Source organism: Thunnus albacares, chromosome 10 (assembly GCF_914725855.1).
Source record: "Thunnus albacares chromosome 10, fThuAlb1.1, whole genome shotgun sequence".
In the NCBI taxonomy this organism is placed as follows: Eukaryota; Metazoa; Chordata; class Actinopteri; order Scombriformes; family Scombridae; genus Thunnus; species Thunnus albacares.
This window is the reverse complement of record NC_058115.1, coordinates 13,174,935-13,319,113: the sequence shown is the minus strand read 5'-3', so window position 1 is coordinate 13,319,113 and position 144,179 is coordinate 13,174,935. Positions and strand designations below refer to the sequence as shown.

At 40.1% G+C, this 144,179-nt stretch overlaps 8 protein-coding genes across 13 annotated transcripts; all 8 read left to right on the top strand.

Annotated features, from left to right (window-relative positions):
• Nucleotides 1-60,448: 60,448 nt before the first annotated feature.
• LOC122990972 (FERM and PDZ domain-containing protein 4-like) lies at nucleotides 60,449-62,536 on the top strand. The gene is made up of 6 exons (XM_044364562.1): nucleotides 60,449-60,555; nucleotides 60,698-60,852; nucleotides 61,055-61,157; nucleotides 61,458-61,503; nucleotides 62,222-62,326; nucleotides 62,474-62,536. The coding sequence occupies exons 1-6, from the start codon at nucleotides 60,515-60,517 to the stop codon at nucleotides 62,534-62,536; spliced, it is 513 nt and encodes a 170-aa protein (XP_044220497.1). The 5' UTR covers nucleotides 60,449-60,514.
• On the top strand, nucleotides 62,222-77,226 carry LOC122990265 (FERM and PDZ domain-containing protein 3-like). Its single transcript, XM_044363532.1, has 11 exons — nucleotides 62,222-62,326; nucleotides 65,404-65,511; nucleotides 66,899-67,030; nucleotides 67,235-67,354; nucleotides 67,757-67,893; nucleotides 68,432-68,558; nucleotides 69,216-69,305; nucleotides 69,523-69,702; nucleotides 69,896-70,031; nucleotides 70,750-71,640; nucleotides 72,469-77,226. Exons 2-11 carry the CDS (start codon nucleotides 65,407-65,409, stop codon nucleotides 75,291-75,293), a joined length of 4,743 nt encoding a protein of 1,580 aa, XP_044219467.1. The 5' UTR covers nucleotides 62,222-62,326; nucleotides 65,404-65,406; the 3' UTR covers nucleotides 75,294-77,226.
• Nucleotides 77,227-79,826: 2,600 nt separating this feature from the next.
• On the top strand, nucleotides 79,827-84,194 carry prps1b (phosphoribosyl pyrophosphate synthetase 1B). Of its 2 annotated transcripts, none has more exons than XM_044363530.1 (7): nucleotides 79,827-80,154; nucleotides 80,602-80,785; nucleotides 81,402-81,500; nucleotides 81,958-82,082; nucleotides 82,279-82,452; nucleotides 82,652-82,811; nucleotides 83,070-84,194. In XM_044363530.1, the coding sequence occupies exons 1-7, from the start codon at nucleotides 80,033-80,035 to the stop codon at nucleotides 83,160-83,162; spliced, it is 957 nt and encodes a 318-aa protein (XP_044219465.1). In that variant the 5' UTR covers nucleotides 79,827-80,032; the 3' UTR covers nucleotides 83,163-84,194. The 2 variants fall into 2 exon arrangements, with proteins under 2 accessions (XP_044219465.1, XP_044219464.1); XM_044363529.1 differs by having other exon boundaries at nucleotides 80,602-80,791.
• Nucleotides 84,195-85,013: 819 nt separating this feature from the next.
• On the top strand, nucleotides 85,014-88,045 carry LOC122990264 (solute carrier family 25 member 53-like). The gene is made up of 2 exons (XM_044363531.1): nucleotides 85,014-85,296; nucleotides 85,486-88,045. Exon 2 carries the CDS (start codon nucleotides 85,493-85,495, stop codon nucleotides 86,363-86,365), a length of 873 nt encoding a protein of 290 aa, XP_044219466.1. The 5' UTR covers nucleotides 85,014-85,296; nucleotides 85,486-85,492; the 3' UTR covers nucleotides 86,366-88,045.
• Nucleotides 88,046-88,957: 912 nt separating this feature from the next.
• On the top strand, nucleotides 88,958-92,845 carry tmsb1 (thymosin beta 1). The gene is made up of 3 exons (XM_044363778.1): nucleotides 88,958-89,245; nucleotides 90,223-90,337; nucleotides 92,373-92,845. The coding sequence occupies exons 2-3, from the start codon at nucleotides 90,235-90,237 to the stop codon at nucleotides 92,411-92,413; spliced, it is 144 nt and encodes a 47-aa protein (XP_044219713.1). The 5' UTR covers nucleotides 88,958-89,245; nucleotides 90,223-90,234; the 3' UTR covers nucleotides 92,414-92,845.
• A 3,476-nt stretch (nucleotides 92,846-96,321) lies between these two features.
• On the top strand, nucleotides 96,322-109,811 carry zgc:66447 (SLAIN motif-containing protein-like). Of its 4 annotated transcripts, none has more exons than XM_044362897.1 (9): nucleotides 96,322-96,629; nucleotides 97,169-97,827; nucleotides 102,682-102,818; nucleotides 103,767-103,889; nucleotides 105,910-106,050; nucleotides 106,251-106,580; nucleotides 106,715-106,858; nucleotides 107,645-107,778; nucleotides 107,894-107,977. In XM_044362897.1, the coding sequence occupies exons 2-8, from the start codon at nucleotides 97,178-97,180 to the stop codon at nucleotides 107,731-107,733; spliced, it is 1,614 nt and encodes a 537-aa protein (XP_044218832.1). In that variant the 5' UTR covers nucleotides 96,322-96,629; nucleotides 97,169-97,177; the 3' UTR covers nucleotides 107,734-107,778; nucleotides 107,894-107,977. The 4 variants fall into 4 exon arrangements, with proteins under 4 accessions (XP_044218832.1, XP_044218830.1, XP_044218831.1 ...); XM_044362895.1 differs by lacking the exon at nucleotides 107,645-107,778 and adding an exon at nucleotides 108,793-109,811 and having other exon boundaries at nucleotides 96,323-96,629; nucleotides 106,718-106,858; nucleotides 107,894-108,191; XM_044362896.1 differs by lacking the exon at nucleotides 107,645-107,778 and adding an exon at nucleotides 108,793-109,811 and having other exon boundaries at nucleotides 96,323-96,629; nucleotides 107,954-108,191.
• Nucleotides 109,812-110,081: 270 nt separating this feature from the next.
• Nucleotides 110,082-117,811, top strand: znf711 (zinc finger protein 711). Of its 2 annotated transcripts, none has more exons than XM_044362891.1 (8): nucleotides 110,082-110,398; nucleotides 111,497-111,575; nucleotides 111,698-111,796; nucleotides 112,947-113,807; nucleotides 113,935-114,081; nucleotides 114,201-114,380; nucleotides 114,680-114,814; nucleotides 114,969-117,811. In XM_044362891.1, exons 3-8 carry the CDS (start codon nucleotides 111,718-111,720, stop codon nucleotides 116,147-116,149), a joined length of 2,583 nt encoding a protein of 860 aa, XP_044218826.1. In that variant the 5' UTR covers nucleotides 110,082-110,398; nucleotides 111,497-111,575; nucleotides 111,698-111,717; the 3' UTR covers nucleotides 116,150-117,811. The 2 variants fall into 2 exon arrangements, with proteins under 2 accessions (XP_044218826.1, XP_044218825.1); XM_044362890.1 differs by having other exon boundaries at nucleotides 111,494-111,575.
• A 4,329-nt stretch (nucleotides 117,812-122,140) lies between these two features.
• kctd12b (potassium channel tetramerisation domain containing 12b) lies at nucleotides 122,141-137,079 on the top strand. Its single transcript, XM_044363771.1, has 2 exons — nucleotides 122,141-123,752; nucleotides 136,008-137,079. Exons 1-2 carry the CDS (start codon nucleotides 122,909-122,911, stop codon nucleotides 136,577-136,579), a joined length of 1,416 nt encoding a protein of 471 aa, XP_044219706.1. The 5' UTR covers nucleotides 122,141-122,908; the 3' UTR covers nucleotides 136,580-137,079.
• Nucleotides 137,080-144,179: the final 7,100 nt, after the last annotated feature.

Genomic DNA, 144,179 nt, shown 5'->3' with positions numbered 1-144,179 from the left:
GGGAAAACAGAGGAAAAATTATCAGCAGATCTCTCATTAAGGATGCACATTTTGGGGAAGGAGCAGCTACTTGAAGGGCAATATCGAACAAGACAGTTTTGTTATCTGAGACAAAATCTTTCAAGATGAGGAAGTTAACAGATGAAGATAAGGTTCCCCCATATGGTTTATAATAAAACAATCTGCTACAATAGATTTGTATAAACAGATTAAGTACTGCTCACTTTTGTTGTTTAATTATAGCTTTAAATATAGATTATTAAGTTGCAAAGCTGAATGGGAAGCTGTAGAAAACGTCAACAGGGATCATAACCAACACAACAGAGTATAAGGAGCACATATTTGTGTGCAATGCAACATCAGTGCTTTTACCAGGCCAGAGAAGCTTTAACATCAAGTGATTTACCTACATAGAGTTTTTGTCCAATTCGTCAGGCCTTTATATACACACACGTTTGTTTGTGTCAGTGCTGAAAAAATGCATTTCAAATCCAGTTTCTCTCATCTCAAAAAAGTTTTAAGAAACCAGTGGAGATTTATTATATACTGTCTAATTATGTAATATTTTCTTTCATTGTTTTTCACCAAAACACATTGTGTGTATCCTTAAGATCTATCAAGCTTGTTGAATGTGTAATCATGCATATGAACAAAACAGTGACCCATTTATAAATGCATTGCCCCACAGCACTACTTGTGATCAAAAAACTAATGCTATGGAGCAGTTTTTTTATGAGTGGGTCCCCTGTTTTGTTTCTATTGTGCATACACACAAGGATGCATGTGTAGGTGAACCCGAGTGACACAAGAGACATTCCTGCAGTACAGTAGGTGGCTGTCATGTGCCAAGAAATGCAGCAATGCACCAGAAAAGGCAGGGAAGAAGAAGACTACTAGCTAGTAAACATGGATGTACTGTAAACAATGCAAAAAAAAAAAGGATTAGAAAGAAAACGCATTCAGTGTTTGTCAGGCCTCAAGGATACACACAATGCATTTGGTGAGAAACACTGAATGTAAACATAACTTTTTGTTATTTACAAGAAAACACTACTGGTCTGTAAGCACATTTCCTGAAAGTGTTGTAGTCCTCAAAACACTAAGAGCATCATTTTATAATGTGCAGCACAACACTTCATTTGTCCTGCAAAACCATCACTCACTCAAAACATTTAACTCATGTCAAAAGTACACAACTTCATTGAGTTCACACCTTTTATCATCGCTTAGGTGAAGGCAGTCAAATGTCCAAAAGACTGTATGTATCAATTTGACAGAAGACACTAAAATTGTGTCTTTATGTCAATTTTCATTGAGACATACTGTACAGTAACCCAACAATAAAATCAAATATCCCCTGCAGCCAACTGAATAAACTTGTGTCATACAAAAAACAACAGTCTATTCTCACAGTCAGTGTTCAGTTTTCTTTCAGTACCTTTTATGTAACAGTAATGTAAAATAGAAAATAGAAAATGCACGTAAATGAAGAACTAATTAGAAATGAAAAACAAAATGTAAATCCCTCCCATCCCGATTCTTTGGAATCTAAGCACACCTCTCTATCACACCATTTCATCAGATATTTGCCTTTACAATACACACCCTCCTTCACATGTCTCTAGCATGATGTTCTCACAGCAACGTGTCCTCTCTCTGCCTAATTGTCTGTGTCAGTCTCTGACTAAGCACCTCACAAACAGTATATTTTTACATCCTCCCATCTGTATGAGCATGATGTCTCCCTTGTCCATGCCAAATGACTGCGGTACCTTCGTAAAAACTCCCCCCCTGTGTGTAAATGTGTTTGAGAAATGATAACTGAGGAGCTGCACCTGGAAAATGTATTTGATAACGTGATAGGTTGCACTGAAATTTGAGAATGAACATATTACTGTTAAAATTGAAGATGCTTCTGTTTGCAGTTCTTTTTTACTGAAACCTAGAAAACATTTATGTTTAAAAGGTTATGATAATTGGTTTCACAGTAATATTTTGCATGTAAGGATTTACACAATGAGCATGTTGATGAACACATTTGAGAGTAATACAGATCATTACAAAAACAGTTTAGGGCTAATTAAATGCATCACTGGGTCATTTGAGGATATTTGCACTTAAACATTTGACTTCTGTATGAAAGCAAAAAGAAATGCTGTTGAAAGTTGAAACTATGGATTTGAGGATTCAAAATTGCAGTGTTTTGAGTGTGCCAAAGCAACTGAGAAAAACGGTAATAATCAACCTACCGAACAGTAAAGTCTAGTTTAACTGTAACCACATCTGTAACTCCAGCCCTAAATCTATCCACAATTAATATTGTCAAGGTGAACTAAACAATATCACTTTCTTCTGTCGTTATCTGACTTTTGTTTGACATTTGGTCCTCACATACAGTACATGGCATTGCAACAGCACACACACACACACACACACACACACCAAGACCCAGAGTGAGTCATGCAGGAATAAGGGTCATCCTCCTCTGATATCTCCTCACTTGGCGACATCAGGGGATGGTTACTGCCTTGCTGGATATCTTTTAGGTTGATATATAAAGACAGAATTGCTATTGATCTTGTCTAGAAATTTTACAGCATCTAACAGATTGTGGTTTACACAGCTGAGGGCCACTGCTGAGATGAAGCTCTCGTCTGGTTAATTAATGGTCTGCAGGTAACGTGGGTGGCCCGGTCTCCAGCAGCAGTGGAGTACATTCTCTAGAGAAGGATCGGACGGCAATGAAGGGCACTTAGACCACCTGCCAGGAGACTGCAGTCATGATTAAAAGCCACCAAGAGTTTCCTCTGACTTAAACAGATTCATCACAGATGTGTTACTGAAATGTTACACTGCTGCAACCATGACTGATTGAAGACGCAAACCCACAGGTTGCACCGTATCCCTCTATTGCTAAACATCCTGCAGTACCTGCATCTGTATTCAAACAGAGTGCAAACACAAGAAACTGCAGATATGCAGTAAAGGACATGTTTGCTTATAATCTCAGTGTAGATGATGAAGTATCTTTCTGTAAGGAGTGTAACAGTGATAAATTGTGCTTTGCCCAGCGTATTTTGATTCAGCGACTGTCTCCAAGGTGAAAAGTCTGGATGCAGACAAATCCTTTGCTAATGGCCCATCATTCCTCTTGGGAATACAGTTAACATTGGCTCTGTAAATTATATTTTCTGAGTGTGTGTTTTCCTGACAAATATGCTGACAACACACAGCACAACAAATATGGAACATGAATAATGCACTTAGTAAATGATAGGGAAAAGTCAAAATAAGACAATATTCATGCAAAAGCCTGTTGGGATGCATGCATATTAAGCCTCGATTTGAATCGGTAAACTGTAATCAGTTTTCAGACTTTGCTACAGCAACATCCAGACGCGTGCTCCATCTAATTTTGGCTAAAGCAGTTTCATCAAGCAGTGTTGTACGATCACAGCTGCTGATCTGCAGGCATTTGTCTTTTTTCCAGGAAACACAATGGGATTAATTATGAATTTTACCAAGGAATGAAGCCAAAAGAGTCTATGTGAGTGTCAGTGGTATACAATGCTGTGTTGCTATAGAGCACATTTTTAGTGAAAAGATTACAAATGGAAATATTCATGAATATGCCCTCAGTCCTGACTATCATTCATGTGAAGGTAAAAAATGCAGTTGGCCTAATCTTCATAACTTTAAGCTTCTCCACACTGAACATGCTGCAGTCTGATGAATACAGTGAAGCTTGCTGACATGTAAAGTGTTGTGTCAGCTTCACTTTGTCATCTTTGTCACAGTCGGCTGTTCAGCCATCTGATTATATTGTTTTCATATGATTATTGTCTCTGCCAGCTAACTTGGAAGAGAAATATGTTAATTTCACCCCAGTTTGTCTCCAAATTGTTCTGTCTCTGTTGGTAGAATTTGGCTGAAATTTTGGAGACACCCGACTGAGCATGTCAGTATTTGATCAGCTGATTAGATAATGGTGATTCATTTTGTTCAGTCATTTCTCAACCTGTTTGTTCTCATGTGAAACACTGAAACAAAGAAAACTGGTTTTGAAAATCTAATCTAATATTATCTAATTTTATCTGATCTAATCATGATCTCCATATGAATTTCTGTCAATAGATGTTTAATTTTTATTTTTTTTACACTGACTTCTAAACTGTATACACATGAGGGTGTATAAGATAAATAAAATTAACTGACCAAAAATACTGAGGTTCAAAGTTCATTCTTGACCCTGAAAACAGTAGTTGAGAAAACAGTCTCATTACAAACTCCATTTATTTAGTAGCTGTTCTGGTCTGGAGCTTTTGATCATATTACATGATCTTCATCAGCAGATGGAGTTTCCTCATGTTGTCATGGAATTGTAGATGTTCAAATATCCATTTTCATCTGAGCACTTTAAGAACTTTTTGCCCCCATTGGCTTATGTTAAGAAAGCAATCTCTCCACAAGGTCCATTTAGTTGCTGTTCCCATGACAACTGAGCTAATTCCTTCTGCTGATGAGGATTATGTGATATGACCAGAACAGCTACTAAATGGATCTGATGGTGGCATTGTTTTCTCACCATAAATTAATCATTGACTATTATGGAAGTTGCAGTTTTGTGATTGGAGAACTGTTCAGGAGTGGTGGTCTACCAAGTGATGGGTTGGATGATGATGGTGCTCCAGGTTTTATAATACGCTGTCACTGATGAACACATACATAAATGTTTTATCTGAGCTTGCGTGGGTGTTTCAGCATATGTTTACATAATTTATTGTGTAATTTATGTATTGTATGTTTTATGTATTTTAATATGTTTTGTGTTCAAGGTTGTGCCTTTCTCCTTGGGAACGATAAAACTGAAGTTGAAGATAATACATGGTCACTGGTGTTTGGGGTAACTAGGAGTTGGAAAGAACATTTCCAGTTTTCTAGTCACTGTCCAAATATAGCTCTGACTGTCCATCTGGTGTTGTTATATTCATGAAAGTTATTTAAATTGGCTTGAATTTAACAGACATATTTTATGTCTCATTTCAGAAGCAGTCATGAAAACGTGTGCATGTCCTGCAAGTGCCAGTTTATGGAGCGTGAAAGAACGTTTTTTATTTATGGTCCACAAATGTAACCGGCATATCTTGTTAATCGCATATTGTTGGCAGTTAATGTAAATGCAGTACTGAATGTCATCTAGTATTCTGTTTAAAACACAAATATTTCTGAATATGCACATATAAAAACACTCCTCTCTGTTCTGACAGTGTAGTGGAAGTTGATAACTCAATTTTTTTTTTTTTTTTACAGAACATGTGACTAGTCTCTCTTTTGCTGAACGTCGTACTGGGCAAAGGTGGTGCTCCCGGCTAAAGGCTGTAATCTCCATCACACCTTGCTAGTGTGGCCAAGGCCGATAACTCCCTGCCTCTCAGGCTCATCAGTCTGGCAGACAGTAAATCAGTGCGGGTCCTTGCAGGAGCCCTAGAGTTGAGCTGCACGTAACAGACAGCACTCTATACTTACTACCTTCCTGCAGGTTTGCACCTCTGTCGGAGATTTGCTTGCTTTGTGAATATATGTGGATGAAGATGGTTGGGTATGTTCTCAAAAACACAAATTTTTTTCCACGTTGCTTTGCAAAAAGTCCAAAACGTCATTTTGATCATTTATGATGCAGGAACAGATAACAAGCATACCTTCCATCTAGAGGGAACACTTTCAGTCTCTCAGAAAAGGTTGCGTGATTACTTTGAATGCAGCTCCTCTGGTAGTCGTTTGTCAGAGCATCAGGGAGAAACTGACACACATTCCTTGTGTTTCTGCTGGTGCTGGATCCTGATGTGTATTTGCTATCAGTTTGTGCCGATGCTCGTGTGTGTGTGTGTTAAGTGGATTGCTTTCTGAGCCGGATGCAGGCGCCTGGTATGATAAAAGCTTACTGCTTCAGACAGACAGATGTTCCTCTTCAGATAGCGATCTCAGCACAGAACATGGCTGTGAGAACAAAGCTGTCTCCTGTGATTATGCTCCCTCCACAGCCTGAACCTGGGGAATACTTTGTGAACGGTACAGTCAAGACCCAGCTGATTGGAGTCACACAGAGTTAAATGATTAATGCATTTATGACAGTTTCTATTTTTATATCTACCACAGCGGCTGTTTGAAATTGATAAAAAAAATAAAAACTCACCAACTTATTTGCCTTGTTTTCGCTGTGAGTTTCAAAGCCCACTGAGATAAGAGAGTGGGGGATATGGCAGCTGGCAGAGTGGAGGCTGTTTTTGAAAAGGAGAAACTTCAGAGCCACGTTTAATCTCCACCTCCTTACCTAAATCATCCCCAGCAGCTGGGAGAGGAGGACCTAAGCAGGTGATTACCAAAGGTAGGGGCAAGGATGTGACTGAATCACACAAAAGAGATGAGGCCCGAAAATTTAACCAGAGTGACACCAATAGAGTAAACAAGACTTGCAAACATTCACATACAGACAAAAGCACGCAAATAGTGTTCAGCATTCATCATTCATTGACTGACAGCTTCAGGGCTTTCTGGGAGTGAGAGCTCCTTTTCTGATAACTTGAGGAGAAAAAGGTGAGGGTTTCAACATCCTTCCGGGCTCCAGCTGCCACACAGTGATGCATTGTGGAGGAAGCCTTAATGTAACCACCTGCCTAAGGTTTTGGCTCTCAGAGGAGGCTGTAAAGCTAAGCTGTGATGGAAATGCAGAGAGAACAGAAAATCTCATTGTGTTAAGAAAACCTATTTATCTTTGAATGTACTGTATACTCACAAACCGAGCCAGTCACCCACAGAAATACACATTTGAAACTACAAGCAGTGCTTGATATCATTTTTTTGGTATAATGTTAATATCTGAAGAAAAATTGAAAACAGACATTAGTCTAAGTCAAAATTAAAAACGACTATACTGATATATCGTATTAGTATATCATTAAACCAAAGGCTTTTTCTATATATTACATGCTTTGTGGAAATATTATTCCAGGACTGAACATTTACATGATCACAACTAAAAATTTTATTTTTGAATGAACAAATATGATTGAATGCAGAATTGGTCAGACGTGCTTCATTTAGAACAACTAAGATTTTAACATAAACTGTCAACAGCTAGATTGCTGTCCTCAAAGCAGTAGCCCATTGAATAAAAAGTTTCAACAAACACAGTGCAGTCCACATTACTATTTTTTTTTTTTTTTTCAGACTTTTTTGTTTTTCTGAATTTGTATTCCACACACACACTGGATTTGAGAAGGGAGATTTGATGTTTTTTTAATCTGGCAAAAAAAAAACAAAAAAAAAACATATGATTATTGCATTGGGTTTTTCTCGTCCTAATTTTTTTTTCTCCCCAACTCATTCACTTCAGTTCAAAGATTCGTAGTCACTGACTATGTAGTGCACTTCAGTACATACATCAGTAAGCTAACAAATCTGTTGCATTCAGCACTGATTCTGACTTTCAGCAGTTCAACAGTATGTTCAGTCTGTTGCTGGTTCAAGCTGTTTAGCTCAGTTTAGTACAAACCTGGGTCTATACAGGCAATGTTTATAAGGTCAATAGCTCAGCAGCTATTTACAATGGAGTTATCACATCATGATTGTTTCTGTTTATGCTTTCACAGCATTTTAGTAAGCTTTTCATAACAAAATAACAGACTGAGCCGACAACAGTGCCCTCAGTCGCCAGTGAGGGGACTGATTCAGTCAGTGACACTGGTGATTCAGTATAGCTAGTTCAGCCATTATTCAGTGTCAAAGAGTTATTTGTACATACTGAACACTTCTACTTATTATATGTCTTGTTTAAACTGTAAAGTTTAAAGCACATGCATTTCACATGTGAACCGTCCACATAACTGTTTGTTTGAAAGTCGTGGTGGTTTTGAAGGTTCCCAGTTTTGACAGACATATGAGACATATGGATATGTGTGATATACATTCTAGACTGGATTTGGACCCAGAATGTTTTTATTAGGCAACTGATGAAGTTTTATTTTTATTCTCTATTGTATTAAAGTGTGTTGGTTTCCTGAGGTTATTGCAAGCAGTAAGCCACAGTGCAATGTTTGTGAGATAAATTTAAAGCTGTTAAGAGTTATTTTTACATTTACAATTCCTGGCATGCATCTTTCATGATAGAAAGCACAACAATACATAAATGTATGAGATATTCAAATCACAACAGAAGTGATCTCAGGCACTTTTCACACAGAGCAGGTCTTGACCGCACTCTTTAATTTACAGAGACCCAACATTCCCCCATGAGCAAGCACCTGGCAACAGCAGCAAGGAAAACTAGAAAGAAAAAAAAGTTATGGTAAAATCTGGGTCAGTATGCATATTGAATTTACTTAATATTTTTAGAGTGGTGTTGATGGACTCTGGAGCAGCTAGTTAGACCCAGAAACAAGTATTTGTGCTCAGCAAAACTACCTTTGGTAAATGGTATAAAACAATGTTTTATAGTGGTGAAACAGTACATACTTGCATCATGTAATGAATGAGTGGAGTGTACTTTGAGATACCCCCTCCCCCCAAAAAAGTATTTCACCCTAGAATACATACACAGATTTGTCAGCCAGAGATTTGCAGTCACAACTGGGACTGACCAGAGGAAAAGGGCAACGCTGACTTATTGATGCAGGGTGGGGGCATGACCTCTTCTGCTGCCGCTAATCAATGTTCACCTCAACCTTCAACATTTCCAGAAGAGCACAATCCCTTGTGTGCCAGTGTGACCCAACTGCTTTTCCGCTCTCTCTGTGTACATCAGTTTAGCTGAAATTTGTGATTGTGCTTTCTCCTGCTCAAATGAGAGGTGAGCTTTAGCGGTCCAATGCAGGTGATTTTAATGATCTTGGTTTTATGGTGCTACGTAAGGCATGGAGTTAAAGATGCTTGACAAGAATGCTGAGGAGGCAAAAGGATACAGTACACAGCTTCAACCCACCACCACCTCCTTTCCTAATCACAGCCCCCATGAGCTCCTCCCATTTCTTCATGTCTCACTGGAAATTTATGGTTTCTGCTTAATGCAGGCTGAGCTGCTTTGCATATTATCCACTCACCCCCCGGGGACAGCGCTATAGATCACCGTGTTTCTTTAATGGTTTGTAACTATACAGGTAAAAAGGGGAGAAGACTCAGTTTCTCAACCTGAATGGACTGTATTTAGTCACTGTAAATGATGATCAAGGATTAAATTGTGGGTTATGGCACATAGTTTAATCTTATGACCCTGACCAAAAAAGTCCAGAATTCAAGTATAAAAGTCCTTAGAATTAAGCCAAACTACTCTTTTCACTAATGAAACTTTTATCTCACTTTCATACATATTTTTATGTAGTCAAGGGCATAGAGACAGTGGGCCTAATTCACAAATAGTGCATACGCACAAATCTGTGCTAAAACCATGCGTACGAACATTTTAAGCACAAATCCGAGATTCATCAACATGTTCTTACCTGAATTTGTTCTTAATCTGTGAACAAATTTAGAACTGCCTTAGACCATGAGTACGCACAAATCATAAATGTCCCACAGTCTTACAAAATGATACAGTCAATATTTATTCAATGTAAGTATAGTATATTAGTATATAGTATATTAGAACCACAAGTATTTAAAAACTGATTGGACCTAAATATACAACATTTAAAATTGTGAAATTGCTAATAATACACAATTTATTTACTAATTGTGAAATTAAAAGCTAAGACATTGTAATCCATAAATCATCATCATAAATGTAATGAAATGATTAATATATTAAAATTGTCCTGTTCCCACTTTTAGATGACAATAGCTTATATATCAGAACTTTTCAGTAGTGGCACAGGGAGGGACGCTCTGCTTTCACTACATCACGGACTGTTATGGACAGAGATGAAACATGATGTGCACCTGGCACAGCAGTAGAGATTTATTTAGATCAATTCCACGATCTACACATTTACCAACTTTTTATTTTGTTATGGATGTACTGTGTTGTGGTGCAACATGTATGCAGGCTGTATACATTATTCACTATCAGGCTCCAAACTGTTGTGCCAATGACATGTTTACAGCCAGATCTGCCTTTTGTGGCTTCTACCTCTGAAACTTTTGTTGGCATTTCACTAGAAGTTAAGTTTCTCTACATTTTTACCATCACGGCCCTCTTTGCAAAGAGTGACAGCTCTCTGCACTGCTACACTGCTCCAACAGAGCTTTCCTTATATAGAGAAATGGGGGTGTGGTAGTATGCTAATTACTGATAGCAGGCGCACACCTGTCATTTTAGAATGATTCTGATTCACTGACATTCGCACAGTGGTAAGAACAAAATTGTCTGGTGCGCATGTGTCATGAATCTGACGGTAATTTTGCATGCACACATTTTGTGTGCAAAGTAAGAAGATCTCTACGTGAATGAGGCCCACTGGGCCAATCGTACGAACAGATTAATTCTTAAGATGCACATACGAGTGAGGTGAGAACATCTGTGGCATTCATCATTTTTTCCTCATACATAGAATTTTCTCTGGGATACGAATAAAATGTGCAAGTGGTCCAGACCTGTCATACATGTGATCAATAGATCATCTCTGCCTTTCTTCACATGGGAGAAACACTTGTTTGACTTACAATTATAATGTTCTAATCTGAATTAATTTGGAGTTTGAATATGATACAAAAAATAAAAATTAAATATATAACTAAAACAAACGTATTGCAAAATTAATATTTTAGGTACCATATTATCATCATCATGGCTGCCAATTTATTGAAAGGTTTTTTTAAATGTTATGATTTTTATTGGCATATTTTGGCACTGCATCTTTTCAGTCATTGCTGAACTTCTCTCATTCTGACAGCTGCCTCTGTGTCTCTCTGCAGGTCTCTGTCCAGTATCACCTTGTGTTGTAGATAACAGTGTAACATCACCTGTAGACTATAATATTCTCCTCTAACATCTCTGTGACTGTCACATCCCTTGACTGCCTCCCATCACAGACCACTTTGCTTTACAAAGATGTTTTTTAGCATCTAACCTCATGTCAAATCATTCCCTCTATTTATCTCACAGTGCAGAGCTGTTATGATGACATGTTAGCTGGATTCATATTTTCTAATTATTTTAGGTCTCCTACTGCTGACACTCCTGAATTTGTTATGTTTTTGTCTACTGAGAGTAGGACTTGAAGCTGTGCAGTGTTTTTACTCGGGAACTTTTTTGTGAATAAAACTCACCCGCAAAGGAAGAGAAACATGGAGCCAATGTTGACTATGCTAATTATCACATCTCACCAATATGCACCTCTTCATGAACAAGTGACATTCATCAGGCTGAAATGACCGATTTACAAAAAGTTCAGGCAGTTAAGAGAGTTTGTTGAATCTGACTTAGAACACTTGTATGAGCAAACCTCACAAAAAAAGTCAAAATCTTATTGCATGAGGCCCAATGTGTATCACCATCTAATAAGGAGAAATGTGTGGGTGGTAACAGCTAGTCATTAAACACAAACAAACAGAGCTAATCTTCTAATTAAACCACTGTTACATTGCCTGACTCTTAACCTACGCCTCTACCGCACACAAAAACAGCCAGAGCAAAGAGAGGATTATAGAAGTTATCCTGTAGCGTTGAAGACTAGTTTCTTTCTCCCTTTATCCTAATGGTTAAGCTCTCTAAGTAACCTACAAACTGTTTCATTTTAGATCGAGAGCAGACAAAATGATTCCTTGAGTCATTAAGCCCTCTGAGTGCGTCAGTACATAAAGATCTCTTCAGAGTTCATCAGTGAGGATACATCATCTTGTTGAATTGAGAACAATTTCATCAAATGGAAAGCGAAGGCCTCTCATTCACATTATTGTGTTGTGACAGTTCTTGTATCATTTACATAATTCTCTCTAGAGTACATCTACTTAGTGTAATCCATTGTATTTTATTTGCTGCAAACATAAAGATGAGAGTGAAGAACTTGTTATAGAGATAGATAACTCTGTTACCTTTTTGTAGGATATTTTTTCGATTTTCTTTATTCTTGTTCCAATTCTGCTTTAAAAAACCTGAGTTTGTCATGTGGCATATTATCTGAGTATGATGTCTGTGAAGATTCTCAATCATCCAGGTCATGATTATCCAAGGAGGGTTGAATCGAGGGCAACTGCACTTGGTTGTAGATACTGACGTCTTCAAATTGCAAACTACAGAAATCACCTACGGTTTAACCTGAGATGCCGACTCATACCAAACAGCCTACATCTAGGTTCTACAAGAGGCCACAGAGCTGGAATGATCTTAGAGAAGGCATGGAATGAGCTACTGAATGAGAGAGTGAGAAAGGTCCATTTCACCATTGAAGCTTTGAGTAAAGAGGCTGACGGCTTACTCTGGAAATTTAAATCACATCTGCCCAGTACAGTCTTGGAAGAAGGTCACTGATTTCATTGAGAAGGCACAACTATCTCAACACGCCAAAAGCAAGGACGGAGAGACACAGAAATTCCAAAACCTACAGTCACAAGCCAGTAACACTAGGAAAGCAGAAGAATTTACCTGGAGGCAAAAGAAAGATAATTCCACACTGAATGAAACATACCACAGATGGGTGAGGAATCTGTCAGACAGGGAATTTAACCCTATAAGAGCCAGATGTCCTTGCCAAAGGATAGTTGACCTAATCACAGCAACAGAATCAGCCATAGGGAAAAACAACTTAACAGAAACGGAGGCAGAACAGCTGAGGTTGGAGGTATCAGCGTCCCTTTCCAGTGCAAAAGAAACCCCTTCCAACCTCACGATCCGGGAAAGGAAGGCTGTGACATCACTGAGCAAGGAACAAAACATCACCATCCTAGTGGCTGATAAAGGAAGATGCACCGTAGTCCTAAACAGAGGGGACTACGATGCCAGGGTCACCACACTACTCATTGACACTAGTACGTATGAAACACTGAGGCGAGATCTCACCAGTGGATACAAGAAAAAGGCCATAGAATGTTAACAAAAGCTACAGAAGGAGAAAACTATCAATCGTGAACAGAAACTGGTCCACCCGAAAGACCGAAACTCATAAAAAGCAGTCTAGTGTATGCAGTCCAATGCGGTGAGGAATGCACAGATTTGTATATCGGGGAAACTAAACAACCTTTAAACAAACGCATGGCTCAACACAGGTGGGCCAACTCTGTAGGTCAAGACTCAGCAGTTTACCTATACCTGAAAGATAAGGGACAGTCTTTTGAGGACAACAACGTACATATTTTGGACAGGGAGAACAGATGAATTGAAGGAGGAGTGAAGGAGGCTATCTATGTCAAAGGAGGGAAATCATCCCTCAACAGAGGAGGAGGTCTACGACACCACTTATCGCCCACCTACAATGCTGCCTTTCATCCCTTCTCAGGAGATTTAACTATTTTTACTAATTTTAACTATTCACATTTGGCCTTGTGACAACTCCAACGACAGTCATTTACACTTGGCCTCAGGTGACTCCAATGACTCTAATGATTGACTGTCGTTACAACAGCCAGGAGCACTAACGAACCAAGTGGTATCAATGACCTTGATATTGACCCCACAGAGTTTAAATACCTGGGACTCCTTGCCAGTCAGTTGGAACTGAAGAAGCCCTCAAGTATCTACAACCAAGTCCAGTTGCCCTCGATTCAACCCTCCTTGGATTATCTGAGTAATTTTTTTTAATGGCAAAAACTACCATTATTTTCAGCAGATTTAGTCATTTTTATAAATTTCAAAGTATTTTGTTATTATTTTGGTTGAAAGGTGAAAGAGAGGGACAAAACCAAAAATATAAAAACTCTCCTGCTATGTATAAATATGCAGTTTTACTCTTGTTTTTACTTGACTTGGACATGTTATAGCTGTATTTGGTGACATTAGGGACTGTACAGAATTTATTAGGGTGGAAAGTAGAGCTTTGTTGGACCATCCCATTGACTTTGAAAAAAAATAAACTGCACCACCCACTTGCCAATATCTCAAAGTAACAGCATTGTGACGATAAAACTAATTTTACCATTAGTAAGTGAAAGAGGCCAAGCATAAAGAATTTAAGATGTATAGCAAATTAAACCACAATTAATTAATGGGATTATATTTTAACAATGTGGAATTAGAAATTTCCAGATCCATTCATTTTGTACTAAAATATTGATCCTCTTAACCTCTGCTTGTTGTCATCTGCATATGGCAAAGCACAACTAATTACACACCCTAAAGCCATCATCATTTGTAAATCAATACATTTAAATGACCATTTTCACAAGGAAAGGCTGAAATGAAATATAAAATTTAAAAAATAATAAAAAGTCTGAATCTCCCCTACTCTCCATCCACCTTATTTGATTCTCCTATCCCCCCGAATTAATTTTAGTACAGTCCCTTATGACAATGACTGAGGACATCAAAAACGATGCATTCTTACACGATGCAGCTGTAAATGCTTCATCATGTTAGTCAAACTTATTTATGTAGTGACTACATTTTGGTCTGTGAGCACTCTCTTTTCTGAAACTTCTAGGTCCATAAAACTACATGGTTAAGGAAATATAAAAGCACATGGTAGTCATTTTGTTCATGTGGTTTGTCCAAAAGTTTCCTAATGACACCCTATTCTTCAGAAGCAGTTCTAAACACTGGCACAACAATGCTCTTTAATTTATAACAAGAAATCTATTCCACCAGAATTTCTGCCTTTCAATGTGCTCAACATTTAAAAAGATCCTCAGACTGTGTTTCTGTGACCCTCTCTCTGTAATAGCTTTCTCTGGATGACTAGTAGACTAGATGGCCTCAAGCTCTTCAGTGGGCCAAACCTGTTATGATGCAATGCTTTTACCACTTTCCCTTGAGGCTTGACTTTTTAAGAGTCCAATGCAGTGCCCTTTGAAGTATAAAGTATTAAGTTCTGGTTTATGTTACAGAGTTATAATTGGCTACTCAAGATTACACTGCAGTGCTGTACAGTATGTCAGTGGACTCATGTTGCCAGTGCACTATGGGCCAACTAAAGGTTTCTAGATTTCAAATACATAATTTATAGATATATGGGAGTGCATTCAGGTACATCAGATTGGCGAGACTCACAGAGGTTGAACAACCATCAAATGGAGCTTTGCAGTTGTACATTAGTTCAGGAGAACGATACTTGCTGATCCACAACAAAGAGGAATCACAGATGAAAAAAGTAAGACAACAATAAGCCCTCACTCCCACATATTCACACTGTTGTTGCTATTGCAGTGCAGACTTTTGAAGTTTATCTCATCCTGCTTAGCCTCTACCTGCTTGTGTGCCATCATATTCGAAGGTTTATTACTATATACTGTGTCTTTGACTTATTGGCACCTCTGTAGCGTCAGGGTATCAAATAATGAAACATACAGTATCAGTTTCTTTCTGCACACATGGCTGCTTGTTCTCTGCTTGTGTGGGTGAAGCCTGAAAAATGGATTGTACCAGAAATCATTCAGACGACCTGTTGTGGATGCAAAATTCATTAAGCACTGAAGATGCTACACTTTTTCCACTATATTGTACATGTACTGCAGAGACATTATTACAGGGGCTGTTGGAACATTTACAAACATTTTTTCTGTGGAAACTGAGTATATAACTGGGTATTATATAGCCCATATGAACAATCTCTGGGAATATAGACTAAATGTATGAAATATCAGGTATATTTACTATTTTCATGAAATGGACCAATGAACTTAAGGAAATGCATTAATTTCTAACGTACGTCTTGTAAAACTATATACCAATAAGAAAGGAGGGTATGTAGATAAAGAGGAGCAGAAGAGTTAATGGAGGATTTTAAGCTTTGAAATAACCATGGTGTGTGCGAATGTTCTGCAACACACAATCAGAATGATGTCAAATTTGAAATAAAATTTATTGTTGGTGACACTCAAAGTAAGCAAAGGAATAACTGTATTTTGAAACTCCAGCAAAGGTTAAGCTGATTTGCAATCAAAAGCATTTTTTGATCACTCCAAATCATAACTGCAAATCACCGGCCGCATGTCGCTATCTCCTATACTGTGCCTGCTTTGTTGTACGCCACAGTAAAGCGTGCTATGAATAATAGTCATTTTCTCAGCACAGAGTATCTAAGTGGTGGTGGTGCGGGGGCGTATTTTGGGCACTGTTTGACATTATAAGAGAAAAGGGGAGAGTGCAGTGAGAGACATGATTAGTCACAGGTGTTCTGGCTGCTGACGTAAACTCCTCATGCTGGTCACAGGGTACATTCATGTAATAAAGGACATATTCCAGAGCTGAGATGCGTGGGCTGTAAAAGACACTGAGGTATGCACTTAGGTAATAGTGGATTAAAATAAAAGAGTGGAAAACATTAACAGTTATGTTTAGATTAAATATTTCATAGGCAGTGTCTCAGGACATTTCATTCTGTTTCATACACATGGAGAAGGACTCCTCTATATTTAACTATTGAAGTGTTTGCTTGGTATGAAATATTATTACAGATTAAGGTAGCAGAACTCTGCCAGCAGGACAAAAACTGCTCTTAAGAGCAAAGCAAAACCAGAGTCTCTTATTTCTAAAAATCAACAAAAGCAATACGCCTACCATTGTGTTTTATTGGACCATGATTGATAATGCACGATTCTAAAAAACATCTACTTGATAATGTAATGGCTTTCTTAAGTGCATTAAACAGCTTGCCATCATTCTCCCACTGTGAGTAAGTAAAGAGATACAAAACAGCAGACAGTAAAACTAAAGTGTGTATCAATGTATTCTCCTACCTTTGTTTTGGGATTTGTGGAGGATTGGACTAGTTGGAATTCTTGTGCAAGGGGTATTCCACTGATTTTACACATCAAGATCAGTTTACTAGTTGTAGGGAGTACTACTCATTCTTTGTACGATGTATTTTGTGGCTCTGAAAAGTTTGACATACCTGGACCTTTAGCAGAAGGTAGGGGTTCGGTGAAAGAAACGGCTGAGTTGCATTAGGGGAAATGTAGGATGCAGTGCTTTTGGAGCTAACAAAGCACTGTAAACAGAACTGTGTTCTTGCATGTGCACAGTGGCATCTGCCATACAAGGAACTACTCTTTGGAGACTGAAGACGTGATACCTCTTATTTGTCTTTTGAGCCGTTTCTAAACAAATTACTATGACCATAATCTACGGGTTGAAAGAACATTTACCTAGCGCAATGCTGTGCCTAACTGATTTTTAATAGGTTTTGGACAACAACAGAGGTCTATGGCACAGAGGAAGAAGATATATCAAGCTTTGGATACACACAACACTTGTAAGTAGGATCAATTCATTGTTGGTTTGGCTCTGCACATGAGATTTGTTGACAATAAGAAAAATATAGTAAATCACCAGACTGATTTAACATGTCTCTCACAAGTCCTCCAACTTTATAGAAGTGTAATACTAAATTGCAAACCCTGTATATGGATTATTTGTTGGATTAAGGAGTAAATTTGAAAAAAAATATTTTAGCTGTGCAATTTTGCTGTATATGTTTACTTAATGAAACTTGCATTTCCATTGAATAATGTATAATATTATATATATGTATTATATATAATACAGTAATTCTATGGGATATATATAACATACCAGTTATACTCAACACATTGTTCTCCTATGTACTGTATATACTGTAACTTGTCAGAAATTGGGAAGGGTTGATTGTCCTTATAGTTCAAAAGATAATTAAGACAGCATTAAACATTGTCAGGCCAAAAACATTAGCACACCGGTTATTTGAATTTAATTAAAATGCAAGCAGGTTGAAATGGAGTAAGACTGCCGCCCTTTGTCTCATGAGATCATTTTGTTTACAATCTAAAATATCTCTCAGCATAATGAAAATGGATGTGCGATCTGATGTTTTCTTCCACATCTACAATTTGAATCTCCAGAGCTTAAAACTGAAGCTGTTGTTTTGTGGAGACAGAAACGAGCACAACACAATCTCTGAATCTCAAGGCCCGCAGGGGACAGCACAAAATAAATAATTGATTCATCTGACTCCAACTCAGCCATACTTTTTTTTCCTTAAAATCTTGATGTTGTGGTACAGTAGGTTAAAAATCCAACAAGCTGCTCTTGGCTGTTCAATTTTACATATGCGAGGAACATCCTGCTGATTATAGAATTATAGAATTATAGAATTATAGAATTATTTTATTAGAACAGTCCTCCAAAAAGACATGTCATTAGTGATAGACTATGTTAGGTTGTTTATTTATTTTATTTGCTTGGCAACACCTGCTCCCCGTGATTCATGTTGCAATAATGTGGATATTTTGATTCTATTTGTAACTGTAAACCAACCAAAACTATATGATTGGTCACAAAGATTAATCACATAAAGTTATTACGAAGTTAGGTGCACTGATGGCCTTTATCTGGATTTGGATGACATGTCCCAAGACTGCAGCCAATTTTATCTTATCTCTGAGATGTGCAAGGAATTAGAAATTGGTTATCATCCAACAACCCCCCATGAGCACCACCCTAGACTCTCTCACACATAAGACTGGATCATTGTTCTGTAAAAAGACTACATTAATTAGTTGCCCACCTACCTATTCACAGTTCTCCTTTAGGCCCTTTCTCCCCCTGTATTCATTAGGTAATCATGTATGATTGTCCTGGGGTGTAAACATCAAGCTGCAAAGTAAATCATCATAATGAGCCTAGTAAGGTCTGTGCAACTGGTCCTCAGGGGAAAGAAAAATCAGTATAGCTTCTGTAGGTTACCGGTGAGCATGATTTAAGTTATTCCAAAGTACAAGGTATTTAAAAGGCTAATGGAGCACATTGTAAGAAAAGATAACACCCGAGGGGCTGTAATTGTCAGAGTGGCTTATAGAGGAGGCTGCTGTGGGCATCATTTGATTTGAGCTGGTGGAGAAAAAGAGAAAATTACGCAAAATACTGTCATGCCAACTTCGCCAGGCTGAGGGAATCTCTGACATTTACTTTCCACCAGTAAATGGGATTTACACCCAGAGAAGGGGGATGTCGTTTAAAGAGTTTTTGACAGTTTTGGAAGCTTGTGTAAAGCACTGGTGGTCTCCAAGTAGTAACATCCTCACCACAGCAGAGACACCAAGGATATTATCTGTTTGACCTCATCTTATTTGCCTGTTTGTCTGTTAGTTAGCGGGATATCTCAAAAATGTCTTAATTTAATGAAGTTTTCTTCATGTGGATCCAAAGAAAAATCGACACCATGCAGATTTGTATATACCACTTATATGACTTTTGATCAATGAACTGAACAGTGCGATGTAGTTTACCAGTTTTAGGACAAATTTACAGTTTTATTACTTACCACTTGCAATTTTCCTCCAATCTTAAACAAATTTGATAAATGATAGTGATGAGTGGATGACAGTGATATAACTATATTCTATATAACTGGTTTCTTAATTCTTACAAGCGTCTCATTTGACATAAACTGACATAACTCTTGAACAGATTGTGCAATTGCAACCATATTTAGGTGACATATACACAAACCAACTGTAAGTGATCCTGTACAATTTAATAGAATTCTGCCCATAGAAATAGTATGCGTTTGAATTACCATAACTCAGTAGTCATGAATCAGAGTCTCATATCAATTAACACAATTCATCAGATCTGTTCTTGCAAAACTTGCAGCAGCGAACATATTGTTTATCACTGTGTGCATCACAAAGAATATCTGAATTGGTTTGCACCAGCTTCTCATGAATACATCACTAAGTTTGTTTGAAAAGTAATATTAAAATAACATATTTAGTGCTTTCTAATATGTTAGAGTATTTTGTGTGGATAATCTTGTCTTGGTTAAAACATTTGAAAGAGCGATCTACAGTTATTTTTTATGCCTTGCAGTTAAAATTAGTATGATACATTCATGAAGTCATGACATGTGTAGACACTAATGTAACCATGCTGTCAGAAGCTGTTACTTTACTATCATGGTAAAATAGCAAATTAAAATTCAGTAATATGAGCTGTTTTATGTCGTCCTCATTGCTCCTCTATTATTTTACAGTATGATTTATACTCCCAACATTGTAGTTTGCACTGGGTCCTTCATAGAGTGCTGCTCTACTGTGTGTATACTTTTACACAGATGAAGTCCACTCTCTCTCTCCTGTAATTTCCATGGACTCTTGTGGTGCCTGCAGACCTGTCAACCTCTCACTCCCACAGTGAGCAAAAACTGGCTGCAGAGAACAACCCCTGGGGACTAACTATCTTAATTAGCAAGTATTCCGTTTTCCAAAGTGAAGCATGCCATAGAGGGCACAGTGAGAAAAGGCCAAACTGCTGGTTTCCATTAAAAGCTTGACCGAGTTAGGAGCTAGCACAAACATCTAACAGTGGGGCGATCAAAGACAGAATGCACAAATCAATGTGTACTGTACATGTGTGAGCACACACATAAGGAACAGATGTGTGTGCCAGCATACATAGGCAGACACACATAGAAACTCAGAGCCTTGTATTAAATTGAAACCATTTGCGCTTTAAAAACAGCTGGACCACTGAGATATCACTAAGTCTGGACACTTCAGCAGGTTTATTATGGATATCCAAATTTGAATGGCTTTCACTTTATTCCCTGTTCATGTGCATCCAACAGCTCCATCGGCTACAGCCATGTGTTATCTTGAAAAAGCCAAAGCACCTGCTCTTATAACCACAGAGCCTTTGAAGGCATTAGGATGCATATTGACAATACAGGACCCTGGGCAATTACAGGCCTTATCTTCCTGCCTGACAAACAGTTCGCTTCATTATGGGCTTTTAGCTGACACCTTACCTTAGCCTTCCCCAATGAATCATCACTGCTAATGCAGAAAATGAAATGGCTAAGAGGTTTGTTAAATATATCTGAATTGTTTAACCATAAGTTTCCTTCTTACTAGTCCTTTTAAAAGGACCATTAGTGAGGAGATGCAGTGAATGACAATTGAAGAAAAGACATTGGGGGATGCAGGGGAGGAGGAATAGGTAATGCATAACTTCTGAAGGAAAGCGGGATGCACGGTGGTTTGAAATTCTTTGAAGTATATGACAATTTCTAGAAATAAAGTGGCTTCTCTTCCTTGAGATAGATAGATAGATAGATAGATAGATAGATAGATTAATTTATTACTTTGTGTCAGGAAAAATATTTGTGCATGCAAGTACACCAAAGCAAATTAAAAGGGGGGTAGGTTTCAGCAGCAGATAGAAATGTGATACTATACCACAACCCAGGAATCAATTATCACCCATCAATAAAAGTCACAGCTTCTAGCTTGAAAGAAGAGGGTTGTTCACATAAATGCAAATGACACAGACAACGGTTACCGATTCAAATGTTAACATTGTCATTATGAGGGAAAGTCTATACCATAGCCTGTTTTTCAATAATGAATGAGGAACATCCTGTGTGATGTGTGTGACAATAACCTCAGGTAATGTCATAGACTCTGTTTCATTATCTAATATTGGGCATTTTCTCTGTGTTGCATGCATCTTAAGGAATGTAAGACACCTTTAGTTGAGGCACCATGTTCATGTGTCACAAAGACAAACTGGAACAACATCTAGTGTGGGGCCCTTACGTGTAAATTCAGTAGCTTGATAGGAACGACGCCAAGATGTCTGATATGTTGACAGGTCCATATCATAACTCATCATACAAAGGAGAAGTCCACTGATAATGGAAAACATATTTTGAAGAGGTGGCACGGTATAAAAGATCCCAGCTCAAGTTGGCTTGTTGTTCATCATATTTGCATGTGACAGAACCCTGGCCGGAAGTAAAGCCGTATTCAAACTTATGCCTCTTTGTGTGTCTCACTCTATTCGGATCATCAGAAATACATAGTTACATTATCCAAGACAACAACATTGACTACGTTTACGTGCACAAAATATCCAGTTTTTTGCTCTTATTCCAAAGTAGACAATACTCCTACTAAGCTGTTAACATGGCTAATGAAAACTAATATTCCACTAATGTTCCCATTTAGCATTTCCCTCTGCTCCAGTGGGAACGGGAATCAGGAGATCTCCACAGGCAGTGAAGTAAACCAGCGAGGTGAAAAACATTAGTGAACTGCTGCCTGATAGTTATAAGTGATATAATAACTGATATTATAACTTTATAGTTACAGGCACATCCAGTCCCTAGGTTGTTCCATGTTTACTACACTGCTGAGTGTTTTTGGTCTATCACACCTAGTCGTCACCATCAGCCCATGGCTACATGTCAGGATAATAACCAATCCCCTCCCTCCTGTCGTAGAGAAGGCGTGCTCTGTCTTTCAAGCCCTCCCTGAACAGCTCTCTACTCTCCTCTCATTCCTCTCCTCTGTCTGCCTTCCTGCTCCATCATATGTCATTTTGCCGGTTTCTGACTTTCACTCTCTAGTCTCTGTGTAGAAAATTGATATACAGTGCCATCATAAACAAAAAATAATTCATCCTTCTTCACTCACTTTTTCCATACTTTTGAGGCTTTAGAATATTCTAAAATGCAAATCTGATGTTGAAATGATTGTCTCAAGTCTTTACATTATAATAGATAGACTTATGCAACTTCTCTTTCTCACTCTGCATTCTCTGCTTAAATCATTATTTGTGGAATAGTAAATGTAAATAGGTGTAAATACATGAGTGGTGAGTAGTCAACAGTGTATTAAAATTCCCATTAATCTGTGAATTGTTACCCCGCTTGAGGCTAGAAGAGCTTTAGAGTCTCAGGACAAACCGATCCACTCTGTTGTCCAAAGCAGTATAGAGAGTCTTATATGGTGATACTATTTGACAGCAAATGTACCACATTTCTTGGTAAAAGAAACAAACAAATGTCATATTTAATTTTTGTATAGATGGCTAGGTTTAGTGGAGAAAGATTTTTAAATGAAGATTAGGGAAATGGGGTGCTTTGTTTTCTCGTCACTGGATCTCTTATGGGGAGACTGCACTTCCTTTAATTACACTCACATTATCCACCTTTGGCAGAATCACCACAGTGAAATAAAGAAGAGTTCGGAAATGTTTCCCTTTTTTTGTACAGGCAGAGAACCTGTACAACTGCACTCACCTATCTGGGGTGGAAAGTGATAGCACCAATATAAAGAGGAAAGTGATAGCACCAATATAATTCTCTAGGTGGCTTCCCATGAAAATACACTCAGTGGTAAGGTGCAGATATTTGCTGTCCATGGTGCTGAAGCATCATCATCAGCTGAACTGGTGCTGAACTAGAAAACTTCTGTCCACGGTCTTTGTGGTCTTGTCCAGAGGTCAGTTGCTGTCCATAGTGCTGAAAAATCTCTGTTGAACAGTTGCTGTCCATGGTGCTGAAACATATTATTTAGACAGTTACTGTCCATGGTGCTGAAACATGTCTGTAAGATGGTTGCTGTCCATGGTTCTGAAACATCTTGGTTAGACAGTTACTGTCCATGGTGCTGAAACATCTTGGTTAGACAGTTGCTGTCCATGGTGCTGAAACATGTCTGTCTGACAGTTGCTGTCCATGGCTCCAAAACATCTCAATTAGACAGCTGCTGTCCATGGTGCTGAAACATCTCAGACAGTTGCTGTCCATGGTACTGACATATGTCCAAATACAGTTGCTGTCCATGGTGCTGGAACATCTTGGTTAGACATTTGCTGTCCAGGTCCTGAAACCTCCTCAGGACCCAATATGGTGAAATGATACATCTGAGAGTGATGATTAAGACCTCAAGCTTCTCACTGCTATTGGTCTGGATTTCATAATGTAAATCCTCCAATGGTAACGTGACATTTTTATTTTTTCCTTGTTTGCTTGTTTGTCTTTTCATGTGTGCTTCTACTGTACTGTCTAATAACACAGATATTTTGATCTGGTCTCCTTTTAGTGCGTCTCACCAGTCACTATTTCCGCCCTTTTGGTTAAAAAGAGGTTCAGGCCCATGAGCTAATGAGCTCTAATTACTGATGATGGCTAATTGTACCAGCCATGAGACATCTCATGATGTTACCATAGTGACACAGCAGGTGCCAGCCCAGTGGGTGTAGTGTTGATATATGGATGTTGTGCACAATACACTACTCATTAATTAAATATGACAAAGCCACAAAATTTTCAAAGACAACTGTATGCTCCTTTGGGGTTTTCCTTCTTTCTTTCTTTTTTTTTTTTTTTTACAGTTTAACAAATGCCTACACCCTTAATTGAGTGGAAAGGTTAAAATGGATATTTTTGTAGATACAGTAAGCATCAGATGTGTATGATCAAACTTCTAGAGCACAGAGCTGACAGAGTCCAGGCTGTGTTTGCCCTGGCCACAGAAATAACTTCAGTGGAGAGGCGTGAAAGAGGAGGATGACGCCAGAGGCAGAGAATGTGCAGGCAGACACTGTTTGCAGCAGACAGATAAAGAAGTGTTACAATGTGTGTCCAGAGAGAAGGGAGGAGCTGAGGAAGTGGGGGAAGCAAAGAGGGTACTGCATGAAAGGAAGAAATTGTCTGGATGCGATGGACAGATGGTCAGGATCTGTTTAAAGAGTATACAGTACTAACTAGTCATAAGATGGATGGAGAAGAAGATGAGGTTTAAGGTAATGGAAGATGAGTAAGCAACAGAAAAAAACAGGTGAGAGAAATAAGAATAATTTACGTGAGGGGAAGAAATTGTAGTGAAAGACGGATGAGATCAAGGGACAGAAACATTATGATGTTGATTAATTCAGAAATCAACAAAACGAAGCACCAGCTATTCTGGCAAGACATCCAACAATCAGCTTGCTGAACCTGAAAAAGACAGTTTACTTGACTTAAGCTAATGTCTTCTCAGACAAACACATTAGACCAACAAAGAAATCTGTCAGGGCTCATGATGAACAGGACCAAATAATGAAGCTGAAACATGTGTGGCTTTGGAGATTATGTGGAGACGGCAAACATATTTATAATAACGAATCACTTACAGCTGAAAGTCTATAGAGGTCATTTGCATCTTCTATATTCTTACAGTACGACACAGCCAAATGGTGTCACTCACTGTGGTCTGGCTTTTTGGTAACACAAAATCAAACATTAATTTACTGTTAGTTTTAAATACTTATTTAATCATTATGATTTAAATGATCAAAAGTTTGTGCTCCATACTGCACCTCTGTAAACTATTCTCCCGCTCTTTACATGAAAATGTGGCTTCTTTCTTGCCCCAACAACCTTATTCTGTAGAAAAGTCAAGATTGTGTGTCTATGCAGGAAATCAACTTCCCAATCTTCACTGAGACCTAGTAGGAACAGAGTTTCTTTTCCTACTGGACATTTTACCCAACTACTAAAACAGAAGTGTTATCAAGGATCAAACTCTGCAGCAGACAGAGACAGAAATACTTCCTAGATCTTTACCTTAACTTCAAATATATATTTCTATGGTTGCTTAATCTTTTTGTTGACAAGAGTTTCATAGCTGATATTCCCACAAACCAACAGGAATCAATTTTTCACCCATCAATAAGAGTCACAGTTTGCAGCTTGAAAGTAAATACAAGTAAATACCGATTCCAATAATTATTGTGTCATACTTATGAGGGAAAATCTATAGAGATCATTGATAGAATGGCCCGTTTTTCAATAATGAACATGTGTGCAACTATAACCTCTGGAAAATACAATTTTGTAAACTCAGTTTCATTATCCCAGAAAACAACAGCTATGTTATACATGATGCAACAGCAGAGACTCATCAGTGAGAGACAGGAAGTAAAAATCATAGAGATGATTAAAATGAGGATTGACAAACAAACAGAAAAGCAAATAAAAGCAAGTGGCCTTTTATCAGTAGTGGAATCTTAAATATAATAATATAATAATCATGGTTTGATATGATGCAATCAAGCTAAATACATTTCAGCGTCTCAGTGACACTGCATTAAAAAATATAACTCAGTATTCAGAAGTTTTGCATGTGTCAGAAATTTTGACTTTCATTCTATAATCTTGATGTTTGGTATGCAGCATCATAAATAACAATGAGTAAAAATTCACTTATTCCATACTTATGAAGGCTTTAGAACTGTTTGAAAATGCAAATCTTATTTTTAAATTACTTTCTTGTATCTTTACATAATAATAGGTAGACAAGTTTTACTTTTGATACTTTTCTCTGTCTCATTGTTATTCTCTGCTATTGTGTAAGCGCTCTTTTGACACTTGCAGCTAAAAAGAGCCCCAGTGTCTCAGGACAAACAAATCCGCTTTGGTGTCTACAGCAGAGAGTTTAATGTGGTGCGATGGCATGAACGGCTGGTCCGTGCTATGTGCAAGCTAATGAAACATTTACACTTACTATTACAGGAACCACCACTGGGCCTTGTTGGTGCTAATTAATATCCTCCTACTTTTATGTCAGATCTGATTCTTATCTTGCATTCTAAATTCAACATGTAAAAAACAAATGCTCTTGACTCAATTGTAAGAAGCAGAGGGAGACTGTTATGTATGAGTTCTCCAACTTCCAGCGACTCTCCATGTCTTTTTGCCTCCTGCGATCAAAGCTGCAGGCAGCACGTCTTTGAAATGCATCATTTGTGCAATTATGAAATGAATGTGGATGTTCCTGGGCTCATTAAAAGTGAAGCACTGTGCTTGACAAGAGCAGCAAAAATATCTGTCTTTAGAAAAGTGTGATTCAAGTTCAAGTTCATCTTTATTGTCATGTGTATTAAAAAATAACTGAAACACTTGTGCTCTGGCTCTCTCTGCCTTAACACAAAGGACAAACCATTCCAAAACAGCAAAAAATAGTACAGACCTACATAGATGTACACAGTGCATTCATATGTATACATTATGGACACAATATACAGTACACCATAACAACAAAGTGCAATCTCCAATCACAGAGTATCCCTCTGTGATTGGACTGTCATAAGTAGGAGAAATACAACTTATATACTCAATATCATATTATGAAACTTCTACTTTAAATCAGTTCAGTTTGAGTTTATTTGTATGTCCAAATAATAAATAAAGACTGACCATGAGAACAGGAGCAGTCCATATAGAGAGAGATTACTCAAACATGCAATGAGCATAACAAAAACTAAAATACAGATCACATAATATAATCAAAATACATCAAATAATCACAACACAGGACGCAGCAGGAATAATCAGTAGTGCAGGGATATAATATCTCATCATTGCAGTTGCTATGGACAACAGCTATCCTGGAAGGCAATGATAGATTAAGAGTTTGCACGTCAAAGGACTCTGTTACTGACTGACTTGGTGCAGCCACAGTCTGAAAGGAGATAGGAATAAGACCCACACACAGCAGTCATCTGCTCATTATTTGCTCCCACTCACACAAAAAGAGTAGCAACAAGAATGAACAAGGTCACACAGACAAGGAAAACAGGATACACAAACTAAAACTGCATTGGCAAGAACCTGAACCTGCAACTTATTGATCAAATTAGACTTTGCTATATGAACAGAATAACTCACTTCCAAGAGCTGAGCAAAGCGTAAGGTTGGCTGGCAACCGTTGATATGTATTACGGCCCACAGAAATGTGTGTAGTATTACCGCCATGCTGATGTGAGACAGAACACGAGATACATTAAAACACTGCTCTACTCATACATGTTTTGGCATTTAAATGGACATCACTCTGGCATGGATTGGGGATCAGTGTAAGGCGAACATCATATGCTTCATATGAATTATTCATCATGTTTTGCTAATTATTCTGGTTTCAGAATTTTATACAAGTTGAAGTGTTTTAGCTTTGGCCTTAGGTTAACTGGAGAAGAGTGGACAGTGTAGTTTAGTTTGTTTATTTACACAATATCAAAATATAAAAAGTCAGATAAATAACAGGTTAAAACACATGGACATATTCATGGAATCACAGGCAGATCTTGCAAAAAGTGTTTCTGTATATTCCTACACAAAATAAAATTCTAAGAAATCTTTTCTATAGTTGATAAATCTTGATTTTTATTTGTAGCTTTGTATTGTGCATACTCGCCCAAGCCATATTACAGTAACTTATGGTAAAGGGGTAAATAATAATGAGCATAACGTTGTGCTGAAATGGTGTTTGCTATTTTAGAAGAAATCATATTAATATGTGATTTCCAGTTCAACTTATTATCTCAGTTATCAAGTGTCAATACTACAAATGTGTGCATTAACATTGGATGGATGGAAAGAATGCACAATGTTTGACAGCAGGACTAGATGTTGGTCCAGTTCATGGTTGGTTATATAGAAGGCTATTGAAGAGCAGGAAATATGACTGTCATTGTTTCACTTCTAAATATGTTATTGAGGTTCATGGTTTGCTTTATGCCACATCTTTATTTCAACTATGTAAACAGAGAACAACAAGAAACCCAGAGGAGAAGCCTGTGGTACACAATTTCCTACTGTAATACTGTAAATTACAAGCCAGCTCAGGCAGATAACGTTTCAGTTGCATTAAAAATCTGGAGGCAGACAGGTAATCAGTGCCACAAAATAAATGACAAATCAATGTTGATGTCCTGACACCAATCTGTGCCCAGACTGTAAAAATCCTTGTGAACATGTAAGGGGCCCAGCATGCAGGTCATGGGTTTTGGTGTCCTTTAACAACTTGAAAGAGCCTTTGAAAAAATACTTTGAGCGATAAATGTATGCAAATAGCCTGATAAACAGCAAGTGAGTTATCCAAGGGAGGGTCAGCAGCCTTATTAGAAAGCGTACTTGTGATCTCTAATTAGAGCGATCTTATGTGTTAAAATACATGAAGTCTTTGGCAGACAAGTGAGAGCCATCATCACAGACTACAGTGCCAGATAGAAAATATCGAATTCATCCCTGTGAAATCTGCAGCTCTGAATGCTGAGAGTGCACATATATAATTTGTTTGTTTATTAGCGTGGTATAATTTCATGCAAAACAGACTTCATGTCTAGTCAGATACTATTTGCACTCTACAGTATCTAGTAATAATAAACTACAAAATACAGCGATGAATTTTCATGTAATTAGCAATCAAGTAAAAAAAAAAAAAAGTGAAACAAGGTGGTATTTAAAATTCTATTACATCACCAAGAGCACCAATATGAGCAGAAGCAGCACCAACATCAACGTGTGAATTTGAATTTTAGCAAAAGAGCTGACGTTGTAGATTAAGATTCTTAATATTACATATTTCTTTCAAATGTTCAGACCATTTCTTACTAGCTCTGGTGCTGCTGTAAAACAGTAACACATTAAATCATGTTCAGCTCTACAGTACATGGATGAAATGAACACTCACATATCACTGAATACACTGGATCTCTGTGTGGCTGATGTCACATTTGCTCTACTCACCGTTACCAGTTTCCCTGTTTCATTTCAAGCAGCATGTAGCATGTATGCAGCACACCTTTCAACTCCTCTGTAGCACACCGTTATGCAGATGTAGTTAACAGACTTCCATACACTGCTTGCTCATGGTCATTTACCGGCTTACCGTGTCAAGCAGATACATTTAAAAGTGACAATGAGCTATTTTCACTCACCCTGCACTACTCTTCATACATAAACTGTATATTTCTTTTTTATTCTGCTATTCAAATCATAAACAACATATATATCTTTCCCATTTTTTTCCTGATTTCTATTTTTAGATTTCAGTCACATAGGGCCTTTTTATGTTCCAAAGTTACTGTAAGACTGAGCATCGACGGGTTTTCCAGTATCTGCTGAGTGTGACAAGCATTAACATCTTTTGTGTTTTGTGTCTCTCAACAGGTACACACACCACGGACCAGACGCTTGTTTGTGTGTGTATGTGTGTGAGTGTTTGTGGATGATCCCTGCTTAAAAAGAAACCTCCTGTACATCAGTCGGCATTCAGAGACCGTAAGTACACACTGTACCTTCCATTTTCTCTCGGCTTTTATGAACGAAAGCTGTACATGGGTACTGAGGAATCTCTATGTTAATATCACATCGTAAGATTGTTTATATAGTAAAAAAGCTTAACTGAATTCAAAGCTGAAAAGGACTGTTAGATGGAGCACGAATCATGTAAAGGAAGACTTCAAATTCCTCCCGTCTCAGTTTGATGTAACAAAGCATATAAAACCTAATCTTACAAGGATTAAATTCTAAATCCTTTATCAATGTGAGCCATAGGCAAAAGCTATATAGATTCAATATGCTGAAATGCATAACCTTTTTCTCACTGACTGATCAGTCGGCTTTTATAAGCCATTTAAAATGAGTCACACATAATTATTCCGAGTGCTTCACCCTCTAACCTTCTCCATCTCTCTTTCTTTTTACCAGTGAGATATGTAAAATGTTATGAACTCTGTCTTGGTAGGAAGCCTCTGTTGTCATGATATTGCAGTGAAGGTGTGATCACACACAAGCAGCGGTTTGTGTGTGTGTGTGTGAGTGTGTGTCCTCTGCAGCTTTTGCTCACATCTGCAATTCTGCATTGATTCCATGCCAGTGAGCAGAGAGCTGATGCAGAGGGGTGGGTTCTCTGTTCGCCAGGTGCATCAGCCAGTGGCTATTGCCATAACCGGACGTGTGTGAGGGAGTTTAATAATGCTGCAGAGTAAACGACTGCAGTCAACACAGTAATCAGATTTGCTGCAGTCATAAGCAGTTGTATGCATATATACTGTACAGCACATGCAATTATTACACTATTATAACCAGTTTACCCTAAAATATCTTAAATTCAGATTCAAAATGAACGGGAACATTCATTCTTCATTGAACAAATACAGCATAGAGTGCTAACGCTGTAGTTTACAAAAAGGAGATCTCAACAATTGGATTCGCTCCCTGATTAACATATGAAACACAATGTTCACAAACATCAAAAACATGTTGTTTATCCCTACAGCGCTTCAGGATTGTAATCAACTCATGGGCCCACTCATTGTCTCAGAGAGGTGGCCACTTATGCTTGTTAGGACCTCCTCTAAGCTGAATCACTGCCATGTATTTTTATCACCTTGCTTTTCATCAAATTAATACGGGTCCGTATCAAAAGGGACTGAAGTGAAAATGCCTGCTGTGTGTCTTCCATTTCAGTGTATGGCTGGTAGCATGCTGAGCTGATACTTACAGTGTGACTTTGAAAGATGTTAAGATTGCTATAAGGACCTGTTAAATAATAGACCATTTACATTCCCACTGCAACATGGCTGGATTCTGTGTAAAAATGTCATTTAAATTCTGCTGCAGAGTTCATTTTAGTTTCAAACTGCAATATGTGTAGCTTATAGCTTGCACAAATAACTTCTTTAATTACCTCACACAGTTTCCTCTAAATGAGAAGGAATCACATTTTTCCTCTAGCTGAACAGTCACATATTGTTGCAGCCCAAAAAGAAAGCACCACTCCTAAATAACTCAGTATCAGCACTGGAGGAGAGAAGCCTGCGTCCTTCACCACTTCACAGAGATTTGAGCAAACTGCACAGGGAGGAGAAGGCCACAGAGGACCTGGTGTGTTGGGGAGAGACAGTATAGATGCAGCAAGGGGAAAAAAAACTCCCACTGGGAATATAAACAGATATTCAAGCATATGGAAGGTGTTGCTACCACAGGCAGGAAGAGAGGAGTTTGTTTCCCATCTGTGTCTCTGTGTGTGTGGTATGCATAGTGATGCTTTTACTGGAAAATTCCTGCGCAGTCGGTTGCCTGGTCTTTAATGATCACCGGTGGAAAAGAACAGTTCAAACTGACAGATCAGATTGTGATTAAGTCTTCTGTCAAGACATACTACCTGAGGACAGATAAGCCACTGTTATCATCAGAAACCCTTCACAGCTAATGATATGCAAATGGTAGCTGAGCTGGAATTTATCAGACTTTACCTCACACTTCTCATTTAGAAAGATGCTTCTTTCTAAATGTTTAAGCGGCTAATGCTGATTCTGGGATAAAGATTTAGCAACATGAGAGGCATGAGCAGCAACTAACCAGAAGACCTTAAAACGTTCACCCCACCTGGAGGCAGTTTAGAGTCTTGCTCAGAGGCTGTATCAAATCTTTTTCAAAGGTTTTCATCAGAGATAGAAGCACTTTAATACGGTGAAGCTGCCATTTAACACTGAGCCCTGGTCTCTAAACAGCAATCCCCTCCGGTTTAGAGGTCTCTTTTACTCTTCTGCTACGTTACCGATATGAGAGCTGACCTGGTTCAATGGTTGTATCGATCACATTGATTAAATAAGTCTGCTGTTTGACTTTATACTGTGGAGATCTTTCTATCTGATGAGGCAAGCTCTGCTGCAGGACCGCGGTACATTTCCCCAGCTCCAGACACCCTGTTCAAAGTTGTTAGAGCCAACATCAGTCAGACAAACCCATCAAAGGCCAGGCTCAATTTCCTATTGGGGAGCATTTACCAGTTCAAAACCAGCAGACCAACTGATCCTCAGCCTCTGGTAGATTCTTCTTATCTAGACACCGTGACTCTTGTCTCGCTTCATCCCTGCCCTCTCTGTACATCTCCTGCACTCAACATTTACTCATGTTTTCTTCAACTGCTCTATCTCTGCCTCTCCCACCATCAGTTTCCTGTATACAGTGGATACAGCGTTTTTTTCCCCTCCTGCTTCTTAGTTGAATGTTCTGTGATGGTGAGCTTACAGCAGCCATCAAACACAGTGGATTTTCTTATCTCTGGCCCCTTGAGCTGAGAGCCTCTGTGGGCCTTTGGAAGTCTTTCTTCTCCTGTTCAGACAGAGAGATGCCAGCTTCTTTGGGGCACTAACACAGCTAAGCTTGTGCCAACATGTTGATACCAAGAACTGCAGTAAACACCGACACAGAGATTGCTGCCGCTAATCACTGTTGGCAAAACTGTGAAATTGCAATCAGTCAATCACAGGTAAACCATCTTTTTTTGAAAAGTTGACTGGATTAAGGCCATGTCTCATCCTGATGTGCGTGACAATGCCGCTTACTCGTGTGTGTCTTACAAGTGGACATAAGTGTGTGTGTGATCATCTCCAAACTCATCAACACGGTGCTCGTCTCTTGTCACAACACTGCCTAGCCATGAGCGGCTCCGTCACATTGGGTGACACAGAACTCTAATTAATCACAGAGAAGGACCACTAATGAAGTCATTATGGATTCTGAGAGTTTCATCTTGACATCCTCTTTTCCCACTAAAGAAATGACTGATACAGAAATACACATAAAAGGCTTAAAGGCATTAGTGGTAATGGATTAGCAAAAATGGAGTTTGACAGATGAAATATAGCTGTGAACAGGAGATGGTTGAGGCAAAGTATTGGTCCAACTCTGCAATTGTTCATGTAATTTTCCTCTTTGGCTAGTAGTGTTAATTCTATCTTATATCTACATCTTAGATTTTTTTCTCACCTTTTATTTTAATTGGTCCAAGAAGAGCTGTAAAACCCCCTGAGAGAACTACATCATAGTCACAGTACAACCCGTTTCCAAAGGCCCAATACTCATTATCATATGAATCAAACAACACAGGCTGCTCTGTGTGGCTCACACTTGTTTTGGTATTGTTTATCTGTAAGTGATGCATGGACATCATCATAGTGGCTTTAAGTGCTGCCCAAATACCAGCATTTAACATTTGTAGTAGTATATTGTCACAGCACAGGTGGTACCGGTAAAAATTTGCTGCTAGGTTTAGGGGATTTAATTACCACTAAGCCATCCAGCTGTACCAGCTACTAACAGGCCTTAACATACGCTGAATGCCTCGATTACTAACAACAAGAAAGCAGGTGGGTTTTACCTGAACCCTGGTGAACTCGACTAGCTGTCTACATTTGCTCCACTCGTCCCATGCGTCACCACTCACATTCACCACATGGTTGTGCTGGTCTGGTGTCTTCAACTGTGCACTGAGACTGGTACTGGTATGAGTTCATTTAGGTTAACAAATAAACCCAGAAGGAAACCAAAATACAGCAGGGATGAGGCTTATCAAAAGTTTCTCACTATTAGTCGCACGCCTCTTACCTCTCTTCTTCCTCTACTCATTTTCTCTCCGGCGTCTTCCCTCTGACAGACTCATTTTAGATAATGTTAGACCTGCTTTCTTGAAGTTTGGCAGCCAATCAATGACAAATGACAACCTATGACCATGACAATATTATGACAACTTCTGTGAGCTTTCTCTTTGCTCTTGGGTTTCATTTAAAATGTTTAAAAGAAAACCTAAGCTCTGCTCCAAAGTCCTCCAAAGGCACAGTCCCAGTAGATTTTAAAAAATGTATATCACGATCACTGATACAGATCAATCTGGGCATTTCTGAAGTTTTCATATACTTTGGAGGAAGTGGAGGGCTGTTGCAGCACTAAACTAGACCTATCAGTCATAACTGATTGAATTAGATATTGGATTGGATGTGACTGACATAGCGCTTAAAATTGAGAGTTTCATTTAATTTTATGAATTCTTACACCATAAAATAATTACACATAAAATAATACACCATGTTACTGAGATTAAAAAAATGGTGTAAATAAAAGGTGAACATTTAAAAATAGGTGTTTTGTTGAACATTTTTATCCAACAGGAGAAATATGCTGTTAAATGATCTCTTTTGGAGCAGTAATAGTGAGAATCTTTTTGTCTGTTTTTTTAATTTCTGGAAATTAGGAGGTGAAGCAAAGCATTTCCACCTTATTGTGTTGAACCAATTGGATCTTGGTTTCCAAGACTGAAATTGAACAGAGGATGCGCCGATGCAGAGTTCAGGGTGACATGAGACATGACCATGGAATAAGGTGCAGTTCTGTTTTTACAAACTTCTGAGAGTGTCCAAAAATCTCTGTATTTGGCATGCAGCATGTTTGGAAACCCAAAACTAAAAGTTATTAAAAGGTATTTGGCACTCTTAATTGTTTAGCTGCCGTAGGCCAACAAAATGAGCCTTAACTTGTGGTAGCAAAGTTCAGTCTTAATAAAACTTGACATAATTGGTCATTTTGTAATCCTACCTAAATGCAAATCTGTTAAACACTCATAGCTCCATAATATTTTTTTAAATTCAACATTTTAGTAAAATTAAAATGCCACTTAAGACTTAATCAATATAAAACTCTACAGTGCTGAGTGGCTCCACAGTTCCCATGGCGCTTGGACCTGCCAAATGCTATTTGTGGCTATATTTTATTTAACTCTTCTGAAATCAGCAGCTTTACACCAGGAAGGCAGGCATACAAACATAAACACATTCATAGGCATTTGCATGTGCATGTGCACAAACATGAACATACAGGCAGACAGAAAGAGAGAAGTGAAGTGGAGAGACAAAATCTCAGACAGATGGTTTGGAGCTGAATACAAAGAAGCTAAAGATTAGGAATAAAGCTGCATACATGCTGAGGTGCCAAACTGACACACTTAGACACACACACACACACGGGTGCCTGGTTATGTTTTAAAATAGGGGAGCAAACATGGAAAGATACATAATCAGTGGAGGGTCTTCTCCCCCAGAAAAAAACTAATTTAAAACAAATTTTCTGCATCTCTACACCATCTAACCTCTTGGATTAAGTCAAGAAACAGCCACCTGCACAAGTCTAGATTAGTTAGATTGAGGGTGCTATGAAAACCAAGAACCACTCCTGCCTGCGTGGGCACGGCGCAAGAGGAGAGGGAGTGTCACTGTGCTGCTGCCAGAAGAGCTGCTGACTGAGATTAATCTGAGCAGCATGCATGGGAATAAATTACAATATAATAGATTTGTGTATATTTCTTGCTTTCCCCCTGATGGTCTGAATAACTGCTGCACGGTGCTGCTGTTGCACTGTGCCGCTCTGTCTTATCTGTCTGTGCGCTGTCAGCGTCCTCTTTTCATGCCTCGACGTTATCAGTTATGAATTTGAAAATGCGTGAGAAAATGGACGTGTGGCATGAGAGCGTGTGAAAAGTGTCAATTGTGTGAGTCTCACAGTGAGCGTGTGAGAGTTGACAGCCCTGTTAATAGCCACATTACACTTACAAGAGCCGACTCTAATTCGGCTCCTTTGCTAACTCTCATCTCCACAGCCAAATCCTGTCCAATCAGCGAGCTAACGTTAGGTGGGCAGGCTGGCAAAGTTAGCTAACGTTGACTTGCAGATCGGTTCAACATTTTAGCGACAGTACAATCCTACTAGCTAATTAATTTAAAGTTTGGCTGGAGTCAGTGGTCCAAGCAGGTTCATTCAACATATGCTAGCCTATTTTTTCTTATGTTCTGTTCAAGGACAGATCTAGAAGAAAGAAATATTTAAATATATAAAAGAAATATTCATGGGGTGGCAAGAGGGTGGCATGGAGACTTTAAGGGGTAACAGAAATATATATATGCTGATTTAATCACAAACAATCACATATATCAATATTTGCTTGGAAAAGCCCCCAAATGAAGATATTTTAACTCAAAAACATTACATTATTGTGGCACATGAGTAGAACCTTGAATATAAATATCTAAAGGTGGCATTAGAAATCAATAAATTGTTTTATTTCCAAACCTTCGTAGTCTTCGTTACTATGTGACGCGTTACCCCCAACACTGCTCTCACGTATTAAGCTTTGAATGAACTGTCACTGCATTGCTGGCTAATGTAGCTTTTGTTTGGGGCTTGGAGTGAGTGAGTTTAGTGCTTTTTACACTGGGTGCTTTTGTATGTTGCACTTGCATGACTGATCTGAAATTTGGACATGCTTGTCGGCAGAATGAACACTTTCAGAGATGTTGGTAGCTGCAGGCAATCCAGTGAATATTTGGGTTTAGCCAGTTTTAATCCATCCCTCACACAATCAAACAGGAGTTACTATTACCAAACAAAATGCGCTTCAACAAAACAACCCTGCCACTATCCATCTGCAGCTGTTCTGTATTTTGTACCAGTGAAAGTTGGCAATCTTACACACACATTTAGCAGGAAAAAAAGCCATCAGCAATCATTGTGTGCTGCTGTAACCGGGAAAGGCTGCACAGAAAGCTGCCAGGGCCAGGAGAAAACAAAGTGGCAAACTCCATTACAATGTTGGTTAGGTAATGTAACCATGGTGTAACCCCAGATTCACAGAATATAGGCGTAGCTGTATCCGTCACTATTTCAGTGTGTTTTCAGTTCATGAAAGTTAATTGTAACATTTTGATTGACTTAAAAAAAGTTTTGTTCAAAAAGGCCCTCTACAGAGTCAGATGTTTAAGTTTTTTCCGGTAAGCACATTTTGTTTTAATGGTTTTAAGCCTGTTTTTCGCTAGCTAATTAGCATTAGCATTATCACAGTTAACCATAGACTGTAAATGCACCATTCTAACCAAGTTAGCAGCTAGCAGCTAGTGTTAGGGTCAGCTCCACCCTCTTGTTCAAATATGGTCACTTCTGGCTCCAAAAATCCAAGAAGGAGATGGTTAAAATGCAAACTCGAGGCTTCACAATGGGAGTCCACAAAACAATGGGTGACATCACAGTGGCTACATTCATCATTTTTTACAGTCTATGGAGAAAACGACGCTGCTTCCCGCTGCAGGGATGGTTAGCGGCAACTGGTATCATCTCTTGCTGCATTCACTTGCACTTGGACATGGGAGTTTCTCTCTTGTAAATTTCCAATATATTTTTGAATTAGATTGCCCAAAACTGGGGTAGCAGCTATGTGGGAAGGCATTTTGGCAGCTGCCATTCCGTGCCACCCCGGTGGATCCGCCTCTGGTTTTATTTTCAGTCTATGATCACAGTTAAGCTAAATGACATGTTTCTCACATTTGTAAGCAGTCAGTCTGTGTGAACTCACAGACTGTGATTGATATCCAAGCTGTGGCAAACGATCAGTGACAGGTTTGACTGAACCAACTCTAGGGGTGGTCGAAAAATGTGTGATATTTTTATTACTTGTTTTTGTCAGTTGCTGAAAATAGTGAAATGATCATTGATATAGACTGCTTAAATATAATCACCTGATTGCGGGGACTGTATGATGATAAGTTTATTTTAAAAAAGACAAAAAGTGGGGTGGAAAAACCATAATTTTGCTACCCCTAATCGAATAATGGGGATGCATTTGCTCCACATGTTCCATTGCTCCTATACACACACCCACACATAGACATGGATACCTGCTTCCCTTTAAAGCAATCAAATTTCTTCTTCAGTGATACCATGTGACGGGTGCTTTGATAAGACAAGGGGAGCAATAATAGCCTTCCACACACTAAGTACATTGTATTTTACATTACTATGCAGACAGCACTGTTCATGGACATGTGTTGAGAACAACTGAAGAAAGAAACCAAGCACTGTACAATAAATAGCATTGTGTAACGGTGTAGAGATCCTTTGCTAAAGACCAGCAAGAGTAAGAGGATGATGTAGATGTGGATATACGTGTAGATGTGGTCTCGGGGGTTTTTGTACAGTGCACTTCTTACTCATAACCTCTCTTCATTCTTCAGCCCTCAGGCTTACAGCTGCTTCGTTGTAGCGAGGATAATTTGCTCCTTTTTCTACAGGTTGCTATGGTGATTACTGACCTGAGGAATATGTAAATCAAAACTTCTTGAGTCCACAGGTTTTTTTTAGAAAAAGTATGAGAAATGTTTTTTGTTGGGGTTTTTTTGTAAAATAATGACAGAATGGATGACAAACATTCTGATCGTCCTATGAAACAACAGTGTGTAACCACTGTGTGTCTGGTAAAGTTTTTAAAAATCTTACCTTTACTTTTGAGGGCTTCGGCTCATTAGTAGAGCCGATTAATCGATTAATCAATAAACAAAAACAGTAAACATTTAAAAATGCTAATGCCACTCACTGACAACAGCTTCTCACATGTGAATATTTGCTATTTTTATAGTAATCCATCATTATAAAGCAAGTATATTTGGACCATTGGTTGGACAAAACAAGCAATTTGAAGATGTAAACTTGGGCTGTGGGAAACTGTGGTGGGCATTTTCCACTATTTCTGGATGTCAATCAAGAAAATAATCTACAGATTAATCAATAATGGAATAATGATTAGTTGCAGCCCTACTCTTTGGATATTATTCTATCACAATAGAATAAGTAGAGTATGCCACCAAAATATTAAGATAGTATCAAGGCATTGGCTTTGTCTTGCCTACTCAATTATATCCATACCCTACTATTAGACATCACAACATGTGTGTGTATTTGTGTGTCTACAAGAACAATAATGAGGGGAACATTGATAAAGGAGCTTATAATTTCAATGCAGTAACCTTAGTATGCACAACAGACACATTTTGTGCATGCACACATCTACAGGCTTTAAGATTTTCATGTCTGGGATTTATTAGTCTGTGTACTTCTCTCTCTCTGCTTTGTAGCGCAGACACACACACACACACACACACAGACACATAGACACATAGCCACACATGCATGTACATGTGTGTGATGTAAAAGGCTTTCTGGAGCATGAAATAAGCTTTCCTGGGGAACAGTGAAGAAGAGAGTGGCTGATGTCCCCTGCTATTTCTTAATTAAGTACACGCAGCTCTCATCTTAAAATCGTAAATGTCACCTCAGAGCTTCTGGCTACCGTTCCAGTCCTTCCTCTTGGTTATGGCTCGTAAGTAAAATGCTGAGGCGCAGTCTGAGTAATGCAGCACTTGGCCATAGTCTTAATAAGATGCTGTGAGTGAAGGGCTCTGTTGCTATAGTAGCAGGTCATCCATTATTTTTTAATCCCAAAGATAAACTTGAGAATTAAATTTTGTTCTTAATGTCAGAGTGGAAAAAAAAAAAAAAAACGGAAAAATCGCCCAAGAGTTTCCAAACAGGTAAATAGATTCTTTACTCTCCTCCTCCTCCCATCCCTCTACTCCCTCTGGCTCCATACCACACCCAAGAAAGTGTGATGTTGTTGTGTGTGATGTGTGTGTGTGTGTGTGCGCATGTGCGTGATGTGCTCTGGACTGTGATGAGCCGAGAGGAGGCAGCTTGATGATAAGAAACATATCAGTGCGCAGCACCTGCTTGCCTGCCTCCAAACTGACTGACTACACAAGCCGATTGCATGTGGAGTCCCTCTCATTGTCGCAGCAAAAAATCCCAACGCTATAATGAGGAAAGTGGAGTGTGAAGACCGATGGTGAAGGCTCAGGTTTGCCAATGAATGCATTTTCTCCCTGCGTGCTGCTAAAAATTAACGATATCAAAGAAATTTTTTTAGAAATTTTCAGTATTTGTTGTTGTAACTTCAACTTGTGATCAATCTTTGAGAAAGATAAGAGAAGAAAAGTTGGAGCTTTGAAGATGAAGCTGCCTCTAGCCTCAAAAACAAACAATTTTGTCTGAACCCTACAAGCCTCAGTACATTTGTCACTGTGTAATAAAAAGCTGTAGATTTTTGCTGACAGATTAGCTCCCCTCAGTAGTTACACACATTTCAGCTTGTTTTACCTGTGCTATAATAGTCCTACCAACTCTGATCATGTGTTTCCAATATGTACAGCTCCTTTTATTGGGACACTGTAAATATCTTTTGTCTTCTCTACCACCTTATTATCTTGGATGGTTCATAAGCACATAATCTGTCTTTCAAGTCACTCTTTGTGTTCTGTTTGGTTGTCTGAGCAGCTCAGTAGAGCGGCAGAAAGATTCTATAAATAAAAATAAATACAATATTTAGAGCAGTATCACAAAGCACAGCCATTGATTATCTTAACGCAATCAGACGTTTGTTTGTCCTAGGCTCAGAGTAAGAAGGTTTGTGCATAGACGCCTGCAAGCATCTCTGTCTCCACTGCTACCACTGATGCAAACCACAATGTCTATATTGTTTTTAATTTTAAACTGTATTTCACGCATAACTTCCTGTTTTTCCCCACAAAATCAGAATTTACCAACCGGAACCCCGGCTTCCCTGTAATTCCTTCTTCTCCTTCACATCCAAATACACGTAAACAAACACTGTATTGCTCTAACCTCTCGGTGCCCCTGTCACAACACCACCACTTTGCAATCAACTTTGCTTTTTCAAACTTCACACACATGGCTGAGCACAGGCTATCACACTGAACTGAAGAGCAGAGGAGACGAGCTGTGACGATTAGCCGAGGCAGGGCCTGGGCCTCGAGGAGAGCAGCAAGCAAACACCTCTATGCCACTCAGCATCCTAGGCACAATCACAAACACACTCTGCAAGTCCACCACTAACACAGAGATGTGAAATGTAACAATAAATGTGGGATGAGTCATTAGCAATTCTGACATTTCATGTCAGCCTTTGTACTTAATTATGAAAAGATGGGTAAAGTTTAATGTCTATAATCAAAGAGGTAGAACAGGAAAAATAATATTCCTCAATCAAAGAACAGTTGAAATTACTACAAAGTGACAAGTCTACACAAAAGAGACCTACGCTTATTATCTGTGACTCAAATAGATTCATATTTCTCCTAGTCTCGCCTTCACCATCATGACATAAATGTTCCTCAGTCTACTGTGGGTGCAGTGCACCACTCTTTACGCAATAGAGACAATGTCACTGATTGATCCCTTCAAATGGTCCTGCAAAAGGTTCGATATGACACCCCACCCAGGGCATTACTAGCAATCTTGTTGATAATCTCCACATTCGCATTGATCATCATGTGGCTCCCTCCCCCCTCATACTCAGTTATCACTCTGTGGTTGCTGATACGGAGCTACATTATTGATCACAGCCCATTAACAGGGATAGAAGTGCACAGTTGCAGCCCAGTTCATCACAACTCATGGTGGAGCCATCATTCACCGGGCCACCTATACTTGTGACTGGAATATGCAGGTACACTTTACACCAGGTACCTTCTATGAACAAATTCTGAGATTTTACTGGAGCATAAATGACTCTGAGGTGCCGCTTGACTCTTATCAAACAGAGCTGAAGGGTGGGTATATAGAATTTTTGTCAAAACTAAAATTTAAAAAAAGCAAAAATGAATCTATACTGTGCTTTCTATATTAACTGTGCTGGTGGAATAACTTTAGAAGTGTAGAATTAAATTTTACTGGGCTTAATACTGACGTTGGGGTATTTTGCATCCCCAGAACAACAAACATGTTGGTGAAATGCTAAATATATCATTGCTTGCAGAGGGACAGTGTTACGTTGATTGAAAGCAATACATGAAGCATACTTACTTACTCATAAGATATCGAGGAACAGTTTCTTTTTTTCAAATATTGAACACCCTGACTGATGCTGGCAAGCGAATTACACATGACAATGGCAACCGCAACAACAATTGCATGCAGTCAGCGGTTCTGCTTCAATGCAATAGTCAAGCTCTTTTAGATATGTGCACCACAGCGGGCTACATATTCCACTCCCCTCTCCTTTGCCCAGGGTGCATTAAATGGATTAAAGCACTAAGAGCAGCCAAGCACATATTCATTTTCTCCATATTGAGGGTGAGAGCAGCAGACAGCGTATTATGGAGTGTCACAAAGTCCCTGAACCATTTCTCCAAATCAGAGACAGAAGATTAAAATCTTTAGAGTAGATACAATCTTCTTCATTAAGCAGCTTTAATGCTACAGTTTATTTGCTTTTTACCCAACATAAGTAGGAATTACCATATGCATATGGGAGAAAAGCTATGACTAATAATGTATTAAAATATAATGGCCAAGAAACTGTGTTGACGGCAAAAAATTTTTCACTATTTTCACCAGTGTCAGTAATGTAAGGACACTGACTTTCTGTTGCTTTACTCTGTGTGTTTGTGTGTGTGTATGTGTGTGTGTGTGTGTCAATACAATGCTGTAATGTCTTTATCTTTACTCCCTGTAATATCTTTTTATTTCCAAGTCTGACTGAAAATATGAAAGCCAACTGGGTGATCATCACACAAATAAATCAATTCCCTTACTGCCGCTGGTCAAACTTGTCTCCTAAATTACTTTAATCTATAATAAATGTGCAATGGAAAATATATGACAGTATGAAGGGAATATTATTCTTGCCTGGATTATGTTCATTGGCAATGTTTTGTTAGAAAAGAGAGAGTGTGATATCTTATACCCAGCAAAAAGTGATGAGGAAGTATGTGGTCGTGTGGATAGTTTGGCATCAAAAGGTCATGACTTTGGCACCAGAGATTTTGAAATGAATCGAGTCCCATATGTGCTAGATTTTGTTAAGGTCCAGATCCAGAAAAACAGAACCAAAACCACAATAAATCTCCAAATCTGTAAGCCTCACGTGACTTTCTGGGTGCTTACAGAGTCCACACAATTGCCATTTCTGTCTTATGAAATAAAGAAACAGCTTTGAGTTGCCTAAACCATGATGTTCATGCTTGTATAGAAGTTACTGAAGAAAACAAAGATGACACTAACTTGTGCAGATGTGTTTAAAATAAACAATTTGAGTTGGTAGTGAACACTTTGCAGACAGTCAAGCCAAAGTCAAGTCAAATTTTATTTATACAGCCCATCACAAATTTGCCTCAAGGGCCTTTATGATCTGCACAACATATAACACCATCTATCCTTAGACCCTCATTCATGCTGGATACATATAAAGGTTTGCATTATTATGTTGATAAAAAGTTATCTGAGTATGTTTCCTACAAACCCAAAAGCAGGTTTCACAGAGGTTTCAACCAACATATTTTACATACTGTATGCCAAGATTGTATTAGGTTATGTATTTACTGTAACACAACATGGAATGATTTTAATACAGTAGAGATGATGCAGCACTGCTTCATTCTTCAGGAAAAGCCCAAAAGATGTCTGTGCAATTGTGGGTTTCATAGCACGTTGAATGAGTTACAATGGATGGATATTTGGATGGGTGGATAGATATGTTTTCGAAAATATTGTACCAATCAAAATTTGGACACCTTCACTTTCATTTGAATGTAAAAGTGCGTCCAAATTTTTAACTGGTAGTGTAACTGTGGCAACACATTAGAAAACCTCAAAGAGAACAATAGCTACACGATTGCTGCACAGCAGTGGACTTTGGTCCAAGCTGAGGCTGCAGGGCCCTGGCTGGAACCAAGCAGGCAGGCAGCAGGAGCATGGCAGCTCAGCAGGCCAGATAATTACACACCCTGATGGAGCAGCCACTTGGTATTCTCAGCACACCCACAAAAACATACCAGCACTAGATAAGTCAGTGGTGAGAAAGGGAGAGATGGGGAGGAAGAAAGGGAGGGAGTGCTGCTACACCTTCCTGCTCAGCCAGACCCAGACGGCAGGCGCCTGGGTTACAAATCAACCCCTTGCTGTGGTCTGGACTTTAGGTGCTGAGCCTTCTGACAGACAAAACCAACATGCTATGCTAAAGGACTGAATCTTATATTTTACTCAGTGACGTATAATCTTTTGAATGAATGGAATCACCTCAACCTGTCAATAAACAAAAGCATTCTCCTGGTCAGAAAGCTGCATCACTGTTGGGAAAGAAAGAAAGAAACAGTAATGACAAAAGCAGAAGATGCACCTCAGTGAGTTATGTGATAGCAAGGTCGACCAGAGAGGTCACACTGGATATTGTGGTTAATGAGGTGTTGTACTGGTGTGTTCACACATTGTCATTTGTACATGTAAATGAGAATATGGGTGGAACTATAGTACCAACTGTTGTTACATTGTGACAATATTCTCTCTTTAGCTTTTTATGGGAGACGTTAATGTACAATTGAGCAAAATAGCACAACTAATATCACTTTTGTGAAGTTAAGCACAATGCATACATTCATTTTACAGAAAGACAGATTGTGGAAATGTGTCTTGAGTCAGAAAATTTGTTTACCCTATGTGAAATGCATGACTGAATATGAGTCAAAAGCACAAACATAGAAAAAGGGGGACGGTGTGCGAAATAAACTGTATGCTGCAGACTGCAGGAGAAGACCACTTTATTGGTAGTCACAGAAGGGCGGAGTTGGGAGGGGCATGTGGGTGATATCTCATGGGTGGCAGAGATAGGAGGAGGAGGGGGAGCAGCCATGCTGTATTTCGTAGAGAATGAGTGTCACTCTGTGTCGTTCCGCTGTCAGGCGAGCTGCTGAGAGCTGTGTGCTTCACTGAAGGGTGACAGCAAAGAGACAGAGCTGCTCTGCTGCTATCACAGCCACTCTGCCTCTTAGTTTTAAGCTGTGAACTTCTGGCTAGTGTAACTGGCTGCAGGCTTCTGGACCTGAGTGGCTAATCATGTCATCTTCACTATGTATGTGAAAGCTATAGTCAAAGACAACTGTTGGCTAATGGTCTCATTTACAGCCCCTTTGCACCAAAAACATGGTGGAGGCTCAAATTGATTTTGTAAAGGTCAGGTGTATTAGCCTTTAGTGGTAGCTTGACCACATTGCTAACACTTAAATCTTCCATCTTATTTACAGTATTTATACATCTTGAAAGGTCAGGTAAACAACAAGAAAGGAAGCCGGCACGCAGTCTGTACAGTCCCATCAGAGCTCAGGCTGGTTGAAAGACGGGGAGAAAATAAAGCGACACAGGCCTGAGTTTCTCCTTTCATCTTCTGACTGATAAATCAAATGGAGTCATCCCCCCAGCCTGAGAAGATAGATTCAAAATAACCAGCCAAGTAAACTGCATCTCCTAGCAGATTTTTTCCATTTTAATTTAATTTCAGTTCATATTCATTGGACTAACAAGCAGCAACAAACAGGTGTGCTGCTTCATGGATGGGTAAAGTGGACCCAAATGGAAGGTTAAGAAGATTGCCTCTGTGGTATTCACCAAACACCAGTGCTATGGAGATGCAGCTCTAAACTTGGCTTCTTCTACCTCTCTCAGTTTAAAAGCCCATCCTTGCTGCTGGAATTTAGGTCCAGTTCATATTATACAGGGATTATTGCATTATATTGTGGCGGTACTGATCCTCCAGACCACAGCCGATCGGAAAGTAGTAGCAGTAGTATCACAGGTATCCAAAACATTCTTTATTCTATGTCAAAGTGGCAAAGTGAATAAACTCTGTGCAATGTTCTGTCAAGCAGAGGAGAAAATCCCAAATTGGAGTAATAAAGCGCAAATTCTTTCCTTCACAACATTAGATCATTTCATTGGGGCTCACTTGTAAAAGCTGCCCTCAGGAGAATATTATGTAGTTATGAGTGTGATGTAGAGGAATAAATAGAAAAGGATGCCAACACAGCTTTGGCTTTCATCAGTCAGCATCGTCATGTATGCCTCAATATTTATGACCGCTACAGGGCTTCAGCAGTCTCTGGACAGCATTAAAGTCGCCCCTTGTCCTCTATAAATATTTTCTTTATGGCCGGGAAGTGAGGGAAAGTCGTAACAAGCTATTACATGGATGAGCTGCATTTCTTAACCTCATCCGCCTTTTATCAACAAAGATCCTGCTCAGTGACCTGCAGAGACGGTCAGAGCTGAACATCTGTTTGGCTAACCTCCTCCACCCATTTATTCTCCGTGACAGACCACCTCTTAACCACCATGGTGATCCAACACCTTCCTCTCCATATCTAATCTGATCTCTTCAATCTGCGTTCAAATATACAGCTTTACACTTTCAAATTGCATGCGAAAACAAACAAAATGGCTGACATTCCTTTTATTCTCAGTGGGAAATGCAATATTTTAAGATAGTTTCGGCATTAAGATGTGTTTTGATAACATTTCTAATGAGAAATGCGCATTTTATATTCATATTCAATGAATGTATATAATGTTAGGTTTTTAGGTATTACAAGGATTTTTGCAGGCTTTCTATTATTGCTATGGTGGTTGCTATGGATGCTGCTATTTCTGAAACCATGTAGTTGGATGTTGTGTAGTTATCTGAGCTGTTATGTTTTGTGCATTATTTTATGTAACTGTTTGATAATGTTCTTTCAATAAAAAACATAGATTTTAGAGCGCCCCAGGGATGAATTGAATTTGAAATCCAGAATTTGAAGCTTTGTGATTGGCTGACTGGAGGACCTGCCTGGAAGTGTTTCCTCACTGTCACCATGTTAAGGTTTTCTTTTAATGATATCTTTAACATTTCTCAGCACAAAAACATGAAAATGTTCTTGATAAATCAACAATGTGATAAGTTCATGTTTAGGCCATCAGTTTGAATTATTTCACACACACAATCAGATTTTAAATATCTAATTGTTAAACGGGTGAAAATTAATTTTAACCATACTTTACCCGTATTTGACAGTGCCCCCAGTTATTGACTATACTCACATGATAGCTGAGGTCAAGAGCTCTTTATAACAGTTGGTCTCATGTCTGCAGCCCCTTCTGTTGCTGTATTATAAGCCTTCAAACATGCACCAAGGTCAAGGTTCAAAGGTCAGTATTTCAAAGCAGGAGCCATGTAGACTCTCCATACTAACATATTTTACTCTCCAGGTTGCGACTTTTCCAACAATGTATTTGGTTTAGCTCTACAACAGTTTTTTTTTCTCATTTCATGGACACAAGCCATCCCAGGCCTAGTTTCAGAGAGCACTTTGAAGGCCCAATATATAAAATGAAAATTTTTGTTTGTTTGTTTGTTTGTTTTTTCCAAATTGAGTCACTTTCAGATATTACAATACTGCTGACAATTTAGGGCATTACTACAGGCTTGGAGGAAGGCCTGAGGTGCTTGGGTTAGGGTTAGGGCTGAAAAGACCAACCTGTTCTCATTCCCAGGTCGTCAAATACCAATGCATGCATAAGCTACTATTTACACAACCCTGGAGATTTTTATGATCTTTATGATTCTTGGTTTTGGGATTTTCTGTCAGCATGGCATACAGTAACCCATTCAATCAGAATCTGTTTTATTAGCCAATGCAAGCATACAAAGAATGTGTCTTGATGTTTGCTCCCAAAAAATGCAACACAGAAGAATAAAATTAGACAAAAGTAAGGTAATAATAACAATAATGAAATAAACAAAGTAATGTTAAAATTAATTACAATCTATTTACAAAATTAAATAGTAAATATAAAATATAGTAATATAAAACTTAATCACAGACACTGTGGGAGGTCATGAGTTTAAACCTCCAGACTAACAGATGTTGCAGATTTAGAAAGAATTCAGGCTGAAATAAACTTATTTTTTCTGCTTATTAACAGTGAGATTGATAAATCAGAGTTTACAGTGAACCTGGGTACAAATAGTTTGTCTAGTGGTCTCAAATTAGTTATTCACAGTCTCAAAGTTGGAGATTTTGAGCTTTTCAAATTATGATCAGTAAGTGTGTCAAAACCTGTCAAAAACTCTGCTGGAGAAATGCAAGTTTGTAAATGTGTAAAAGCTATTTGTAGTTGTAGAAAAAAAGATGTCTAAATTAAATTTTGTGCACAAATTATATCAACAAGGAGGTTTTACAAACACTGTGTTTTTGAGAACATGTGACTTAGGGCTGAAACAAATAGTCAAGTAATCAAGTTGATTGACAGAAAATTATTTGGCAACTGTTTTGTTTATCAATTAATCTTTCTAGTTATTATAGAGTGAAAATGCCTTGCACAAATTTGCAGATTCTAGCTTCTCAAGATGAGGATTTGATGCTTTTTTCTGTTTTTATATTGTAAACAGATAATTTTGGGGTTTTGCACTGTTGGTCAGACAAAACAAGACATTCAAACATCACTTTGGACTCTTAGAAAAGTGAGATGGACATTTTTATCTGATTTCTGTCACCGTACAGACTGAACAACTACTAATTTAATTGAGAATATAATCCTAATCTGATTGGAGCTGTGACAAAAGATTATCATCATTGATTAATCTGACAATTAATCATTTGGTCTGTAAAATGTCAGAAAACTGTCCAAGGTGACTTTTTCAAACTGTTTTTTTTGTCTGACTGACAGAAAACCCAAAATATGTAATTTATGATGATTTAACACAACAGAAAAGCAACAAATTCTCAGATTTGGGAATTCAATATATACTTAATAAATGATTTATACGGTTAAGTATGTAACCCTAACCTCTGTCTATGTGTTTGAGGGGGCTCTGCGCTCTGTATATTTTCCTGCTTTTTTGTCCTTTGCCAATCAGATCTGATATACATTTGAAAACTTTGCTGACCTTGTGAGTTACTGAAGGATTTTAGAGGACAGAAAGTTGCATATGGTTTCTGCTACTTTTTAAGGCTAAAGGGGACATGACTGACGTTTTCAGTAATTATAAGAAGAAAAAGAAAACATTCTTATTTACTGTGTTAAGTTGATGCCCATGCAGTCCAAACATTTCCTGCTGGTGCTACTTCACATTAAAAGCTTTTCACTGGTGTACCACTGTGTGGATTTTATTATGAAGCATGTAGAGGAAATGCAAAACTGACTGCACTATTGGTCAGTAAATATTAGTCTGAATAGCAAAATGTTTTGTGCTGTTTGGAGATCAACAGATCAGTTTTATATATTGCAAAGGAGGATGGGTAAAAGAGGAAACAGCCACAGTGAGCACAGTGGTAAACAACTTATTTTGTTCTGCTGTCCTGTCTGAGGGAAAACCCTTTGCACTGTGCATCTCAAATATAATTGCAGCAGCTCACTATGAAAAATGGCCTTCTTCCATATGGCAGAAATACCCACGCTGTAGTGGGTATTTCTGCCATATGGAAGAAGGCCATAAGATTTCTATAAACATGGTATGCACAATCCCTGAACACAATGAAAATAAGTAAATATGTTTATTTCTGTTTAACAGTTAACCATAAATAATTGTCATTTAAAGAGTTGGTTCTGTACTCGTTTATTGAAATTTAAAAGTGTGGTTTGAACGTTTACAGTATTACATGAATAACTGTAATCTAATTTACTGCAAAATGTCTGGTGCTGTAATCTAATACACAGTATTAAAAGTAATAAAATTACTGTAACTGTAGATACACTATCATTATATTGCTGTATTTCATGTAACTTACTGTAAAATAAATTACAGTAAGTTACTTGTCAATTGCTGCCAGTCACTGTAAAAATCACAGTAAATTTCTTAGAGCGTTGCCTGTAGTGACCAAATTAGGCACAAGGCCTCGTGTTACTATACAGACTGATAGTGTGCCTGTGTGTCTGAGTTAGTCAGTAACAGTTAAATTAGTTTACAATTATTTTCATTAGTGATTAATCTGCCAATTATTTTCTCAATTAATTGATTAAACATCTGGTCTATTAAATGCTAGAAAACTATTGAAAGAATGCTCATCACATATTTCATATGGAGAGCCGTTTCATTCAAAAGCCTACCCAAACCGTGCACCACCTATCCAGTCGACGGTGCTGCCTCCCAGTCGACAGCGCGTGCGACCCAGCTGACAGCGCGTGATGTCCAATTCGACGGCGGCGCCACCCAGCTGATAGCGCTGATTAGACAGAAATTCAATCGTCTCTCTTAAATCAGAAGTAAGAAGAAACTTTGGAAATAAGCGCCGTCCACTGGATAGGTGGTGCACGGTTTGGGTAGGCTTTTGAATGAAACGGTTCTAGTTGACATACTTAAATGTTTTTGTTTTGTTTTTTTCTGATCAACAATCCAAAATCCAAATATATTCAATTTAAATTTATATAAAACTGAGAAAACTAAATATTCACATTTGAGAAGCTGGAACAAGAATTGTTTGGGTGTTTTTGGATTAGCAGAATTGTTAATCAATTTATTGATTAATTGACTAATTGTTTCAACTCTGTCTACAATACTATGACCTTCATAGTATTGACCTTGATAGGATTTGACATAATATAAACTCTGAACATGATGATTGATGCCTATAGATTAATCAGAATACTTCCATTTTCTATCTGTTGAACATAGGAGTTCAGTTGATTATTCTCTTAATTAATCAATTAATCATTTTGGCTTTTAAATGAAAAAATGCCCATTATAATTTCCCAGAGCCCAAGGTGACATATTCAAAATTAGTTTTATCCAGCTATCAGTTCACCAACCCAAAATACTCAGTTTGGATTCATATAGGAAAGTATGAAATCCTCACATTGCTAAAGCTGGAATCATAAAATAAGCAAGCATTTTGCTTGAAAAACAATTAAACAATTATCAAACAGTTGCCAATTAATTTAAATCAATTAATCAACATTTCAGCTGTATAGGATTTATATTTTTTTGTAATCACAACAAAACAAAGTAAACCATGTCAAGATCACATGATAATAATTTTGTGCAGTAAACAATAAGAAAATAAATGGACCCACAGCCACTACTGGCTTCCACTGACAACAGTAAGCATACAAAGACACACTATGAAGACATACACAGCAGGTTAAAGCTAATATAAGACACTCAGAGAAGGGACTGGCATACAGAGCAGAGAGGTGGTGCTCTAACCTTTGGTCCTGTCAAAGCGAACCTCTTGGCTGGCGCCAGCGTATCGCCACTTTTTCACAGAGAGGTTGAGGGGTTAAGCTGGTCTGCAGACTAGAGGGTGGGATATTAATTTCCATGTTGTGGTGAAGGTCATGTGGTGCAATGATCACATTAATAATGTAGGAGTGAGTCAGAGGAGCACCTAAGAAAAAGACCAACAGGTCAGCTAAGTCCAGTCAAGTGCAACCAAGCAACCATTCAAACATGTAGCCAGGCAGATGTTGCCTTTTGATCATATTTTAACATCAAGATTTGCCTATAGGAGTTTTTTTCACCTCATAGGCAGCATAGGGTGCCAAATCCTGAGTTTTATCCACTGTTTGGATGGTCTGTGTCATGTTTTAGGCTCATTCAGCGCTTGCAAAAATACCCGAAGCTCAGACATATTTCATGTCATTCACAGCCTGCAGACATGTCAGGTGCCCTCTGGATCAAAAACAATGGTGTGGGAGTAAAGACAAGGAAAGATCTCTAGCCTTTGACACAAGACAAATATAGAAAGACACACTGTGGGGAAGATGTGGGAATTAATCATTGATGTGTGACATTCGTAGATACACCTGTTTATACTGTTCAGATAACACTGTAGGACGTAGCATGATGAAGCCTGTCCACTATCATTCATCTTCATTTGTCTTGGTCGAGGTGCCAAAACATTGACTTAAAGAAGAGGAGAGAGAGAGATATAGATGGAGTTCAGTCCAGTCATGAAAACCAGAATGCCAGTGTGTTAAAGTTACAGCTTCCAGTGAAATCCTTTTCCAGGGGGGTTTCTTTTCCATGTATGTTGCTTAATGGAATTTGAAGTGAAATTATGTGCTGGTATTCTCCTCAAGGTCGTGAACTCCATTGTGAAGAAGTCACATCCACTCCAAACCCTATTCACTTTTTCAGATCCTTCTTAACCTTTTACCATCTCCATCTCCAAGACAATAACAACTTGTAGAGACACAAAATAAACAAAACACATCTGAGTGAAGCACACACTGTAGCACTCTTGTGTGACCGCAGTCTCTTCCCCTGAGTTGCTCTCATCTAAAACTTTTCTCAAGGTGTTCATCATCTTTTGCTTGCTCTCAGAGGACTCTTGATTGGGGTTATAGCCCAGATAGTCTGCTGAGGTTATTTCAACACTTGGAGACCAATTGTGGAGTGTGAGTTTTGACAAACACTTGTTGCTGCTCCTATAGTACAGTAGACACCCGCTGCCCTGTCAGATGAGCTCAAATACACCTTTATTGACACCACCCACAATGTTCCAAACGTGTTAATTTGAATTGATTTTACACTGGATGTTATTTGATGATATAAAAGTGGATATTGTTAAAATGAGTTTTCATACAAGACATAGTGATCCTGGAATTGTCACAGGTTAGGCTTGGTCTCTTTTTTCTTTCTTTCATTTTGGTCAAGTTTGTTGTATTGTACTACTACCACTTGGACCTTTCAACCATTTGTCCATTACTTTTACCCTTTTGATTTTTCTGCTAGCTTGCTAACTAGCATGAAAACTGTGCACTCTCAATCACATCACGTGGCGCAGCACTGTTACAACTGACTCAGATTAGTGGGAGTGCCGTCAGTTCATCATGGGTGGTACTTTATTGGTAATTATGACAATAAATATGCTATTATTCTAAATATTATAAGATTAGTCCTACATCAATCTTTAATCCTATTTATGTGCTCCTTTTCTTCCTAAACACAAATCTATGCATATATATTTTACCAAATCATAATTTCTAATTACTATACCATAATCTTTCCACATAAATCCCTGGTAACTGACGAAGTAGCGCCTTGGTTACAAGTATCTTTGGTTTAGTGCCTTGGTTACAAGTATCTTTGGTTGGGAATCATTGCTGTTGAATTAAGACACACCATTGAGTACATTTTGTGATAGCCATGCACAGCTACAAGGCTGAACACATATTAAACTAAACTGCAACAGCTGCACATCTGACATGACATTTCTCCACATAAACTCTTTTAGGTCCATGGATCCAACATTGGACAGTGCAAATAAAGAAAGCGGCTAATTGTTTGGCAAGACAAGAAAGATAAAGTGCTGAACAACCCAGTCAACACTCTGTACACATTCAGGGGACATTTCCTTGCTGCATCAATCACCACTCAAGCTGTCGCTTTTACCCACAGCCACAATCCATTTTCAAATAAGCAGTTAGCTTTGGCCACTAGAGGAAAGAGACTGGGCGGCGACAGACAGAGACACAGACAGTGACAGAGAGATTAAGAGAGAAAAAACAGAGAAACAGTTAAGGTAGGCAACAAGTTCAGATCGTGAGAGTGAGAAACCAGTCGCTAAATGGCTGCCATCTGGCCCTGCTGTGGAGGCCATTTGTGTAAAGAGAGGAACGGATGCAGTCATGCTGGCAGGCAGGCCAGCAGGTGAACACAGCCAGAGTCAGACAGAGGGATGGGAACTTCAGCTGTACAAATCTTTTTGACTGTATCTTTATTTCATATGACAGAAATGGCAATTGTGTGGATTCTGTAAGCACACAGCATGTCAAGTGAGGCTTACAGATTTGGAGATTGAGTTTTCATTGTTTACCTGGCAGCAGGGGTAAGAGTGGTTGGCTGGAAAATCGACCTGCAAGAGTGAGAAAAAAATCCAGAGAGAAGATTAGATGTGAGTTACAGAGAGGATAGATTTAAGTCATTTTTAATGTAAATTTATAAAATGCATCTATGTGTATGCATAGGTGTCAAAGAGTGCAGTTCACAGGTAAGTTTCAAATATTTCAAAAGTTTAGACACACATTCCCATTCACTTGAATGAGAAAGTGTGTCCAGACTTTTGACTGGTACTGTATATGACTGAGAGACATACTGAAAGATGCTGCATAGTAATGATGAAGGACAGGAGAGGAGGGATTTGCAAAAAAATGATGGAAAAGAAATGTGAGCTACGTCCAATTTAAGTCAAAGGTCTGCTTAAGGTTTTAAATGATCCAATACTGTAGATAAAAACACAATGGAAAGTTTATCAGGAGATCCAGGACTGACTTTCATATAGCAGTCTTCACTTTCCTAACAGAGTGAATCGGTCGTGTTGTCCTGCAGGATTTATGTTGGTCTGGCCGGGGCAGCGTGCAGTGACAGAAAGGATTAGGCCCATTGCCGATAGCTTCATTTGATTGGCTCTCTCAGTGCAAAGGCCTGTCTATCACCACAAATCACGAACCTTAAATCCTTTCAAAAAACAACATAAATATTTAGTATATGTTTTATCACAGCCAGCAATTGAAAACAGATTGAAGACAGTGGCCACCGTGCTGCCAGAATGACTTTCATGTTTGCGACTTCCTAGAGGCAGTACATGTGACAGGCAGAGTATCTTTGTCCAGGAGGGCTCATTTCACAGTACACTGGGGAGATTATTGTGTCGCCTCTTTCATAATCCTAACAGGATTTTTGCAGATTCAAGGATTTGCTACATTTGATATGAAATGTTGGCAGTCTGCGCTGCAGGCTGACAGAGGATTTCTCTGTGATTGAATGGGATGTATCAGTATGCAACATGACTTTACATACTGTACATACTGTATGTTTGCAAAAATTAACTGAAACTGAAAGATCTAGCATCCTTATAATGTATTAGAGTTGCAAGTGTTTGTAGTCCCTTTTTTAATATATGGTTATGTTGGCATGAAGCAGAGCCGTTTTCTGCCTCAGAGACTCTGAGTTTTCTGTGGAAGAAAGTTAATCTTTCTGGGACGTGTGGCTGTTCTGCATCAGCCATTCAACACATTATTCAACTTATTATGCACTGTATATTTGTTTGATTTGTCTGAATCAGAAGCTAAATATATGTGGCTAATAAGTGTGTCCGGTTTCAAATGGAAAAAAATGTTTTTATAGCACTGCATCATCTCTGTCACCAAAATTTCTAGAAATTTACAGTGTTTACATTTCCTATTGCTGATGTTATGTAGACCACAGTTGAAGAAAACATGGGAGAGAGATTATGCACACTGTAGGATCACTTCTCTACAATGAATTGTTCGTGTGTGAGAATGCAACATGTGTGTGATGTGCAAGTCACCACACGTGCTCATTTCTTTACGGCAAGATACTGTCCTCCATTGCTGCTTATTGCAGCAAGGTAATTGAGGTTAGTGTCTGTCTGGATATATTCCAATTCAGGAAATTAATTCCTAAGCCCTTGACCCAGACTACTCAAGCATCAAAGAAAACGCTGTTGCTTTAATTGAGCACAGTTCCTAATTACACTAATAAGTTACCTTATTGAATTTGACCGTATTTTCTATAATAGCATTACGATTAATTTGCATATTTCATCTAGATTTTTAAATGACTGTAGAAGCAACCGGATATTATAAATTCATAAGTTTGTCCATGTGTTGTTGTGTGTAAGAGAATGAGTCAGTGTGAAATAGAAACCTCTCTTAGATGTATTTTATATTTGAAAATGTACGTCCTTAAAAGACTTGTAAGCTATCAAAGTACCTTAGACTATAACCCAGCCTATACCACCACTATTGCATCCATGCATAACCCCTCAGCTTCAGCTTACATAATCAAATGTGATTAAGTTCACTCAGAGCAGTTTTCTACGTTTACTACGGTAGTACATACTCCTCACAAGGGAAAACCGATATTAGATGGAATTCACAAAACAGCGTAGCATTCTTATGTTCATGAATTATTTAGTCAGCTAGAGTCTGTCAGTAATCAACTGCGATAGTACTCACCTATTGCCTGGCTCCTCAAGGCAAAGATCCAATAACATACAGTCACTTATGACTCTCCTCAATTTGCAATTAGTGCACTGCACAACTCCCAAGTTTCTACAGCTGATTCCATCTCTGATTCAAATTATACTTTATAATTCAGGCATTTACCAAACGCAGTTAATCAGAGAGATTAACAATTAGTGCAACAGTAAAATAAGTGAAAATTCCTCAAGCATCAACAGTAGCCAGATAATTCAGAGTGCCGTGTGGAAGTGCTATGCTAATTGTCACTGGAATTGACTCTTTAATTCCTATTAAACCATAATTAAGAATCTACATTTGAGACGCAGCATCCAAAGGGCTAAGCCGTAACTCCTGCATGTGGGAATAGCCTAACCTAATTAAGTGTGAATATGAATGTTGCACGAGCAGTTATAATGTGGCATTAATTTACCCTAAATGCATAAATCAATGTCTTTAAGTTCTGCATCCTCCATATTGGTACGCCCGCTGAGGTTAGCTATTTGATTAAAAAGGCTATATCACCAGTTTTTCATGTTTATCTACAATATTCTCCACTGATACATGAGTTCAAATTAATAAATGCTACCTATAAATCACTAAGCAAGGCATCTACATTTCAACATCAAATTCAGTTGATGCTGATCGTGTTTTTTTTACTTGTGTGTTGTAAAATTATGGACTTAAGCTTTTTGTCTAGAACGATTTATGTCATTTTGAGCAGATAATATTTCTATGGTTGATATGACCTGAGACAGATGCACAATTTCTTTAGCATTAGCATCATACTCTATTAGCCACTGATAATACTAAAGTTTTCCAAAAAAAGAGAGAGACAGATTCCAAACAACAGAACTTGATGGAAATTGGAATAATTAAAATCAAAATTAAAAACAAATGAGCAAACTGTAAGTGTTCTGCAGTTCTCCATACAAACCATCAGACAGCTACGGGAGAAGTAACTTATTTACCCTCCTCTCAAGGGTTCTCAGTGGTATGTCAAATTTTCCAGAACAGGACTACTGCTTTCAGCCTTTACTATTTGTATTCACAATGGCCTTCATCTTTGCTCTCAGACTAAACTAATTTGCCTTCTTTCACGGCAAATTTCCTGTAGAGCCCAGTTTCCACAGTAGCAATAGCAGCTTCTGGCTGTTATTCTTGTCTCAATAATGCAACTCAATTCCACACAAACATTTAAAACATTTTTTGAACGGGTTTCGCTTGTGTAATTATATGTCACAAAGAACATTTGACCATTACTCTGGGTTTCATCTTACACTAGGATCCATTTTGTTGGCCACAAATGACGATTGGCCCTGAACTATTGCAATGCCCTCCTCTCAGATTTAACTACAGTATGAAATAACCATAGGTCAACTACAATTACAAAACTCACAGGTGTTTTATGGAGGACCAGAATGAGAGCACATGCTAGTGTCTCTGCATTAACATGCATTAACTCTACGTAAACAAACAATAGTAGTCGGTTTTCACTTTTTTTCTCATTCTTTACTCAAAAAGTCAGCTTCTCAAATGCATCTGTGCATATTTGAGCCCAAATATGATCTGAAATATGAGAGTAGACAACATGAACAACCCATAAAACCTCCTTAGCAACAAGCAACAAAGGCTATAGAACAGAGCTTTTGACTTTCAGGGATTTCAGGGAGCATTTTTACATACTTTTTTTTTTTTACACACCTCATATTTTGGAACTTTGACCATGTTTAACATAGACATCTGACATCACAAATAACATGATATATCCCCTTTAAAGCCCTTTTATTGATTTATAAAACATTAAATAGCTCTACCTCAGCGCACGTCTGAACTGCTCTCAAGATATGTACTACGTCAGTTCTGGTAGCTGTTTCCTGGCTGTCCCCCCAGCGTTATGGACCCAGCCGTTAGAACAGATATTGTGGCTATCAAATTTAAAATGGCTATAATCAGTATTTTCATATTACGGATGGATGGCATGACTACTTGATTGATCGATTAACTGACTGATCAATCAGCTACTTTCACAGTCGCTTTTGTGCATCTGATCACACTGGAACAGAGCCTATTAACTGTTATCACTGTTGCTGCTGTTTGAAATGCAGTGTCCCTCAAGCCAATGATAAACCTGTCAGATTGCAGGCCTGGGAGGATAATGAGTAAAGGTCATTCTTCCCGGCCCCTGAGGCCTAGTGGGCTGCTGCCGACTGGGACACTGGAGCAGAGCAGGTATCTGCCGCTCTGACCTCCGGTGCCTGAGGAAATACTGGCATCTGGCCATTGTGGCTATGGCAGGATCGGAGAGCGACTGGCTAGTCCTCTCTCCCTTGTAGCGACCACATCATTATTCTCATCCACCCACCATCCCTCCATCCACACGAGCTTCGACAAGCTACCAAGAGCCGTAGTCATAGCAACGGGCAGGCTTTCTGATGCCCTTGGGGATCATTTCTTGACAGAATTCCTTGGTGTCCTCTCTCAGTAAAAGGTCGGCCCCTCTGCTGAATGGCTGTTAATCTCTGCAGACGTGTATGCTTCAGTGTCCTGCGGCTACCTTCATCGCTCTCCCTTCTGTTCAGTTCTTTCTGAAAACTCATCTCGAAACTGAGTGTAGAATTTAAAGCCGTGTGGTGTCCATGAAGCCGCAGGACAAAAGCATACAGAGGAGCAGTTGTTCCTCTGTTTCTGATCCTGAGTAATGGTTATGTGTGTTTGTATAAATATGCAGTGCACAGTTTCAGCTGTAATTCAGGTTTTCCTATTTGAGCATGCTGTATGTACAAAAGACTCAGGACTTGAAGACTACAGTGGGGGCTCTGAGAATAATGGGCAAGGTGTAAGTGCAGGTTGTTCACAACAGGGATATTTATATTGTCTCCTTGCTGAGGTCACAAATCTTGGCTCTTCTCTGCAATGGCGCTGAGGATTTACTGACATTCATAGTGACGTGCGGCAATCACGCACACCTGATGAATGGTCACACTCGTGCCTCCTTGAAGATCCAACAAAAAGGGTGTCCTTCCAGCAACTGGTGAGGCAGACAGATGGTGGATAAAGGAAGCCATTAGATGGTCAGAAAGAAGGAGAATAAATGGGGATTGAACTGCACTGTCAGAATCCATTGCTGGAATCAAAGGAGAAGATAATCATTCTCAATCAAAAACATGTAATCATTTTTAGAGGCAGAACCAGCTGGTGCAGCATCATTTGTCACCGATGTGCACCTTTGATACAGACAGATGATGCTTTTTAAGTCAGCTGAATATTGAATACAGACATTTTTATTTAAATCTAATCTTTTTAAATGATTAGTATGATTGAAATTCAAAGCGCATATAACTTAATGGATTTTTAGTCATGGACTGAGCTCAAAATGAAGCCTATCTACGATACATCAACCCTCATCTGATACCATGTCACAAGGTAGAGATCAGTAATGCATCACTGGAATTGTAAATGAGCCATGCCCCCTTATAAGCCACTGTTATGAGAAACAGCAAGTGACAAGAATATGAATCTGAGCTATTGACTAATGTGACTCAGCCTCCTGTTACTGACAGTTTGTTCTCTGCCTATGGCACCAAGGAAGGTATGCTCTCAACGGTGTATCCCTGCATAATAATCCTGAGCAGTACTGTCGTGCTCTTTATCTGTCCCTCTCCATTTTAGCCCATCTGCGCCATTAACATCACAATCAGTGTCTCGTCCTTAGTCAGTAATCATCAGAGTCCTACATAACAGATATGAGCATAAATATCTGTCTCTCTTTCCCTCACACGATCATTTCCATCCATTTTTTTCCTGTCATTTGCCACAAACACAGAAACCCACAGGCCACGTACACATACACACTCTCAGTCTTTCAGTAATCTTGCTTTCACTGCCTCCCACACAGGCATCTGTAAAAGAGCATGTGTGGTTCACAGCAGTAGCTTGGTCCACACTGGCGAGAGACTGGCAGATTCAGAGACCTTAATGTGTTAAATACTGTATTTGCATTGTGCTATAAGTTCTTGATAAATGTTGCTTTTCTAAACGCAGGCCTCAAGATGCTCAGATGCTTTTAGAAAATATATTTAAATGAAAATGCCTACATTTTTACCTCCATCTTATGCAGAATCTTACAAGGAGCCAGACACCACTTGTTGTTGACAGTGGAAAATGTCTGGTATACTTAGACAAGCTGTGGTTTCAACCAAGAAAATGAATGCCAAAAACTCAACAAAAGGAACAAACACGGTGTCAAAATTTTTTTTTTTTTTTTTGCTTGCATCTCATGTCTCCTCTCTTCTATTGTGCAGGTGAATGATTGCAAAACAGAGAGCAGCCTTTGCAGTGCGACCCTGTCCCATGCTGCTCCCTCCTCTCAGGGGATGGCCAAGGTCCAGGATGGACACACGAACGCATGTGACAGGTATTCAATACTACATGTGACCTAGACTTATTTTTCTCTGCACAAACAGGATATTCCTCATTCTCTAATTGTAGAAAATACATACATTTTTACATATTTATTTGTCCTTTCACTCTTAAATTTGTGTGTGTGTACTCTGCAGCTCTGCAATGTTAGAGGAGAGCCAAGATGGTATGGATAGTGGTACCCTAAGTCCTGCCTCAGCTCGACAGGTCACCATCCAGCGCCACCCGACTCAAGGCTTCGGCTTCATTGCAGGCAGCCAGAGGCCTGTCATTGTACGCTCCGTCTCTGCTGGTTAGTGTGCGTGTGTGTGTGTGTGTGTGTGTGTGTGTGTGTGTGTGTGTGTGTGTGTGTGTGTGTGTGAGAAAGAGAGACAGAGAAGACAGGAAGAGTGATGACAGTATACGTAAATCCTATGATGAGTTAAATTAAACTTTCATTTTTACTGCTTGTATATGATTTTGTATGCTGGCTGTGTGTCCCGACTCATCTGCAGACGGCCCCTCATTTGGCAAGCTTCTCCCTGGAGACCAGATCTTGGCCATTAACGAGGAGACGGTGAGCGACGCGCCCAGAGAGAGAGTCATAGACCTTGTAAGGTAACATCCTTTACTGTCCCAGGAGGGAGGGAGGGGGAGCCCGAGGGTGCAGGCCAGGGGACCAGCAGCACGGGCAAGTGAAAAGTAAAGAGGACACGGGTAAAGAGAGTGGATCAAAAGGAACAAACTGTTTCTTATTGCCAGTGATGCATTACATCAACACAAACCTGTGGATGAGTCAGTCCTTTTGCAGCTGAAGGACAGTGAGGAAATGGCAGATATAAACTGGAGAAGCTCTCCAAATACCATGCTGTTCACGGCGTTATCTAACCCACTCCACTCTCTGTTGTCTTTCCATAGACGCTGCAAAGACACTATAGTTCTCACTGTGCTGCAGCCCCATCAGGTAGTATATTAGGACACTCACTCTCTTTCATGTTCCCCTCCCTCAGGATTTCTCCTACTCTTCATCAGTCTTAACATTTTTCCTTTCACTCTGAATCATACAGAGATACTGTACAGTATTCTGTTGGAAAAGAGCACACAAATGCCGTGCAGACATACATTAGTATTCACGGCCATGCCTACACATTAGAGTAATTTCTTTTTCTGGTAACCCCTTTCAGAAAAGCTCCATGTGGGCACATAAACACCTACATGAGACCATATTAAATAAAGGCTGTGTGTACAACCATCCTTACAGTGAAAATGAAAATGTACCATTATTTAAACGTCTAACTGAACTGGATATTTTTAGCAGAACAAATACTGATATGAAAATGTAGATTTATGTGATTCTGATTTTTTGAAATTTGATATTTTGAAGCCTGGAGTCCCATATTCTTATGAGTTATGCAGCCATTCTGCAGTGATTTGCCTGTGTGTTGATGGCTCTAAATGGCAAACAACTTTCTTGTGCTCAGAGCAACAAGCATAACAATTTGAATTTTGAACAGGTGAGTTTCATGTTTAAAGCAGGTTTGTAGTTGTCGCATTGCAGCAGCATTAGCCAGCTCTCTAACACACGTCTCTTTAGCCCTGGCAGTCACCGGGGCTTTTTACTCATTTACATCTCCTCTTTCAAGCTGATTCAGATGAGTTCCTCTCTCTTTTCTTATCCTCAGTCACCTAAGTCTGCCTTCATAAGTGCAGCCAAAAAGGCCCGCCTGCGAACTAACCCGCCTAAAGTGCGCTTTTCAGAGCAAGTGTCGATCAGCGACCCAGACTCAGTAAGTTCAACTTATCATGTATCTCTGTGACTCATGCATGCAAACATGTACTGTTACCCTTTCCCTCCCTCTCCCACTGTGCATTTCTTTTGTTTGATCAGCAATCACAAAAGCTTCAAGTATCCTCTCTCAATCCTCTTATTTCAGTCGGGGCTTCTCTACTGTGTGTGTGTGAGCAAGCCTTTGGTCCAGCAGTTTGGCCTTGAATAAACTGCTTATCTGACTGATTTGAATTCTCACAGGAGCAACCTATACCTCTTTTCAAAGGCATTTTGAGAGCAGACCCATTAGGGTCCAATCTTACTCTGTTAAACATGGCACAGCTCTCATGTTCCCACCTTTCTTACCATACTAACCAACGTCTACAAGGCTTGAGTCACATTATTTTACGCTCTCATTTAAGTAGGACCTGCTGAGTGGCAGATGCAGGTAATGCCTGGTGGTCAAGGATGAAAAGAGTCTACAGCTATGCTGCTCTGTGAGAGTGTACTTAGGCATAGCAGTGGTTTGAGCTAAATGCTAATGTCAGCATGCTAACATGCAGACAAGGACAATGTTAACAGGCTGATGTTTAGCAGGTGCAATATAATGTTTACCATCTCAGTTTAGCATGTTATGTTAGCATGCTAACATGTGCTCATTAGCACAAAGCACAGCTGATGCTGATAGAAATGTCATTAATTTTGCAGGAATTATGTCAAAAACCAAAGTATTGGACAAAATATAAATTTGACCACATGACAGTCAGAGAGAGGATCACCCATGTGATTACAGTTCATTCTGTAGGGAGCATGAATATCTGTACCAAATTGCATGGCAATCCATCCAATATATGTTGAGACATTTCATTTTGAGTCAAAAATGTCAACCTGCTGTGGTGCTAGAAGAAAAATCAGGGGATCAAAGTCATTAGGCTTCATCCTCTGGGCACCATGGATATCTGTACCGAATTCAGCCATCGATCCATTATTTGTAAAGATATTTCATTAAAAAACATGACAACTGTATTGGAAAAGTCAGAGGATCACCAAAGTCAGCAGGATCCATCTTCTTGAAACCTGAATGTCTGTATAAAATTTCATGGCACATCCAGCAGTTGCTGAAATATTTCAGTCTAGGCCAAAGTAGTGGACAGACCGACCGACCCACCGACCCATCGACAGACCAACATTACCATCCCTAGAGCCATACTAACTAAAAAGGACGTTACACAGCACAGTAAATAAAGTTGGAACACAAAGATGTCAAGCAACAGACAATCAATAAAGAATCAGAAGTTAGAGGATAGAGCATTTCATCACTCTTTTTCTATTTACCTGAACTTAATGGAAGAAAGTAGAGAACAAGATTGCTCATCACTTGGACCACCGGGTCTCTGATAACCTTTGGATTAAGCCAACACAGAGTGATAGGCAGACAGCTCAAACTGGCTTTTCATTACAGCTGATTTCACCACCCACTCTAGCCTGGCAATACCAGTGGTTAACATCATGTGAATGCCACAGGTTACCCTTATTAGACCTAAATCAAATTTAAGGTAGAGATATTCTCATGAACTAGGAAATGCCAACAGCTCTGGTTTACAGCAATAAGATAGGTTGGATCTCCTCTCTCCCTGTTTCTCTTCTTCTATCGTGAATCCAATTATCTGTGCTCAAGCTACAGAACATAAGGCACTGTTGGTGCAGATATGGGAGGGAGCTGCTACAACTGGTAATGATCAGATGTTTCAGCCACCACCTCCCAACCAATGGCAAGACATTTCTTAATCTCTGCCTCTATTGATGAGGAGCCAAAGGCTTATTGATCATTTGGAGACTTATCAGTGTCGGCCACCTAGCCTGATGTTTATTGAGAGAGAGAAAGAGAAGGAAAGAGATGAGGCTGCAGCGTTGAGCTGTGATTTTCCGCTCATAACACTTTTGCTGCATGTGACAAATCAGCCCCAGCTCACACTCACTAACAAGGACAAAGGTATAGTGGCTTGTCATGGGAAATGATAGACCTGTTTGTGGAGTCTCCTCACTAGTGCACCCTCCCTTCAGTGCTGCAGTATGGAGAAAGATCTGTTCTCTCATAACTCAGGCTTTAGTTGCTTCTAGTCTGCTCAGAAGAACAGCTTGTTGAGCCTGCTGAATACTTAAGTTCTCCAAAAAAACAGACTGCAAGGCATCTGCTGTGGACCCAGCTCTCCTTTTCAACTAAATACATTTTCTGAGTTGTACTGTTGCAATAAATCCACATCCCTATACTGTCATGAGTAATGTCTGGATTCTGTTTTTACAAATCCCATCATGAGATTAAAAAAAGCAAGAAGTACAGGAAAGGATTGATTTTGTTTTGGCAATTATGGAGGATTTCATTTGGACTGCAAGGCTGCTTCCCTCTGCATCCTCGCCACATGTCACATTAAAACCCTCAAGTATATCTTATTACTTTAAGATGCCCTCTTTTCCTCTGATCACAACTGTGGTTCTTTGAAACTACATAATGAGAACGGAGTCATTTTCTTAAAAAGCCCTCAGCAAGATAAAAAAGGAGACAGCGACAGGGAGGGAAGAAGGAGTGTGTTACCCCTCTCACTTTTCAAATTTATATTTTTAAATTATATTTTTGTCCCCCCACTGCCCCCACAGGTTCATTTTCTTACTAAAATCTATTCAAACAGTCTCCTTTTACTGTCCATCCACCATAATCAAAATTAGAGAGAGATGAGTTGATAAAAATGTGGATATGCTCATCTGAGTCGCCTTCAGTTATTACCCTGTGCTCAGGGCAAAAAGCTTAATGTATGTGATGCAGTAAGCGCTCCGAAGACAATTTTTTGCACTGAGTTTTACCTCTCAGGCTACATATAGTCTATACTACCATTATTACAGAAAGCACAATAACCAGTTTTATTATAATTTGCTATGTTTTGTTCACACTCTCTGGTTGTTTACGTGTGGCATGTTTGTATCTTAACTCAAAGCACAAACCCTATTTGTATTGTACAAATGATGTCTGATGATCTTGAACTTCATCCATCATTTTTTTTTCACTAAACTTGAGCTGTTTTCTCCCTTAATCTCTTTCAGACAATGCTCAAGGACGACTCCTTGCTACTCATACCAAATGTGTTGAAGGTGTTCTTGGAGAATGGACAGATTAAGTCCTTTACATTTGATAGCCGTACTACTGTTAGGGTATGTATTCACAACAGCATATGTGAGAGGCAACTGAATTCCACAGTGAGGAGTCTGATGTCCACAAGGGGAGCGATGTCAAAAGTTTTATATCATGATTTCACATTAACAAAATGGGTCATAAAAAGTATTATAATGTATTATAATGTTAAACAATACAATCCATTCCTACTTTTTCTCACATATGTATCTAATACGCAATTGTTTTCAGTAGCCAGTAGAAAAACAGCTCTCATTTTGTGAAACATCATCCTATCAGTTTCTGGAATTTAAAATCTCACTAACATGATTAAGGACATAAAGCAACAAATGAATTCAGTCAGACAGAGGTCATTTCTGTCTCTATGTCAGTCTCTAAGATGAGTCTGACATCTCTGAGCAGACTCATTAAGCGCACTCTATTAGATTTCACAAATCTCTCTTCTGCTCATGGAGGGACAGAAAGGGAGAAAAGGAGAAGCAAAGAATCACTTTAAAGGAAAGAGCTCTCCCCTGTCAGCCTAATTAAATGGAATTTCAGCACAAGAGGTCACAGATCAATAAAACAATAATACAGATTAAATCAATGGCACAATAGGATGCATATTTGTGTGCCCATTACACTGTCTATCAACCAAAGAATCTTTCCTGCAGTATTCTAGGCTACAATCTATAGCATTATGTGGATCCTTACGTTGATTGTGTGACTTCTCCAGGTGTCATTTTATGCAAATCACATAGGTCAATACTGCTTAAACTGCTTGCCCTTGCTTTTCAGAGACAGCTGTTGCTTAGGTTACATCAGTAAGCCTGAGCAATTGTTTATGGAGAGCAAACCATTAGGGCACATATTTTAAGTCTCTTAATGAGCCTTCAGACTGAGACTTAAAGCCAAACTACAGCAACATATCACTACAAGATTCCCCTTTAATGTCCAATCCTCTAATATATTAAGAGGGGAAAGAAATTATTCTTAGGCATAGCCCACAGTAGGATGTGATAAACTGTGAATTTCCCCTCAGACAGTGTTCTCTGTGCATTTTAGAAAGAGGATATGAGAACAGCTCTACATCATTCATAGATAGTGATCTGCACCAGAGAAAAAGTTTGCCCTGCTCTCCACAACACACAGATGTTATTTTCTTAAATAGGAGGCACTCACTGTGCAGAATAAAGAATATCTGTGGAAGCTCTCTGTTGCTCAAAATGACAAACATGTTATCAGAGTACAGCCTAAACAGAAAATGGATATCAGTTTGACAAAGTACTGTGTGCAAGCATGGAGTGCGTGAGTTCATGGTAAAAATAGCCTCCATACATCACATACTTGTATTTGTTGAAGCAGAATGTGTTCTTACTGTGGAAACGTGTTTCAATCTCTAATCTGTTTCCATCTCTCTCCTTCCAGGACGTGATCTCCTCCCTGCAGGACCGCCTCTCACTGCGCTACATTGAGCACTTTGCCTTAGTGCTGGAGGCAGGTGGTCTTGACCAGAATCAGAGGTTGCATCTGCTGCAGGAGAACCAGCCTCTGACGCATGTGAGAAACAGTAACATACGTGCTTTACTGATGGATATATTTAAGGGATTAAGAGTATGAAAGCAGAGCTGAGACCAGACGGTGCCACAGATGCATCCAATATGCAGTCAACCCTGTTCACCTATGGAAAATTATACTATAATATTTGTGACTAATACCAAAGATGTCAATGTTTATGTAGCTGTAACTGTCATATTCCCTCAGGTGGTGCATAGAACCTATTTCCAAGGGATGAAGTGTCTGTTCCGCATCTGCTTCTTCCCCAAGGACCCTGCAGACCTACTGAGAAGGGACCCCGCTGCATTTGAGTACCTCTATATACAGGTAAAGCACTGGATTAAAGGGGGATTTAGAAGGTTGTCATTCAATCTTATGTCACTGTTGGAGAGCCGTCTCCTCGAAGAGCAGGGTGTACCAAGAGAGAGCCAATGATTAGAGGCTCTCAGAGGCAGCTAGTTTTATTTCACAGTTTCCAGTAGATTATGTTTGCCTTCTTGACTGATTTTAGAGGTGAGTTAGTAAAGTGACATAGGCCAGAGTCAGGCTTCAGACACAGTGGCCATGTTGTAGGCTCTTTTGCATTCACATTAACCCTCTTATGAATTTGGAAGCTGTCCCTGGCAGTTAAACTAATGATATGACTTACAGAAAGATTTCAGCCTTTGACAGTGTTGTTTGCAGTCAGATGTGTACAAAACAACATAACATTTCATTATGTCCTCACAGAGTCGAAATGACGTAATCAAGGAGCGCTTTGGCATGGATTGGAAATCTGACATCACGTTACGATTGGCTGCCCTCCATATCTACATCACTGTGTCCTCTGCAAGGCCCAATCAGAAGATCTCTCTCAAGCATGTAGAGTAAGTCCGCAAACGAAATTAGCCCTCAAATGAACTTATGAGAAATTACAGACAAAAACTGATGTATTGCATTTTTTACCGCATTAAAAATTCTGAGTACCACATCACTGAGTCCCACGGTGAAGTTTGTTCATTCAATAATATCTAAATGATTAATAATTAATCCCAATAGTATTCAAAACTCAAATTATTAAAGGATCATTTTCCCTAGGCTGTCATGAGAAAAAGAAATCTATTGCTTTGTGAAATTACATCTCTCCCTCAATTTGCTCATTTATTCTTCAAAACCTCAACCTAGCAAGTAATTAGGTTCTGCTGTCACAACCACAGAAGCAGAACAGATCCACTGTGCTTGTAATCGACTAGGGTGGCCATGTCAAGCCATGAGCTGTAGAGGATGTGAGCTACTGTAGGCTCATTGTGTCTTTCGGTGGGATGAAAAAACTCCTTTGTCTTTGTTGTGATATCTTCCCTGGATTCTGATTAACCACTCTGCTGTTGTTTTCTATTGTGTATACCACTCTTCTCTCTATCACAGAAAAGAGTGGGGACTAGAGCCTTTCCTTCCCCTCACTCTGCTTCCAACAGTCAAGGAGAAGAATGTGTGTAAGAGCCTGTCTCAGTTGCTGAAGACCTACCAACATCCACCACCATCAGGCAACAAGGTGCTGCTAAATAAAAAAAAAATGTTATTTGTAACCATTTCCATCTCTGAAGTATTTTGACAATTCTTTGTGGATAGTTTTACTGTCTTTGGATATACTGCTGTTGCTGTTATATTCAGAAGAGCTGAGTTAAGATGTACCATGACCTGAATGACTGGGAATCTTCCCAGACATATTGCTGTTATTACACATTTATAAGCATTGAAAATTTATAGAGACCTCTTCCTAATTTCCCCTTCTCTTGATTACAATGAAGATTCAAATCTCGACACTATGCTTTCATAGAGGAGCCTTAATTTATTGTATTTTATGGTTATGTCTGCATGATAACCAGTCCTTTATCTTCGGACAAGCCCTTCATCTTTATAGATGGAACTGTTGCATAAGACTTTAGTAGAAACATTTGCGGCTCAACAGTGCCCCCATGAGGACATATGAAGTGCCTGTAAGCAGGGTGCAAAATTAACTTTTTTTGTGGCGAGTGAATGAAATTTTACATTGTTTTACATAGTTTTTTTGGCTGGTGAGTGAAGCAAATCTATGAGCCACTTGCATATTTTACCAGCATTTGGCTGTTGGCTGGTGCTAATTTTGTCTGTCTATAAGAAGATTCCTACTTCAAAGATGAGAGTTTCTTGTTTATCATTCTGTTGACAGGTCCCTCCTCTCCAAGGGAAGCTGCAGTATATGCGTGTACTCAATGACCTCCCACCTTTTGGAGGAATACTGTTCCACACTGTTGGACTGGTAATATATTTTTAATCTTTCTGTGCAGGAATACTATATGTGTATCTCTTTTATTTAATTCTTAGCTTCATTCATTTTCCTTATGTGTCTTTAAAGCTGTACATGTACACCCAAGTAGCATCTTTAAGGAATTGTCTAAAGACAGAATTTTGAACAATATAATGTTATGTTCCATAGTGTAGGGAAGTAATTGTAAACCACCTGTGTTCTTCTACAGGATGAGAAACAGTCAGCTACAACACTACTGGTGGGTCCTCGACATGGTATTAGTCATGTGATTGACCTGAAAAATAACCTCACAACAGTTCTGGCCGAGTTCAGCAGGGTTGCCAAGATTCAGCTCTATCGAGAGAGCCAAGGAGTGGCTCGTGTGGAGGTGACAATCCATGAGGCCAAGGTATTAAAACAAGTCTTGAACGATGCTTAGTACAATGACATCTAATAAAGCCAAGACGCAACATTTGTAATATTTGTATCGTTCAACAATTTAATACATTTAATTTCATCAGGTCATTACAAAATGAGCAGGCAATGCTCATTGCCTGTCCCCTAAATAGTCTCCTAATTCCCCTCCCTGCCACCCCCTGCAGCCCCTGGTGCTACTCATGGAATGGCCTGATGCCAGTAACTTTGCGTGCCTCATCTCTGGCTACTACAAGCTGTTTGTAGACCCCAAAAGGACCATCTACTTCCGGACCTCTGGTCAGTCTCAGCTGACCAAGGCAGGTATGTTGGAAGTCTTCGTGGCCTTTAGCGGTTAATTTTACATATATGCTTTTATTAGGCAGTATACATCAAACATTAAAAGAATTTATAGAAAACAACATTATTTACTTTAAAGTTTAAAATAAAACATCCGTATCACACATTTAGAATGGTGTAAGTGAAAGTGTTCTTTCAGCATCCAATCAGCATCATATTAGACACTGCATGTCAGGCAATATTTGATATTTTTCATACGTTCAGTCTACATGGACATTGATCTGCTTCTTCATTGACTGAAACCATCACCAGGTTATCCTAGAACTACCATCCCATGGCGCCCTCTGCTGTCTTTCTTCCCATCTCCATCTTGACTCATTGGAATGAGATACCCCATATTTCTTTTTCCCAAGATATAATAACATTATGGAGTTTTAAAGTGCATCTTGCTGTACTTTTTGCTGTAATCACAAACATTTGTTCAAACATGAACAGATCCTCTGCCATCTGCTGTCTCAACTTCTAATCCACATAAAAGAAGGATCATCATACCATCACATTCCACCAGAATCTAACCCTCAAACCTCAAACCAACTTCAGCTTCCAACATCCATCTCTGAAATAACAAATAATCCCCATGTGACCACCAGCTGTTGACTCTGCTTTCCCATCTGGATCTTCTCTATTCCCACAAGTTCTTAACACCTCAAACTCTCCACTGCTCTAACAATTCTATCCTCAGATTACAGAAGCTCCCACCATGCCCACCCACGTTCTGGGGCAACCGGCTTACCAAGTGGAGGGCGACGAGGGGACGAGAGGGAGGGCTCGCACAGAGAGTCAGGGTCTTCAAGGGCCATAGTTCCTGCAGAGTCTCAGCATCTAGGCCTGTGTCATGTCCACCTTCGAGAACAACAACAATTTCAGGAGCTCCAAACAAGCGCTGAGGCTGAACTTGACATAAATGAGAACTTTATTTCTCAAGAGCCCCCTGGGCGGCCCCGCACCAAGTCAGACCCCACACAGCAGAGTACAGAGGAAATAGCTGGGGTTTCAGAGAGCCCACCAGTGGAAAATGCAGGATTTAGAATCCGAGCACTAACACTTGGTCTATCCCAGAAGACCTCACGATACTTCTGTGACTCTTGCAAAGCCAGGCACAGGGCAGAGGGTCTATCAACAGCAGTGAACAGTAGTGGTAGCTCGGGGAAATACTGCTCCAGTGCTTGCGCCTCCCGAGATGGAGGCGCTGTTGATCTCATGGCTCTACCACCCCCAGGGAATGAAGAGGAGGATGAGGAGGAGGCAGATGATGCAGGAGCAAAGCTGCAACCACCACCACCTGCTATTGCTGCCCCACCACCTGGCTTCAGGGACAACAGTTCAGATGAGGATGATCCAAAGAGAGGGAGAAAGGCTCGAATCAATGCCAGCCAAGGGGTCGCCTCTGGGAAGCTGCCCCAAGCCAAGGAAGACGTGCCTGTGACACTGATTGATAACGTGGCCACGAGAACAGTCCGAGATCATGCCCAGGAGCTTGATGACGCTCTGGTGTCCACCTTACAGGCACTGGAGGCTTTGGCAGCTTCTGAGGACTACCCCCATCACCCTCAACAGCCAACACAGACTGCAGGTCAACAGCCTCAGTCATGCCATGGCCCACATCTCACTCACAGAATTAACAGCAGTAATCTAACTAATCCAATAAAAAATTTACTTTTTTATCAGTTAACATTACACAGCACATTTGCAGTGCAGCATCTTTTTATAATTACTAAAGAGAATCTCCTTGTGAAATGATAAAGAAATCCTGTAATCTCCTGATTTTAATATAGCAATGAATGTCTAATAACTGCACAGACAGCATAGAATTAAGGTAGAGTTCAAGACTACCTCATACCTACAGGAGTGCAAAACAAACTGAACAACCTAAACTAGTCTAATATGAAAGTCAAGCTGGAAAGATTATGGACCATATCAATTGAAAAACAGCATGTGTTACATAAATGAAAAGCAACAACAGCTCACTATTACACAACATTATTTATGTCTTCAAAACTTAAAAAACAAGCTCCCATTAATAAAAATAAACCTTTTGTTACAAATTTTATGAACATGGTCAGAATAGGAAATGTGCTCATCTTTGCACATTTCTCAAGCACACACATATCTGCATCAGTATGCAAAAGCTACAGTTCTTTGATGGAAGCACATTAGTGCATAGATCAGTCTTATGAGGAGCTATAAACTCTAAAATCTGACCCTTAAGGACTTTGGAAACAAACTGAAATTGTTCCAGAAGTACTATTTTTTTGTTTGTGATCAAGGTGAATCCACTCTACTGCAAATGTCTGATTCAATAACTTAAGTAAAACACTAATATAACAATTTAATATTACTGTGTGTATTTTTATTGTTTCTTGATCATCCTAATAGTGTGCTGTGTTGCCTTCCTCCTCAGGGCTGATTGTCTTAGCTGCCATTACACCTGAGTCATCATTGGACTCAGGCCACGAGACCAACTCCTCTGAATTGACAGATGTTTCTGAGATGGTGTCGGCTATGAAACAGAACCAGAACCAGGCCTACCTGCTGGCTCACCATATCAACAAGGAACGTATCCTCTGCCGCCGTGACTTTCCTCTGGCTATCCCTGGCTGCACTGCAAAGACTATAGGGACTGGGGCCTTCTCTGTGGGTCAGATTCGTGCTGGCTGTCCACCCAAGCAAGTAATCCTCAGCAAGACTGTTCCCTTTAAAGTGAGCCCCAGTCAAGACTCTGCAATACTCAGTGTTGTAACAGAGCAAGGAGGCAATCAAGACACCACTCAGATTGAACAGAAAGCAGAAATGAAAGCAAACTCTGTGTCCGCCAAAGCAAACACCACTGATCCCCCTTCTAAGTCACCTGAAGAACTTAAAGTGTCTGATGCTTCACTGACAGTTCAAGTCAGTAAAGATCAGAAATTATCAAATTCTTCTGGGGAGACACTGAGTCAAAATCTTTCTGGGGGCTTAAAAGGGAAGACAACAGCACCTCTTAACACAGACTCTAGCAACAAAGCCTTACCTATCCTCTTGCCTGTGGACAGAACTGCCTCTGCCAAGATTTCCCCAACTATTATGTGCCAAGATGCCGAGACTGCCTCTAGCGAGACCATGAAGCCTTCAAGCTCTACAGAACTTCTGCCAGTTGACGACCTTTTCTGCACATGTCCAGTGCAACAGGAGCCTGGGCCTCAATTAAGAATAAAAGATCCACAGGTTCAGAAGGTAGTGGTGTTTCAATCCTCCTCCCCCACAGATGATGAGCGCCTTCGGGCCAAAGGCCTCCAGCTAGCTAACAGTAAAGAAAATGCAGTGAGAGGAGGAGCAGATCCTAGTTTGTCAAAGCCCAGTCCTCAAATACAAACAAAGTATTCCCCTCGTTTGCCTGTAAAATCAGAGAGAAAAGAAGAAGCTGAAAGCAAGGCTGAGGGTGCCCAGGGCAAATCCCATCCTGAGTCACAAAAATGCCCCATAAAATCCTTACCCATTTTAGATGATCCAACAACACCTAGCCCCTCTGTAGATAAGGTCTCTACTCTCCCAGCCAGAGACTCAAAGAAGCAGAGCAGTGGTAAGGGGAAGTCCCAGCGCAGTGCTCCTTTCTTGAGCTTTAGAAACCTTCTTTCAGCTACGTTCCCAGCAAGAATGCGAAGAGAAACAGATGAGCGAAGGGCTCAGTTGCAGAAGGTCCGCCAGTATGAGCTAGAGTTCTTAGAGGAGCTGCTGAAACCCAAGTCATCCCAGGGGGAATTTTTGCCCCAGGGATCCTCACCTGTGCCCTCAGGCACTCCTTGTGCCTGCCAGCTTCGCACCAGCCCTGTCCTAAAGGCACCAGGTATCTCCAGGGAGCAGCGACGCAGCTGTGACTGTAAGAGAATGTGTAGGGGCATGCGACTACCTGACACACCAGTTGGCTCCACAACAGAGACACAGCACAGAGGCAGAGAGAGAACTATCTCGAAGACCCCTCCAGCAGTCTCCAAAGCCCCTCACACCCAAGGTGCTACAAGGAGACCTCAGACCTTAGAGATCAAGACTACACGAATACGTTCTACCAGCCTTGAGTCAAGGGAGCCAAGGGGTGAGCAGGGCTCCTGCTTGCCCACCTGTACTTCACAAACAGATTGCATGGGAGCACCACAATATAAGAAGCTCCAGAGGCGATACAGTATTGGAGAACTGGATAACAGCACTAGCACACCTGTTTATGCTGAGGTGAAGCCCAAGGCCAAGAGTCTAGAGAAGGAGATGGAGAGAGTGAGGGCCACAGGACTGAGGCTCCCCACCCCGGTAGAGCCCGTGCACACACAGTCTCACCAGGCAGAAGGGAAGGGAAAAAAGGGTGTGTTTTTTATTCAGGGGGAGGAGCTACTGCGTGAAAGTAAAGAAGGGACTGGGGAGATGCTGCTGACCTTGCCTAGTGAAGACAGTGATGACAAGGATAAATGCTGCTCATTCTGTTTCTGCTACAGGAAGTGTGAGGCAGCAGATGAAAGCAGTGAGAAGGATGAGCTCTCATACTCCATACCTCTTCAGGTCCTTCCAGGCATGGAGCTGGATTCACGTACCTTTCCTGTAGTAAGCAAAACACTCCAGGTTCTTAATGCAGAGGACTGCAGTGGAGAGGAAGAGGAGGAGGAGGAGGAAGAGGAGGAGGAGGAGCCACAAACACAAGAAATTGACCTAAGAGCCTGTGGTACATTGGAGGGGAGCCTGGCACGGGTACAGGCTCTACAGGGGAAAATTTTCAGCTTGCCTGATGGTTTCCTAAATGCCCAGTTGGATGCTAATGAGTTGCTAGCTATCCTGCGTCAGTGTGCTAACAGCCCACAAGCTGAGGGTGAGGCTCGTCTCCAGCCATCACGGATTGCAGAGTACAAACAAGAGCTGGCAGTGCGCTTCAAAGAATTCAGAGCATCATGTCGGCGAGTGGCAAGCGTTGAAAAAAGCCCAACACGTATGCTTGCTGTTGTCACAGCCAGCTTTCAAGTGTTGTGTGACCTAACTCTGACCTTCATCAAATTGGTCAGAGGAGTTCGTTCAGAAACCCAAAGGCTGCAGCTGTTGAGAAAAGTTGAGGAAGTAGCTATCAACTATACCTTGCTTCTGCGTGCAGCAGAAGAATCAATGGGACACTCAAGCAGCCTGCCGACAAAGACAGTGAGCCCTCAAGTTTCCTCCAACACCAATAACATGAGCTCACTCACTCGACCCATCAAAACTCTTCCTGCCCAGTAAGAATAAATCTGGCAGGGATGTAATCAAAACAGCCCTGAATGTGGGTGGCTACTCTATCCAAATTCATTATTTATTTATTGTTTACATTTTTTACAGAACGTGCAATGAATCATCCTCAGTAAAAATTCCAATGCAGCTGTTCCATCCCATGTTTACAGGCCCTGAGGTAGCCTCCTGGATCTTGTTTTGAAATATAAAGATACACCAAACTAATGCACAATGGAATAAGAACCCTACAACAGACTGGGTGACACAGGGCTAATCACCTCACATCAATATTCATAATATAATAAGTCATTATGGTATAATATTTTATATGTAATGTAAATTTGAGCTGTGTCTACTTAGCAAATAATATAAAGTTTTGTGGAGAAAAAAAGGTGATGATATATATTTGAAATGTATTGAGTTAAGAGAACTATAAAAATTATAATAAACCATCAGAAATAAATGTATGCTCTGGACAAAGATATTTCAGAGATTTTGTCAAGTAGCGACTTCTGTAAATTGCATAGTCCAAAGCGTTGGTTGGTTAGATGGTGATGTGTTTGTTTGTTGAATTTTCTAACTGTTGTAATGCAAAATGGAGATCTCTGTTGGCTATGTGTGGCGTACTGATGCAAGAGTCAAAGTGTAAGTGGCATTGTTGGAAAATGAAAACAGCTGAAAGACAAGTATGACATATTAAACTATATTGACTGACAGGAGCCCATTCTCACACTAAAACCGTGCAGGTATGAAACACACCTGCTCACGGCAGACAATGTAGCAGAGACCCAAGTCACAGTCTTATCCTCTGTACAGTAATGAGCTGTAGAGAAGGAATACCCACACTGTACTTAACGCACAGAGAGTATTTTACACCATCACTGATCCATATCTCACTTGCATCTCATTTGTTGTGACTCATAGTTTTAAATATACCCATCCACTTGCAAGTGACTAAGCTTATCACTAGAATTTTGCACAACTTCTGAAATTAGCTCTGAAGTTGAAATGTACCTTTTAATGTTTGATTCAGTGTTTTTTATTCACTCTGCTGCTGAAAAACTCACTTGAGTCCACACCACCAGTTTTACATAATTCATCTCCTCAAAGCTAAAATGTACCCGTTTCAAAGGATCCTTTCTTTTTATTCAGGTTTTCAGATACAGTATAAACAAATTTGCTTTCTATGTGCTGTTATACATTGTGCAATCTAGCAAATATATAAGAAACACACAAAGTAGTTTTATATGTATTTTAATAAAAGTAACACATCTGTTTCCTGTCTGAAATCTTCTTTGTGTCTCATCCTCTTGTTATTGGAAATTAATCACAGAGGCTTTATAGTTGTGCTGGCCTAATATGTATTCTGGACATACTGTTAAAAGAAAGTGCTGTGAAATCAAATTAATAGTGACAACAAAGCTGCCAGAGTACTTAAAACAAGAAATGCAATATTGCTGTTTCTTGCATACAAAACAGTACTCCAATAAACCTAACTCAAAAGTTCATAAAATCCTGTATATGATGACTTGTGCTTATCTGTACTTACAATGTTTTGTGCTCTTTACTGATGACGGTAACCATATTGTACATCCCTGAATCAAGATATTCAACTGTTAGGTGGCAAGAAACTAATCGTAATATACCAAATGCCATACCATAACATGGAAATTACAAACAAACTTACAAATGCAAAATATTTGACATACATCAGAAATCAATTCTGGTGTTCATTTAATGGCACTTAAAATTGTTACTATTTTTAATAATTTCAGCTTCAGCTTTGATTATTTGTTATAAATTAGGGCTAGGCAATATATTGATATAATATCGATATCATGAAATGAGAATAGATATTGTCTTAGAGTTTAGATATGGTAATATTGTGATATGGCTCAAGTGTTGTCTTTTCCTGGTTTTGAAGGCTGCATTACAGTAAAGTGATGTAATTTTCTGAACTTTCCAGACTGTTTTAGCTGTTCTATTATTTGTTTTTACACACTTAGTCATTATATCCACATTGCTAATGATTATTTATCAAAAATCTCATTGTGTAAATATTTTGTGAAAGCACCAATAGTCATCCCTACAATACTGTCACAATATTGTTATCGGGGTATTTGGTTAAAAATATCGTAATATTTGATTTTGTCCATATCGTCAATAAATATTTCTTTGTGTGATTCTATATCACACACAATGTGATTATTCATTTATTTTGCAGTGTAACCCTTAAATGACACCTTTCATTTTACACAATATAAATATATTATAAAATATAAAAGGAAAATCAGGATGTCAGCTTTGTTGTACAACTTTTCTTGGTTTCAGAGCTCTACAAGCACTCTCTTTTAACAGTTTTTCCTTCGCTGTTGATGTGGCATTTTCCATAACCATATACAGTGTTTTTCTCTTTCACTGTACTGCATGTTTTCCCTTACGTATTAGACTTTCAGGGGCAGATACTTTGGCTATTGAAGATGATGACACTGTTTGTACAGATACTTTTCCAGTTCTAAAGTGGAAAAAAACAGGCAAAAATGAAAGGCCGTGGTGGCAAATATGTAAATGTTTTACAAATGATATTCGGTATGGAAATGTATTATTCTACACTGTAAATGTAAATAATAAGATCAAATATTTGAGGGAATAAGAAACACTTTTAAAACATTACTTGTAACCGGAAGATTTATCTAAACTGTTCACTATTTTGTAAAAAGGAAAAGATAAAACATGTCTGTAATGTAATTATTTATAGTAGTAATGTAACATAGAGACTAATAGCAAAACATATATTTTAAAGAGTATATTATGAGTATAAAGCATGGGACATGTTTATTTTTATAAACAAAAGTATCAAACAATGTTCTTTCATCAACACTTGAACATTTTATTGCATTTATGATAAACATTTATGTGGTTGTCATTGTTCAGTTGCTTTGCTAAACTGTGGATTTGTCTGTGTTTCATTCACACAATGAGCCCGCCATGGCTTAATCCATTGTTTTCTTTATGTGCACCTATTCATTCCTGTCTTAATTTACTGTCAATGATCTTGTCGTCACTGTGGTTTTCTGTCTGTGTACAAAGTTAACTCATGTTTTAAGAGCAATAAAGTATATTATATAAACTCTTTCAGAGAATTTGGAAATGACATTGCATGCTATAAACTTGCGGAAGTCACAGGGTGTCCGTTAGGAGGACTTCAAACAAATGACATCATGTAAGAGATAATTACCTGGAAGCATTTCTCTGCTGCTGCCAGCAGGCTTTTACTGTTCTGGATGCTTCATTCATTTGCCTCTGGCAAAAACTAATGTTGATTCAACAGTGTACATATTACTCACTTGAAACAACACCAACCATTCATAGTAAAATGGTTTTGTGTTGCTGCCATTTAACATAAATGTACTTACTAGGTCATTGTGTGTGTTATTTGTCTTATGGCTAAAAAGCAGAATAGAGTATGGACTTAGCCAATCACCAGCCAGGGGAGCCTCTTTGCCAAAAATTTTGCAGTAGCCTATGGTTATGTTAAATTACAAAACTGGCAGCAATATAGATAATCCAGTGAAATATAACAAGCTGTGGATGTTAGAAGTTATTAACACTCATCATTTTACACACAAGTCAAACCTAAACATACAGTAATATGCCGCTATAATAGCTAATAGATTTTATTCACACAAGACATTTTGACACGTCACCATAGGAAAAGCACGGGTAATAAAATTAATGGCTGAATTCCAATTAGCTGTTTCAGTTGACGCTGGCTCACTGTCACACTGTCATTGCTTACTGGGACACTTGGATTGAATGGAGCCTTAGGTTGTTAATAAGATATGCTTTTCCTACTATGACAAGACAAAATCTGCTGTGGAAATTTTTTTTCATTCTTACCTCTTTTAGTAACTGCACTTTGCTGGAACACATTTTTTGTAGTTCCCATATGGCCATGTTGTCTCTGAGGCCCTACAGTGCCATGGGGGCCAAGATAAGATAGTTACATTTTGTTATTATTACTGGATTGATTACTAGATAATGCACGAGATATTATATGTTTAATTGCATAAATCATATCCAACAATATCTTATAACTTACAGCTCATTTACTCAGTGTATTTTTACCATATATGCACTGCAGTGTCTTCCTCTATTGTCACAGGAAAGAATGTGAATATTCTAGCTAACATTTTCAGAGGCCCTGCAATCATCTGGGGTTTTAGACAAGCTGAGTTTACAAAATTTAACGTTGCCTTAACGTCAATATCCATGATTTTTATGAAACAATTTTGAAAACAGATTATTTATAGAGGCAATAACTCAGTTTTTCCTGCGTCAATGTATTAACTCACTTTTTCTTCTTCTTCTTTGGGTATTATTGGTGGTTGACAACCAGTTTATAGGTGTATTAACACACTTTTTAGCGCTCATTTGAGCTTTTTTTAATCAGTATTAATATGTGCAAGCTCATTGTGGCCCGGTTGTTGCCGCCCCTCGCCAGGATGACGTAATCACGGCAACGACGTAAGTGAAAGCGTGCGCGCCACTCCGAGAGGAAGAGCCGCATGCGTGATGTGTGGGACATAATGGTGGATAGGTAGGTAACACAGTTTAGCTCGCTAAGAGTAGCCCGTCAACTGTTGATTGATCTCCAGTTGTTCGTCTTGGGACTTCTCGACCCCTCTGACTCGACAGCCGCTCGCTGCTGCTGCCCGCTCGGACTGAACGACGCCCTGGACCGCAAGAGAATGCCGAATATCAAAATATTCAGCGGTAGCTCCCATCCGGACCTGTCTCAGAAAATAGCAGACCGCCTGGGTCTCGAGCTGGGCAAGGTTGTTACGAAGAAATTTAGCAACCAGGAAACATGGTGAGTTGTTTACCGTTGTAGCTGTGTTGATAAGAGCTTAATGTCAGGGGTGTAACAACTGCGCAAATGTTGTAGCCTAGCCACACGTACTTAATTAGAAACGTTGTGTCACGCTGAAATTGCCGCGAAGTGTTGATAGGAACTTGTAGTCCACGCATGGCTCATGCTAACAACCCGTCTTGTAATTGTTAGCAACTCCCCTGATGTTAAACTGCCCGAAACACAGATATTAAAATATTCTATCATGTGTCCTATTAAAACTGTTTTTTTTAAAAACATTTTCTAACTCTGCATGTCAGTTTTCTCCATTTTTACCCTGTTTCAAGTCACAGCACACGTAGATACAAGCCATTGTTTACCCTGTGTCATCTGTCTCCTGCCTGCAATGGTGTGTTAGCTCCATGGTACTAAAGTGCTGTTTGTCTTGTCACCTCTCTCCTCTGACAGCGTTGAAATAGGGGAGAGTGTACGTGGGGAAGATGTCTATATCGTGCAGAGTGGCTGCGGTGAGATCAATGACAATCTGATGGAGCTGCTGATCATGATCAACGCCTGCAAGATTGCCTCGGCCTCCAGGGTCACTGCTGTCATCCCCTGTTTTCCGTATGCCCGGCAGGACAAGAAGGACAAGGTGGGGGTGAGGGATATCTGTCTAATTACCTTTGTCATGCCATTTGCCATCCAGCATCATGACAAGAAGCCTGCAGCCATGTCCATCAACGACTACTTGACACGGCATATTTGCTTTCTTATTTTTTTTGTTGTCCTTTCCCTTGTTCTGTTTGCTTTGCTATTTGCAAGCCCCTTTCATCCTGTTTGGCTAGGTGCCTGTCATTGTATTTTCATTCCAACATTTTAATCAGATTGCATGACTAAAATATTACAGGTTTATCTACCAAGTCTAAACTTATTAATCAATAAAACTGTGAGATCTTTTGACATCTATGTTATACAGTGTGTAAAGTATAAGTGTATCTTTCTTGCACTTACAGCCGTGTTATAGTTAGGCCTAACTTCTTGCTGCCATGTTAAATATTAAGTATTAATGGTTATAACATGTCATATTTTAATTCAAATGGATTCATCCATGTAATATCAATTTGATATATATTCAAAAAGATTCCATGTTTTGACTGGTATAATTTTACAAAACTGCAAAGCTCTCAGTTCAGTGTTATTTTTAGAAACGAGCTATGCCTGTCAGTTCACTTATTCCATGTGACTGACGAGATCTATTTTCATTGCAGAGCCGCGCTCCCATCTCTGCCAAATTGGTGGCCAACATGTTGTCAGTGTCTGGCGCTGACCATATCATCACTATGGACTTGCACGCCTCACAGATCCAGGTGAGCAACACTTGCACACAAAAAGCAGAGCCTAATAGAAGTGCATATTATTCACTTTCCTGCCATTAATCAGTCCTTTGGGTAATCATTGTAGTGTCCAATCTAAACATGTGCCTCTCTTTGGAAAACCTACTCATTAGAATTAGAAACCTGACTTTCAAAGCCTTACATTTACATAGATGTCAACAAAGGCATGGCAACTTAATTTGTATAATGGTTCCCAACAGGACAATTTAAAAGTGCTTTACATGAGACATAAAATGCATGAAGCCAAAATGTAAAAGAAACATTATTAAAAAAAGACACATTTAAATAGAATTAAACATAGTTAAATAGAAACTAAAAATAAGAAAACAGATTAACACAGAAACAAAAAGAGACATGAGCTTTCTATGGTCTTTCCAGCAGTAGCATATATTCAGCTCCCAGTCCATAAACCACTGTTATCTTTTTCCAGGGATTCTTTGACATCCCCGTTGATAACCTGTATGCTGAGCCAGCTGTGCTGAAATGGATCAAGGAGAACATCCCTGAATGGAAGGACTGTACCATCGTCTCACCTGACGCAGGAGGAGCCAAGAGGTATGCTGGCACCGCTTGCCATAGCTGTTCTACCCTTGAGCACAGCTTACCTTCATCATATCTCCTCTGGAATTTACTTTAGATTATACGTCTGTTGGCTTTGCTTATCTCTGACAAGGGTGTAAATTGACGTTAACAATTTTTCTTTTCACCTGCACACCAACTGTAACTCAAATGTTATACTTTCCTTTTGCAGGGTCACCTCAATAGCGGACAGGTTGAATGTGGACTTTGCCCTCATTCACAAGGAGAGGAAGAAGGCAAATGAAGTGGACCGCATGGTTCTTGTTGGAGATGTGACTGATCGGGTCGCCATTCTCGTCGATGACATGGCTGACACCTGTGGCACAATCTGTCATGCTGCTGACAAGTGAGTCCCATGATTTTGTGGTAAATTGGGAACTTAACAGCATAACAAAACTATTTGACCAACAACTGTGGCTGCTATGGGTGCTAAACAAACTTATAAAGATGTTATTACTGAATTCTATTTAAAGAGCTCTGTTCCAGGATATAACCAGTCATGTGTAGAGATGTCTGACGCACTTTTACTAATTCTCTCCCTTTAGACTCATTTCTGCTGGTGCCACCAAGGTGTATGCCATACTAACCCATGGCATCTTCTCTGGCCCAGCTATCTCACGCATCAACAATGCCTGCTTTGAAGCTGTTGTGGTCACTAATACAATCCCTCAGGAGGAGAAGATGAAGCATTGTTCCAAAATACAGGTCAGGATACAGAATTCACCTCAGTTTCACTCTCTTGGTTCTGCAGTTTCATTGTCGAATAATCTAATGCTATATACACAATTTCCTAGAGCCCAAAGGGATGTCTTCAGGTTTGATTATATTGTCTGGTCATTGGTTTTTAGAGGTATTTACAATGATGAGAAACAAAGGAAGAAGCAAATCCTCGCTTAGAAAAGATGATATTTTTGCTTGATAAGTCACTCATAAATAGTAATATCCCATCTTCTCTTCCTCCAGGTTATTGACATCTCAATGATCCTTGCAGAGGCCATCCGTAGAACTCACAACGGCGAGTCTGTGTCGTACTTGTTCAGCCACGTCCCCTTGTAACAAACGGCGTCCACCATCAACTTTGTGCTGTTACACCAAATAAAAGAGGAGGGATTTCTCCATCCCAAACACTACCATTAGCAACAATATTCTGCTAACTAACCATGAAAAAAAGAAAATTCATGTCATGTCTGTTACTAATGCTGACCCCCACTCCCTTGAGTCCTTTTTCCCCTTGAGCAGTGTCCCTTCATGTCTTGGGCACCAAAGCAATCGCAAGCTACCAATTTGGGCCAGCATATTTATTGTACATGGATAAATAAGTGTTTATCCACTGTGGACTTTGTCCCCCTTTCATAACCTTTTAGATACAGAGTTTCTCCTGACCATTTCACCTCACCACGAGTCATTTCAATCTATCGTCAAAGAGCTTATAAAATATCCCTGGCAGGTTCCAGTGGTCAGGAGAAGCATCTGGCATATAAAGCTGTTACAGTGCTTTTTGTTACAATGAACGAGTGTAGTTTTTCATGTTGCTCTGTATCCTCTGCTGTTTCAAAGAATATTATTAATGAAGTGAATGTGTATTGAACTAGTTTACAGTGCCACTGAAGCTCCACTCAACCAAGAGTGCCTCAACAGTCTGAAATGAAATGCTTTTTCCTCCAGTCTTATGCTTTTTTTTTCCCGCCTATTTAGCTGGATTTATTTTCTCACTGGATGAAGAACTTTCACGTGTCTTATCAGGCTGTAGAATATGTTTGGGATGTTTCTTTCAACTCTTGAGGTGCCCTCATTGAGTGGGGTTTGCCCAGTGTCCAGGGTTTACCCTTCGAGGTTGTACGTTAAAGATCTTTCTATAGAGAAGCTGTCTGGTTTTTAACTCGGGGTCTCTGCAGGCTGGAGCTTCCTTCAGAAATGTTCACCTGCTTTTTTTTTCTTTTTCTTTTTTTTTTTTTTGTATGTCTGGAGGAAGGATTTGTCATTTATGTGCATATTCCAAACCTTTGTGTTTACTTTTTCAGTAGAATGAATGCGTCAGTTATCTGAGGATGCGTTCTTAATAAAATGAAATATGCGTTAAATCTTAAACATGGCTTTTGTATCATTATTATTATTATTAATATTATTATTATTTTCTGGTATTAATGCATATTAGCCCTATGATTTGTGTAGATAAATGCCTATAAGTTGAATATTGAAACATTAAACATGACACTGGAGCTGTAGTTACTATAGAGGACACTGAATACATTTATTTTATGTATATATATATTGTTATCATTTGTTTTTATTTCCAAGGGAAAAGCAGAGCAATAGTCATTGCAATGATGACACAAAATATAATAAAATAAAACATAATGAAATAAAACATTCACATTCCCCACTGTAACCCCGGGGGGCAAAAAAAAAACATTCCAATAAAGTCCTTAAACAATAATGATTAACTCATGAATAGGTAACTAATTCAGCAACAGTTTTAAATAGGACTTGTTATTCTCATTATGAATTAATCTGTCAGTTAAGATCTTGACCAATTGCTTTGGTATATAATGTCAAATAAAGCTGCAACGATTATCAGGTTATCAATCAGTCAATCGACAAAAGTAATCAGCAACCATTTTGACAATAGAGCAAACATTTTAATTATTCTTCAAGCAATCAAGTCAAATTAATGCTGAGTTTAGCTTCTCCATTTTTTATAATTTTTATTAAATAAAATTATTTCACCACGTCATCAATCATTTGCATTAGCACTGTAAACATCTGGTAAATTTTCAGATAGAACGCACCCCTGCTCAAGCAAGACCTTGATTGATAGACGAAACAACCAATCAGCGACCACGTAGCGTTGCCCGTCTTGACCAAGGGTTATTATGGAAGGGGCGGGACGACAGAAAACATCGGCAGATGATGTTCAGAACACCATGTCACCCTGACACGATAGCACGTCTACCTGACCAGATGTGACAGTTTCTGTTTCTCTTTTATATTCGGGTTGAGAAGGGAGGGAAAACGCAATTCCGCCTTAATTGGACGAATAACAAGAAATTCACGTTCAGACGTGGAAAACAAATCAAATTCAAAGCGTAATCAAAGCATTCAAATTCTAGCATTTGAAGACTGACAATCAACGACGGACCATTAAAGGAGACGCTGAGCTTTTGCTGCCTGGTGACAACTGACAATTCGAGTGAGTAAATTTCTCCCCTGGTTTGATTTAAATGTTTATGATAACACAAATGAATTTATGTCGTGCAAGTTTGGTTAGCAGTGATTATTGTTCCACTGAGTTTTGTTTTAATTTCATAAGTGTGTCTGGGATCGGGGCTCGGCTGACCCAGGTTAGTCTGAAAACCCTTTGTTGTGTCATTTTTCTCAGCTCAACAATGGCAGGAAGTCCTGACAATGAAAAAGGTGAAGAGAGTCCTAAGGACTTAATGGTTCGTTTCCGCAGCTACTTGTATGGAGGGTTGTCCGGCTTGCTGTCCACCGTCATCGTCTTCCCTGTCTACAAGACTGTTTTCCGTCAACAAATCCACAACACCCCCGTTCCACGGGCAGTGGGACAGCTCTACAAAGAGGGACCTGTAAAGCTCTACAGGGGTGTGATCCCGCCGTTACTGATGAGGACGCTGAATGGCACACTGCTCTTTGGCCTACAGGACACCCTCCTCCACCATCTCTCCCTGTCATCCCACAGTGTCATCTCCACCTCTGCCCTGCCTGCTTTGGCTGGGTTTGGTGCAGGTATGGTAGAAGCTGTGGTCTTTACCCCCTTTGAGCGCATCCAGAATGTGTTGCAGAACAGCCAGAATGACCGTCATCTACCAACCCTGAAGAGCGTTCTTGTCAGGCTTAAGGCACAGAGGCTGGCCTTAGGATATTACAGAGCCCTCCTGCCCATTACAGCCCGTAACGCCCTGGGCAGCTCCCTTTACTTTGGCATGAAAGGGCCTGTGTGTGCTGCTGTGGCCGGACAGGGGCTCTCTCCGGTGGTCTCCTCCTTCATGTCTGGGACGTTTACCTCCATGGCAGTCAGCCTGGCACTGTACCCGTTGTCTGTGCTAGTGGCAAACATGCAGGCACAGGTGGGAGGGGAGATGAAGGGGGTCATGGCTTGTTGGAAGGTGCTGTGGGAATCCCGACAGCGAAGTGTGGCTCTGCTGTACCGAGGTGGATCCTTGGTTATTCTGAGATCGTGTATCACATGGGGAATCACCACAGCCATCTATGACAAGCAGAAGAAACGTTCGAGCTAAAAAGACACAGCTGACAATAGTTTGTTTTTATTATTTGTTTATCTAGAAAACAGTGCAACTATTTTACATTGATTTTATGTGATGCAGAAATTCATTTTTTGCCTTGTATGGTTTTAATCATCACTTCTAACTCTCACCATTTTCTTGGTGAGTGAAAAGCCATGTTGCTCCTCTAATGCATTCACAACTGCAAACAGGCAGCTTCAGCAGCAGCCTGAATTCACAACACAGTTTGACTTGTCATCATAGGCAAAGCTCATGTGTTACTAATAACACTCACAATGACTCTGATCTATAGTATCTCCCGGTAAGCAATAATAATGTTACAGTGAGACAGTATACACAATAACCAGGACCCTGAAACTGAAGCAGTATTCAGTTCAGCAACCACTGATTTTATTATGTACACCTGTTTCAAAGAATATTATTAATTAAGTGAATGTGTATTGAACTAGTTTACAGTGCCAATGAAGCTCCACTCAACCAAGAGTGACTCAACAGTCTGAAATGAAATGCTTTTTCCACCAGTCTTATGCTTTTTTTCCTCCGCCTATTTAGCTGGATTTATTTTCTGCCTTCTAACCTGCTTTTCCTCCTGGGACATGTCAAAATGTCTATGGAAGTCCTGTTGCTGCCATAAGGACATGGTCCATTATCTGGTTCAAACCAACAAATGCTGCCAATTTTGTGCGTTATAATGCGCAACCAGGTTAAAGACACCACTGCCAGTACTTGAACCCCAATCTCCAAAGTGGTATGTGAGTATTTATTACTAGCCAAAGTTGTTTGCGCACTGGAAGTATAAATATGGTGCTGGTGAATCTCAGGTACCTTGCATTATTTTTACTGTTTTATCTCATCAAAGTCAGTTTACACATCATGGGAAGTACTACTCAACTTGTGAATACGGTTGTAGTATAATGCCCCATGTAGCTATGGAGGAGTTGTCTTTTTTTGAGTATTTGTGGTCATTATGGTTTTATTATCATAATAGAAAGTAGAGAAATGAGTCTTAAGAGATGAGGGATGACATCCAACAAATGTCACCAGCTGGACTTGAACCAGTGATGTTGCAATTTCATACTCTGCAGCTTAGATTTGTTGATGGAAGTGCAATACTAAATCACTGGAGTTCCCCTTTAAGTGCATTAAGGAGATGAATGCATGTTCAAGGTATATTGTCACTATGTTATGTTCTTTTGCTGTATGATATAGATATTACATATATATTAAATAGGTGGAACAAATGAGTTCTGGCAGCACAGTGGCTCAGTGGTCAGCACTGTTGTGTCACAGCAAGAAGAATCCTCCGACCAGGTGGGGCCTTTCTGTGTGAAGTCTGCATGTACTATCCCTGTCTATGTAGTTGTCCATGCAGGTTAGGATAATCAGAAAGTAAATTGCTATATAGCACTGTGATACAACGCCAACCCATCCGGGGTGTACCCTGCCTCTCTCCCATGTGTGTGGGACAGACTGCGGCCTTATTATTCACAATGTAGCCCATTATATTAAACTGTATGTGTATGAATGTATAAAATGTCCATTGACTGTCTGTTACCTCAACATATAGCTGTGAAAATATATGACATAAGAATAATCGTTTCAAGATACAGACTTTTTTCTCAAAGTGTATAAATAAACTTTTAAGTCATGCAGTTGCTATGGTGTGCTTGCTGTTTTCCAGAGGTGGAAAGTAACTAAGTACATTTACTCAAGTACTGTACTTAAGAGCAATTTTGAGGTTACTTGTACTTAACTTGAGTATTTTCATTTGATGCTACTTTATACTTCCACTCCGCTACATTTCAGTGGGAAATATTGTACTTTCTACTCCACTACATTTATTTGACAGCTTTAGTTACTTTCAGATGAAGATACAACACATTGTTGAAGATGAAACCAGCGGTTTCCCACCTTTTTGGCATATGACATCTTACAAAAAGTAGTGTGTAGTCGGGGTCACATTTCAGATGTCTATGAGTTGTTAACAGCTCCACCAAATAGTGATTTTCCCCTCTAAACCTCTCACATGGTTTCATTTCAATAAATGTTCAAATGATCCAATATTTCACCAAAAATCAAAGATCAGAGAAAAAGTCTAACAACTGAAAACAGATTTCAGATCAGAACATTTCTGAACTGAAATCCACCAAATATAAGATTTTTCCTCTTTCCTCTCCTATTAATAATTTTATGACCCCTCAGGTTTATTTGGTGACCCTTTGGGGTCACCTGATGCTGCATACAAGCTGATGCTTGAGTATTATCTAATAATATATCAGAGGGACCAAACAACTACTTTTACTTTAATACTTTAACTACATTTTGCTGCTAATACTTATGTACTTTTACTTAAGTAGGATTTTTCATGCAGGGCTTTTACTTGTAATGGAGTATTTTTAAATTGCTGTATTGGTACTTTTACTTAAGTAAAGGATCTGAGTTCTTCCACCGCTGCTGTTTTCATACTATTCTACCGGAATTTTTTTCAACCCATGTCATGTCATGACCAGTCCACTAGATGGTATTGTGTTTAAAAAATCAAAACATGAACTCATCCACATTATCTATAATGGGAGCTCAGTGCGCCGATCAGCAGCACAGCGGCAGTCCATTCTTACACGCAGGTACAGGGAGGGACAAATGATTACAATATTTCACAGCAGGAGTGGGTAACCATGCCCAAAGAGCAGCCTGCAGGCATCCAGGGTGTCCAATTAAAATCTGAGCTTTGGGAGCCAATGAGAGTCAGAGCATCGGTTTCCATGTCGGCGTGCAGAAGGGCGTGTAGGGTCTATTTAAACCGTTGGCTTCGCACGGATTACACAGACGCATCTCACCTGTAAAGGACAGCCTCACTGCGCACCCCTGCACCAGGTAAAATGATCTTCAATTACCTCTTTTCAGCAGTTTGCATTGTCATCACTGTCAATTATTGCAATGCAAAGTAATACAGAGATCAAAATTAATTTTGAGAAATTATTTCCATGTAGTTAAGTCTTGTTGGTGTTATGCAATCTTTCAGCTATAGGCCTGCAGCTACAGTTACTGTCATGCTACAGTAGTAAGTTATGCCGTGAGGTGTGTGTGGATACCTGGCAGTGCCAAGGCGGCTTCACTGTATGTGGAACTTGTTCTGTCATCACTTAAACCTGTCTTAAATGTGTCTGTGCCGAGTATTTTCACCTGTCACATCCTTATGATGAATGTGAATATGAAGCGCGCCTCATATACATGCTGTGCAGCCCTTTGAAACTCAGGGTGTGCAAACTGTAGGTGTGGATATGTACCCTAGTGTTATAAGAAAAATAAACTGTGGTCCTAGTTCTTTAGAATTTTTTTTTTTCCCCACGCACACACTCTCCCAGCAAAACTGAAACATTTGATTTTCCAGATCTGATCTAACTTCCTTTATGTTTGTTTCATTGGCCCTGCTGTGTACTTTATATTTTCCTAATCCCTACAATGACCAGACCATCAAGATTGGATGTTTCCTTCCAATCCTGTCTGTGCTCTTGTCGAACTGCATTGCTGCAAATAACAGTAGTGTAACATAACACCACACTGGAGCTGGATGACAAGTTATAAAGTATGTGCATGTTGTTTCTTGTGACTGGCTTACATAACTCCGGAGTACAACCTAGTACAGTCTTTCTTCACTGAGGTGTGGCTTTATTTGTGTACCTGTACGGGCATGCACCTCAGACAACATCTAGAGTGATGAAATGATGATAAGATCATGTGTTTGCTCTCTCTCAAGTATTCTTTTCTTTAGCATTTTCTTTTGTCTTATGTAATAGTTAAACTCCTTGTTTTGATTTGAATCATTTTTGCTTTCTCTCTCTCCCACTTAGAAATCTTCCAAAATGAGCGATGACAATCCAGTCAAACAGGAGGTGCAGCAGTTTAACAAGAAAAGTCTAAGGAAGACTAGCACAAACGAAAAGAACCATCTTCCAACCAAGGAGGGTAGGTGTTAAAGAGGAACTAAGTGTGCTCTTAAGAAAAATCTACCTTTGGACATGTTTCGCCTTTTTCTCTGCTCCTTGTTCTATGTAGTAAAACTCCTCCCTTCCTATCGTTACAATAGGCTACCGCAAATATTGCATTACTGATTATCTGCAGGTACACACCCACATCGCCTGAGAGCTGAGAGCTTGCCCTTGTCCTGCTTAATTCTAACCAGTTCATAAGAAACACATGACCCCATCCCCACCCCTACAGCGCAGTACAGTGTCTGCTATTATCTTAGAGTGATGCTTGTGACATTTTTTATGCTTATTATGAGATCTTGGTCTCTTTAAAAGATATTAGATTAAGAGGCCATGTGGAGCTTCGTGCACCTAGCACTGTGGGAAAAAAGCATAAATTGTAGTCACTTGATAGAGAAATTGATTAAAGGTTCAGATGATACATAACAGAAAAGTCTCACTTCAGATCTGGTGTGACATAAAACAGCAAGAAGAGGAGAGTTTAAGTTAGTGAGGCTAAATGCTCATCCTTTCCCTCCAGAGGTGGAGAGACTCTCTGCTGACTGACTCTGACTTATATGCCAGTGGCAAAACACCCTCAATATTAGCACAGAAGCAGGTACCTGTTGGCTTTATATGAGTCTTTAACTGTGATTTTTCTCATGAGAGATGTTGCATTGAAAGGAGTCACCTGTGTTGAACATTGCTTATAGCAGAATAAGGGTTTTTTTTTTACTGTGCAGTTTGTACCTGATACCTGAACTTTTGCAAGACATCCTTCAATTAAATTCACTAGCAATAAACCACACCCTCAATCAATTCAGTGCACTCAGAGGTTTTGGCGCCTAAGCTAGTCTGGTATGTTAGATTATTAACTAATGTAAGCAAACATTAGATAGATATTGCTGTATGACATTCAGTAATGACTCTTTTTTACTTGAACTACAGTTAAACTGTTTTAGCGTTTACCGTTACTCTGTAACTCTTACTTGTAGCTACAGTCGCTGCTGTTCAGCAGAAGTTACATAAGCATACTTAAACTGTTATTACTAAATCATAATTATTTATTTTAATTTAATATCTTTTTTTAAATTTCATAATTGATTTTCACTAGTTTGCCACACCCTGACACACTCTACATTTACTTTAATGGCTTCATATTGTACATTACTGCTGAAATCATAGTCAGACATTAGATACATACAAAGATTTTACAGCTGAATTTTACTTGTAATGAGGAGTACTACACAGCCTTCTTCTGTTTCTCTGTCTAAATGTGAGAACATAGTAAGTTATCTCAGTTTGTCTGTTTGAGTTCATCTCAGTTGTTTGACAGACATGAGCATTCATCATACAGGCATTCTTCTGCTACAGTGTTGCATTATGGGAAATGAAGGAGCCACCATTATCTCCAGATACCAGATATCTCAGCCTCTACAGTGTTCTTTTTAACCATTTTTTTGTGTCTTGTAAGTTTCCCAGCTTTGTATGAATGTAAATAAATCTCTAGAATGCCTCATTAATTATTTGCACTCCAGTCAGTGCACACCTGATCATTTAGAGAGCAACTGAGAGAGCGAGAGAGAGAGAGACTTGACCATTCACTGGAAGTTCTGGCAGCTTATTGGTGACAGAGCCAAACTCAAGAGTGCAACCATCTGCTGCACCAGCTGCTGCACAGTTAAATCTTACTCACCAACCAGAATATTTGACACTGATGCCTTAGATTATTGTTGTACATCAGTTGTAGTTTAAAATATATGATTATAGGATGATAATATTTAAACACAGAGTTATATTAGTTGGTTTTTATACACCCTAGGCCTAAGATATATGTTAACATACAAGTTGTTGGTTGTCGGTTTAATATTTTCTGACCAAACAGACTAATCACAGTATTCAGATTTATACCTCCTGGATATATTTTCTTGTTCTGATAACAATTAAGGACTAATAATTGATCTCCAAACTGATTCATATATTAATCTCCTCCACCATCTTTGTCTCTGTCTGTCTCTCTTTTGATCACACAGAAATTGAAGAGGAGAAGAAAGCCATGAAGGAAGGGAAATAACTGAAGCACACCTGCATGATTCCTCTGCTTCAGTCCTGCCCTGTTAATTCCTGCTCTTCCTCCAATTATGATTCCCGACCCATCATCTCTGATTCTGCCTCTGTTTTCCGTGCCACCATGTTTGATTAGAAATGGTGTTTGGGCTGATGCTATGGTGAACGATCTGTCTGTAATCCCAAGTATATTAATGTAATGGATATGTATTATCGTTCTTATTCCATGTAGTTTAGAAAGGGCTTAACAGGGCAAGAGGTTTAAAAGTAAAGGAGAAAAATCATAAATATTTCTATTAATGGAAATCCATCAAAGATACTGCATTATCAACAATACCATAAGAATGCCTGTAAATGGTGCCATTCAGGAAATGTTCTGAAAAACAACACATAAAATGATATTTTTGTTGTAATAAAATCAAATGTTTCAAAAAAGTGAGTTGAGTTGCATTTGTGTATCTTTTTTGTCCAACTGTCTTGCAAAACCATCTTGTTTATGTAAAGCATATTTGAAGAGATCAGGACAAGATTGTTTCTAATGTAGACTGGGCATGGTGAAAGTAATTCAACCATGAGTGGCAAACAGAAATGAAAGTATTTACCTTTGAAGCTCAGTTGCGATTTCAGCCTCAGATATTGCAACATGTTCCCCATTTCTCTTCCCCAGTCCAGAGGTCAGGTATAACATCACTGCTTCAGTAGACATTCAGATTTAGTGTCAGTGATTTGTGCAGCACTCCAATCAATTTAATGTAGTATTTTCAGTCTAATGCTAAAAATATGAAACTTCAAGGCAACATAAAACTGAAAACCACAAGAGAAGAAATGATTTGTAAAATGGTGTCATCTTTTATAAGTAATTTCTTTACAGATTTTTAGTATTAGAAAAAATAAGGTTCAAGTTAGAATTTATTGTCATAGTCCTCTGTATAAAGGAGAACAAAATTGTGTTTATTCAGTGCTCCAATGTACACAATATAGAAACAAAATAGTAACATACAATGGTTGTAGCTTTCAGTTATAACCCACATTTACATGTTCAATGAGGGCACAATAATACTAAAGTCAACTTATTGTCAGTAATGGTACCAGAATATTTGTAGTCATGGAGTTATGGACACTCTCACTCTCATGTTACTTGATGATTGGCATAGTATAGTAAGGTCTTAAATCAAGGTCAGTTTCCATATCCAAAGTTAATTTATGAATAATAAATTAATGATCCCAGTTTGTGAGCATGAACATTCAGTTTACCCGTGGGCTATAGTTTGATATAGTTTGAATGATTGAGTGAATCCTACTCACCCGGTGAAAAAACCTCTACCATGTAGATTCACAACAGGTCTAAGCCTGCTGTAGGAAAGGGAGTGGGTCAGCTTCAGGTGTAACACATTCCACATTGCTAAGATGAAATATGGTTTGTGTTTGAAAAGAGAGTTTTAACATCTAAATTCAGTTGCCATACTAAAGGACCTCTTCAAATACTGTTTTTAAGCAGGTAATTAACAGCTACGTATTCACATAAATCCTGTGTCTTTGTGGTATGAACATGTTTTAGAAAGCCTGTTTTGAGGCAGAATTGCATTACACGGACCAGTGGCTGAGCATGTTTTGTTTCCTCACACTATGAATGTGGATTGCTTAAGATGTGCAGGTTGTGTTTTTCTACAATAAGCCTGTTGAAACACGCACATAGAGCAGCAAGCAAGAACCTGAGAGCAAAGACAAACTCTACTTCACACTAGCTAATTGATTTCGATATGGAATTTATTCTCCAAAATCTAAAGAGTTATGCAGATTTATTAACATCTCTTCAGTTGTGTGAAAGCCTGTCAGAGATCATGAAAAATACATTTCTTATCAAGGGAATAATAGCTTTCTTGAATCTACAAAAAATGAAATAGTAGATTTAGATAAATGTCATTTTCCTTTCCGATAATCTTTCAGTATCAAGCATGTCTGTGCACTATGACAATACACTGGAGTTTGCAGCACAAGAAGAGAAAGTACAGATGAAGACACAACTGAATAATAAGACTTATATGCAGACTTATTTAGTGTCTTCAAAACCATTCCGGCATAATATACTAAAGATCCAAAACTTTCACATGTGTTTTTCATTGGAATATTCCATCATCACACGTAAACCGCTAATTCATTGTCCTATCTGTATTTTTATTGCCAGTTATCCTTGAGTCAACATTGTGGCATACGATTGTTGTCTCTCACAAAACAAGTTATACAGGTACTTTCAGTTGCATCACAACTTCCTTTAGTTCAACTTGTCCAACAAAAATGGAAACTTAATGATATGAATGAAACTTAATGATATGAATGAAACTTAATGATATGAATGATAAACTTAATGCCATTACCTGGTCTTTGTGTGTTAGGTCAATACCTGTCCACACATTGTCCAGCATAAAGACAGTGTTGACCATTTTGAAAAAGACTACAAAAGAAAGTGTGTGCAGTAATAAATATCGTTGTAAATATCATTGTTTCAAATCTTCATCTGAAAAGTAACTAAAATAATAAAAATATGACTTGACTAGTATCAAGGAGATATTTTTAGTGTTATTTGCCAAGATTTTGAGATTTTTCCTGCTGAGACTTCTGCCTCTGCTCCTGCACATAGTACCATATTATCCCACTAGAACACTGTGTTCCCAGAATGCAGGCTTACTAGAGTCTCTAAAAGTAGAATGGGAGGCATAGCAGGCTCCTCTCCTGTGGAAGCATCTTTCTGTTTGTATCCTGGAGGCAGACACCCTCTCTACGTTTAAGAGTAGGCTTAAAACTTTCCTTTCTGATAAAGCTTATAGTTAAGGCAGGCCCAGTCTTGCCTTGGACCAGCCCTTAGTTATGCTGCTATAGACCTAGACTGCTGGGGGACTTCCCATGATGCTCTGAGCTCCTCTCTCCTCCTCTCCCTCTCCATCTGTACGCATTCATGCCCCATTAATACATGTTACTAACTTGGCATGTTCCCCGGAGTTTTGTGCTTTCTTGCAGGTGATCTTCAGTTGTGGACCACGTGCTGTCCCCTTGGTCCAGCTTGATGTCCACTGCTACTACTATTATTATTAGTCATATTTCTATTATTATTATTGTTGTTGTAATTGTTATTATTGTTGTTGCAGTGCTTCTCTGTGTCTCTCTCTCCCCTCTCTCCCTCCCTCATCCTCTCTCAACCCAACTGGTCAAAGCAGATGGCTGCTCATCTAGAGCCTGGTTCTGCTCGAGGTTTCTTCCCATTAAAGGGGAGTTTTTCCTCACCACTGTTACCAAGTGCTTGCCTATGGGGGAATGTTGGGTCTCTGTAAATTAAAGAGTGTGGACTAGACCTGCTCTATATGAAAAGTGCCCTGAGATAACTTCTCTTGTGATTTGGTGCTATATACTCACTGGCCACTTTATTAGGTACACGTGTGCAATCTAACGCAAACCAATACAACAGCTCTGCCATAAATTCTACATTTACGAAGCTTATACATTTTAAGTTTTTGTTGAAATTATCAGAAAGGTGATAATTCTAGTTTATGTTTATTATTGAGGTCATAGTGGGTGGTGGTGGTGACTGAAGTGCATTATATTGAAAAGCGTTCCTAATAATTCCCCCCCCATGTATGTTAATGGCGTGGACAAAAAATTATTGTATTGTATCATATATATTGTATGGGATTGCATTAGACTGCACAGGTGTACCTAATGAAGTGGCCAGTGAGTGTAAATAAAACTGGCTTGACTCGGAATGAATGCTAGTCTGTTCTGTCCGTCTCACCTTTGATACAGATGTGTGTATTGCACTATTTTGTAAACAGCGACACCCAATGGCTACAATCGAGATTACAGAAAGATGTTGCAGCAGTACTACCTGCCTCCGATAGGGGGCGCCGATTAACCGGGAGAACCAGTGGGGGGAGGGGCGAGCACCGCTGCAGGTCTGTTCACTGGGCTAACTAAAAACTCCATCAACAAGCTAGTTAGCAGCGAGCGATATGGTGAACGCTATCGGTGAAGCGCAGGCAACAAGATAACATGCACTAGCTAACCGAGAGTTACCCTGGCGTCTTGGCAATCACTATCAAGCTGCGGGCCGTTTCAGGTGGTTGTAATTAGCGGCTTCATTCATGCAGTCGGTGTTGCAGAGAGGAGTTTGAGCTCTTCAGCAGCGCGGGCAAGCTCGCTGGGACAACTGGGACAACACGGCTCACTCACCGGTACGACTGTTTTCGCTGATAGCACGCTAGCTTGAGCTAACATCAACCAAGAGTGCTCAGATATACGTGTACAAGTGAATCATGCTTTCAATACAGCAGCTACATGTTTACCGCTCGGAGGTCGAGTTCATGATGTACAGCATCTGTCTGTCTGTCTGTACTCTGCAGCTAACGTTAGCTGTTTGCAAGCGCAGAGTTTAGCAATGTTACGACGAGTAAAAAGTGGTCGGTGTGATGTAAATACTGGTTGTTGTTAGCTGAAATTGCTGAGTTAACGATTTGACACACGAGCTAGTTGGTGTAACTGTTAATGAGGTCTTAAAAAAAGGCAATTTTAAGACTATTTTACTGATAACATCAGAATGTAGCTGTGGTCACTCTGTGTTGAGTTGGTGTTATGTTGCTGCCAATCACCATGAGTGTATTTGGCATCATAACATGAACCAATACAACCTTGAACCAGTACATTGTCTCTGTCTTGTGAAATATCTAGTTGTTCTCTTTTGTCATCATATTAATGTCACTGTGACTCCCAACAGAGTCGGAGCATGGTGGTCCCGGACAGTGCCAGCGTGGTCCCCCAGCCTGACAATGGCAGTCCCAGAGGCCTCATGGAGAGCTCCAAGCCGGGGTGCGAGGAGGAAGAGGAGGGGGGTCAAGACCTAGCAGGGGTGGAGCTGGAGGAGGTCCGAAAGCTGCAGGAGCTTGTTCATAGATTGGAGGTCCAGAATGAGACACTACGCAACAGGGGGAGCAAGAATATCATCCACAGAGGAGCCAGCAGCAACAGCAACCTCACAGCTGCAGTCAATATCAATGAGAGGCTGACTTGTGACCTTAGGTTGGAGCACGGTGGCGAGCTGGGCAGCAGAGACTTTGAACTGTCACCCCCTCAGGACAGTAGCAGCGGCGAAGAGATGTCCCCTCTTCCTGTGGCCAACAGACTGGAGGAAGAGGATGAAGAAGAGGAGGTAGAGGAAGATCGGGGTCCATGTGGGGGCTTTCTCACCTTGACTTGCAGCAATGGAGCAGGGCAGACCCAGGGGCAAAGCCAGACACCAGACAGCCCCTCTCAGGAAAGTTATGAGTCAGAGACACTTGCGGAGAGCGACTCAGGGGTGGACCAAACTGCACTGGATGAGGTGGATGTCCTAGATTTGGAGGATGAGTGTGCAGAAGTAGAGGACGAGGACAGTTGGTATGTTTCATCAGCTGCACTGCTTATCCCATTTTTGTTTTGTTTATCCAGTATATATTTCTATCATAGCTGGCTAGAGCTAATCGCTACACCTAAAGTGTTGCGGATGTGAGACACAACACCAAAATATGTAGCAGCACATGCCCTCTAGTTTCAGGGGACATTTATCTGTGCCACACAGGTTACAGGATGTCACACTTATTGTTGTCTGTTATGTGTGCCTGTGTATAGGTACAAGAGCCCCTTCAGCAAGATGAGTCACTTGTGCCTTTTCATTTTAACCTCTGATTTGAAAGTGTTTTACTCCCCCACAGGGCAGTGACTATGTAACATTAGGTTATTAAGATGTAAAATTAGACGTAATTCTTGGCCAAGGCAGTTTCTGCCTTCTTTGCCTCCTCCGCAAATTCAAGGGGAATTTTTTTGTACTTTCAAAGTTCTACTTGAAAGTGGCAAACATTTTGAGCACCACTTAGCAAATTTTTACTGTAGCCAGGAGTAAATGATTAGGTGTTAGGGGTGATTAAAAGGGAAACAAGAAAGACTCTAAGGAAAAAGAAGTGCAGTCAGCAGTGTTTAATTTCAGAAGCAGTTGACGTGAATATGAGAGTAAGAGGCTGGTGGCTCAGTTGACTCTGAGCTCTCTAGACAGGTAAACAGCAGGTATGAGATATCTTGCTACCTGTTTGGCAGGTTAGGATGACTACAAAGTTTTTTTTATTCATACCTGAATGAAGTTATTCTACTGAGATTGAGATAAAGGTTTTATTATCATATATAATGATAAATATATAAAAATAAGAAATATTATTATTGGCTTGACTGCACATAGCTCTGCATTTGCTAAGACTTGTTATACAATGGACTAAAGTTCAACAAAGCTATATCTGCACTAGTTAATTCCTGAAGGTAGGTCAGGTTGGAGCTTATTGTGTTTTTTGAAACAATATGAATTTTGCTAATTTTCTCCAACTGAATTGGCAGAATTTAATTATCCTAAAGGAACAGTAATACTTATAAACAATATTAATTTTATACCAGAAGCCAGTCCCGACATGTTGGAGTATTGTTTATACTGTGCACTTGGCTAAAACAGGTACCATATTGTGTTCCTGATAGCTACTTTAGCAGCTCAGCCATGAAGCTTAACAGCCAGACCATTCATGAATTATTTTCAGTTTCACATCATTAGCCATACCATATGTGCTTTGTGAGGTTATCATAGCCAAAACATCCAGTAATCCTAACAGCGACATAATCTGATCTGCTCTGGGCTGGATGCTGCCGCATGGCTAAACTGCTTTGGGTGGGATTGCACAGCATGTGATGTGGGGCCCCCTTCTGTGATCAGACTGCAACAGGGACAAAAACAAGGTAATTGAGAGCAACTTCAGGATCTCTTGTAAAGATTTTATCCTATGAATCACAAACTTAAAGAAGATTAAAAATGACAAAAGATACAAAAAATAGAATCACAATGTCACACAATCAAGATTGGAAAAGCCAGAGAATACCTTCAGAATTATTAGTGAGCAGGCAATGTTTCAGATCTACCACCCTACAATTCAAGATTGCCATGTTAATGTTTCTTAATGTATCATTTAAGTGTATATACTGCAAGTCTATAGTTTATAAAACAGCAGCTAGATGCCCCCCAGCCTTTGAAATTCCACAAATAGACCTAAACTCCAAAGCTCCTGAAGTATACACATACTCGCCCCTTTTATACAGATATCCCGCAATATTACAGTAAAGAAGACCTGTCATGATGCCGGCTTGGCACTGGACCGAACAGCCAACATAAAGCTGCCCCCATGTGTGATTTTAGATAGAATGCTGGCGTTTCGGAATCAGAAGTGTGACGTGTAACACAACAGCGTCGGTGTCTAGTGTGTAGTCCCGCCATGCTAGATGTCCCTTTTACACAGATGTTAATCCGGCAATGTGATTACCTCTGCTGCCGGGTTAATGGCGGAACAACAGTGTCCCCCCATTCCGTGTTCGTACCTTTTTATACAGAACAGAGAGGGGGAATAACGGCGCATCATTCCCATCTTGAACAGGCTGTGTAAAAGGGGCTACTGACACAGAGAACTGTTTTTTCATCATTGATTTCAATGTGTCAGTGAAAGTTTTCCAACCTGGCTCTGTGATTCTGCTCCTGGCTGTTAAAAACAGATCAGACATTGACTACGTTTACATGCACACTAATATTCCATTATTATTCCAACTATGACAATATTCCAAATTTGATACAGGTCATGTAAGCAGCATATTCTGTTTGGATATTCCAAATTAGGCCTTATTCCAAAAGTAGCATTTTCCGATTAAGACGTGAGATATGCCGATTTAGGAGCATTCTTTGGCCATGTATACAGTGCTTTCGGAATGTGTCTCAAATGGGGTTTTTTACCGCAGTTTGCAGCGCATGGTTCTCTTGCCTGTTTGTGTGATGCAACAAAAACACTCAGCAGTGCAGTAATCATGGGACAACCTCAGTACTGGATGTGCTTGTAACTTTAAATTTATAATATCAGTCATATCAGTATCACTTATAAATATCAGGTAGCAGCTCACTCTAGTTTTTCTCCCCGCTGGTTTACTTCACTGCCTGCAGAGATCTTGTGATTCCCCTCCCCACTGAAGCAGAGGGAAACCCTGAAAACCCTCTGCATGTAAACAAGAATATTAGTGGAATATTCATTTTCATTAGCTGTGTAAACAGCTTTGTAGGAATATTGTCTTTTTCAGAATAAGGGCATGCTTGTTAACATAGTCAATGCTTAGCTTTAAAATGAAAGGATGGATACTTTGGCTGCAACTACTGATTATTTTGATTAGCAATTAATCTGCCACTTATTTTTTCAATGAATCACTTGATCTTTTGGTCTATAAAATGTCAGAAAATGGGGATAAATGTATTTTACAATTTCCTAGAGTCAAAGTTGATGTCTTCAGATTTCTCGCTTTGTCCGACCAACAGTTCAAAACCCAAAGACATTCAGTTTACTATCACATATGACAAAGAAAAGAATTAAATCATCACTTTTGAGAAGTTAAACAGTAGGTTTTGGCTATTTGTGCTTTAAAATAATTATTAAACAATTGTTTTATTATCAAAATAGTTGCTGATTAATTTTCTGTCCATCAACTAATCATTTGCAGCTCTAATGGACACCAATTTTTATAATAACCATAGGGTTACTATAGGGTTCATTTTAAATGATCATAGGATTACTGTAAAAGTATAGCTATACTGTACGGACAGATGTTGACTTCTAATCCTCTCATCCATGAATGCCACTTTCCTGTATCGCAGAGATATATTAGCATACCACAAGTGTGTAGGTTTCACTAATCTCTCCACCTATTTGTCCATCTGCAGCGTTGCGTGCCCAACGTAAACAATGTAACAACCGGCGGTAACAAACCGAAAGTCAACCACCCTTTTTATCACATATTGTAGCTCAAGTATAATTTTATGGTGTAGCATTAAGGTTTATGGAACCATGGTGTCAGTTTGGCAGAGCTGTATCTTGTGTAAGCGGCGACTACCACTTATTATCCTGTGATCAAAACTCTGGTGTGAATGGATCAAACGAGCAGGAGGCGTGTTTATTACCTGGTATCAAACACAGGTTTTATGTGCATAAGAAGTACCTCCCACTCTCCCACAGGAGAAACTGTGCTCTGCGGCAAGATGTGTGACCTGGATATTGCTCTCTGTATTGTTGCTTATTCCAGTGGTAAATGGGTCCTTTTGTGTTCACCCAATGGGAAGATGATTTGTAGCTGATTGGTCCAGAACCAGTCGGTCCGGGCCTTTTGTGTATCCAGCTCAAAGGATCAGCCCATGTGACTGGCCACCAGTTCAAAGCTTGTGGCTGTTTGCCTTCACTGGGGCAAAACTTCTTGCAGTAGAGTGTAATGCAGTAATAGGACTTCTCTTTTTAGATGCTGGATCATCCATCCATGTCCATACGAAACCACTATATTTGAAAATCTTTCTATTTTTTGCCACCATAGGACTTTTTGTTTTGTTTTCACGTGTGTCTGCCTTAATGTGTTTGTAGTCTTGAGTGTGGCCTGCCACCACATACACAAGGATGTTATTGAAGCCTGATGTGTTAAGCAGAAGTCAGTCAGTTGCGGTTTGTAAACACAACATTCAAAGTTGAGTCCTGCCCTCACACCCTGCGTGCCGTTATTGGCTGGGGCCTGCACACCCACTGCCCAAAGGTTGATGCCCAGAAACATCCTGAACACAGCAAATTAAGAAAATCCAGGCAGAGGGCAGGGTCTCTGCAGATACATACACCACCACACACTTGCAGTGGGTCACAAGTGATGATTGAGTGGTATTATTTTTGTATGAGTCTATCCATTGTTGCATTCTGCCTTTTTTAAGGTATTTGCTCTGATTACATCATTCACTTTAAATAAAACAGTCTGGTTGTTTTTACGATGTAGGGTCTTTGCTGCTTCACATTGTCCTTTTGCCAGAAAACCATTCAGTGGCTGGGCGTTAGTTCTGCCTGTGCTCAGTCATGCATTGTGAAAAACATTCTCACTGTACACCACATGCTCAACACTATTAGGTACATACCTAACAAGCCAGTAGTTAACACTAATCTCTAGCTTGTTCTCATTCAAATCTTCTGCTCAGAGCTTAATGGCAAACACCTGACAAGCATGTTTAATAAAAAGTAGATTAGGCTTACTTTTTCAGCCTTTTTCCCTACGTCAGTTTTCACATCTCGGTATTACTCTCCCAATCCCTTCTTACTCCTCGTCATTGCTCCCGTTTCCCTCGGAAATAATACGTTTTCTTCTTGTCTGCCTTTTTCTCTTCAGGTTGTATGTGTCTCCTAAAAAGCAAGTAGCAGAGGCAGGCCCCGGGTCTCCTTTGAAGTGGTGTCGGCAGGTTCTTGACCACCGCAGCCCAGAGACAGAAATAGCGTGTCGGACCCTGATCAACCGTTTGGACCAGAGTATGCAATTAACAAACACACACGTACATGTTTACATCGAACTCTTTGAAATGCCTTAACCAAAGTATTTATGAATCTGCTGTCCTAAACTGAGCAATCTATGACAAATAAAGCAACAGCTTTCCAAATAAATGAGAAACAAATTTACTTTAATTAAGCAACAGCTTTCCAAATGAAAAAGTCCCTTTAAAGGTCGTTAAGTCACATGTTTCTGCTTTAGAGATGCAGCCTAACCCCCTTCTGTGAATGTGCTGCATTCTTATTTACTGCTCACCTCCGCTGTGCATGTGCACTCATCTGTGTGTTTTTGTCGTATAACAATGGCCATGTACTTGTAGTGAATGTGTATGTGTACGTCTGTATGTATGTATGGACAGAAGTTTGTGTCTGATCCAACACACTCCATTCATTATTTATCCTGCTCGCAGCTCCTACTTCCTGATCACTGCAGAACCTGAACAACAAAGCTATTCACACCAGGGCTGAATGACTACATGAAGTCATGGACTGGGTTGGATTACCTTCCCCCCTGGGTCAGCTCTCCTTTTTAAATGGCAGCACCAGCCCACAAAACTGCCTGGTGGCACAGAGCATGTTTTAGCCAAACTGCACATATTACAGGTTTAGCAGTAAAGATGTATGAAATAAATTAATAAAAATATATTGTTTAATTAGAAACCTCTTTTTGCTACATAGGTATGCAAGTATTAGCTTGTCCTCAAGGCTCTTTTGTGAATGATTCACATCTACACCTGCTGTTACACTGAACATTACACTTTTTACACACTTTATAAGGCTTTTGATCAAAACATTCTGTAACCACATCTGATCAGAGACACTCATCTCAACCATACTTTGCTGTTCTTGATGTCTTTCTCTTCATGTCGTCCTTTTGAAGCGTCTACTTTCTTCTCAGGGATCTAATCTGTCCTCTCCTGTTCTCTGCAGCGTCTCGATGGAGAAACATGTACAGCAGCCCATCAGCAGAGGCAGGCTCAGCAGGCTCAGGCCTGATCTCTCCTGGGTACCACAAATCAACTAACAAATCCCTACTAACCTGTGGCAGCTCAGGTATGGCATGACATTAACACACTGTGCTCCTCATTTTCTGCTCAACACAACAGTGGGATTGACGTCAGTTATTGTAAGGATGTAGGTCAGTTGCGTGTGAACTAATGCGTCAACAACATGTGCTCTTGGTGATCTGAATGGTAGTATTTAAGGTGTTTTTGCATGTTTTACCCAGTTTACTGTACATCACATATACTTGACGTTCCTGATAACCCATTTTCCAAATCATTAATTTTATTACTGTGTTAAAATAAACTTGCTTGACAATGGTAATCCATCACAGGGAACATCGTTTGAGGTTCAATTATTAGTCAAGGTTTCTGGCTAGCAGGAGGCTCTAAAATCACAGTCTTGAGTGCTATGAATTAAAACTGTCTTGTCTTAAGGACATCCTGGAAAGTAGAACGTGTATTTATCAGCTTCTTGCATTATGAAGATTGCTGTTGGTCAGCCAACTTTTAGGTTTTCCAAATTAGTCCAAGCTTTCACTCATTTTCTATTCACTGTGATGAATTGTCTATCTTAAGTATTCAAGAAACTTTGTCTGTCACATAGTAACAGAAATTCCTCTTTAATAAGGCTCTATCAAAGACAAAGGTAAAATATGTTTACTATTCTTTGAATTGACTTTCATGTTATATTAAAATAAATAGAAAACAATGTGTGCCTGGCAGAAACATCTGCAACACCAGCTCAATTTGGAAGATGTTCAGCAATCATGTTAAGTATATGTGATTTGTATTTCTGGGGATGAAAACACTGCATATTGATGTATTGAAGGTGTTTGGCAATGCTAACCTCCTGTGTGAAATGTATAATGTTGTTGATCTTGACTTTGTGGTGGCATTTGTTACAGTTACTTTGCACTCCTGTTACTGCTCAGAACACCTTCACCGTGCGAAGACCAACAATGCTCGTGTTGTCCAAACCCTATTAATAACCAATCTTTGCATGAACTTGAAAATGCTTTGCTTGTGGGCGGTGGTGACCCTATCTAATCCCAGACTTTTTACATAACTAAATGCCCCTGGATGATGTTGTCATTTCCTATTTGTCTCAGTCTGAGTGTTAGGCCTGTGTCAGACAGACACGCCCGGCAGGGGAGCCTTTTGCATACAGCTTTCCTGGGCATCATAAGCAAACAGTTCTTCTTCTAAACAAAACTTCTAGAGTAAACTTCCTGTACATGGCTGTAGTGAAGTCAGGGTGGAGCGAGATGTTAATCTTTAGCAAACAGAGCCATAGTTTATATTCATACAGTAAATTCTCAAATATTGTCCGGATACATAATGAACGTAGAATGCCGATCCACCTGGTGAAATATAAAACTAAAATCTGAATTTGTCCTGATACAGGAAGCGCAAAGTGTGCGGTGGTTGAGATGGTTTGGGTGATATCTCACACACCTCCAGCTTGTTATGACTGACTGAGCAGCTTTTCTTCTAGTACCCAACTTAAAAAAAAACAAAAAAACTTTTTGATGTGCAACTCCGCTTCACCTCGAAGCAATCATACAGTGATGTAAACCTGATCGATCAATCCCTGTCATCTGCTGAACAGAGTCTAACCAATCCTGAAGGCATTTAATCATTTGTGATCAGTTCAGTTACCACATAGGTGATGGTCTGACATTTGTTAAAGTCATTTTATTATGTGAAAGGGGCCCATTAATCAAGAGCCTTCTATGCAGTCTTTCTTTGAGAGCTAGTTATCATTCTGTGATGTGGCTGTCCACTGTCATTATGCATAATGGAGGAAAAACCTTTCACTTCACCTTCCTAAGGGGATATCCACAAATATTGTTTATTTTTACAAACTGAAATGCATTCTGTAGTCTGAATAGTTTTTTTAATGATTATGACCTTGTTCCCTTTATGGGAGAGCCCTACAGCCTTTATAATATAGGTTACGGTAGTTTCTCCCTGACAAAGGTGGAAATAACTTGCAGAAAATGTGATCAGTAATGCTTTTATTGATGTGCAAGATGCTGTTTGAAACCAACATCCCACTGTGTTTACAGGTGTGACAAGCATGCACTCAGCCCTGAGCTCCCAGTCCTCCATAGACAGCGAGCTCAGTACATCAGATGACTCCATCTCTATGGGGTATAAGCTGCAGGATCTCACTGATGTCCAGATCATGGCTCGCCTACAGGAAGAAAGTGAGTAGAGGTGTTGTTCACATGGTGTGCCAGACACCAGCTGTGATTGTGTTTTCAAATTCTAAAGGTAGAGTACTGTTTATCTGACAGCAGATGAAAAAAGAGAGAGAGAAAAAACTAGCACAGTTGCCACAGTGCATTAATCTGTCTACTTGAGTATATTGCAAGTTTCCTTTTTAATTTTATATTTTTGATGTCAGGTTTGAGGCAGGATTATGCTTCCAGCTCAGCATCTGCATCACGCCGCAGCTCCACAGCGTCTCTGCAGTCCCTGCGCCGGGGTGGCACCTACAGCGATCAGGAATTTGACAGCTATAGCCTAGAAGACGAAGAGGATGAGTTCTGCTCCCTGCCCCAGCGGCGGCATCGCTTCACCCCCTCGCCCTTAGGCTCACCCCGGTGCCTGTCTCCCTCCACTTCCAACCACGGTCAGGAATATAGCAGCCGACTCGGGGCTCCACGCACAAGAACACCCAGACGATCTCTTCAGGGCCCCAGTGCAGAGCTGCTCAAATTTGCCAGGAGTGAGGGTATGCAAAAATCCGTTATAACACAGGATTCATATACTAGGTCAGAGAGGGCAGAGTGACCAACGCGGAGATACTAAAGCTGTGGTGATACACATTCTGTTTTTGCTAAATGTCTTGTCTATGTGTGGTTCCAGAAGAGTTGAGGCACAGCATGCCTAATCTGGCCCCCCGCACCAGCCTACGTTCCCTGGAGGCAGTCAGAAACAGCCGCAGCATGGAGGCTAACCTCCAGAGCTCTGGCAACCGCATGTCCCACCTGACTCACTCCCCCTCCACAGGTAACCCCACCCTCCTCACCTGGTCCACACCACGCCTTTCATATAATGGTATCTGCCTTGCACATATCCCTCTATACTGTCACTTGTACCCCACCACCTCACCTCCTCTTAACCTGAATGCTTCTGCAGGAAGGGTTGGACTGATATATATATTCAATTTAACTGAAGCTGCAAACAGCAGATATTCAGTGCTGATCTTAGAGTTTGAATTGAAAAATACATTACAAGAGTAACTTATTTTGTAGTAGAATATTGTTTGAATAAATATGATATAAATGTAAATGCTAAACAAAATATATAGTAATAATAATAAAAATAATGTTAAGCAACAAATGTTGTATAAACTTACAGTAAGAGCAACATTAGCAAATATACTGTTTTGTTTTAAATCACAAACTTGCAATATGTCTTACATGTTATTAAATTCATAAAAGTTTTAAAAAATGCAATTTTTTTATCTTTGAATTACATTTGCACACTGATATTATCCTCCCAAAAATATAATAATAATAATAATAATAATAATGATAATGATGATGATGATGATGATGACAAATCTGGCCATGATAGTCTAACCCTAACTGCACAAGGCCTCATCTTTAACTAACTCATACTGTATATGGGTCACACTATACACTCTATATATATATATATATATATATATATATATATATATATATATATATATATATATATATATATATATATATATATATATATATATATATATATATATATATAGCCCTACCCCTTCCCTGACCACTCATCTTCCCTGACATACCCCAGGTAATCTGCAGGTAACCCTCCCCACCCAGAACTCTTTTAGTCAACTGCTACAGGATTTTTCCACTACTTTGCTCCCAACTTGTCCGTGATAATCCAGTTCTGCTCCTCCCAATTTAAAGGCATGCCTACAACTCGTACGTGGGGTTTTGATTAAACTACAGCATTTTTAAAAATATATAAAAAATATTTATTCAATTACCCAGTTCATCTGAAAGAAAGTCATACCACTGTGCCTCTCTTCTGCTAAAGGTATGGCTTGTAGTCGACTGCGTAACAATGGCCAGTCTCCTCTCTCCCTGCGGGCTCCAGTTAAAGCTGTCACTCCTGTGGGCCCCATGGCACCTGGTCGTCAGTCTTCCAGAGGTTTGCCTGTTGTCCAAACACTTCCTGCAGGAGGGGCCCGGAGGGTCCAGTCCCCGGGCTCCACTAATGGTGGAGCCTATGTACCTGGGAGATCCTCTGCTGGGGTAGGCAGGCCTGCAGTGGGCCGAGGACAGCCTGCACCATCAGCATCAACCAGGAGTAAACTTTCACAGCCACCAAGAAGGTGAGTGCTTAAACTGACTACTGTTAAAGAGGGTACTCCACTTATTTTTTACATCAAGGTTTGTTTAGAGGTTTTTGGGAGTCCTGCTGACTCAAATGATGTCACTTGAGTCAGTGTCAGTTTAGGCTGAAAATAAAAAGTATCGTGGGGTGTGGAGTCAGAAAGATGTGAGGTTACCAGACCTCTGTAGGCCACTCCTCCTCTGTGCTTGGGGCTACATTAGCCACCACTAGCATAATACACCTAAATCTCTGACCAAACTGTCAGCAATTGAGTTGCATCGTGGGTAACATAGGTGGCAGGTTTTTACAAGGATGAGGAATGTGTGAAATAAAAAATACTGCATTGATTTTGATCGTTTATATTTAAACTGTCCATCATTAGATGATGTCAAAGCAGTGCAATGCTAAATCAGTGGAGTACTCTTTTTAAGGAATATAGAGAAACTGAAGAATATGTTTTCATTATTGCAAAGTTGCTTTCACAATTTGATATTTGTGGTATTATTGAGCAATGATTGTTGTGGTCTTGCAAAGTAGTTGAATTACCATCTGCACAGCCTCTCCTGTGAATAAAGACTAACTTTCTATTTTATTGGCAGGTCTTTGGGCATGACTAAAATCTCAGATGAATCCTGGAAAGATGGCTGTTACTGAGTCTAACCGGCGATGAAGGATGTCCACTGCTGCAACCTTTACGTGACCTCTCCCCATTGACCTCTCATAGAAACAAGGAACACAGCCAATGTGTCATACAACCTCTCAGTTCCCCATTTCAGACTGGATCGCTGGGCTGCACTGGATTTGTAGTTAAGATTCATCTCTTTCCCTCGCATGAAACATTGTCAACCCACACACAGAGAGGATGTGTAGGCAGACACGAAGGCACACATGCACACTCCACTTGTTATATGGACCAACTCAGAGCTTCCAGAAGATTTGTTTGTGTCAATTTTACTTATTTTTCTATGGTAATTGTGAGAAACTGCTGGAATATTAAGGGTTGTAATTACTTTGTTCTGTTGATGTTATTGATATGAAGACAATTTAAATGAAGATGTTGCTGGTTTGTGCATTTTCTGTGTGAATTCCTACTAGATGATGGTGCTGAGTGTTGCATGCTTGGTTTCGTTTTTCCTTATCCCTTTCATCATTATGTAACTGCAGTATGACAAATCTTCCATGTGTCTCCACAATGATCTGTTTGAATTTATGAATGTTTGAGTGGTTCATAGTGAAATTATCTTTAGATTTGTTGTATTTTTGTTTTTGCTCTTTGCTTTTACACAGCAATGCAACTCCTGTAAACCACACTGCCCTTAAATAATTTAAAAAAAGGAAAAATATAGTTTGTGCCAAGGTGCATTTCAGCTGCAACACTCTTTCTAATTCCAAAAGTAATCTAAAGTCATCAAAGGTACTGTTACCGTACTGCATTTTCCAGGCATTTTTACTTCATATCCAATGGTGGATATGAGTGTTTGCTTTTGGATACCACTGTAATAAATAAAATGTTTATGCACGAAGGCCTTGTGCCAGCTATGCACCCTCATGCAGAGTGCCTCTGAAAATTTGGGAGCTGTAATGAAAATGAATAATAAAGTCTACCCCGAAACTATAATTGCATGTGTGTTCACTTGTAATATATGCATGCCAAGTGGAGGTCTGTTTGCATCACAGGCTAATTAGTCTCATTATGCGGCACAACATAGCAGCAGCAGCATGTCCCGGATATTTCCTGGGTGCAGCAAGACCAAAACGCTTCTCAAATGAATGCTCAATGCTACACACCCCTTGTGACAAAATGGCCTACAGGCCTCGTGCGCATACAAAGTGTGAGCGCACAGTCTGCAACCACATGAAAAAAAATTATAAGTCTGTGTGATAGCGTTCAATCTTATGTCTTAAGATCAGAGCATAAATAGCCTATGTTCCCATTAAGAGAATGAGTGTGTTAATGTAACTGCTCTCTTATGCATGACGCAAATAGTAAGGGATCAGCGGTAAACGAGGCCACGCATTGTCTGCCCCCCGCCCTCCCTCTGCTCGTCAGGACGCAAGCTGATTGGCCGAGGCCTAGCAAAGAGTGCCCGGGGATCCAAAACTGCAGGCCGCACTTAGCTTACCGTCAAAAATAAACCAAAACAATAACAGACAAAACGGACAAGGCGGAGAAACACCGATAGAGTCGGGAGACGACGTTATCAGGTAATTTTATTTTGAATCGATCAGAAAGGCATGTGGAATAAGACGCAAGGGCCCAGTCGGCCGTAGCGGGCCTCTTTCAGCCTTGTGGAAAAACAACATGGAAGATAATGCGGCACAAGCGGCTCTACTTAGCTTAGCAAGCTAGCTAGCCAAACGGACGGCCGTTGCCACGGAGATTACTGCGACAGATAATACAATAAACTCTTGAGGCATACCAGTTTGTTGCTTGTGCTGGTGACTTTATTAATATTGCAACATTATATGTACACGATGCTTAAATGGTCTAATTAGATCGGTTCTTGGTTGCCTTGAATTAGCCATTATGCTAAAACAAAATGGCGCTGGGAGGACCAGCCCTAGCTCGCCTGCTAGTTAGCTCCGGTGGGTGGAGGGCGGTAGCCGCCCGAGTATGCATTGCATAACGTCTACGGTACTTTCATAGGCGGCCATAAACGCGGAGCATGTGTAGTTTTGTGCAAAGAGACTCCAGAGTACAACACTTATTTAAAATGATTAGTATGACCACACAGTGTTGGTTTTTTATCCTGGAATGATATATCCGCGAAAAAAACATGCACCCATAACTCAACCTCAGATCACTGCAGACATGACATATTTGGCGTATTTTGAACCGTCATGTGACGACAATGCATTTCCCCCCCACCACCACAAAAACAAGTAGGACTCATCTTCTGAGAGCTAAGGGACGCACTGCCTGTGAGCTCGCCCGTGGTCTCAGTTGAGCTGTAGCCATCAGGCTCAACTGGCTCCAGGTGTATAGCTCTCTATGTCCCCAGGTTGAGGCTGCCTGTAGTACTACTGATAGGCAATGGATGGAGCCACTGGTCAACAACATACCAGCCCCCTTCTCAGTGGCAACAGACAGTTTTTCTGTCTTCTGTATTCAAGTTGTACAGAGTCCATTATATGTGGGGGCACACCAGTGCCCTTATTATGAACCTGAACCAATTTGGATAGTTTGTTTTAAAAGAAATAAAAAAACAAAATTTGTTTTTAAATTATCTTTACAGCATTTAGACTGATTACATAACCCTCTCTATCAGTGATGCTTATGTGTGTGTTTTTCTTTGTCAGAAGGGTTGATAACCTTGATGGAAGGAAGCACATCAAATATCCTATTGGTTTTATTCTAAGGTTCTTGTCATCAAATGTGAAGGTATGTATTAAATGCTAGCCCATGTGGCTAGCGTGTCAGTTGTTGCTTTCACTTTCATTTTTAGTTATGTGCACTCACAAGTGAAATAAAACAGCTAACGTTGTGTATATGGTCATTTTCAGTCATTTTTCTGAGTAAAGACATGGACCAAGGTGGAGGGGTGTTGGAGCTACACACACAGGAGCTGAAGATGCCCCATACTATGATCATGCAAGACTTTGGTAAGTGTCAAGTAGGACAGAGTGATGACTGTTGTATTGTAAACAAGCACATCTTAAAGCTGAAATCTGTCATACAAGTCAAATAATATACTACCTTTTTCATATTCCACTGTTGGTTTCTTGAGAGTTCAAGTGCTATCACTTAAGTAAATTATATTTGCACTATTATAATGTGGTTAGTCTGACATTATCACTGCATCTACTGTAAAGGAAGTAGTCTGTGTGTGTGTGTGTGTCGCTTTTCTCAACAACCGTTCGTCCAATTGACTTCACGCTTGGTGGGTGTATTGTTGAGGACCCAAGGAACAGTAGTGTTGAGTGTGGTGTTTGGATAAGAAATGTTAATTATTAAATGTTAATTATTTATTGGCTGTAACTCAGTGAGTTACAGTCAACTATTTGCATATTGTCCTGGGCATTTTTTTAATAGTAAATGTGACAATACATACATTTTGGTGCTGTCTTTTTATTTTGGTCAGTATCACCTTTGAGAGTAAATATCAAAGTGTTATATATCATTGGAAAATAGACAATCTAATTCTGTAAGCCAGCAAGCTCTGTTACCATATCACCTGATTGCACACAATGTAAATCATCCCCGATGGTCATAAAGGCACTGTTCAAGGTGCCTCAGAAAGCTGAGAATCTCACGCTTCAGTCAAAAAAAAGCTTGTCAATATCATTAACGGTTCCAAAGTTAGTTAATGTTTTGTAGAACATGATCCAGCATCGATGCTACACTCGGTTCCAGAGGATTAATCACATTCTTCAATAAACAATTTGTATTTTAAATGCCAAAATGTGTGGCGCTGTGGCATTATGAACATTACACATTATCCTACAAAACATGACAACAACTCACTAAATAAAAGTTAACAAATAATGTTTAAAATAATTAAAAAAAGATTTAAAAATTATAATCATTGCACACATCCCTAGTATATAGTGATTCACACCTCACATTAACAGTATTAATTTAATTAACGGGCACTGCACTAGTACAACAAGAATGTGATACTGTGATCATTAACATGTCACAAGATACGCTGACATCTTTTTTTGTAATTTCAGTGTACAGAAAGCCATAGATTGTAGCATTTATTGCTAGTCTGTTGTTGTCATGTAACCCTCTTTTCTATTGTGTTTACAGTTGCAGGCATGGGGGGTCTGGCTCACATTGATGGGGAGCACATTGTGGTCTCTGTGCCCGAGGGCATGCTTCTTTCCGATGTGATGACGGATGAGGGCATCCTCCTAGAGCATGGGCTTGAGGTGGAAGGCCTGGAGACGCAGGTGGTTCAAGGCCTGGAGACAGAAGTGGTTGAAGGACTGGAGACCGAAGTGGTGGAGAGTTTACACACAGATGTAGAGGGCTTAGAAGCAGAGGTGGTTGAAGGGCTACAGACACAGGTGGTAGAGCTTGAGGCTCAAGTTGTCGAAGGCCTAGAGGGTGAGGTAGAAGTGGAGGGTCTAGAGGCACAAGTGGTAGAGGGTCTGGAAACTGAGGTAGATGTGGAAGACCTGGAAGCTCATGTTGTTGAGGGCCTTGAGGAAGAGGTGGAAGTAGAGGGCTTGGAAGCAGAGGTTGTTGAAGGTCTAGAGGTAGATGTAGAAAGTTTGCAGTCTCAAGGGGTAGAGAGCCATGAAATGTCCAGTGAGGACATGGTGACCTCAGAGCACAGTGTGATCATGCCTGAGAATATTCTGGGGACAGAGGTTGCAATAGAGGAAGCTCTTGACCCCCACCACCACCATGTCCTCACCTCAGACCTCATCCAGGACTCGAACCACCACCATCATGACATGCCAGACCAGGTGTTTGTGGCCGAGCTGCTTTCTGAGCACCAAGACAACACTCTGGACCACCAGCTTGTGACAGAAGGGTTGATCGTGACAGAGGCCAACTCCGAGACCATAATCCACGAACAGCTGCCAACTGAGGCTGTTCCCCTGCAGACAGATGAGGATGATGATGCAAGAAGCAGCTCCGAGGATTATCTTATGATCTCCTGTAAGACAGCTTCCTATATGATGGCACAACCTAGAAGACACTGTTCTTATGCAATATGGTGTTTATTATTGCTAATGTACAATTTGATAACAAAGGTTATTTGTTTCATTTTATTTTTGTCATTTAGTGGATGAGGTGGGAGAGAAGTTGGACATTGGAGACACTCCCCTTGAGATCAGCACTGAGGTAATGGAAGACAAGGAGTCCAAGGAGGAGGACGGCTCTGAGGTCATCAAAGTCTACATTTTCAAAGCTGAAGCAGACGACGATTTAGGTAAATGACAATCATCAGTCATTTCAACAATGTAAGATATTACCTTTTAGATTCTTCCCTGTTAAACTGAATATAGATCAGAGATGTGATTTTAATTGTTAATTTTGGTACTTTTCCAGGTGGAACAGAGGTAATAACAGAGGATGATTACCAGAATGGCCATCCAGACCTCGAGGCTGCATCATCAGGCAGACTGGGAGTTGGCCGTGACAAGATGGTCTACATGGCAGTTAAGAACCATTCAAAAGAAGAAGAGGATGATGATGATGACAGTGATGAGGATGATGATGATGACATCAGTAGGTTCTTTTGTTACAAAGCCACTTGATCAAAAGCTTTTAATGCATTTTGTCAGACAGGTCAAAACAACCAGGTCTTTGACTGTTGAAAGTGTATCATTCGGAAGACGCTGCTGCACAGCAGCATTCCTGTTAGATGACTTATTCAATAACGAGATATTTGTATATATATAACATTTATGACATGAAGGTGCCACAACACAAACTTGTTTTTAAAACGGCCCATTTAATCTGGTCTCACACTGAAAAGTGTTACCCATCCTGTTGATAGTAAAATCTAAACTGTCATGTTTGTTTAGGTAATACCATTGATCAGGTGAAGAATGGAGCAGCTACACCGTTTCTGCAAATCCGAGAGGGGCTTGGCGCCAACCGTGCGCTCAAACCCAAAGCTAAGAAAAAGAAGAAAGGAGACACGCGGCAGTGTCAGACTGGTATGAGCCGTGTAAAATTCTGGCACGATTACATGATGAGATTGTAGTTAAACATTTTTGTAGTGTCCAAACAACAGAAAATGTGATTTGATGATTCATACTAAATAAATTTAACACAATTGGTTGCACACAATTTTTCAACCTTCTCTTTCAGCTGTTATCATCGGACCTGATGGTATGCCTCTGACTGTCTACCCCTGCCACATATGTGGGAAGAAGTTTCGCTCGCGAGGCTTCCTCAAATGCCACATGAAGAACCACCCGGACCACCTGTTAAAGAAGAAGTACCAGTGTACAGACTGCGACTTCACCACCAATAAGAAGGTCAGTTTCCACAACCACTTGGAGAGTCACAAGCTGCTGAGCCACAACAGTGAGCGCTCTCCAGAATACACTGAGTACGCACGGCGCTACCATGAGTCCAGCCCCCTGGGTTCCGACAAGCTCATCGTCAAGGATCGGGAGCCCAAACTACATCACTGCAAGTACTGCGATTATGAGACGGCTGAACAGGGCCTGCTCAACCGCCACCTGCTGGCAGTGCACAGTAAGAACTTTGCACACGTGTGTGTCGAGTGCGCCAAAGGCTTCCGTCACCCGTCAGAGCTGAAGAAACACATGCGGACCCACACAGGCGAGAAGCCCTATCACTGCCCGCACTGTGAGTTCCGCTGTGCAGATCAGTCCAACCTAAAGACTCACATCAAGAGCAAGCATGGAGCAGATCTGCCTTTCAAGTGCAGCCACTGTCCCCAAGCATATGCTGACGCACGGGAACTCCAGCGTCATATAGAGATGGTACAAGGCCACAAGACCCATCAGTGCCCACACTGTGAGCACAAGAGCACCAACTCCAGTGACCTGAAACGACACATTATCTCTGTTCACACCAAGGACTTCCCCCACCAGTGTGATGTGTGTGAGAAGGGCTTTCACAGGCCCTCAGAGCTGAAGAAACACGCGGAGACGCACAAGGGCAACAAGGTGCACCAGTGCCGGCATTGTAACTTCAACGCTCCTGACACCTTCACCTTGAGTCGCCATATCCTGTCCTTGCATACAAAGGACCTCCCCTTTAAGTGCAAGCGGTGCCGGCGAGGCTTCCGACAGCCCGCTGAGCTGAAGAAGCACATGAAGACACACAGTGGTAGAAAGGTTTATCAGTGCCAGTATTGTGAGTATAACAGTACGGACGCTTCTGGCTTCAAACGCCATGTCATCTCCATTCACACCAAGGACTACCCCCACCGCTGCGACTACTGCACCAAGGGCTTTAGGAGGCCTTCGGAGAAGAGCCAGCACATAGCCAGGCATCACAAAGACATGTTGATGTAATCGCACACACAAACACACTCCTCTTTCCTGAGTAAATCTGTGTCACACACCCAGAGGTAATTTTAGTGTATTAACAAAGAAATGACGGATGTAGGCTGTTGATGAAGACGACAACATTATAATTGCCGTTCTGTGTTCTGTGTTGTAATGGGTGTAAACCTCCTCCCCCCCGAGGTAATGCAAGAACACATTTTAGATGGGGGTGAAGTCTAAAAAAGACAGTGTGTACACTGAGTGGGACAGCTGTAAATTGTGTTTTGTTTTGTTGCAGAAAATCACATATGAACATTTATTCAGGGTTTCAAATGCTATATTTTTATACCCACTCAGCTGAAATGCTGCAAGATGATGACTGTGTCCTGTAAAACAGAAAGCGGTGCTTTGTGAACGTCATGCCAGTTCTTCAGATGATGTGGAATGAGTACAGGAGAAGTTTGCCTCCATAGTACCAACTAGTATCTCTTATCCTTATTAACCAGCTTTTATCCTGACATTTGTTTTCAATGCCATCTGGTCTTTAAGGGGCACAGCCATTCATGACTTCATAAATGGTTTTCAGTGATGTTGACGCACATTACGCTCCTTAAAGGCATATTTCATTAAATCTAACCGTTGTACTTTCATCATTTTCCTCCCAAGTCTGAACACTTGGAGTTCCATTAAATTAATCATGTATAATACAGGCTATATTCTGTTTAATATGTCTTAAAAGTTGATTCAGAATTTGGTCTGATCAGCAGTGTCTAGCAACGAGGAGAAAGGTGCAGTTGGTATATTAGTAGAATATCCCTTTAGTGTACACAACACATTTCTGACAGAAATCTGCTATTATATCTGCTATGATGGTTAACAGGTGTATTATGAGTTTGACAGGTGGTTGGCTTCACGTTTGGTGACCGCTCAGGTGGTTATATCTGACTGCCACTGTAAGTTGCGTATGTGTGATGTAACCTATGACACAGATGTGCTCCCTAAGCTAACCATTTGATTGCAATCATGCCTTACATCTGTTGGTCTTTATCCCTTAAGCACTGATGAACACAGCAAATCAGAAAATAAGTGATTTTTAACTCTCAAACATGCTGTATCAATACCATTCTCTCAGAGATTGTGTGTTTGAGTCAGTAGAAAGCACTTTAATAACTTTTTTTTTGTATTTTAATTACATGTATGGGGTATTTGTATGTACATATATATACGTATATACGTACACACGCACCCTGGATAATAAACAATTACAGAGCTTTGTGAGTGGGTAAAGATTGTTTTGAGTGTTATCTCTAGCAAGTGGGCACGATCCATTACTGCATCAAAACTGAATTGTCATTGAAAGTGGTGGGTGAAACCATTTATTGTTTTGTTCTATGGATAAGTGATTGGGTTTTGTGTTTTGTTTGTGGTCACTAACAAGTTTCCCAGACCCTAGTCCTACAGTCCTGAATAACCCAACCCAATCCCAAACATGGGATTATACCCTTGAAGTCAGTGGTCATCATATTGGCATTAGTCTTTAAAGTATGCACATATGCTGTCTCCATGAAATTAATTGTGGTATATATTAAAAATCCCTGCATTTCGTGTACCTTAGTCTATATTTTCTTTCAGTCTGATTGTGGATAAACTACTGGTGGGGAAGAACCAAAATAAACAATTATCTTTTTATGTTTTTTTTGTCTTTTCTGAACACATAACTCGGATATAGAGGTTCAGTTATAGAAAATCCGCATTTTGTCAAGTGTTTGGATGACAGAATGTCCCTTTAACGTACTCACAAGGACAACAGACACTTTATTTAATCCACTAGGTTAATGAGCGTGCCAGATTCAGTGGACACGTGTAGGATTGTAGTTGTGTCATCTGTCCTGTCTACACTTAGTGGCCTCCGCGCAGTTTCCCAGTAGATATTGCTCAAGGAGATATTTTGAAATGAAGCAATCATAATTCTCCGTCTCCTTAGAAAACTTTGCGCATTCTTCATCCACAACTTCCATCAGAAGAGATATGTTTACTTTTCTTAAACGTCTTAGTGCCTTACAGCCCACACAACGACCCTTGGAGCACAATTTCAACATTTATACAACTTGAGTCAATCCTTACTAAGTGATGAAATATGCCAGTAAGCCTCTGTAACTCTGTAAAGTTCCAGTGGCAAACAAGCCATTTATTGGATTCACTTGATCACTAGCTCACCCCCCTCACATCAGTGCAAAGATAGAGGATTTAGTGTTAGAGGAGGCTTAGCTGTGCTGCACAATCTTGCATGCGCTATCCCAGCAGACATTATGGTCTTCCGCTTCAGTTGGCACACAGTGGAAATTGGTCCAGCAATCCTAATGCTCTGAACTTGAAATCCAGAGACACAAAGGCCTTCCAAAGATTTGTTGTTGGGAGTTAAACTCATTGTGGTGGAGATATTTAGTTTAGGAGTTGCTATGACGCATAGTAGGGGGCGTTAATCTCCACAAGTAGTACATACAAGCTCAGGTCTTTCAAGAGAATCAGAGCCTTAAAGTTTAAACAACAACAGTGAGGAGAAAACACTGTCTGAGCCGCTCCAGCTGACACACTTGCACAGTTCTCAAGCCTGTCCTGGATCTGAAGTGGTGTTTTCCCATCAAGCAGCTGCGTTATGAGCTTGTCACGCTGCAGTATTTGGGCTGGCTTAGTCTACATAATCATTATGTTTTGATTGGCTTAAGGATAGTTTGGTTATAGCTGTATAAGTATATGGGCATCACATGTAAGTGCAGAGCAACTGGAAAACAACAGATGAAAAGAGTCTGCACATCGACACCAAATCACACATTTATGTAAATAGACAACATTTTCATCCCAGTGCGGTCTTCGTCAAGGATCAAAATGTTGTCGGTTTAAGTAAATATGTGGTTTGGAGTCACTGTTCAAGTGCCTGGGGGTGCTTTCAGCAAGTTGAAATCTTGTTGCTTTTTTTCAAAAAATCTGAATTGCAAATAGTGATTTTACACAATTCCAACAGTCAGTTTCATCAATGTGCACAACTCAAAGTCAGAACACAGATGTCAGAAGTTATAAGAGCTGACAATAGATCAGAGATGAATGTGGCGCCACACTTGTCAGAGTCAGAGCAGTATATTTGATAGGGAGGATATGACTGGTTTGGGAGCGGCCACGGAAAAAAAGAGAGAACAAAGAGATTTATTAATTGATTCGGGTGTAACCAGTAAAACAGATGAAAAGCACAAAGTCAGGAGGAAAGTGGAGTAAACAGATTCAATTAGAAAGTTTACAGTAATAACGGGTGTGTGTGAGGTGACGCGGCCTTCCCGCTTTAATGTCCTCTACGTTCATTAGCATGTCTTAGGCTACATCTGTCAGTATGACTCAGTCTCACCACCAAATAAAAGTCCTCTGCCTCTCTAATGAGACCCAAAGGGAATGTCACTCTTTTTCAACACACATTTTTTGTTGAAAAATAGATCCGTACAATGTGACTGAGAAGCGTTGCAGCCGTGCTTTGTTTCACTTCCATGTCACCTGTCTCGAAAGATGTATGATGTCTCACGCTGGGGGAAATGAGGCTGTGCTGATGGGTTCGCATGAGCGCCACAAACACCTGAGAAAATACAGATGCAACAGCCTTTTTGTTTTTTTGTTTTTGTTTTTTTTGTTAATCCCACAGAATATCTCATAAATCACTTACTGGTGCGACTGTCAGCAGAAACCGCTGAGGACACGGAGATCAATATGCAGGCATGTCCATAAAATCCTCACTAAGTAACCCTTCTTTTTCACTGCATTATCCAGCGATTCAGTATGAGCAGCATGTCTGGCTGCTTTCCTCTGAATACATGCAGATTTTTCAACAGCAGTAGCAGTAAGTACATTTTCCCATTTCCTGTCTCTGTATGCTGAACCTCTTTCCCATTTTGAATCAGCAGAGCATCACAAACGCATACACACACACACACACACACACACACCTAACAGCCTCTGAAGGCCATCATTGTGATGAGAACTGACAGACGTGCACAGATAATCCAGCTGTTGCAGAAGGTCAAACTAATTTCTTTGATGTATTCATTTTGTCCATATTTCTGAGGATCAATGAGCTATGGTCTGAATGTGATTAGAATGATGAAACTGCCAGTAAAAAAATCCAGGGTCACGTGCTGATGTGCAAGGATTTCGGAGCTGCTCAGAGTCAGTGAATGGGAAGATGATGATGATCCACATACAAATATAACAGTAATTTAATCATTTTAAACGTGCGGCATCGGTTAAAAGCGGACCATAATCCCAAATATTTCGATATGGTGCTGCATCAGAGCCTAATTATTTTGGGATTCTTGTTTTGGACTGCACTGGTGTTACACAGCATATTGCTTTTGCATATTTCAGCGAAGGGAGCAGCAAATGGAGCCCTGACTGTGTCATCAACTCCTCTCATTGGCAGACAGCACTGCCATATTACCTCCAGATCCCATGGTGGCCCACATAACCAGAGTCAGCAGATCCAGATTGTCGCCGACAAGGCCACAGCGCTGCAAGCCAGCTGGAGACTGCGGGGGCCCTCAGGGAAATCAGCGCCAGATTGCTTGGAGACTGGCAAAATTGGCCTGCTGATTAGTCAGAGTGAGGACTATGTGGTGGACAACACATGGCTGAGAGAGAGAGAAAAGAGTCAAAAAGCATAAGGCAGCTTGTTGACTATGCAGGTCTGTCTGACTCATCCATGCTACCTACTTGTGTGTTTACACTTTGACTGTGGGATGTGTCATCTGATGTATCTCAATCTGTTTTGTTTTTAACTCTAAAAGTTAAGTGGACCCTGATATTTAACTTTCATGCTTGTCTTTGTGCTGTGCATGAAGTCACAACAGCTACTGAACTCACGTCAACAGATCCTGCCCCACGACAAGTGAGCAAACTCCATGTGATGTGGTTGAAAACCCCAGAAAAGGCAAGTAAGGGGACCTTGAGTAGGGATTGTTCAACTTTGCAGACTCAGTTCTAATTGAGGATGTTCTCACTGGTGCCATAAAAAGTTGATAAAGCGAAAAAAGGAAAAAAACATAATTAGAAGAGTTAAGATCCCCTTCAGGCATGTTTTAAAATGTTGGCATGTTTTTTTTTTTTCACAGAAAAGTTCAATTTCCTCATTAAAAAATACATCTATTGCTTCTCCCTTTGTGAATTCATGAATATGCAAGTATCTCTCATTTCAAAAGCTCAAATGCTGGACACAACATCACAACTGTTTATGTTGCATGTTGGACCACGAGTGGCTTCCAAACTAGTTGGGATGCCAGATAATCATGCTGACATTTTCCTTGTTCAGGAGATGAATGAAAACAGCCTTCAAGTGTCAAACTCCGCACATACAAGGTCAAACATCCAAGTGAAGAAACAACAAGCTAAACACATTTTTTTTGTGTGAGTGGACGGGGCACTAAAATACTAACATACCATATCTGACCAGAATCACAAGTTAGAGAAAACATTTCCTCTGGAGTATTCACTAGATGTCACTGTTATCCCATCCTACACAGGGACACTAACTCCACTGATCACTCAGTGTTCCCAAAAAATAAATGAAAATGAAATGCAGTCCCATTTCTAAGTCAGTGGCTGCGTTTTTAATGAGACTACAACAACATATGAGTCAGGCAGTGCTATTATTTTATGATTTTATCCCATAGTTTATTTGGTTAAGATGATAAAAAAAAATACATGAATGAATGTTTGGATCACTGCAGCCACCGTTATCTTCCCTTTCACAGTATAAATGTGGAAAACACAGTTCGAAAGGTATAAAAATGTGGCGTATTATATGAGAAAAGTTGATTATATGGTTTTGTGTGTTCATTTGGGTCAATTCATATTTCAGTAAATGATGATGAAAAATTCACCAGACATAATTGCCCGTTAGGAATCTCCAGTAAACAAGCTGGTCTCTCAGGGCAGGATATGTTGACCCGGATCACAGCAGAGGCGCGTCACCGCGGGTGGGCGTGGCTAACCGGGAGGAATAATGCTGTATCCTCCGTTACTTTGCAGCAGAGTTACAGTCTGACAAGAGAGAGGAGCAGAGGGTCCGAACAGCTGACCACATCGCGTAAACCTGATCCTCGGGTGATGGAAAAACTGGAGATCTTTTTATTCACATTCCTGGTCTCTCACTACCTCTGGAACATCGTCTTCGTCTCGTGGCTTTTCACCTGCTTTACACCCACAGATTTCACCAACTATGGATTGCCTAATTGAAGTTGGGCCACCTGATCCTGTTTACGCGAGGACAACCGACCAAAATTAGAGAAAGAAGTCGTTATGGACTGTTGTGCAAGCCGTGCATTTCCCGGTCAGAGAACTGGTGTCAAAAGCAGAATTTCCCCAGGATATCACATCTATTTGCGCGTAAAGGACATGGACACAACGGTTACGTTCAACGCTGCCTGAAACACTCTGCGCTATGTTTTAGTAATTATGGGGAAAAGCTGTAGTTAGAGTAGAGGCTGTGCTTGTGCGGCTGTTTGCTTTCCGCTGGCTTTGATGTGAGAGTAGCGGCCAGCTTTTATTGCGCGCATACCAATTGAGCGCTGCAGTTTAGCCGCTTCGTTACCACCGGATATCCACTGCATCAGGACCTGCTATCTATTTAACAGGCAATAGGCCTCTCTGACCACAGTGAAGTCCCGCAGTTTGAACTTTAAACACAGCCGAGGAAGTTTTTTTTTTTTTTTAGAGCTGTCTCCAAGTGCACCTGCGTGGCAGAACTAAACCATGGCTTTACCAGATAGTGGCATGTCTGGGGATGAGGTACCCTTCCCAGAGATTATAGAGCTCAATGTAGGCGGACAGGTGTACATAACCCGCTTCTCTACCCTCACAAGTGTGCCAGACTCCCTGCTTTGGGAGATGTTCAGTCGAAAGTCAGCCAAAGGACTGGCCAGGGACACCAAGGGGCGCTTCTTTGTGGATCGTGATGGTTTCCTGTTCCGTTACATCCTGGACTACATGCGGGATCAGCAGCTGGTACTTCCTGACCACTTTCCTGAGCGAGGGCGACTGCAGAGGGAGGCTGAGTTCTTCAACCTGCCTGAGCTAGTCAAGCTGCTTGCGCCCAAAATCAGTAAGCAGAACTCCCTGGGTGACGAGGGTTGTCAGAGTGACCCGGAGGACTCCTCACCCGGGATTGACACGGCCCGTAACCTTGGCTCCCTGGGGGCTGCCGCCGCCGCCTGTGCCAGCCTCGTGCCCGGTGCAATGGATGGCAAACGGTCCGGGTTCATCACAATTGGCTATCGAGGCTCGTACACTCTGGGCCGTGACAGCCACACCGATGCCAAATTCCGCCGGGTGGCACGGATCATGGTGTGTGGAAAGACCTCCCTGGCCAAAGAGGTGTTTGGGGAGACGCTGAACGAGAGCCGCGACCCAGACCGCCCCCCTGAGCGCTACACATCCCGCTACTATCTCAAGTTCACCTTTCTGGAGCAGGCGTTTGACAAGCTGGCCGACGCAGGCTTCCACATGGTGGCCTGTAATTCCACAGGAACCTGCGCCTTTGCCCATGAGCAGACGGACGACAAGATCTGGACCAGCTACACTGAATATGTGTTCTACCGTGAGTGAGACTATCGGCTTTGTTCCCCCCCGGTCCCCCCCAACCCTGTCTCCAAATGCCCCCTCTCCAGCCTCCAGCCATCCTGTCTTTCTCTCTCTGATGGCTCCTGCACCAGTAGATGTACCGTAGATGTTGTGCCCCTCCATCTCTCTCTGCAGCCTCCAGCTTTTATCCTGTGAACAGTGCCCAGCAGCTGCTCTGACTCTTCATACCTCTTCTGCAGGTTGAATCTACAGCACTCCCCTCTCAACCCCAGATCCATTCTCCTCATCCTTAGGTCCAGCTTTTGCCCCCGCTTAAGCCGCTGTTCCATCTAGTTGTAGTCCCCAGTCCTTGACCACAGCAACCCTACCGCCTTTCCTGCAGAGACTGATACCCTCTATGTACTATTTCCCTTTTGTACTCTATATATTGCATCTGCCTTGGTGAAGCACAATGTATCCAAGAGCTAATTTTGTTAAATGAGAGCCCCCAGTGTGTCTATATGACTATTCAAGTTGTCATAAGGGCATAAAAGAAAGGGCTTCAAAGAGTGGCCGTGATGTACAGTGCTATACTTTGCCTGCTTACTCGAGCAGATCGGACTCTGTCCTGCTCCTCTGAACTAAATTACCAAATAATTGGACATCTTATCAGCCTTGAGGGACGTGAGCAGCCCCAGCACAAGAAAGAAGTGCAACACAAAAATCTCATTTTCTTCAGTTTTTATTAAAATGTGTCCAGTACCATGTGGTTGGGAATGTGCCATAGATCATCTGTTCAGTTGTTGTTATGAATGAAAGGGGGTTTAGTTAAAACCTCTGCTTGTTAGAATAATATAGTCACATGGACAGGAAAAAAAAAAAAGCATTGAACTTTTTTTTATTTTGAAGGGGAAAGCTTGATTGTTGGTGTGTAGTTTCCTTTTCAAAAAGATGCTGCTTGTGTGGAAAATGAACACGCAACAGGCTTTGATAAAAAAGCGATAAAATCTCAAATATCACGAGATCTTGTAGAAGGAAAGAGAAAAAAAAAAGGTTGCTAGAGATGCCAGATGAAGTGTGTGTATTGATTGCGCAATGGAGCTTTCAGTATTTTAATCACCCACACTGGGAGAGCAGAGGAGACGGAAGTTGTTACATCACATCGCAGCCCACTGCTCTATATTTTTCACTCATTGTGCTTCTTTAACATTTCTTTGCTCAATAACAGAGTGAAGTGCTTCTTGGAAAAGGCTGACATCATGACTACGTCGCTTCCAAAAAAAAAAGAAAAAAAAAAGTTGTAGTCATCTTAGCGGATCATGTTTTGAGTGTTCTGTAAACAATAATGTTATTCTTATTACTCAGTTCAGTATTAGTTGAAGCTGTTGCATATTTGATGATAGCTCTCACTTACTGTAAGTGAATACCCATGAGAAAGGGTAGGATTACGCTGTAGACAGCCAAAGCTCAATGTTTTCTCACCACTGTAGCAAGGGCACTGTGAGGGCAGTTTATAGCGAGCGGGTATAACTGAAGTTATACAGGAGTGAGTAAAAACAGAGGGTTGTCTTCAGATACAGCCTCAGGACAGGTCTGCACATCATATACCTCAGACTAAAATATAAACTGAAGGCACTTAAGTCCAACAAAAGATCCAGTTGACGGCGCAAAATTGCAGACACAGTTACTGAAATATCTAAAATGTAGATGCTGAAATAAGATTATGAAAAAGAGGTTTAGTTTAAAGTGAATTTTTTTCGAGCTGAGAAACAGCCAGTGAGGCATTATAGTGCAGGATTTCACCTGAGCTATAAGGTGTGAGGTTGTTGTTTTGTCAGGAGGTCTTGACAGTGACAATAAATGTGTCCTGAAATGTCTAGAAACCGCCATGTTGTGTTTCAGTGTGATGAAGTGCTGTTGACATCTGAGTCAATATGTTAGACCTGCTGCAGTGTGTTGCTGCAGGCGTAGACACCACTGAAATTAAAAAAGTGTTCAGCGAAAAGCAAATTGATTTGTCAAATAAAGGATGTTTTTCTTTCTATTCGGGTTGTATTTTGCATTCATAACTAATGTTTTCTCAGTGCTTAATGGCAGATTTTGAGGAAAACTGCACATGCCCTTATTCTGCATTTTCAAGATTTTAATTTTAATTTCCTATTGCAATACAACTCAGTCACAAGTAAACCAATTCAAATTCTCCTCTCACCATTTTCCATAGAGATAGGTCCATTAAAGGAAATGTCCTCGGACACAAACTCTACTTCATATTAAATGTTCAACACTCTACCCTCAGGCACCCTCACTCATCCTCCCATCTGCTTTCTCTCCACATTTTTTCCTTCTGGTTTATTCCTCAGCCTGGTCTTGAATCAAACAGTTGACCAGAAAACAGAGCCAGAATAGAAACGAGGACATGCATAGATAACAAGCTCTGTTAAAGCAGATGACAAAACCCTTATTTTGTTGCCAATAATTGACCTAATTATTTTTTACAGTAAAAAACCTTGATGCAGATGGGGGGGGGGGGGGGGAATCCAGGTCTGTTAAATAATGTCGTTGTTAAGGCTTTATGCGGCGCAACAATTTGCCCATTTCTAAAAGGTTAGAAATGATTTTTGTCCGTTGTCAGTAAAAACAGCATTTTGACCGAGAACACCCACGGACAGACAAGTGGACATAATTTACACTTGAACAGCAACCAGGGTTATGTTTATGTAGGGGAGGCAGTCATATGTCATTTTATAAACCTCTGATTAATATCAGTTCTTCCACCCAGAGATTATCACACGCTAATTACCTTAGTATAAGACCTCTGAACCTGATCGCAGTCTGGCCTAGATAAAAGCATAGTTGATGAGCTTCACAAAAACTGTTGAAAAATTTATGTGGCTACCTTCCTGGAAAACAGATGATTTTTTTTGTTGCGGTCTGGAATGCATGACGAACCCTCAGAGACCAGGGCAATACAGCGCCTGCAGCGTTTCTCCAGTCCAAACAATCACAGTCACGAGCAGCATTCCTCCCTCTCTGTCCACCGGCACACACTGCAACACGGGAGCGCCAAGGTCAGTCATTAGCACAAGCATGGAGAGACACGCCTCATGTGTGAAATTTTAGGCATCAGTGTCTAAAACCGCTTTCCCGCTTCACCTCCGTGAGTTGCTTTGAGACTCAACATTCAACAGTGGATGTGTGAGAAGTGTTGACATCCCAGGCATTGAACAACAGCAGCGGCGGCAGCAGCAGTGAGGTCCACAGGCCAGACTGTGATGAAATGCTGCTCAGGTTTTTGTTTGATTTTCTTTCTTGCTTTTTTTTTTTTTTTTTTAAATGCCCTGTTGTGGCTGAAGAGTGTAGCATGCCTGCTTGTGTGCCATATAAGAGGCAGGTTCTAGTTTGTGTCACCATAGTGGTGTGCCTGTTCTATCCAGAGTGTTACAATAAAGATATTTTACCATGAATTTTGCTTCTCTGTCTTTTGGAAAAATCCAAATAGCAGATTGCATTTCTCAAACAGACAACTCCTGCTCATCACACAGCTCACAATCATCTTTATTTCATATTTATATTTTTATGTCTCTAACAAAAGGTATGAAGTTACTACAATATCTCAGTGAGATTTTGTGATTCATTATTTAACTGCTGCCATGAAACCTCAAGGCTAAAAGAAATGTTCTTTCCTTGAGCACGCTACCTTAAGGCGGTGATTTGACCCATGTTCCTGTGGTGCTATTGTCACCATTGGCCGCTCTATATGGCAACATGCCTTGGCCTGTCTGCTTCCCTCTCTTAGACTGATCCCCTTGTCTCTTAGCCAGCTGGGTCAGCGTTTTCCCTATTTGGGGAAAGAGAGGAAGAGAGCAGAGAAGAACAGGAACGGATGTACGTCAAAGGAAAAAGGGGATTGGAAAATGGGGCAAGGAAGCGGAGAGACAAAGAGACAGATAACTTATAGAGGCAAGATGAGCGAGTATTTAACCAGCAAGGATCAAATGTTCCCATCTTATCTCTTCCTGTGAGATTCCAGCATGAAGTGTTCTGTTATTGGGAGAGGTGCTGGATCGTCAGTCCTGACAAACAAAGCCCTCACTGGGCCGTGCCGTAATGTGGTTCTGCTGTGGCCTGTCAGCTCTGTGAACACTCACAAAGAGATTCTGTTACACCAGACAGATATAGAGCCGTGAGATTACTCTGTATGGTTGGGATTCATATTGATTCATGGTGTGATTACATCAACAGAAAAGGGGGGAATTGATGTTTTCTTTACCAGACGAAATGGTATTTTCTGGTTTGAGTAAACATGCGAGTGTACAGCATGTGAATCAGCTGTGCCTTTATATTAACATCCAACAGCCCAGACTGTATCTTCTTTTATGTATAGATTTACTGAATGTGTCAGAGTGACGACAAAAAGCGCCACAATGAGTCATTTTCTCAATATCTTAAACTGAGTGTACTATCAGATGTACACTGCTGTTTCTGAGCATTCAGCTGCAATCATCTGCGGCTCTGTGTTCGTTTTACATCCTCTCAACCTCAAGACCTTGTCTACTTTTGGATCTATGTGCTATATATCGCTATGTTTTGGCTCCGTTTTTGCTTTCACGCTCGTGTTTGTGCTTACGTGGATGTTTGCAGGACAGGTTAGGTGGGTATTTGGGCCTCTGCTCTGCGTTGGGTCAGTACTGGCATGGGGGCCACGCGGGGGCAATGAACTAGATGCACTCTCTGTCTCACAAATATGCTGAGCAGGCAGTTGGCATCTCAAAACCCGACACAACAACACAGGACACGCACAGAGGGAGGGAAGTTGCTACGAGAAGTTGTGCAACAACCCTCCCGTGTGAGGCTAATGACTCAGAGCTGTGAGGTTTTAGATCTAATTGGCTGGCTTCTTTCTTTTCACTCTTCTTTGTGATCAGTTAAAAATGCATTAGCAGGCAAACAGGCCATTTGCCTCCCTCATTCCCTCTTGACAGCAATAAACAGGAGAAGTCCATGCTAATATAAAATAAGCATCATTGCTGCTAATTACCAGGGAGCAGAGTCAGCCAATAGGAGGATGTAGAGGAGAAAGCATGGAGCAGCCTGAGGCCTACCGCTGCTGCTCTCTCCATCAATATGTGACATACGTGTGTGAAGTGAGCGTGTGCGTCTTATGTGAACCGATATGCGAGCCTTTGTGTTAATTTGCACAAGCATACGTACGGAGCTCAGACCTTTCTGTGTTTATGTTTGTCCTTGACAACAACACAGTTCGCTCATGCCGCCTTGTAAGCCCACATGCACGGAGTACAGTAGCGCTGGCTCGGGGCATCTTCATCTCATTGTGTGTTGGGTTATTTATAGTGAGCCAGGCATTGAGCCAGATGTGTACTTTCACTGCACTGCTCTATCCTCCAGCATGGGTACACATGCTCCGCTGCCCCTCCTCCTCTTCACACACATCTCCTACAGAGAGCAGCTGTCACAAAACATATTGGCCCCCGTACAGCAGGGGGGGACTCCGTCATGCAAGGTCAGGGGTCAAACCCAAAGCGGAGGGTGGGGGGACAGTTGGAACAAGATGTAGCAGCTGAGAAAGTGCAGATTAGGTCATAAGTGATGTACAGTATATTTATTTACTCATCTCTTTCTCACCAGGTTGTCTTTTTATTATTCAATCTGATTTTTCTTTTCCCTTTTAAACTCCAAGACACAGAAAGAATAACTGAAAGCATGAGAGACATTTAAACACACAAAGAAAAAGTAGGACAGGAATGAGGGACCATGAAATTAGGTGAAGCGAGTGACTCATGAGTGTCAAAAACAATTTATTGGATACAGATGGCACGTTCGTCATATACAGGACCGTAGAGACCGTAAAAAAGCGAAGAGGAGCAAGCACAGTGAGCCAGGAGCAGTTGGAAAGGAAAGGAAGAGAGGAAGCGAGAATAAGAAATAGTAGATTGGGTAAAGTGAGGTGGAAATTGTGGCAATGAGTGACTGAGGAAACAATCTGTTGAACTTCCTCTGCTTGTCTCAACAGCAGATGCAGACACAAATGTTTCATTACAAATACATCTTTCAGCTGATATTATGAACTAAGCCCCTAGAGCTAGAGCATTGGTATGAGTCAATCTAAAATAGGGATGTCCTAATAATGTTTTTTAAACTTTTTTTCTTACAAAACACAGTTGCACAGTGCATACTAAAGCTACAGTAAGCCAAAATAAAATTTCTTCATTAAAATGACACAAAACCATCCCACACAGAATGTTTTCTTTGTAAACAGCATTTTTTTTTAGGATGGCGTTCAGTGGATATTTAACCTTGAACCTCTTAAGTGTCTGTGCCCAGGAACCCGTTGTTTCACAGTCCTCCCACGGCTGATACTCATCAGTGGATATTTTTGACAATTTCAACTAATGAGCATCAGTTTCTAAAGTTTATGTCTTTGCAAATAAATGTCTCGAGATGGCAAATGACTTCAATTTGATGAAGTTTAATTGCATGCCATCCATCACTGACAAGGAGCAGAAGTAATTTTTTATTAAATATTGAAGACTTTGTACATTTTTGTGCAAAAGTTAAGCATCTGCTAGTTATAACAAAGCAACATAAGTATATGGTTACTTATAATGATGTTGTTTAAGTAAGAATTATATTATGTAACACTTGGACACTTTGTGACGACAGTGTGAAGCCACAGTGAGCAGTTTCCTTGTGTATCTAATGTATCTTGGTTTCAGCAGTGAGTTGTGAACGTGTGTGTTCTTAGGCCGGGATTCACCTCGGCCATCTGGAGACTTGGGCTCTAATCTGCCCCTCTAATTATCAGTAATCTGAACAGTCAGGCTTGTCCTTGGTGCTGCAGTCCTGGGCATGGTTGGACCCTGGCTGAAACCACAAAGGGGAGGAGAAGTTGGGAAGCAGGTGGCAGGGGGGCCGTAAGCTCTGAAGGGGTGGAGAGGGGTGCCAGGATGGGCTTTAGGGTGCTTTGGCAGGCTGGTTACTGGCGATCGGAGCCAGGCAGCAGCTCAGGTTGTTTTAAAGCGAGGGAAGATAAGAGGACTCACATGGAGCAGGTGAATCAGCAGGACACTTACATCAGATGTAGATTTAGTGCAAGTCTGCACAAATAAAGATCATATCTTAGTTTTTTTTCATACTCAAATGCACTGAAAAACGTCATATGCGGGTTAATTATTAATGACGGCTGTCAGGTTTATTTCAAACACTTCCCTCTCTTTACCCCTTCTCTTTCTCACAACCTCTTAACTCCCTCTTTGCTTTTCTTATTTGGCAGCAGCTTCCCCGGCCTCCTGCTGTTTATGTCACGCATTTCCTCTACATTATGTAGATTGACAGATTTTATAATTGCTCAGAGACTTGTGAGTACACTCCAGTAATTCTGATATGGAGGACTGTGCTTATGCCCCAGCTTGTAAAGTTAGTCTGAAAAATATAGTGTTACCATGTCTGATTACACCCCCATATGTATTTGCTCTGACAGCAATCAGACAGGAAAAGACAATGAATGAGAAGACTGTAGGTGGTGAGGCCCACTCTGTCATTAGGCACCATACAGATCATTTCACAAAGCAGATGTGGGATATCTGAGCTGAATACTAGGTAATTAGATAGAAAACATGCTTTAATTGCCAAAACTATGTAGCATGAGGTCCCTTTAGAACCGCAGGATAGCGCCATATGTACAACTTCACACTGTGGATAAGAGGCTTCTCTTCGTCTCAGAGTCATGCATTTGTGTATAGGCTCCTGCACATCATTGTGGGGTTACCATGGAGATGATGCTGTCCTCTTGTTTGCCAGTCTACCCATCTTTTTGTCACCTGTCAGCAGCCATGCTGAATTTTAAAAAGTACCCCCAGCTGATTGAACTTGTCATATTTAAGGTAACTGAAACATAGCTGATAAGCTGATATATTCAAGTTTAAACAACTTCATTCATTTTAAATTTGAATCCATCTCACTCACAGGAAATATAAACTATAATAATACTGCAGCTATTGTTCACATTTGTAGTTTTAAAAGGAAAATTAAACCATTTTGGGGTATTTTTCTGGAGACTGTCTCAGCTTCAAGCCTCTAGGAAGTCATTTCCGGTGGGAGTGTTTGACATTTGAGGGCTGGCATACAACTTTTTCCCCCCCTTTTCCAACATAACTACACATCTATAAATAGTTGTGTACATTTACAGATTTAAGCCGTCTGTCCCTTTATAACATTCAGCAGAAGGATCCTTCCTGCTGTTAAGTTTCATTCCACTCAGAAAGTGGGAGCTATAGCTTAGCTTGCTTACGTTAACCTACTTTTTGTTGATGTTATTTCAACCTCATCAGCAGCTCCTGCACTAGGTTCATCCTGCATTATAGAAAGGAAGGTATCTAGCTTGCATGAGCTGACTCTTTTTTATGGGCCCAGTTGTGGTGACAACAAATGACCGGACTGAGGAAACTCACAGCAATGAGTAGTCCTGTAACCTCAGGGCTCAGTATGTTACCAGGTGATTCAAATCAGGCGCAGTCACAGAGTAATGTAGCTCAAATAAGAGACGGGACTAATTAACAGTTAATAACATCAGCCTTCATGCCACCTGTGTGTCCGTTGGAATTGACATGGTATGATAAACAATTTTTAGTGGCAGCCCACACAGATATGCACTATTCAAATTACCAGTACTGACACTGTCAGGCGGAACCAAAGATTAATGACTCCTGGATATATATTATATATCATATATATTATATACTAATATTAATGTAGAGGATGCTATCAACACTGAAAAATAAATACAATTTTTATTTCCTCTTTTTTGTAATTGTAATGTTGATCAAACAAATAAACAAATCAAAACAAACACCAAGGATGTATTTACAGATTTTAGCAAATAAATATTCTTAATTTTAGTTTGACTTCAATATGAAATCAACTCATGTATGTTTACATCAGGTAAACATCCTTCTGCACAAATAATACTGAAATCTATTTCAGTATCTTGCCATGGTTTTGTGATAAAAAATTATAAAATTTTATCATAAAATTCTTTCTTTCTCTTTTTATATTATTCAGGATTATTTAATTTTCTGTATATTTTTGACTATTATGCACCACAACACCGAGGCAAATTCCTTGTATGTGTAAATCTACTTGGCAATAAAACTGATTCTGATTTAGTCAGTCAGTCAGTGTGAGAATACACAGTGTACTATGATTCAAGTCAAATATTACGATTCAGGTGAAAAAATAGCATAACAAACCGTAAAGGAGACGCATTGTGGCAGAGAGGTGCTAAACCCTGGCAACAGTGACACATTAGAGTTGCTAATAGCAGTAATGATGGCAACGGAAGGATGTGTCACACTGAACAGATGGGAGACAACGAGAGAGAGGCAGAGAGAGAGAGAGAGGAAAGGATGTGTGAGAAAGTGCTTTGGCTTTTGCATATATCCCTGGAGAAGTGGCCCGGGGAAAAGGGTTGAGTGCTCTCTTTCGCTGTTCTCCTCCATAAGGCTTAGTGGTGGAGGAAAGCATGGAGCCCATCCCCCAGTGGATTATTCCTCCGACACTGCTAAGCCCCCGTACTCCCACGTCCAGTCGGCCCTCAACCGCATGTATTCATTATGTGAGACACTGAATGCACCGTACACACTAACATACACAGTAGAGAACATGTTTCCGCCAATCCCTCCCTCCCCTACATCTTCTTCCTTTCTCTCTGTCTTTATCTGTCCTTCTTTCAAATGCCAGTACATGCCCAGAATATAATCACAAACACACATACACACACACACACACACACACACACACACTTCTGCTCCCACACACATGCAAACACCCACACCTACACATACTGTACGCACACACGTGCTCACAAATGCCTGCACAAACACAAAAGAAGACACTCGCTTGCTCTCGCACATAAGCTTGTGCGCTTTCTGTCACACACACACACACACACACACACACATAAACACACACACACTCGTATTCAGGTATTCAAAAAAGCCAAGGCAGTGGGAGAATATTATGTGCCGCCTCCGTTTGACACAAGCAGCTTTTCCTGTTATATAAGACGGGTTACCGTGACGATGAGCCCTGTTGAAAGAAAGAGTGCAGGCCCTTGTATGTCTGTACACATGTGTGTGTGTGTGTCTGGGTTGTGTGTCTGCCTCTGTGTGTGTGGCATTTTGTACCTGCGTGTCTTTGCTTGAGCAAGTATGAGAAGCTGGGAGAGAGATTAGCTGTTCATATGTATTTATTTTCATGTAGTGTAGCAGAATGCACTAGCATGTGTGTGATTTAATATTGTGTGACTGAACACTCTATTGGATGATGCAATGCATGAACAGCATGCATGCAGCGCTGGCAAAACCATTTCACTTGGTTTAAGGTCATGTCCAAATGTGTCAGGTGGGGAAATTTTAAAATGTTTATGCATCTATTTTTTTTCTGCCTGCAGAGCATTTTCTAATTATTTTTGATGATTGTTGAAGTTCAACATCCACACTGGAATACCACAACAAGAAAAGGCTCAGCTCTCTGCTGTTGGAAGTTAACAGCCAGCCGCTTTTTGAAATGCTTTTTATTGTTCACAGAAAAGGCCTGAAGAACAGAGCAAGTCAAGATCTTCAAAAACTGATCACATGACAATAATACATTAAGATTTTGGTTTGACTCTGTTTGCTCAGTCAACACTACAACACAAAAACAGTGATTTTAAATTTACCCACTGTGGAGTGTGTCCTTAGTGGTCAAAGAAAAAACAACCCAAAAAACCCGTCAGGATTAGTAATGGAAGGCAAAAAAAAAAAAAAACAGATGCATTTTGAAATTTATCCGCTTTCGTGCAGACATGGGCTAAGTTTGTTATGACTTGCTGAGCCAAAGCCGGAGCTGCGGGCCATCATGTAGACAGTGAAAATCAAAGGAAAGAGGCTGGCTGATAACCCGTTGGCTGGTTTCTGAAAAATAGGCTGTTTGTGAAAAGAGAAGGGGCTTTTCAAGATGGTTGATGGGCTTTCAAACATCACAATGTACAGAATGTGCATGTGCCACTCCAACTGTTCTGAGAAGTCGCACAGCAGCAACCTCCTCTGTCCTCACACAGAGATGAGATGAAAATTCAACATACCGTGAAAAATAACTTGCCAAGCTTCAGTCAGAGCGTTTCACTCCACCATTATTGTCACAGTATTCCTTCTAGGATAACGTACATGTGAGCAAAGGTAAAGGGGAACTCTGAAATTAAATGAAACTGTCCTACGCTCCCCTTATCTATCATTTCCTTTCCTCTCTTGTTGAGCTCCTTTCTCTGCTAATTTCTGTTTTCATAATTTTTCCTACACGCTCTTGTGCCAGCATGTGTTTACTTTTGTGCTCTCGGAGACAAAAACTGTAAAGCTCAAAGCTGAGGTGCTTGTTTCTATGCCAGCCACACACTACTGACACACTTTGATAAGGCATACAAAAAGAGAAGCGAAATGTAATCAAATTTCTGTGCAAAGCTCCCTTGTTTGCTGAGACCTCTATTCAAACAGACTCAACACCTGTGTCCGAGTATTCTTTTTATCCTCAATTAAAGGAATTGATAATTAGACATTCTGGGAAACACGCTTATTTGCTTTCTAGTTGAGAGTTAAATGAGAAAAATGATACCACTCTCATGTCTGCATGGTAATATAAAGTAGCTGCTTAGCTTAAAAAGGGAGATAGAGCTAACCTTTTTCTGTCCAGTTTCTACTCAGTCACTGATCTCTCTGTGTTTTTTCACTGTACCACTTAAAATTTAGACTTTTAAAGGAATGTCTTTCTTGCTAAGAATTGATACCACTCTCATGGTTAGCCTTCTGGCTAATGAACAGATATAAAGGCTGGCAATAGGAGGAAACAGGAAACAGGAGGAAACTTACTAAAGCTCATTAATTAACACACATTTTGTTTGTTAACCCAAACACAAAAAGAAATGTTAAAAAAGGGGTTTTGGGGGGGAATTACTTGCTGGTTATTTTCTGACGAACAACAGTTAATCCGTCTGCTCAGCACTTCCCAGCTATTGTTCAATAGTGAATTAGTTTTCTTGTGAATTTTGTTTTCAGACTTTATGCTAAGCTAAGCTAATCGACCGCTCATATTTAACACACAGATTTGGGAGTGGTATCGACCATCTCATCTAATTCTCTGCAAGAAAACAAATAAGAATATATCCAAAAATGTTGAATGATACGTAAGTAATGTAAACGTAGCATTCAGTGTTTACAATTTCAATTCTTTCTGTGTGCTGCAGGTGGTTCATCGTTGATTTCCAAGGTGACGACCTCTGACTCCCCAGATGAAATGGTGACCTCTGAGCCCACTACTGCTCATACTGCATCAGCCACAGCGGAGCTCGGCAGCAGTGGCCGAACCCAAAGCCTTCCAGAAACTAGCAACAGCACGCCCCTGGACGTACGAAACCCGCTGCCACTGGACTCTCCTCCTCCTCCAACCCCTCCTCTTCCTCCTCCTCCACCTCTTGCCACAGACAGTCCTGATCTCCCACCCTTGTCGCCCCCTCCCCTGCCCCCGCCGCTGCCATCCAAACCTTCTTCTACTTCCAGTCCTCCTCCCCCAACACCACCTCGCATTAAGAGCCCCCAGCGTCCAACCGCCCTCAACCTAAAGACGCTGCCACGGCCCACCGTGAAAGAGAACGGCGGCCCCCCACCTGGGGAAGACGAGGAGGAGGAGGAGAAGAAGATGCTGGAGGAGGATCTCAAGAAATGCATTGAGGACTTCAAAAGGATCCGCATGCCCAAAGCGTTTCCAGATCGCAAAAGGCACTGGCAAAGTGACTTGCTCAAGAAGTACAACGCGTAGAGAGCTTTGCTGCGACACCATGGTGGACAAACTTCAATCTGAGTATTTTATAATAATGAAGGGAACATCATGAGCAGTGGACTCCAGCTTTATTTCAATGATGCTTGGATACAAATTATGTGAAGACTGTTGGCGAGTTTACTTTAACCTCTACATTAGTAGCTTTTGCATGTCAACAGAAATTATTTGACTTGATTGTTTAGTGCTTAGGGCTGAGCTAATCTAGCAATCACACATAAAGATTATAACTCTGAGAATTGTCTTTTCCCATCATAGAAAACAATACCGCTTTAGAGACTGTTAGTGACACTTCTTTGTTCCAAAGTTATTTGGAAATATTAATAAATATTTTGAATCATTTTCTTTTCACTCAGTCGAAGGATAATATTGTAATGTCATTAATTGCCATGTGCACTGATCAAGCAACTGGAAAATGTAAGCTAAGTGTGAAATTTTAGGCGTTTGACCTTGCTGATGCAAAATAAAAGAAAGAAGTGAAATCTCTGTTGCTAATCATCTAAAATATCTCACCTCATCAATATTAACCGTATGACTTCAGAGCTTTTCTTGTCCTCTCTGCCTGTGATTCAAAAACTCTGCAGTTGGTTTCGTTTTGTGATTACATTATCGCTAAGCTAGCAATGGCAAGAATTCAGGCAGAGAATGCGGTGTACCGGGAAGGGAAGTGGGTAATTACAGACGGCCAGAATGTGGAGTAATAATGACAATAATGACTACATGAACCAATGCACACTGCCATTTGTTCCTCTATCTGCTCTGCATAAAATGATCATCCAGCCTCAGTAATGAATTAACAGGTGTGTGTATGTGTGTGTATGCAACTTGTTCTAGCCCTCATTATGTGATATTGAAATTGAAAATGACTTACCATTTTCCTTTTCAGTTTAATTTTCAATATCATAGTATTACTGAAAGGAATAGTTTGACATTTTGGGAAATTTTCACTCTGTCAGTTTTTTTTTAGGCTTTGTGGAAAGATTGTACTCAGGATAAAAGCTGCAATTTGTATTAAAGAAAAGTATATATTTTTGTTTTACACAACATGCAAATTAACTGTAACTTTCCTAAAATAATAAAACAGTTTTTTTTAAATTACATAACTACATAAATAATTAGATGACTACATACATACATAATTACATAACTAATAATGATTTGAGAAGAAATAAGTGAACATTTTGTGATGATGGTTGTTTCTCACAGTCCCAGTCAGTAGTCCTCGTATGTTAAATATGTCGGTAGGATGAGGATTAACAGATAAACATGGTAGTGGTATCAGTCTTCTCATCTAACCCTTGGCAAGAGAGTATATTTATTTTATATTTATTTATTTATTGTTCAAGAATAAATGCCTAAAAAGTGAAATAAAATGATTTTACTACTGATGCTGTAATATTGAAATAACATTGTTCAACATGGCAGAAATCAGTATTTTCCAGTATAGTGTCTTCATGGCTTAGCTACCAGTTGGTCTACAGAGGATATCAAACAGTAACACGCCTTCTTGTGCCCCATCAAAACCCAAAACTTCACCACTTTCACTGTTTCTTTTTGGGCGTTCAGCCCTGAAAAACACTGTACCCCCCTTTTCATCAAACTTATGGTGACTTTTTCCTAATTACTTCCAAAAGTTTGTGACAACTCAACATAGACACCAAGTAGTTCTGATTTTTGGAACCCTTTTGATCATTTTCCCTCCAAGTTTCCACCAGTATCTTGCTTCCACAAGAAAAAGGCCTAATAACTGATGCAAGAGACGGTCATATTGCTGTTTTCTTGGGATTAAAAAAAAAAAATCCATGTGTAATTTCAGCTTCATATTGAGCTTCGAGAGAGCAGCAAATAAAATATTATACAGAGCCTCCACCACATTCACATTCATAACAGAGTGCAGACTTATTGAATGCAGCCTTGAACATGTTTTGCTGACTCATTTTGTCTGTTTTGGTTATTTTATTTTCTCTTATTTTCTTATATTATTTTCTGTTTACTGTCTCATTTGCTCTTCAACCTGAACAGAGCCAGCGTCCCACCTGCTGCTCTGCCTTTGATCATGCTGAGCCCGATGGCCGTCCGCAGTACCTCTATTTAGAAGTCTTAACAATGTTGTCTTATCCAAAGCTTTCTATCAAGACTGTGCCTCTAGCCTGATGCAGTTCAGCTCTGTGTTGTCCTGGGTTAATATTGAGGTTAAGACATTAATCCTCAAGTGTTGGCTGAGAGGGACGTTTTATCTCATTAAACATCAGACAAATAGAATAGTTTTATCAGGCGCACTGGTAACAGCTAAGGAGCAATACAGATATCCTCTTGCTCTGAGTAGAGGATTAACAACAGATTAGGGTTTGTCACAGTACTCAAGAGTCTCTAAACAGCAGGCTACTCCTCTCGTAAGCTGCACGATGGTGACAATTTATGCCATCCAGTCAGTCTTTGCTAAAACATTTCACACTCGTCAACACTCAAGCAATTTCCAACTGGCTGCTGATTGCTGCGAAATCCATAGTAAAGATTTTATTTTGCAACTCATAAGAGAGTTTTGCTTCATCAGCTTCTTTTCTCGTATTTCTCATCTTTCAGCTTTGGCTTGGACAGCGACAACATGCTGGCCGAGCTCCCGGGCTCAGAGGAGTGTCATCAGAGTGCGCTTGAGTCAGGATGCATAGAGAGGATTGAAACAACAAGTCTTCCCTATTTAAAATTCATGTTTACTGTGGCAGAAGCTGCACAGTCTGTTGTGTTGGAGTCCTGTTAGACAAAACAGACATTCCTATCCAAAACCAGTCCCTGATTTGCATTCAGGCCTCTCTATAGGAATCTGTTCAGTTCTGAATTCTCTTTCACCCTTTGTTTTTTTTTTTTGTTTTTTTCCTTCAGTATAACCCTCTGAAGCTGGCCTTTTGACTTATTATAGATGCACTATGAGGATTTGATCTCTGAAGTTGATAGGCCTAGCTCTTCAGCAAAGGGAATACTTACCCTTTGAAATGAAGAGGTAAAACAGTCTAGCAGGGACAGAAAAACATTCTTTGACAGAATATTTAAGCATGTGAGATCAAACCTAAGAACTGTAGCTGTGGTTATTATCACTGGACAGAGGTAGAGCTAACCATGGGACCTGTTTTTAATGTCACTCCCAAAAGTCTCTACTGGTTTGGCACCCAATACACAGAGGATGAAAACTAAATAAAAGTGCTAGATCCCTTTAACCAAATTCTTTTCTCTGTCCAAATTTTTGCTGAACATTAAAATTGCATCTGGTTAAAGAAAAGCATCTGCTAATCGATGTAGCATAATGAGAATGCCAATTAAGATGGAGATACACATCAGGCTTTCTCAGAAAACAAGGAGGGCTCTTTTGTATAATGTCCAAAAAGCCAGAGTGGAGTGTCAGAGGAAACTTACCACAAACACCCCGGGCACAGTCGTCCATCTTCTTTCCTCAAATGTATCCGTTTTGCCTTTTTGCTGACACATGGGGCGCCTTGCATTTGCATGAAAGAGCACCTTGCAGATTTATTTCGAATGGCCAGCAATACATTAGCATCTCATTTCTTCAGGGCATGAGTTATCTTCAGTAGAGTCGACCCTCCTGACAATTAAAGCTTAGCTGAAAGTGATCTTTATAAAATACAGTACTGCAGTAAGGTCTTATGATATTTTAGTATTTCAGCTGTCAGGAGGAGTTTCATACTTGAATATAAATGTTGTGTGCTAGTAGTACGTTTATCCTAATGAATTGTGGCTTTAGGGAAGATAGGAGAACTGAGGCCTAATTATTACTCCTGAAATGGGTTTGTAGAGTTGGCAGTGAAGCTGTCTAACACACTTACAAGGTTGACACTGGTGTACAAATTTTGCCTCCAGTTTTTCATTATCAGTGGTTTGATTTTACAATTGTTATTAGTGTTGATTAACTACAACCTTTTCATAAGTAGCACTTGTTGGGAATAAAGATTCCAAATTATCAAATTGTACATTTACATACACTCCAACCATTTTATTTTAACCAGATTAATGCAATATGCCACTTATTGCAACAACACTTTATTTGGGTCATTCTTAAAAGTGCAAAACTCTTTTAGCTCTGTTTTTGGTCTCTACCAACTCTTGAGGGAAATATCTATCTCTTTAGCTGCTAATGTGACAGATGGAATAATGTGCATTACCAGCATTTTCATGATGTATTATGATGTCTTATGTTTGTTGTCAGCTGCAGCAGTTTGACAACAGTAATCTTTGTGTTTCCTTATGTTTTATGTTGATAATGTCACCCAAACACCAGCAGTCCTAAGAGTAGTTGTAGTTACCAGAGGGCTCCAGCAGGGGGAGTGTAGAGCTGTTGAGCTACGTTAAGGGACACCTAGCTTCCTCCCCACAGTCATTACAGAGCAGAGTGTGTCCGTGCATCTTTCATACAAATACTCCCTTTTCAGGTATGAGTCCCCTCATATAAACAGTTCATGTTCACAGGTGTGTTGGGTGAATATGTATATGTGCACAGGAAAGTAACGGTTTTAGGGTATGTCCATGTGTTGTGGAGTAAGAAAGTTAATTACATGACAACGAAAAAGCTAACCATGCTAACCACGTGTAATGCTAACCGACGACGAATAAGCTGACCACGCTTGCTAACCTCATGTAAGGCTAACCGCTCTGTCATCTATGGAGTAGTGTGGTGGGAAAAACCATATCCTGTATGTATGTTTGCCGAAACGTCTCTTATTATTTTAGTCTACTGTTAGTGTTGTAGGTTATAAATTATGAGTTAGTGTTATCAGTACAATATAAATGAGCCGAGTTCTCACAGTTGCCGCAGTATGTTTTGATTGTATGTTGGTGTGTTGAGAGTACATGACCAGAGGATGCATACTCAAATGATAGTTCTCTGTAGGTTCATCAGTAAGGAGCAACACCATTCACATTAGACATTGTCCTGTGATACATTGTCATAAAAATACTGATTATAGTTGCTTTAAGGAATAAATCAGAGTAAGAAAAACAAACTTGAGTCACAGACCAGAATTACATATTTATTTCAGTTAATGTGGTGTAAACACAGTCTGATTTGATTTTGTGCATGCCCCCCAAAGGTCATGCAATGATACTCAACCTTGTTTTTTTATTTTAAAAATAGCTCAGCCAGCAGTGGAGGTAAAAGTGTTTTGGTGGCAGCAAATCAGCCTTCAATTTACAGCTAGAAAGCAATTTAAATTATATTAAGGAACCTGCAAATTCACAAAAATGAAAACAAAACATCAACAAAGACCCTCTATGTTGTTGCATCAATAAAAGGTTTCCAGTAAGCGGCTACACATCCTTCCAAATGAAATGTAACTTGCTTATGTCCACATATTATTCGTTAACAAGGGCAGCTGTGATGCTTCGGGAAACATGTGACTGCACATAAATGTTCTTAAACAAATGCATGTTATTTAATAGAGAGCGGGGCTGGCTCTCCCCGGAGGCCGTCCACGCAATCAGCAGCAGACACATGCTCTGTAGAGAGGCAGGAGAGGAGGACCAGAGAGAATGTGTCAGACTCTGCTCACAGTTTTTCCATTTCCATCATTAAAACCTGGAGCCTAATCCTGCAGCTACTTTAATCTCCTAATTCTGCACCATTCTCTCTCTGAATACACTACACTCCTGTTTCATTCTCTCTCTCTCTCTCTCTCTTTCTCCCTCACTGATTTAAAATCATGTATTTCAATAGATTCGGTGCAAAAGCTTTCAGAGCTCCTCCACTGCACACACACACACATACACACACACACACACATAATTCCACTGTTTCAGTAGGGTCACTTTACTTGCTTTTAAATCCTTTACATGAACATGCTTCTGTGTTTTTAAGTGTGAATGGAGAGGTTTCAATGCTCATTTCTGCCATCTCCACAATCATTGTCAACCCCCTGAATGTGATTAATGGTATGTAAGAGGATATACAGCAGCATCATGGGTAGTGCTGTATAATAGCAGGGAAGCAGGCATGTGGAGATGAGCAGTAGCATGAAGCAAATGGCAACATTAGATGACTTGATTACTGAGCACCACATAAAAGAGTGAATTCGTGGCATGGCGCGGCAGATGGCCTGATAGTCCGATCTGTGAGCCAAGTGCCTGCTACTTTTCTCTGTGGAAAATATGACATGGCCTGTCTGAATATGAGGCACATTGCCTTGTTGTTGTTTTTGCTGTGTGATTGGAATAGCATCCCTTGTTCTGCATGGGAATTATAATGCACCAAATATAGCAACAAATATCAAACAGACTTCTGTAGGAGAATAATATATTTATAAGTACATGTAATAATGCTATAGCCTCAAAGTAGTCATGTAATAGTCCTCACAGCACATCATTCGAATCAATTAATGTCATTTCGACAGTCGTCCCGAGATGCTTTGTTGCTCATTAATGCTTTCCTTGGTGTAAATCACTGCAACGTGTCCCACAAAATTCCCTGCATTTTGCAGATTGTTGCATTTTTATGAATAGCAATGAGTGCCCTGCTGACATGTAACCCTGTAGGCCGTCTGCTGTCAGCGTAGAGAGGAGCGGCGCAGAGAATGCAGCTTGACATGAGTTTAATCTAAAGCATCAGAGCTGTCTGGGGTGCACTGTCTTCTGACTGGTCCTGTTTCACTGTTTTATGAACTACAGGATGGTAATTCAGTGGACTCATGGTGGAAAATATGAACTCTAGCGATGTGAGTGCACTGCATGCGCACGAATGAGGCAAGGCATTCTACTGAAGATAATGATGCAGATGATGTGGAAATGCATTTGCAGAAAATGCCAGTAAAAACAAGATGCACAATATCCCAGCACTCAACACAGTATATTTAGTCATGAACACAATGTTAACCCACTTATAGGCTAATGTCTAAGAGTATCACACTTGGGCTTGACCACTTTAAAGTTGCTAATTGTGCTTAAAACATCACTGTAGTACACAGTACTAGCAAGGGGAAAAAGCTCTTGACATCCGGAGAGAAAGCTGCCTTTTAAACACCAATTAGCCCTTAATCCTATTTGACATGACTTCACCTTTAATGACATTTTTAAGACCGTTAAACCTCACCTACAAGTCCCTCGTTAGCTGTGGTCTTATCTGTCATTCAGCAACAACACAAACAATCCTGTTTCACGAGTGCATACAGACGAGATTTTGCTTTCAGGCTGTTTCCTTGCCTGCTTGTAAGTTATTCCACATTTTTAAAACTCCTCATGTAAAATACATAACACTAACTTGAGGATAAAGACTTGAAAAAGAAGTTTTTTTGGACACAAAATCCTCATTTGCAGCATCAAACCAACCTCAGACGACAAGTGTTTCCTTCTGATCTTCACCAATAAGATCCATCTGTGCCAAACATCAAACACCATGCTGTCACCTGTAACCATAATTTAGCTAACAACATCCCATCGCTGAATTCATAATCCTTCTTTTCCTCATCAGCAAACTCATTTTCATGCTATGAATGGTTTTGTGATCATAAAGAATAAAGGAAGGAAACTTTAAATACTGTGCAGCTCTATTGTTATTTGAAAGAGAAAATCTACCCAAAAGCAGAAT

What these genes read in the sequence shown, in the direction of transcription:
- LOC122990972 (XM_044364562.1), top strand. Translation starts at nt 60,515, where the DNA reads ATGGCCAAGGTCCAGGATGGACACACGAACGCATGTGACAG. An exon ending in CTGTGCTGCAGCCCCATCAG is followed by an intron (nt 61,504 to 62,221) that starts GTAGTATATTAG and finishes TCTTATCCTCAG; the next exon opens with TCACCTAAGTCTGCCTTCAT. An exon ending in CGATCAGCGACCCAGACTCA is followed by an intron (nt 62,327 to 62,473) that starts GTAAGTTCAACT and finishes CTCTTATTTCAG; the next exon opens with TCGGGGCTTCTCTACTGTGT.
- LOC122990265 (XM_044363532.1), top strand. Translation starts at nt 65,407, where the DNA reads ATGCTCAAGGACGACTCCTTGCTACTCATACCAAATGTGTTGAAGGTG. An exon ending in ATAGCCGTACTACTGTTAGG is followed by an intron (nt 65,512 to 66,898) that starts GTATGTATTCAC and finishes CTCTCCTTCCAG; the next exon opens with GACGTGATCTCCTCCCTGCA. An exon ending in AGAACCAGCCTCTGACGCAT is followed by an intron (nt 67,031 to 67,234) that starts GTGAGAAACAGT and finishes ATATTCCCTCAG; the next exon opens with GTGGTGCATAGAACCTATTT.
- prps1b (XM_044363529.1), top strand. Translation starts at nt 80,033, where the DNA reads ATGCCGAATATCAAAATATTCAGCGGTAGCTCCCATCCGGACCTGTCT. An exon ending in TGCACGCCTCACAGATCCAG is followed by an intron (nt 81,501 to 81,957) that starts GTGAGCAACACT and finishes ATCTTTTTCCAG; the next exon opens with GGATTCTTTGACATCCCCGT. An exon ending in GACGCAGGAGGAGCCAAGAG is followed by an intron (nt 82,083 to 82,278) that starts GTATGCTGGCAC and finishes TTCCTTTTGCAG; the next exon opens with GGTCACCTCAATAGCGGACA.
- zgc:66447 (XM_044362892.1), top strand. Translation starts at nt 97,178, where the DNA reads ATGGTGGTCCCGGACAGTGCCAGCGTGGTCCCCCAGCCTGACAATGGC. An exon ending in CAAATTTGCCAGGAGTGAGG is followed by an intron (nt 106,581 to 106,714) that starts GTATGCAAAAAT and finishes GTGTGGTTCCAG; the next exon opens with AAGAGTTGAGGCACAGCATG. An exon ending in CTTTCACAGCCACCAAGAAG is followed by an intron (nt 108,192 to 108,792) that starts GTGAGTGCTTAA and finishes TTTTATTGGCAG; the next exon opens with GTCTTTGGGCATGACTAAAA.
- LOC122990264 (XM_044363531.1), top strand. Translation starts at nt 85,493, where the DNA reads ATGGCAGGAAGTCCTGACAATGAAAAAGGTGAAGAGAGTCCTAAGGAC.
- znf711 (XM_044362891.1), top strand. Translation starts at nt 111,718, where the DNA reads ATGGACCAAGGTGGAGGGGTGTTGGAGCTACACACACAGGAGCTGAAG. An exon ending in GGATTATCTTATGATCTCCT is followed by an intron (nt 113,808 to 113,934) that starts GTAAGACAGCTT and finishes TTTGTCATTTAG; the next exon opens with TGGATGAGGTGGGAGAGAAG. An exon ending in CACGCGGCAGTGTCAGACTG is followed by an intron (nt 114,815 to 114,968) that starts GTATGAGCCGTG and finishes CTTCTCTTTCAG; the next exon opens with CTGTTATCATCGGACCTGAT.
- kctd12b (XM_044363771.1), top strand. Translation starts at nt 122,909, where the DNA reads ATGGCTTTACCAGATAGTGGCATGTCTGGGGATGAGGTACCCTTCCCA. An exon ending in CACTGAATATGTGTTCTACC is followed by an intron (nt 123,753 to 136,007) that starts GTGAGTGAGACT and finishes TGTGTGCTGCAG; the next exon opens with GTGGTTCATCGTTGATTTCC.
- tmsb1 (XM_044363778.1), top strand. Translation starts at nt 90,235, where the DNA reads ATGAGCGATGACAATCCAGTCAAACAGGAGGTGCAGCAGTTTAACAAG. An exon ending in CCATCTTCCAACCAAGGAGG is followed by an intron (nt 90,338 to 92,372) that starts GTAGGTGTTAAA and finishes TTGATCACACAG; the next exon opens with AAATTGAAGAGGAGAAGAAA.